This window comes from Prinia subflava, chromosome 7, assembly GCF_021018805.1.
Source record: "Prinia subflava isolate CZ2003 ecotype Zambia chromosome 7, Cam_Psub_1.2, whole genome shotgun sequence".
In the NCBI taxonomy this organism is placed as follows: domain Eukaryota; kingdom Metazoa; phylum Chordata; class Aves; order Passeriformes; family Cisticolidae; genus Prinia; species Prinia subflava.
Window position 1 is genome coordinate 7,510,464 of NC_086253.1, and position 135,207 is coordinate 7,645,670.

At 45.3% G+C, this 135,207-nt stretch overlaps 1 protein-coding gene across 6 annotated transcripts; it reads left to right on the forward strand.

Annotated features, from left to right (window-relative positions):
- The first annotated feature begins 60,828 nt into the window (after positions 1–60,828).
- On the forward strand, positions 60,829–116,844 carry FGFR3 (fibroblast growth factor receptor 3). Of its 6 annotated transcripts, none has more exons than XM_063401466.1 (18): positions 60,829–60,987; positions 61,203–61,434; positions 82,143–82,406; positions 86,754–86,807; positions 92,687–92,856; positions 98,077–98,200; positions 98,628–98,818; positions 102,006–102,156; positions 105,985–106,178; positions 107,038–107,183; positions 107,277–107,398; positions 108,595–108,705; positions 108,861–109,051; positions 109,723–109,845; positions 111,431–111,501; positions 112,931–113,068; positions 113,495–113,600; positions 113,682–116,844. In XM_063401466.1, the coding sequence occupies exons 2-18, from the start codon at positions 61,254–61,256 to the stop codon at positions 113,844–113,846; spliced, it is 2,502 nt and encodes an 833-aa protein (XP_063257536.1). In that variant the 5' UTR covers positions 60,829–60,987; positions 61,203–61,253; the 3' UTR covers positions 113,847–116,844. The 6 variants fall into 6 exon arrangements, with proteins under 6 accessions (XP_063257536.1, XP_063257537.1, XP_063257538.1 ...); XM_063401467.1 differs by having other exon boundaries at positions 105,985–106,172; positions 107,035–107,183; XM_063401468.1 differs by having other exon boundaries at positions 105,985–106,172.
- Positions 116,845–135,207: the final 18,363 nt, after the last annotated feature.

The window sequence follows — 135,207 nt, forward strand, 5'->3', positions numbered from 1 at the left end:
AGGGCTTGAGCACATCTCAGCCAGCTTCAGGTGTCTTAGGAAGCTGACCTGAGGAGACATCTCCAGAGGAAAGCTGAGATGTGATGATCATGACCCTGACAGTGCCACTCTTTCTCTGGAGGGAAAGCTGAGGTTCCCAGTGCCAAATGTCTTGAGTCAAGGGCAGTCAAGGCATCTCCATCATGAATTTGCTTACAACCACTCCCACCTGCAATCCACCTGCATGCCCTCTTCTGATCCTTATCTGGATTTAGTAGAACATCATGTCTAATCACACTCTAAGAGCAAGAATCTTTCAAAAGGTGACAGGACTTAGAAACACACAGTAAACCAATTACAGATTGCATTCGGATTTGGCTTTAAACTGCTCAACAAGTAACACCAGCTGAGGTTTGTCTTCACAGCCTTCTCGTGTCCTGAATTTCAACACATGCCAGGTCATGTCGTTCCCTTTGCACACTGCTAGGTGAAAGGAGAGCTGTCATGCTGTTCCCCATTAACACCACACTGTTGTGCTCCTCACACCCAGAGTTTCTCACAGAAACCCAGTTCCTTGCATGAGCTGTAGGTGGGTTTCTAAGACCTAAATTTCCCTGGAAGCCTTTTCTTTACTCATCAACAACATTTCCCACAGCCTATCTGTGACTCAGTCTCTGAAAAGACTTGACATGGATGTCACGTACCTCCACAGGCTTGCTCCTGCCCCGAATTTGATTCTGTTCATCTGCTGCAAATAACATCGTTTCACTTGTATGCATGGCTCTTCAGCCAAAGCCTTACTCTGAACTCTGTGTGCTGGTTCTGAAGAGCTTCCCACTCCATTTCAGCACAGTGATTTAAATGTCCTTTGTGGAAAATGCTGTTAAACCCATATGGACCAATTTTGCCATCACAGCGTTGTGCCAGTTATCCTACATGGAAATTCTGCCAGATCAGGAGAGCTGTGTTCTGCTGTCCCTCATCCTACAGCAACTGACAGCACTGCACAGTCCCATGGTTCATGTTAAATTTAATCTATGGCTGTTAAAATTATGGGTACAATCAAAAGACAGGAAGGAAAGAATGGAAAATCTTACTTCCACAGGGCTGTGGTCAACTGAGTGCTGAAACTGGCATAGCTGACATCAGAAAGAGCCAGAGTGAGGCAGCACAGAAGTAGGAATTAAGAAAAATGATGATCTATGAGGATAACCCAGGTCTGTTAAGTGTCCTGCAATCCAGGCTGGGAGGCAAAGTTTCTCACAGCCTTAGAAGGGCATCAGATGAGCAGCTTTGTTCTCCTAATGGAAATGATGTTATGGGCAGGGGCTGATCTCTGTGTCTGGCTTTGCCCCTTTTTGCAGCTAATGTGAGGCTTTTGGTAGATGAATGCATTTGGAGAAAGGACCCCTCTGGTTTCCAGGTGAGCTCTTGCAGTCCTTAACCCTGCTGGAAAAAGCAAAGCCCACAATGTGAAATGCTGTGAGACAAGAGCCAAGCAAAGCCACTTCTCACCCTGTGCACCCACACAGACCTGGGGGTGCTGTGTGCAGCTTTGTACCTGTACCCACCCCCAGGAGGTGCTTCCTCAGGGCTTTTCATGTTCTAGTGAAATGTCTGGGGAAATAGTGAGCGATTATTTCCTTCAATTGTTGCTGCCATCCTCCACCACCCTCAAAATTATTCATTCTAAAGGAAATTTCAAAAAGCTTTTGTTTGAAAATTCCCTCCCTCTAATTGAGGGCATTGTACAGAGATCAAAGCACTGTTTTCAGTGGGTCTTGGTAGGCAGGAGTTTTCTGAACAGACTCCAAGCTTTTGGTGTAGAATGGGTCAAAATGACCTTTGCATTTTGCCCCTCCCACATTCATAATTAGTGACTGTTAATTCACATTACCTAGCATGGCCTAGACTTTACCTCTAGGTCAATTATTCTTACAGCCTTGCTGTTTTCCACAGAGTGGAAGAATAAACAGTGCTCCTAAATCACACACATTTGAATCTTGGAGTGTGGATCTAGAAAGGAGAATATCCCACTCAAAGCCTTTTTTATGAATACATTTCACTTCTACCAGGTTTCCTATTACGGGACAAAAGTAGAAGGAAGAAGAGGAAATACTGAACCCACAGCAAACTCCTATTAAAGAGATCCAGATCCCACGTGTGGGTGAGTTTCCTAATCCAGGACTCTCACAGGTTGGCAAAGCAAATAATAACTCATTTTATAGCCCTAAACATGACAGAAATATTCATCACAATGAGGAACAGGGACTGTTAAAGACCTAAAGAAGAATAATAAACAAGCAAATTTTATACATCATCCCTGGGGAAAACCTCCTCCCACACACAAGTGTCAGATGCTAGTCTTGGCTTGACTAATGCTAAAGCACTAAAAAAGGGAAGGAGATGGGCACTTCAGCATGATTTCAAAGCTGCAGCTCATAGAAGGAGGCATTCATCACCTGCAGGAAGTCCTGCATTTAGAAGGGCCAATGGGTTATCAGAGGAAAGCAGTGGTGGAATGGCTCCAGAGAGAAATATTTAATGAAAAAAAACCAGAATAGAAGAGCAGAGAAAGATAATGTGAGGATTTACTCATAAACAGACTCATTTCACTGCTGCCAAATCAGCAATCTTACTAATGAGGGTTTAGGGAATCTCTTGCCAAAAAACTAATATTACAGTGTGTAAAAAAGCTCAGGTTTTCTAAATGCATGACTCTCCAGCCAAAACCAGCTGAATGCTTCCTCATTTAATACTCAGTAAAACGTTTTATTTAAATGTCTCATAATGCTTCCAGTGTTTCTAGAGTACTGAAATGCAATATGTATCATTCAAATCCTAAAATACCACCACTTTGCAGGTTTGTTCAAGCTACCAAATATATCATATTGTCCAATGCTGCTATATTTGGGACTATTTTGAGGAGACACATAAGTGCAAAACAGTATTCATCTTACAGTTTTTTCCCAGTCTCCGACAATTTTTTTTCCCTAATTTTCAAACCCTGCAACAATCCATCTGGAATTTTACATCCATGATCTTTTGGAATAAGGGGTTTTTCTTTCTGGAAAGTTTGAAGTAGAAGTGGACAAAGCTTCTTTGAGACCTGGAGGTTCAACAAATGAGGTGTTTTCATTCTTGGAATAGTTGCCCAGTTTGTGTTTATTTTGGCTCATCTGATTGTACATGGCTGGAGCTACAGACAACCAGGCAGGATCAATGCTTTCCACCAGCTTTTAGTTATGTTGTTTAGGGACAAGGACTGGAGACCTGGCCCAACAGATGGAATTTAAAGAATGGGCCAACACGCTTGAGTTTAAAGCTGAAAATCTTAACACAAAATATCATAGAGTCCAAGAGGCAACTAAAGCACTTTTGCCTGAATGAATGAAGCTCTTCATATAGAGTACTGTGGAGTGATTTGAGAAGGAGGAGCACTGTCAAATTCACATTAAATGCAACCTCTTTTTTCCAGTGGTTCCCTTAGCCCTTTCTCCATGGCAGAGATGTCTCCAGAGGCTGCAGGGGATGTCCTGCTGGGCTGCAGCTCGTCCCTTGGTGCCAATTCCCATTCCCAGCAGTGAAGTTAAAGTCCTGCCCCACTGCTGATCCTCAGCTACATCCACAAACCACCTTCCTTTTCCTGGGCTTTGTACCTAATTTCTTCATCTTGTGACTCACTGGGGTCAAATCACTTTGGATGTTTCCAGCAGCTGGAAGTCCATTTCCCTCCAACTACCCTTTCACTATTCCAACATTACATAGTTGCAAAGGTGTGACTAAGCTGGGGAAGTCCTTGAAGTATGAATTGCTGAATCTTGTTTACACTTAGCCTTTTCCTATACCCGTTCTTAGGCACCTGCTACTGGCCAAGGCTTAAAAATAGGATAGTGGGATACCAGAGTCTTTATAAAATCATTCCTATGCTCTTGATCTTCTATAATGCATTATTTCTGCTATTTTATAATAAAATTGTGAGTAATGAGGTTGTATTACTTTCAGGAAAAAGGATGTTTCTTCTTTTAGGTGAAGCACTGATCTGTGTGTGTTTATAAACTGTCCTTTCTGTCTCATTCACAAAGGAAGTGAATTTAGGACTGTCAACTCAACAAAAGGTGTGGCTGCAGCCATGGTGGCTCAATCCAGGCAGGACATTCACAGCAGCACTGGGAAATGGTGGTGCTGGATTTAGTGGCACTGTCAGTGAAGATCATGGTCCCACAAGAGTTGTCACCAAAGCTCCTGCTGTGAGGTCTTTGCTACTATTGCCATTTGCTCCAAACATTTACCCTCTGATTCCACATTCTGCTGGAAATTTAGGCCTGGTTTTAAATACTGCTGCCTTTCCAAGCATGACACCCAGTGTGAGCTCAAACCAAGGACATCCAAATGGCCAAAGCTGTTCTACACTTCTATACACTACCTGATTTCTATGCTGTAGCCTTAATTCAACCCACAGACATCAGAAAGACAAAAGCTCTGCTGAAACCACATGGCTTCACTTCCACAGCATTGCATCAGTCATTCCTGAATTTTGAAAAGTCCTACACCCTTTGCAATGGCAAGGTGTTTTGGAGGAGTCACAGAGGCTGCACCAACCCCTCACATTTCCTTGCCCCACTTTGCCATTACAGGACTAGACAAAAGTTTTTTGTGTCATTTCACCCAAAATATTAAAGGACAGCATGGAATGACACATGTCAAACACCACTCCAGCCAATAGATTACCAACTTTTAATCATATGAGACTTAATGATGGGAAAAGAAAACAAATATTTTGTGTTTTCTAATGATAAATATGCTTAAGAAGCTACAGTAATAATGTTTGTTTGATTTTGGCCAGTCTGCTTCAATAAATGTCATGTAAAATAACTCCTATAAAGAGTGCAGGATACTGAAGAGTTTGGAAATTGCCTAGGACAAATAATACAGAAAGCAGCATTCCCTCTAAATTAAAAGCCAAGCTGATAGAGGAGTACAAGAGGAATTTCCAAATGTGACAGTCAGCGATTACAAGCTTGCCTGTGTTCAGTTGTACACATATAATTGCCAGTGAAATAGGAAACTACTTGTGAGGAAAAAATCATTCCAGGTCCTGGATGGGAGGGCAGATGAGAGAGGAGCAGCAGCATCAAGGCTTGTGTCACTCGATCTGCAGCCTTCTAGGCAATGTCATTATTCTTTTCAAGTTACTGCAGAAGCTGCCTGGATAAAGAAGCTGTTTCTCTGCAGCACGAGGGTGCTCTGTCTCTGGAAAGTCTCAGTCACTTGGAAACAGAAGTGGCAAATGCTGGCAGTGTTAGATTAGTCATGTTTCCATCATCCAGGCTGAAAGTTGTTTTCTGCCTGCAATCTCTTCAACACAAATAGTTTGTTTTCGAAAAAAACATGTGAGTACACAAAGAAAACCATTGAACAGAATGGGAAGAAAACATGTTTGAAGTGATCATTTATTTGCGTGCTGTTGTAACTTCTGTATTTTCAGGGTTCACAGGTTGTCCACTTCATGTAAGAAAAATCATAGATAAACATTCTTTAAAAAATCCTGAGATTGTCTTAAAAATTGTGAGATGTTTGATACATGAGCACCAAACTTTTACTACTTTGAATTCTGAACATTAGAGTATCATGGCCAGTATTCTCAGCCTTTTCTTTGGAACTGCTGCTTATTTGTTTTGTTTTGGTTTTTTTTTAAAGGTGAATTCTTGTGTAGTCACCCATAGGAAAACAGTCATAAAAGGTTCAGAGGCTAGTGATTTTGGTTCAGTCAGATGCTTATCCAGATACATGCAGACAGAAATGTCATGGTCTTACTAGAGGTCTCACAATGTTCTGTGGTTTTGCTAAAGATCCATCAGCTGGGATAAAAAGATGAGTATGAAAATTCAGCTTTCAGTTAAAAAAGAAAGGTGCATCTAGGCTTTTACATTACAGAGAAATGTCCGTATGCGTGAGGTTGAGGCTCAGATGTTGATTCAGATCCTAAGGCATGATGTTTACAGTGAGATATCAATATTTTTGAGTGAGTTTCTCGGATCTAAAGGCTTGGCTCAGGGGCTAGGCCATGAGATTGGGATTTTAGTGGTACTCCAAAATGCTGAGCCCATCTGGGGAAAATCTGAAGTTAATCACACAGGGAGAACACTAATTGTACAAGTGCCTCTGTTATAGGTGCTGTTTATATACAGACCAGTCTGTACATGTTTTAAAACACCTGTATATTAACAGCAGCAAGTTCTGGGAGCATTGAGAATTCTCTAATGGTGTCATTCAATGATGGTCCCCAATGATGGTCATTGCAAACCTGGGATGCAGCAACTGCAATCAAGGAATGTACAGGCTGGATTCTTCTCAAACAACAGTGAAATGTGAATGATACAGCTGCCATGTAAACAGCAGCATGTTTTAAAATCACCTGTTACACCTCTGTGCCTGGCTGTTTAAAAGTTACTGTAGGAAACCCAGTTCTGGTGCATGAGACACGTGATTACACAATATTGGCAGGATGCAAAATGATACCAAGTGCTGTGGTTCAGGATATGCTTCCCTAGATCTGTGGGTGACCTGGGGACAGCCAGAGCAATGCCTTTCCTTGGCAGCTCTGCACTGAGGAAAAGGCACCACCTCACCCACAGACAAAAGCTGGAAAATTATGTCTTCTGTGGCAGTCAGAGAGAGAGATCCATCAGTCTGGATGCAGCATGTATGTCACAGAATCACAGAATGGTTTGTGTTGGAAGGGGCCTTACAGATCATCTCATTCCAATGCCCCTGCCATGGACACTTCCAGCAGAGCAGTTCACTCCAAGCCCCATCCAGCCTGGCCTTGAATACTGCCAGGGAAGGGGCACCCACAGCTTCTCTTGGCAACCTCTCCCAGAATCTCACTGCCCTCATAGCAAAGAATTTCATCCTAATATCTAATCTAAATCAAGCCTCTTTCCGATTAGAGCTGTTTTCCCTTGCAATGCAGGTATGCAGTCCACACCAAATAAAAGCCCAGAGTCAGGCTCCTGTTGCAGCAGATGCTGTTCCCTGAAGGCCGTGGGTCACAGTGGATGAGTCTGGCTGTGGAGGGTCAGACCTTTGCTCTGATCCTACCTCAGCCTGCAAGCACCTCAAGGAAGCCATCAGCTCAGGGGTGACTCAGGTGTCACACAGGTGAATGATGGGCAGCTCCTCCACGGGGCAGAGGATGAGGTCATGGCTCTCGACACAGCTACAAACACTTCTTCAGTGTCCATTCCAGCTGCAGAAGGCTTGGGTCTTGTCCTGAGTCTGAGCTGGTACACGAGCACGTTCCCCCAGGGGCTGCAGGGCCTCCCCAAACACAGGCTGGATCTTCCTGCAGGGCCAGCAGCCAGGCCAGCTCCTGCTGCTCAGCAGGAATGAGCACTACAGCCCTGGGATGCAGCAGCCTGAATCCATTTTCCCAGAGCTTGCTTCGGGGGATGTTTTTGTTTATCCAGCTCACCCATTTGCATTTGCTGCTTTGCGATTTCACCTCAGAAGTGCTTGCTAAGCAATTCTTCAAGAGCTGCAAGCGCTGGCAGGGTGCAGCCCTCCACCAGACACTGCAGGGACTCTTCTCCAGCTCCCTGGAATGAGTCACTTCAGCACTCTCTCCTCCCCTCTTCTCCTGCTCCCTGTGCACAGAGACATTTGTGAGACACAAAAGGATAACAGTTCTCCTATAAAATGCCAGGCTAGTGCTGACACTTCTTGCCACACAACTGACATGACTGAGTTTATAAAAATAAATCTCAACAATGAAGAGCTCAGGATATTGTTAAACTCGAAAAGTTCCATTTGCTCGGCTGGGGAGGTCTTCTGGAAATCACCATCCATGGGGATTTCACCCTGGTTTCCTTCTCTTGAGACAATCACTTTTATTATGATCAAAACATGCCTTCCAGAAAGGGGTTTGACTGAATGAAGAATTTGGAAATAGATTTGAAAATGTCTTGCTTCCCCTCCATATTTTGTGCTCAGGGTTAATCAGCCTTGCTGTTTTAATTGTTTTTCCATGCTTTATCTCCCCTGTGAATTTGACTGCCCTGAAATTCCAGGCTGAGCTTCTTCTTACTGGTTCTTGTTGTGTTGCTCTCCAGCTGAATTTGAAAAGCCCTTGTGGTGCTGGGTATCTCTGGAATGTACTTGGACACTCCATCAAGTCAGCTCCTCAATCTTCCTTTTATTGTCCCATTTATCTGGAGGACAGGAGGGAAATCAGGCACATGGGTGACAGCCCAAGGAAAATCATAGGTAGCTGTGTCTAGTTCTTCAGGGATTCCCTCACACCTCCCAAGCATCCACTCCTGGCTTTTTATATGCAATCCAGGAGAACCATTCTGCTGAGGGCTCCTTTCTTCACTGATTGCCTTGGGAACTCACCCCTGCCTCAGGAAAAATGTAGGAGATGATATGAGGAAATAAGGTGACATGATGGCACAGCCACGATGGGACTGAAGACCTTGAGCCCAGCCCACCAAAAAGGGCACTCTACCAGGAACACAGATTTCTTTGTTTTCATTACTTCATTCCCCTTTACCGCCTCCTTACAATATTCTTCCTTTGAATTGGCATTTTTGCCTCAAGCCCTGTTGTCAGCAGGTTCTGGTCCTTTCTCTCTGACTGCTGGACTCCAAATTCCTGGGAGAAGGATCAACATCTCCCTACACCTACAAGGCACCAGAGGCAAGGCTGTGTCTCCAGTGTGAAAGGTGCTACGTGGTGGTGCACACGAGCCTTGAGCCCCTCTCCAGTGCTCCGTGGAGAACCATTCTGCTGAGAGCTCTTCACAGGAGTCTGCTCCCTGACTTGTCCAGCAATTTTGTGTTGAAGGGCCCATGCCTCAGTTTTCCCAACCACTGAAAGCATTTCAGTGGGGTTATCAGTGCGATTATGAAGGAGCACACTCTCCTCATGGAGTGGGATCAGAGGTCTGGTGTAGAGGTGCTCTAAGTGGTGGTGCTCAGATATGAACTGATTGGTTCCTTAGATATTACAAGAAAAAGGACTGCCCTCACCAGGGTAAAAAAAAAAAAATAGCATTTTTAGCAGCAAATGCAGAGAGCTTTCATTTTGCAGTCTAGCAGCAACTGAATTTCACACCCTTTCTCTCTGAAATGGGCCTAGGATTTCTTCCCTTGGTTTTTCCTGCCTGAAAATCCAGGTTGGTTTGTTGAAATAAGAAGTAAACACAATGACTTTAATGGGATGAGCTTGCAGGGCTGTTGGCTGATTGAGGCCACCCAGCTAGAGTTCAGTGTGAGACAGTCTGCACCTTATAAGGCTAAGAGATGAAGGCATTTAAAACAAAAAAATAAAGGATCTGAACATGTTATTTAAATCATGATGAAGGCAATTTTTTTAAATTCTTCTTTTCCCCTTCTGGTTCATGACAAAACCTGATATATGCAAGTGAATATAATGTCTAACATTTGTTAAACCCAGACTGAAGGCCAGCCAGATAGCTCTGAAAACAAACTGTGAATATTTTAAATGGAGTGAGATATACATGACGGAGTAAATAAAGGGCACATACCACATAAGAAAAATTGGACAAAGTTCAAATGCTATTCATCTTGGAGAAAGGCTTTTGAGCAGAGCAGTGCAGCTTGGAAACACTTGCATTAGGGTCCATTACTGGGGTCTGGCTTTTGGGGGCAAGGGGAGTAAAATCATTAAAAAGAAACAGAAAAAAAAAATTGCCAGCCCAGGTATTGCACACTCTTAGGTAACTCTGAAGAGCTAGAAAAAGAGAATAGGGGTTGTATTAGGCAATAGATGGAAGTGGTCCAACATGTCAAGAGTTCAGTGCTACTTCTAGGACTTAAGTGCTAATAAAATAAGCTTCTAAACTGCTGAAGGCACATGTCCAGCACCAAATGCTTTCCAGTTCCTTAGCAGCTATTATTTTTTTCTGTCTGATATAACATTTTTAACTCTACTTCTCCAAGCCCAGAGATACTCCCAAATTTGGCTTGTTTTGTCTTTCTTTGGATGCTTTTTCAGTTGGCACCACTCTGGAAATTGAAACCCTTGAACTGAAATTCCTGCTATGCATAATGCCACTTTTCCAGTGTTTAAAAACTTGTCTCACTCTACTCGTGGATTTGGTGGGAATCCCAGCTATGAAAAAAGATGACGCACACAATACATACAAGAAAAAAAAAATTGGATACAATTTACCCATATATCAGTAGTTTTCTCTGTGCAAGCAATAAGTCCAACTTCATGCCTGGAGAGAAGTTGCTCAAAAGAAATAAAAAAGAAAGTATTTGAGAATATATATATATATATATTGGAATGTTAGGACTGGACTTTGGAGCTGACAAGTGGTAACTTGTGGTTAGTGGTACATGATAATAAATAAGTGGTAGCTCAACGTCCCAGTGACACCAATGGAAAATTTTAAGCTCCCAACAGAGTTGAAACAGATCTCAACAGAGTTGAAACAGGCTGCCTGGGGACGTTTGCAGGGCAGTTTATTCTGGTGGGAGTTGGAGACACACTTGTGATGCAGCAGGAGAGTTAACAAAACTGCCCCCATGCTCTCCATCCTGAGCCATCCTTGGGGAAGGGGAAGCCACCCTTCCCCAAAACCCGGTGCATCAGCCTTCCCCTCACCCAAAGCTGCTGGCTCCTGGCAGCCCAGCTCTGTTGGCTTTAACCACGTTGCCTAATTCCTGTTTTCACCCCGTGCTCCTGTGCCTGCTGCCCGTGAACTCTGCATTTCAGCAGCAGCGCGTGGAAGGAGCGGCTCGGCCGCGCTCTGTGCGTGAGCAGGGGACACTCCTCTGTCACCCCCACATTGGGCACCCCCAGCCTCTTTGGAGATCTCCACGGGACCTGCTGGCCAGGGTGGAAGGTGACAATATTTTTCCAAAGACTCCTCTCTCAATCAAATGACAGGGGTCTTTGTGCTACCTCATGGGAGTCCCTCTCACCCCGCACTGCCCCTGGAATTAAAAAGCGGGGAAGCACACTGTTTAAATATGCATATAAAGCTCTGCTGCACAATAGATTAACTGCTGTCAGCTTTCTATTTAGTGTGAGGGAAAAACAGTAGAGATTTTTAATTGATAATTCAGAAAGACACTCCATTGAATGGTGTTAATAATTACATCTGCCTATTCTGAGCTCTTCATCTACGCAGGGGTAATAGAGCCTTGTCCCTCAGGGACTGGAGCCCAGCTGAGAAGGCGGGACACCAAGCAAAGGAGTTGTAATTTGTATTTTGTCAACAAAAGCTGCTTAATCCTCCAGAAAGGCATCCTTCAGAGAGGCAAGCCTTTGTCCCAGGGTTTTCAGAGTGGAGGGGGAGGATGGGGAGGGAGGGAGAGAGGGAGAAAAGGGAATTACTGGCCACATGTAATTTATGGTTGAAAAGGTTCATTTATAGCTATCCCACTGTTGTATGCTTAGCCTGAGACCCTACTAGCTTCTCATTCTCTCATCAAGTTTGCCTTTTGTGGCTATACGAATGGTAATGATTTGAGGAGAGGCTGGTCATGGTTGTTAAGAGTCATCTAGCATGATCAGAACTGAAGTCTCAAATTGATATTCATGTCTAAATACATTTGGGCAGCATGAAATTTGGGGGTCCCTGCAATAACCATCTAGGAGCAGGCAGTCATGGTGCAGTGCTGTGCATATATGTATTTATTAGCCTCCTTTCTGTTAGATTTCTGAATTTCAGATGAGGCAAAGTGTTTTCAGCATCTGGTAGAAATTATTAACTGTATATGAGGAATAAATAGATAATAAAAAGATCAGAATTGGAGATGTAGCTCTGTAAGCTCTGGGGATCTGAACATACTATCTATTTTTGCCAAACAGAATAAAATACTATCTGTTTTAGTAGTGCATTTTGAGTACAGAGAAAATCCCTGACACATGAAGCAAGAAGTGCAGCAGCTGCTTGACATCTATGCCACACTAGGCTGGCATCCCATGGGAACAGACCCCAAGCAGCATCACCCTGTTCTCCCATCTGCCCTCCAGCCTGGACAGTCCGTGCAGGTGTCCAGTCCATGGGACAGAGCACTGAACACCTTCATGGCAGACATTTCAGCAGGCTGGCCTCAGGGACCAACGGGGCTGATGTGCTCAGCCTGAACCTTTGCAAGGTGGGATCCCCCACATGTGGAGTCAGGCTCATGCCCAGGACAGTGAGAATCCAGGAGTTGTAGTCTGAAATGTTCAAAATAGGCCACCAGTAAGTAAGTAATTACCAGGAGTAATCTGAAAAATACAAACAAACAAAAAAAAGCAAGCTGAAGTCAACAAAAGTTCTGTCATCCCCAGGCTCAAGTCCTTTGGCGTAGCACCACTTCAAAAAATATCTTTAGGTGTACTTTGGTATGTGTGGATCCTCATCTCTCCACCAATGGGTGTCTGGCCAGGCACCTTCTCTGCAATGGGCTCCTCCTGGCTTCAAGTCAGAGAAATGGCTGTGGGATAAAGGCTGAGAGAGGAAGAAGAAGGATCTTCCTCAGCACAGGACAAAAAAAAAGGTATTGGCAGCAAGGGGGGCCACATCAGCATGGGGCAGTTGCAGAGCACAGCCTGGCCAGCAAAGTGTTCACGCCCTGAGCTGAGGCTTAATGATTGTTCAGGCAACTCATTATTGGAAATGTAATGCCAAACTGCACATCTGAACACACCCAGATCTGAGGACATTTGAATTCCAAATCTGCACCTTGGTTTGCATTTTGTCATGGAGCCCTGGGTCTGTGACCAATCCAAAAGCCTCATTTCAATTTATATCAATTCACTCCATAAAAATTGGTTATTTGAAGCTGGGCCGGGTTATTTGAAGCTGGGCTGGCACAGGGATAGGCCATGCTCCAGAACTGGATCTGAGCTTGACACTTCTGATCCATCCTTTTGTATTTTCCTTCATTCCAGCTTCCTCCTTTATTCCTTCTTCTTCTCTCCCATCCTGCCCACTTTCTCTCTATCTTTTTAAGTGAAATTGCACACCCTGTCCCGTTTCTAGATGATGGCCTTGTAATAAAAAGTCTAATTTCAAGTTCAAGTGTACTTTGAGGATTTCCATTCTCTAAAAGAATTTCATTTTAAAGGATGGGCAGAAGCAGCAAGGGCATTTCTGGGACAGAAAGAAAAGGCATTTTACAAACCAGATCAATAAGTGTTCCTGCAGCAGACTAATCATTAATTTATTCATATGGCATGTTATCAGTGCATCCCTCCAACAGGAAACTCAGAAACCAGAAGTTATTCTCCTCTGTACAGTCCAGACCATGGATGATTTCTTCACTCAAAGGCATTTTTCAGGAGATCAATGGGACTAAGCAACTGTCACGCCACAATTGCTGCACAACCTTCAGTGAACTCCTCACCCTCAAAACCTCACTGAGGTTTTACCCAGCTTGCAGACCTATAACACCAGTGCTTCTTTACATCCTGACAGCTACCCAGTCTGCAAGCATGTTAGAGTACTCTCATCCCACTTTTTAGCAAAACAAGAGTTGAAGGCCATTGACACATTTCTATCTTCTGCCCAGCTTTCTCTCAAGTTTCACTGCTGATTTGATCTTCATGCATGCAAACAGGGACAAATAATAGTATGTACATATGGACAGAGCAAAAATGGTTCCTGGAGACAATCCACTGGCTGCAAATAGTACTGTAAAATCATTACCCAGGTAATGGATTTGTCCCTCCTGCGTTCCCCCTGCTAATACACGCAGTAAATGCCTCTGAGTAAATGTCTCTCAGCAAATGTCTCCTAGTGATGGGTTGTCATTTAGTTTTAATTGTGTTTTAACACAGCAGTTTCCTTGCCTGTGCCTCTCTAAACACCTTTGATCTTGCATTTGGACCATTAGGAACAGGTTATTACCTGGTTACTAATGCTGCCTCTGTGTAATTTCTCCGTGGCATTACCTGAGTTAACAACTGAGTCATAGGGAAAAGGGCTCCGTGCATGGTGGAACCAGGGCAGACACCTGGACTGCATTTGGGTGGCTCAAGTACGATGGCAGTGGCTTTTGGGACAGTGCTGGGTGCTGGCTCCTGGCACAGCATGGACTGTATTGATGTGTGCCTCTGTTGACACATTGCAGCCACAGGAGCAGGGGTTACTGGCCTATTTAGAAGTGTCACGCTTGCTTTACTTGCCTTTGGTAACTATTTGCATTCCTTCTCTTTGCCTTTATTATTACTGAAGGGGGGCCAGTGTGTTCTTAATTGCAAAAAAAGACTTGGACAGGTACCTGATAAACCAGAAAAACAGGATAGGAACAATGTCTTGAGGGAAACTTACTGTTCTTACAGAGTCAGTGACTCGGTAGAGGAGCTGCTGTGAGTGGAATCAAGATCTCCTCCCACTTGTTTCTCTCTGTATCCCCACATCTCCATGGAATACGAGAGGTTTTTCTGGTCTGTAAATAAGACCAGAACAGAAACTTTTTTTTGTCCTCTCATCATTCACAAGATGAACATTAGATCACTTAAAAACCCATTAACTAAAATCCTTTTGCTGAGGCAGGAACTGAATCAGCTTGACCAAAACACACTGCTCTGTGCCTGTGTTTGTGACAGGATGACTCCAAATAACACTCGAGGTTTACTCACAAAACAAAAACAGTGTGTTTCTGTTGAGCCAAAATCCATTTAAGGATTTCATATGCAGCAGACCAGCTTCAGCCAAGGAGACTGTGCCAGACTGCTGAATTCGCTCAAACTTTTCCGTTTGTCTGAATCAAAAGGACAAAAAAGGCACTTTCAGCAAGGGAATTAAATAGTTGCACTAATTTACCCCTTCCCTGTGTTCCTTGGGCAGTGTGTCAAAGGGAAGTCCTTGTCCATATTCTCAATGGGGAAGATGGAAGAAAGAGATAAATTAAGTTTATCTTTTCATAACTTACCAAATGCTATCAGCTCATTACTAGCAACTGAGGTGGTCTCTTTCCAGACTCACAAGATCTTCTCCTGTACAATTTTTCTAAGTTTTGCTATATTTTAGGGAAGAAAACTCATATCGTCATCAAGAAATGAGGTTTCAGGTTATTTAGCTATGCCAGTTCTATCTGCTTCCTATATAAACCAGAAAAAACCATTTCACTGCTACCACGCATTTCATTATCTGTTCTTATCTTGCTGGTTGAATTTTTCTCACTGTTTATTTCTATTCAATGAGAAATTATTTACCCCAGAAGCAATATTTTCCCAGCAAACTGCCAGCATTGTTACAATTTTCCATCTTTTTTTTTCCTTCCATCCCCACTTATTACACAGTATTTGCATTGACAGATGAAGGTGGGATAGCAGGGTTCTCCCAGGGCTCTGGATGCAGTCCTGGCTCTCAGGACATGTCAACCCTGCCAGAAACTGGCCAGGCACCATCCAAGCTCAGCCCAGCCCTTGCTCCCTCCATGGCTGCTGGAAGCCTTTTCCAGAGCAGCGTTGCTCAGGTGGCTGAAAAACATCTTCTGATTTCCTGGCTATGTTTATTAGTGACCACTTTATAGCCATTTGTTCTTGTGCCAACTCTGCCTTTTGTTTTAATAGCTCTTTTCCCTCCTCTGTATTTACATCCCTGCTGTATTTACAGACAGCAGTCATGTTCCCTTCATTTTGCTGGGCTTAACAAGCCAATCTCTTTTAGTTCTGTCTCATAAAACAGGCTTTCCAGGCCCTGATTTTCCCCCATCCTAGCTGCTTTTCTCTGCACCTATTCCTGTTTGAATTCATTTTTTGTGATAAAGTCAAACCAGTTTAAAATCATTGAAATATCCCACTGACTGAAGCACTGGATTTGATTATTTTTCCAGCCAGAAGCATTGTAATAAAGCTCAGTATTATTTTAGGAGGGCTATGAACAAAAGCTACGTATTTTCTTAGGCTCAGGTATTATCTAATTATTACTTGAGGACCACACTACTTAATAAAGCTGCTTTTCTGACTGCTCAAGAGGCACGTGGCTGTGATTGGCATGAAGCAGATGCTTCCTCTGCCTGTGACATCGCTCCATTCGGTGCTGGGAGAGAATCTATTTATTTAACTTCACCAGTTAACCTTTATTTTTCAACGTTTGCAATATCATCCATCAAATTGGGAAGATTGCTTTTCACAGGTGCAAATGAGTCATCACATGTTTGCCAGCTTGGAAAACATTTAGAAAATCAGGGGCTAGAACTTTAGGAAGAAACAAAAAAAAAAAAAGGAAAGATAAAAGAAACTTAAGAAACTACAGTCAGTCTCACGGCCCTTGCTGGGTTGTGCTGTCCTACAAGAAGCAGAGATGGGTTTTCTTCCATCTCGGGTTTTGTGCTGGTTTCTGAGATCCTTGTCAGCAAACATCAGTGGCTCTAAAGCTGAGCCCATCCCCTAATGAAACAGTTATCCCAGCCTTAAAGGCAGGATTAGCTACCCGAAGTGGAGCAGAGAGCCCCTCTGCACTTTTTAACACCTCATGAAGAGATCTGGCTGCCAACAAAAGGAAAATCCTAATGTGTAAAAAATGCATAATAATAAGGACTTTGGCTGAGTGGAATTCCATCACGGATCAGATGAAATTGCCTTGTGCAACTTGCTGAGGGCTCCATGCTATGCTAAATGACCTTTGTACCATGTAAAATGGGCACTGCAGCAGGATGCGGCCAGGACCAGGGGCTGGGCTGCTCTTTTATTTTCCCCCCCTATGGAGTTCAAGCTTGTCAAGAATACAACAAAAACGAGGGGGAGAAAGAGGGGGAAGAAACGTCCCATTGAATTTTTCATGAATGATTTTTGTCAGAGGAGAAGGAACATCTGTGTTTGTGAAGGGTCCGAGGAGGGGACACAGCAAAAGCAGGATGTGACCGTCTGGTCCTGGGTACCCATGGAAGTCTGCAATGCCCCATCCCAGTGGTAAAATCCAACCTGTGCTGAAATATTTTAAGACTACAGCTGAAAAGGACCCTGCCTTTGCCCTCAGTGTTGTCTGCCTTGTGAAGGAGCAGTGATTCCCAGAGGATTAGGGTCTGAGGTTCAGTGGGTCTGGATCCTCAACACCCTAAAAATCAAGCCCTTTATGCCTCAAAATGATGAAAAACCCATGACAGCCCCCTTAGTTCATGTGTCTGAGAAGGGCTGGTGGGTGGCCAGGCAGGTTCATGTCCCTCTCACATGGGACTGACCATCACCTGAGGACATCCATGGGTGCCCCCAGAACCCGTGAGCAGCTTTTCTTTCTTCTTTTTTTGCTGGGGTTTCCTCACCTCCCTCACAGACACCTGAGGCTGACAAGAGCTGGAAAAGCGAAGCAGGGAAGGACAGAGGGACTGATCCTCATGGAGGTGTTAAATACTGTCTTGGATCACCCATTCAGGGCTACATTTGGCACCATATTTGAGACCAGGAGTCAGCCTCTCTCAGACTGGCAGGAGCTGTGGGGCTCCTTCCTTATGTTTGGAGGGCTATGAGCTTTTCTCTAGAGTCAAGGGGAATTCTACTTCACAATTTCTCTCCTATGTTGTGATCAAAGATGCCTCTGAGGAATCCTCCACCAGCAGCACAGCTCTGAGTCTCCAAGTCTGCAGGTTATTACTGCAGGGCAATGTTTTTTATCCCATGCAGGTGGACATGTGGAATAGCTGTTCAGTGGTGACTTTGGGACTGGACATGTGTTGCAGAGTTGCCTGTCATAAAGAAAACCTGAGCTCAGCATCATCATGAACTGCTGTCAGTTCTGTTCACTCTGCTTAAGGACAGACTGACGTGCTGGGAGACCAAACACAATGCAAAATCTTACACCTGCCACTAGCATAGGATGTTCCCTTAATAAAATAAAAAATAAATTAATAGGGACCCCAAACTGATGAAAGGGATCCAAGGTATCTCAGCAACTGTGTTGTACATCTGCAGAAGCAGGACATGAGCCTCTGTGGTCATACACTCAGTGCCTTTGTATTTGATCTGGCAATGCATCAAGTGTCAAACTTCCCAAGAGCTCACAATTCAAACCATGGCTAGATTTCAAAACAAGTGCTGTTCACCAGAGCTCACCAGGTCAGCAGCCACCCTGAAAGTTTGCCCAGGAGGGTAAAGAAGGGTTCTGAAAGAAGCAAGCTGATTGCAGGTGCAGAGCACCCAAAAATCAGCCCTTGAGTTGTTGTCAAGACTTGCATTTCTGCTGTTACCTTCTGCTCCCAAATAATCCTGTGCTGCCCCACACGTTCACACCCACAGACCCTGAAGGGTGAACAAGCCTGAACAGGCAGAGATGAGTATCTGCTCCCTGGCTCTGGATACCTAAAGTGCTCCAGTCTCCTGAGGGCTATCCATGCTGCCTTGCAGCTCTTCAAGCAAAGATTCCCTGAGAAAAGACACAAAACTCACAGAGCACACAGTATTCCTGAAGACCAAAAGACACATGGAAAACACAGCCAGAGAGGAGGTGGAGTCCTGGGTTCTTCCTCTACCCATTCCAGTACCATTTTGCATGACACAGAACTGTTTATTCACTCTACCTCCAAATCTTTTTTCACCTATCTATGGAATTCATACCCACCTGCCAGGAATTTTTCATGAATTAATTTGGTCTGGGAATGTTGGAAGAGCTGTTACTGAAATACAAAGGGGATTTTTTTTTTAACATTACTCTTTTTATTAAATCTTGTCCCTCCCCCGACTATTCCCTCCACCCACTGCCCATGGCCAGAAGGTAAATCTGCATCTTCTGAGAGCATTACAGAGCAAGTGCTTCCACAAATCTCCCTAGAACTTTCCTCCACATGGGCTGGTATCATCAGTCACAGACCTGATCCATCTGGAGATAACAGGAGTAATTTATCTTTTGTGGCAGCTCATCTTCTTGCCCAGACATCCTCAGTGCTGAAGCAGGGTGGAATGTTTCCCTTGAAGGACAAGAAGGAGGAATTGCCCTTGATCCCTCTTTTTCTGGTGGTGGCAGCAGCGTTTGGCTCCGGTGATGTCCAATGCCCCTTCCCTGGCTGAGAAAGCCACAGAACAGACACAGGAAGCAAACCTGTTGTAATTCCAGCCTTTCCTCCCACTCTACCTCCCCTTGCAGGGGTTTTGGTCTTGCTGGATCTCTGGCCAGGGGCTCAGGGGGGTGGAGGTTCCCTCTGCCCCATCAGCGCTGCTCATGCTCCATGTGCAGCACCAGGGCAGCTGAGCAAGGTTCCTGCAGCCCCCAGCCATGGACACAGACCTCACCTCTGAGGAGAGATCATTCCCCAGGGAGTGTTTTTTGGTCAGCACCCTGCAACCACTGCACTGTGCCCCACAGCAGAGCTGGTAGTGCTCTGCCAGCCCCCACGACCCCCCAGCCATGGCACATTTACCCACACAGAGTGTGCTGAGCAAAGCTCCACGGTGCCTTCCCCCAGCTCCAACCAGTCCTCTCACAGCAACCTCTTTCTTCTTCAGTTCAAAGTGCTCTGGCACTTCATCTGGAAAATTCTTTAAATCTACATTACCTCTGCCTTATTTAATCTTTTCGGGAGCACTGACAACCAGTGCATGAAAAAAAGAGATTTTAAGCTGAAAAGAAAGCAGCCCCTGATCACTTCTTGGGGCTAAGTTACAAACTGAATTGGAGACTGGAAGGTGAAAAGAATATGTTACCTTTTAAGTGTCACGTTTTTCTCTGCAAAAATGCCTTTTAACTGAGCTGTTGCAGAAGGCATAGAAATAGCATCAAGCCATGGCCTTAGATCTTGCTCTGTGTTTTGGTCCTAAACAGGTGCCTTTGGTGTCTGGCTTTGTTTTTGCAGAAATGGGGGCCACCAGGCATTTATTTGGAATTTGGAAATCTCTCAGACTTGGGAAGATTTATGTCTCTGTGTTGAAGCACTGAGAGTTACCCCTGCTTACAACACTTTATACCACAAATCAGATCCCTCCTCAGCATCAGCAGCACACAGAGAGACCTGGACACAGCAAATACCAGAAAGAAAAGCAAAGAGGAAGCTGTAGGCAGCACCAGTGTAGCTGAACATCACAAATCCCTGTCTGTCACACCTGAAATCTGCAAACCACAATGCCACATGCAGCTTACCTGGGTTTCAGCTGAGGTGTTGCAGACAGTGTGTCTGAGGTGAAGGATGTGCAGCAACACACTCATTGTGCAAACATTCCCTCCCTGCTGCAGGACACAGGGCAGGCAGCACTTCCATGATCCTGGCTGAATCCCCAGCAGCAGGGCTATTTTAGGACACAGTCAGGTGAGGACACATCACCTCTCCAGGAGGCACAGCTGCCTCCAGCTAAACTGGTCAAGACACATCCAAGGTCACCACACCCCAAAGTGCCTTCCTGCATCAAAGCATCTGTTTACCTGGAGTGGAGAAAACATCAGCTAGCCCATGGCACATCCCAGCAGGGCTGTTCACACACCTCTCCTGGTGGATTTGCAGGTGCCCATGACAGAGAGGAGATGGGCAAGGTGCTGGGACAGGGCAGGGAGATGCACGGGTTCACTGCACAGGTCAGAAGCTGATGGAGGGAGAAGAAAGGCTGCAGGAGCACTCCAGGGCTGGTTTTCCCCTGTGTATCTCACAAATATCATAATCCTCAACATCTTTGCTGCAACTGCTTCTACACCAGGCTCACATCCTTGGGGTCCAGTCCCTCCTACCTGGTGGTTCCTCTTGGACCCCTTACACCAAACACCCCTGAATGTGTTTCTGACTTTAGCTCTGAAATATTTTGTGTCTGACCCCTTTTCCTTTTTGCCCCCCAGGACACTCACCTGAGCTGGGACCCATCAATTTTGATAGAACTTCAGCAGGAATTTTACCCAATTAAGAAGAAAGCCACAGTTTCCCTACTGATGAGATAACCTCTGCTGTTTGTGAGCTAACTGGCTGTAGGACATGAATTGGAGCAGTGTAACAAAATAAAACACTATTTGTACATCAGACAGGATGACAAATGTTGATTAAAATATCTCCTTTCATAATCAAATGGCAAATATAAAGACATATTTTCTTATCTCTTAAGGAGCTTTCCTAGCAGCCCAGGCCAGAAATGCTTTGATATTGTACAGTATCCAGTGCTGTGAGTGCTCTTTGCAGAAACAGGCAGGAGTCTTTGGGACTTTGGGAGTTGCAGATCTTGTCTCAGTCTTCTCCTCTGACAGTGACTTGATTTAGGACAGCTCAATTCAGTTGTTTATGCACAGGCACCCAGTGCCATTGGACACTGTCTTCAGGGTCCCTCTAGCCCCCAAATTACAAAAATTACCCCAGCCCTTCTGTCTGATGTGCTGGGCCCCTTCAGGTGTTTGACAAATTCCCAGTCTCTGTCCAAAGCAGCAGATAACCAGTCCAGGGTGGTCAGATTGAACTCTTAATCCTCTATGCATCAAGCTGCAGTTTGCAAAACCTGAAAAATCTTTTCCTCCTTGTTTTTTAAAACAACCTGGGAGATCTGGGAATGGGATCTCCAGCAAGGCCCTTTCTTAAGCAGGCACCATCATATCATTCTCTCATACATACCAAAGCAATCCAGAGGAGAGCTCTTTCCCAGAGCACTGATTAGAGGTTTATTGATCTCCCCTGGGATGCTGGAGAGCTCCCCATGTGTGTACCTCCCCTGCATGCTGTGAGACCACTGAGTATGAAAACAAAATGCAAACAATAAGGAGCAAATTGCTTTTTATTTATAAACAAAGCTGCAGGCATGCAGGGCAGAGGCAAAGGAAGACCTCCCTGTGAACATCAGGTAGAGCCTCAGCTCAGCAAGGCTTCTTCTACATTCAGCAGCTCCAGGGAAATCTCTGGCTGGTGGAAGGAAAGAGGGGGAAGCAGGGCTGTGTTTGCACCACAGTGCTGGGCCTTGCACCCTACCAGCTTGAGCATCACAAGTGGTGGATGCATGGGCAAAATCCTGGGAGCAAATCCTGCCTCTGGACAGATGCAGACAGCCTGGAGCTGGAAATGTGTGTCTGCTACCAAAGCTGCAGCTGCAGGCAGTGCCAGGAGGGAGGGCTGGCTCCAGCAGCTGCATCAAAGCAGCCCCAGGACAAGCTCCAGTGCAGACAGCTCTGACTCACGAGCTCTCCCAGATCTGTCCTGGAGCAGGAGGGAAGGGTGAGCCTGCACAACCCCACAGGGATGCTGTGTGTTCCCCCACAGCAGCAGCTGTGCAGGGATGTGAGCCAGGGGAAATGGAAATACTGCTCACTGCTTACCCTGCTTTCCACCCCATCTCTTGCACAGACAGGACTAACAGGAGAAGTCCTGCTTAATTCTTGACCTTCAGGCCAGGACACTGAAGGAGGTGCTGGCAGGCAGCAGACCAAGAGATGGATGACACAGAAAAAAGAGGCAAAGCAGGGAGCTGAACATGAATCCCTTGGGGCAATTCACCCACCTGGCAGGGTCTCCTCTCTGAGGGAAAGCACTCCAGTTAAACACCTATTTCTCCAACGTTTATGCACACCTGAGTTTGCCAAGGCCTCTCATCATTGCCAGGGCCTCCCTCTCCCAAAGCAGCCCAAATGTGCAATCCATAGCTGGAGCTGCCCGAGGGAGGACGGGTTGGCTCTGGTGCTGAGCAGACAGGTGAGTGCTGATGGTACCGCAGCTCCTCCAGGGGAACGATCACCTGATTTATCTCCAGCCAAATCCTCCCTGATGTAAATTGTAGAAGCTCACTTGGCAGGAAGCCCCATCCCCTTATATAAGCTGAAATATTGCCCTTTGAGATTTATCCATTACTGCCAGACTGCTGAGCCGTCTGTCTTCAGCAAGGGCCCCAGAAGAGGAGAGGGTGGTTGTGTTCATACTGGTTTTGTCTGTGCAAGGTAAATATTATTGCTCATTTTCCCCTGCAGCAGACAGCCCAATGTCACCTGGACAGAGATTCCTCCTCTCTGTTGTGCTGAGACACTGGCTTGAATAGTAGGGATTCAACTTGACCCTGTAAATATTTTTCACATTTAAATGCTTGATCTTGGGGGGGCAGAGAAGTCTCTTTTGGAGGTCTGAAATTTATACACAACCACAGAGAAAAATATTTCTGAAGAAAAATTCAAAGCAGCAAATCCCTGTTCATATGGGAATGTGTATTCAGTAAACTCTAATCCCATTCCCCTTCAGTCCTTCCCTGAGGTACAAAACCACACATGTACACCCACTTCAGGTCCCCAGCAGAGCCAAGCACACCCCTGGCCCCTGCCCTGCTCTCCCACACAATCAGCACCTCTCCAGTCATTTGTGCTCCAGTTTGCTGGAGGGATCCCCATCCCCACACTCCCACAGCAATTACACTGTGCTGTTGGACCAGTTGTGTTTGGAGAGCTACATGTTTAAACCCTCTGAGGGCTGGCAGGTCCAGGGAAGGACAGCAGTTCTTCTCTCTGCAAAATTCTGATAAGGCCAAGGGTCTGACTGACAGAGCTGGGGTCTGAGTTTTGAAGTGCTCATTACACAACTGCAGATTGCAGAGGAGAGCAAACCTGGTGCACAAAGTGTAAACCCAGAGATGGGGATGGGTAGCCTGGAATTACCTGCCTGAGACATGGCTTCCCTCATTTAATGTCACTTAAGATGCCACTTGAACTTAAAGCCACTTCTTTGCACTGAGTTTTAATAGGTGCCCTGTGGCTTTTATCATTCCTGAATCCCCTGTTGAGCACTGGCATGAGGGGAGCTGGTGCAGAGAGGTTTCTGGGCAGAGCTGGGTCAGGTCTTCCCAACCTGGTGACAATTCACAGCCCTGAGTAGGAGCATCCACTGGGATCTATTGTCCTGGAAAGGACACCTCTCCTCCCTCCATGTCCCAGTCTCACTCAGAGAGACATTTTCATCTTATCCTGCCCAACCTGCTACTTTGAGCTCATTCCTCTCTGCCATTCCCACAGCGCTGAGGCAAAGCACTGCTTCTCCAAGGGAAAACCAGCTTGGATGTGATTTTCCCTAGCTGCAAAGGCAGTAGGGAAGTGAATTGCTGCCTGTCCCTGCACAAATTGCTGTGCCCCTTCCTGGTGCATCCTCTATTTGACTCCTCTCATGACAGACCCCTTTGCCACCCAGCTGCTGCAGGGAAGAGCCTCATCTGAACCCCCAAAAAAGCAGAACTGGCATTTGAAGTGTGAGATTCTGGATTAGGTAAACCCCAATTTACAGTAAGACAGCTCCCCATCCCCTTCAGCGTGCTGTCATGTTTCTCAAGGCCTGGAGACCATTGTTAGAGAACAAAGCAGCATTTCTATAAAAGAGAAGAGCACAGTTAATAAGTTCACTAACTGAGAAAAACAGCCTTTTAATATCTCTCTTTGTGACTCATAGTGTGAGAGCCAGCTGTTACTACTGGAGAGAAATTCCTTGCTGATTAGTCTTTTAAAGGGCTTCCCAGATAATTAAATAATGATTTCTCTCCCCATTCATTCCAAGTGACAGGAGAGCCTGGCAAACCCACTAAGCATGGAAGGGCAGCATGTTTTCCCAAGCCTTATAGGAGCTTAGCTATTCTGCAGCTAATCCGGTGCTTAAAGCCATCGGCACAGAGGGACAGGCTGTCCCACCTTCCTGGTGCTCCAGGGCTGGCCTGGGACAGGCTGAAATCCTGAAAATAGGCTGCAGGCCAGGGCTGTGCTTTCAAATATGAAATCACAACAGGAAGGATGGTCTCACCTGGCACACAAATTAACTTTTCTTCGCCTCAGCTCCCTGAGAAATCAGCTTTGCCCAGAGTTCGCACAAGCTCAGAACTGGTGAAGGTGAATCGACCCCTCCCTGTCCTTCCTGGACTGTGCTCAGAGCCACCACTAGAGAGAATGAGTGACCAATACAGAGAAAAACCCCCAATTTGAGGTTTTTTCTGGGATAATCTGACCTTCAGCACATGCACTGAATTTCCAAGTCACAGCAAGAATCACAGTGATTTGCTCAGGCAGGAATTTCAACCATAAAATCGCGTGGCCTCCCTGGGTCTGATGGAGCTAGTCTGGATTTCCATCAAATCCTAAAAGGTGAAGGAGAAGCTGTGTGCTCTCCAAGTGAAATCAGGTATATCTCCAGGTGTAATCAGATATACCCAGTCAGTGCAGGATTGGGAAGCAGACATGTCTACACTTGAATAACTTCATTCTCACTTATTTTCATGTGTTTGGCTTTTAGAGAGGGTCCTTACTTCATACCTTTCTAAACCAGTGGGAAATTTCAGGATTCAATAACCTCTGGGAAAGGTTAAGGTCAAAAATTAGGGTCACCACCAACAGAAAAAAAGACTTAGCACTTATTTTACCAAAGAACAGGACTGGTTTGTAGCTTCAGTTGTGCTGAAACATTTTTTCCAGTGAGCAGATGCTTTTATTTAATTGAAAACCAATGAGAAATTCTGAGACAGAAAAACATTGACCAACCATATAAATATGTGAAAATGAGCTTATGAGTTTTGCCCATTCCTAATTGAGGATCTGTTCTTGTGGTTAATTGAGAATCTGTTTAGGGGCAAGACAGGGGTGGGATAGATAGAAGGGAGAAAATATTTAAGAAGCAAGTGTTCTATCAGTAACATACTGTAATGAGAATCTAGCAAAAAAATAATATTAATTTTATTTTTTTAACTAAGATCCATCTGGCCATCTTGGCAAGGAAAAAAATGCAGCATAAGCAACATAGATCTTTGAAGAAGTTGTTCCAACCTAAGTGCAACCCACAAGGGATGTTCAGGCATTTGGCAATGTTATGGATTCAGAATGTCCCCACAACATCAGTTGTTAACCATTGAATTGGGAGGTAAACTGAGGCAGAAAGTGGTCAGGTAATATTACTGTGTGACAAAACCCATCAGAGGATGAAGTGCTTCCTCCTCTCTTTGCTTCAACCCTCAAGGAAACATCACCCAACCACAATGAAACCCCAAGACAGAGTGAACTTTCTGATGCCAGGCAATTTTGGATGAACTGCTCCCCAGCTTGCAGCCATGAAGGCAAATGGGCACTGCAAACCTTTCCGTGGAAGCCTGGCTGGGGGAGGATTCTCCTATGGAAAACTTGCATTTAAATGGCATTGAGCACTTAGCCTGACAAAAGGCAGGAAACTCAAAGCAGAGGGTGACACTCTGTCTTTAACTTACATTTTTCTGCCTTTTATTCCTTTCTTCCCCGCAGTGCAAATCAAAGGACAGGGGGTCAAATTGAATCCCTCAGGAACTCCCTGGGTTCAGTGCTCTTCTACCAGAAATGTCTCTACCATCAAACTAAGCAACTTTTCCTGAGAATAGGAAACTTAGGCATGATTTTCTAATTCACAGAGCAGAAATCCTTCATAGCCACCCTTGCTCAAGGGGAGCCAGTGCTGCCAGCAGCCTGGGTCCCAATCCCCCCACCCTGGAGGAAAGGTGAGTGAGACAGAGGTGCTGGGAGACAGGAAGGAACGGGGATGCTTTGTAAACTGATAATGTTCCCTTTGATCTGAAAAGAGTGAAGGGAGGCAGAACCTTTTTTAGATAAGCCATGGAAAGAGAGCAGTCCAGAGCATGAGGGCTGAGCTTCAGCAAAGGCTGGAAGAAAGATGGACCTGTTGCTAAAAGATAAATGCTTCAAAACTCCAGAACTGAGCTTTCTGAGCAAGAGATATCCTCTTTACTATCATCATTTATTCAACAAATTATGGTTTTCACATCTGTTGAAACTATTAAAAAAGTTCTAATACCCTCAGCAAAACTAGCCTGAATCCAGGGAGTCCTAAGCACTGAAAATTCTAACTTATGGTCAAAATGCTGCCACTCCCAATTCCTTTTTATTAGCTGTGTCCTTAGGAAATAAAAAAAACTTTTAAAGCATTATTACATAATTTGCCACGTGAAACATCCCTGTTATTTTGTCTTGTTATTCCTGCTCCTCTGCAAAGGCAGCCACAGACCATCTTCCCTAATGGACCAGGAGGAAACCAAATCCTGCTGGTGGGTTTGTTGGACAGCAGAACCAGCAGTGGGTGCAATAACCAGCATCTGGGAATTAAGAATTAAGGCTGGCTCTCTGCTGTTTGCAGATGTCCCCATGCCCTTAGAGTCCTCTGTGCCCTTAGAGTCCTCTGGGGACAGATTTAAAATCAGGTTGAGTGAAGACATTGCTTTACTCCTAAAATGAGACAGCTGTTTTTTCCTCATGGCCTTAAACAGATGCAAGAGCCCCTTCTTCAGGGAGTTGTGCCAGGGCAGGTGTTGAGGTGTGGAAATGGAGCAACAGCAAAGGTCATAATCATGTCCAGGACCTCAGGGCCAAATCTGGGGACTTTACAGAGTCCTGAAGGAGTCCTGAAGGAGTAGAGGGGCTGGGATTGCAATGCCTCTTCATCCCCCACACTCATGAGGAAAACCTGAGGTATCCACCAACTGCCCCAGGCTGTGATCAGACAACATAACACATCAGAATGTGTTATGTTGGATAACACATCAGAAAACTCCTGCTGTGCTGTGAAATGTGCACTGTGGTGAAGTCTCCCCACTATGGCAGGCACATGGGACCCCACTGCTCCAAGCACTCGGTGCCATTGGGTGATGCAGCCTGGGCTCCCAGTTGTGCTGCTCCTGTGCTTTGAAAAGTGGATTTTTCCAGCAAAATCAGCTCACTGGAGAAGCATGGGTTTAGCAATAGCAGTTTTGCTGCCTTAAGTGCAACACAAAGGGATGGTGTAGCACAGCTTTCCCAGCACAGGCTGGCTCCAGCACTGAAAGAACCAAAGGGGTTTTCACACCAGCAGGATAGACCCCCAAAAGAACTTGCATTGCTTTTTTCAGGAGAGTCTCCAGGTGAATAATTATCCTAGGGTGAATCCTGGCCTTCCCAATCTCCACAGTCACTTTTGAACTGCACCAGAAGGGAGCTGTGGAGCCACAGTGAAGCTGTTCATGTTTTCAAGGGAGCTGCACTTCCAAATAACTCTCCTGTTTACCCACCAAACACAACCCTGGCATTGTGGCTGGCACTAGAGGACTGATTTTTAATGCCTTCCACTGCCTGTGGCAAGTCCCTGGCAATCTCAGCTGGTAACATGTTGATAAAGCAATGAAACCCTGGACGCAAGGAGCAGCATCCGTTTCAGCCTGGGGATCTGGGGTGGGTAGAGGTTCGATTTTGTCTCTTTTCAACTACTAGGAAAACATGATAATCAAATCTCTCTGCCACTCTTAATTAACAAGGGAAAAAAGCAAAGAATAATTAGCAGAGCAACTTTCCTTTAATATGAGACCACAGCCAGCCACCCCAGGCGATCGAAGCACATCGGATTGTGCAGGGGCATTCAAAGTCAGCTACAAAAGCAGAGGAACTCCCCTACATGCTAACGTTACTGCCCTCCTTATATTGCGCTATAAAACCGGGTTGTCAAAAAGGCTAGAGATTTTACACTTAGTGCCAGTGGTTTATAGTCATTAGACTAATTATGTTGGTGTTTTTACCACCTTTATTCTACTAATTGGTCTAAAAGCCAAACAGGGACATCATTACTTTACACAAACAAGCAATTATTGGGCCATAAACACACCCTGGTTTGTGTTCCCTGGGTGAGGAGGGAGCTCCTAATGCTCTCTCTGTGGTGTCTGCCACAATAACAGGCATTACTGATGCACTTGACTTTAGCTCTGCTTACAAAGAGGCCTCAAAGCTGCTGATACACAAGAGAAACGGGATATTTGTTACCTCCCTACAAGCAGATCAAGGAAAATGGCATCACTCCAGGTTCAGCCCATGCACTGCTCTTTGTCCCAGCACAGCTCGACTTCATTTTTGGTTGGGTTTTGTTGTGTATTTGCTGTTTTGGGAAGGGACAGCTCAGTGGATGCTGCAAGAATAATTTGTTTATGAGACACCCATGAGAAATGTATCTCCAAGAAATTTGGTCTCCTTGCAGGCTGCTGGGTGAAACATTAGCCTTGACATTCCAAGACTTGTCACTGCCTGGAGCTCTACAAAATACATCTGCTTTGCCCAAAAGGGCAGTGTCTTCCCAGGCTGCACTCCCTGGCAGTCCTTCACCATTTACTGTTCTCCCACTTTGGCTGTTTCACCAAAAGCTTCCAAAGAGCAGTGACTGCTCTCCATTCCTCCTTGCATTCCTGGGAAGGCCATATCTGCTGGCTACAGCAGGCTCTGTGCACCTCATGCATGTAAGCACAGACTGTGTTTGAAATTGCACTTATTGGAGAGCAAACATTTGCACGTGGTTAGAAGAGCTGGGTTATCCTGGTGTCACCTGGCAGCAGCACTGCCAGAGCTCAGAGACCTGGGCTCTTCATCACCCACAGCAAAGATTCCAATTCCATAATCCCTCACAGAAACCCTAACAACACCTACTTCCAGGGACTGTGTGTGCAAGGAGTGCTTCAGAAAGGTATGGGGAAAAAAAAAACAAAAGAGAAAAGCACCTTAGTATTATCACACTGGCAATATAAAAATGATCGAATATGAATAAAAATAGAAAACTCTATTTTACTACCATACAGATAGCTCCTCTTCCAATGAGATTATAAACTGAATTTATCTTTGAGTAGAAAAAATGTTGACCATTCACTGTCTTTAAGAAGCCATAGTGATTTTCTGTAAGCACTAGGATATCAGGAAAAGATTAGGGCATTTGGAAGAGGGAGGTTTATCTCAGGCAAAGCAGGGAATGACCTTGCACCTTCCAAAATTCCTTCCCCAGTGTCCCCTGGGTGTGATAGTCCTCAACACTGATTCAAATGTGTTTCAACGAATTGAAAGGCAGAGTTGTCATGAACCATTAAATAATACACGTGTTTCCTACAAGGGTGATCTCTTTTAAATGCTTTTCGAAACAGGCTGTGTGGTTAGTCTGAGTTCAGATGCTGGAAACCTCTGTTTCGCCTAAATAAAGTGCTCTAGACTGAGACCTTTTTAGGCTGCTGGAGGGCTTTGAAATCCTTGTGTCCTTACCGTGTCAGTGGGTTTTTAAGCCCTTCCCCTGAGGACTTCATCAAGTAGTCTCACTTCAAAACTGATGACACAAAATGCCCCATTAGAATTCAATTACATATGAAGAAAAAGTCAGATTCTCAGTGTTTCACAAAAGTTCACAAAAGCACGACTCTGGCTGCTGTATTTACTGAGCACGTCAGAATTTTGACTCAATAGTTTCTTAAACAAGCCAAGTTTTTGTTTTATTTTATGTTCCATAACTCCATTTAAATTGGGCTATAATGGTTAATTTTAAGCTCTCTCAAATGTTTCTAAGGGGCTTCTGTAATATCCAACAGTGCTGGCTCCTCTCCTTTGGAAATAAGAAACTGCAGCTTCAGTGAGAAACGCTATCTGAACAATGTCTTCTTTAAACAGCCCCCAGAAGCGCTGCATTTCCAACTCTAAGGGGAATTTGCATGTGTTTCAGCATCAAAGCTTGATGTGACCCTATCACCTAGGGACTGTCATGTTATCTAAGTGCCCGCATATCAGGAGCACGATAACATTGTGTGCTTCACAGCTGCTGCAGAAACGACATATTTTCTGAATTAACCTAGGCTCGGATTTATATAAACTATCGCTGATAACATCTGCCCAGGACTCTCCTTTGAAAATGAGCAGAGATCCTGCCCGGCCGAGCAGACAAAAAGCCAAACCAAAGCCGCTCTCCCTGGAAAAGCCACGCTTGGATTCGTGACGCTCACCCCAAGAAACGATGGAAAAAAAAGTGTTTAGCGGCGTAGGTAGAACAATGAAGATGTCAAGCGGCTTCTCGGGAGCGAGCCGCTGTGTCTTGTCATGCTTGGACATGAACGGGGAAAAAAATGTCTTTATTACCCGGCGCGGTAACCCCGCAGCGCGCCGCCCGCTTGATCCTATAACTTTCCCATTAGAAGAGGGCGCCCGCAATCCTAATGAGGCACAATAAGTAGATTACGGGAGTTCTTTTGTTTTGCTAAACAGGCGCTTTTTCTGGCGGGGGTCTCCCAAAGGTGTGCGGGGCCCCGGTGCGGGACGCTCCGGGCTCCGCCGCGATGGGGCTGGTCCGTGCCGAGGCTCTGCCCATTGTATCTGGGCTATAAAGCTGTCACAGAGCCCGATTGAATGTCCCCTCACTCCTACCCCGGCGCTTCCTCCCCTCTCAGCGGAGAGCTAAGCCCCGGGAATCTTTTGTTTTCATGAGAAACCACTGGCATCTCACATTTATAGGGACTTGAAAAGCTCTGCTATGAAAAATTGCTCTGTCTTAAAAATACAGGGGATTTTCTGGTTGTTGTTGGGTTTCTTTTAATTGCATGCTAACAAGCCAGTGAGTTCGTGCAGTCCTCTGAGAAGTTATTTTTACAGGGAGATCAGTGCTTGTTTAGGATGCAGAGGAGAGCACAGCTTTTCACCAGGCTGCAATCTTTCCACCTTGCATATTCATTCGATACTAGAGTAGGAGACTGCTCCAGGGGAAAAATAGCAGGGATGGATTCCTGTCTCTGTGAAGGGACTGGATCTGTTGGAAAGATAAGAGGCAATAACAAGTGGGCCCACTACCCCTGTAATGGGTTTCTTAGCTGTGTTTCTGTAACCATTGCCATGCTGGATGGATGTGGAAAAGATATTAGAAATGTGGAAAAGGTGATAGGAATGATCAAACCAGCCTGTAGGCTGAGGTGCGGTGTGTAAAATGGCATTCTCATTTTCTCTTGGTTTTAATTAGGCCACCCAACCTTAGAGAATTGAGGTTGAGGAGTTGCAGGTCACACGAGGACCCTGCAGCGAGGCTGCTGATCTGCAAGGAGAAAGAAAGACTGCACAGCCAAGCAGGAAGTTTCCTCACAGCCTGCTCAGATGTTGGTTGCTTGCCTGTCATCACTCTGGTTGAACTGGAGATATATGGAGAAGAGCCTCTCCTACTCTGCTTTGGTCTCTCCATGTCTGACAACAGACAGAGAAGTATAAATTTTGTGAAAACAAGTAAAAGTACCTGGGGTTTGAGATTGCTGGGAAGCTCTGTTTTGTGTTATAAAGTATTCTTGTTGCACCTTCAAGGGGGCCAAGTTCTCTGGTGTCCTGACCTACCTATCCACAGGGACAGGCTGTGCACATCTCTGCAAATCCTCATTTCACCAGCAAAGCACATGAGTGAACAAAGCCTGGACAAAGACCTCAAACTAGAAGCAAATGTTCATGCATTAAACTCTTCTGATGGATCTGGAAATATTTGCTGAGGCATTTCCCTGACAGTCCTTGGTCTGGAATTGTATCTTAATTTTTTCAGTGGATACTCCTGTGGAATTTCATTGACAATCTGATATTTGTAACCCTCCAGAACTATTGCAAGTGTTTCTACTGAACTGAGACTGCAAGAGGGAGAGGAGGCTATTCAATTTGTCACTGCAGGCTCCTTCTTGAGTGTGAATAATACTATTTTAATGCTGAAATTAACCCATCATGGATTGAGATCCCACTATGTGAGCCAATATACCAGGGCAGATAAATGTCAGTAAGCCTTTATTTTCTTTTTTTTTCTTTTTTTTTTCTTTTTTTCTTTTTTTTCTTTTTTTTTCTTTTTTCTTTTTTTTTTCTTTTCTTTCTTTTCTTTTCTTTTTTTTTCTTTTTTTTTCTTTTTCCCAGAAGAGCTCACCCAAGGCACCACCAGCCAAACATGAAGCCATGCAGCCAACTGTGCCACCCCCAAGAGTAGATATTTTTGTATCTCATAATCCAGGAAAGAAGACACAGTTAATCGGTCACATCACTCAGCACTTGAATCAGTTGCTGGGATCATCTCAGTCAGCTGAAATAAAGTACAGCATAAATGTGATGAAACTCTTTAAAGTTATACCAAAAATAACACAGGGAAGGATTTTGGATGTCAGATATTTCGAACTTCCTCCGCATTAGAAAAGCAAAACAAACCAACCAACCAAACCAACCCCAAAGCAATCCTTTCAAACCTTATCCAAGCAGCTGGTAATGTTTTTTACCAACATTTGAGATGTGTTACAGGTGTATTGTTGGGACCTAGCAGTCTTGGGTTGTACCCAGGCACAAACAATTATCTGAAGAAGTCCTCCTACAGGAATCTTATCCTAAGATTGTACCAGTGCATTTTGAAGGATTTTCCCAAATAATTTTTGCTTTGATCTCCCCTAATGCCCCATTGGTTTTACTTTTTTTCTTCCCCATCACTGTGTACTCCTTGCTCTGCACTGCCAAAGGGCTCTGGGCGCTGCCTCTTTCCAGAGCTTGGATGAGGATTCTTCTCACAGCCATGGCAAGGCCTCTGCATCCTTGAAAACACATTGCAGGGCATCACAGTGCACACTCTGCTGTATTTTTCAAACCACTCTTCATGGGATCCAAAAAAAGCCCAGCACACCCTGACTTCTGAGAAAACCAGGAGGACTGGTCTGCAATCCTGGGCTTTGGGATGGGTTGGAGTAGAGTGCCCAAAACCTCCAGCAATACCAAAGGCAGCTACAGAACCCCTCTAAGGTCTGCCCATCCTTCAGAACCCCCTCCTAAGAGCCCACCCTGGACCCCCAGGGGACAGCAACAGTTGGTGGGGAGCAGCTGGGGATGTTGCAGCACCAGAGTCTTCCAACAGGAAAAATGCAGCCTCGGGCTACCCAGTCCTGGATTTCTCCATGGAGCATCTAGGGATGTGCTGAGATAAAAGATACTGTTGAGGATAAATCTTGCTTTACAGCCACTTTTATTCTTGGCAATGGGTGGGCCACTGGAAGAGGGACTGTTAGAAAACAAATCTGAATCTGTATTGTTGGCCAAGGCAGAAAACAATTGTCCAAAATAAAGCATAAAACTTGTTAACAAGCAAAGCACGCTATTGGATTCAATGGCAACAGGAATAGGCAAAAAAATATGAAAACTTGCTCCAGGCACTCTGAATACAAGTCTTATGAATTAAACCTTTTCAAAAATGTTATTTTACTTCTCCCCCCGCCTCCCCCTCCCCCAGCCCCACTTCTTTTAAGGGCTTGGTTTTATTTTTACCCACAATCCTGGGGTTTTTTTCTTTTTCTGATATTTTCCTGTAAATAATAATTGGTTCTTTTGTGGCAGCATTTCCACATTGGCAGGGGTATGTAGGGCTTTCTTGGAGGTGGCAAGAAAAAAGGGAGTGATTTGTTTCAATGGGTTATTGTTGAGTGAATGCAAATATCTGCAGCCAGTGGAGCAAATAGGAGCAGGGGATTAGGTGCAGGAAGCTGGCTGAGTGGCATAGGCCATCTGTCCCGGGCCTGAGAAAAGAGGAATCTCTTTGCAGTGTATGTTAATTAGTTGGATGATTGGCTCAGCTGTCACCTTTGCAGAGTGAAAGCGCACGGGCACAATTAAATTCATGTCCATGTATGTTTATCAAAGCACATGTTTTTAGACAGCTTTGGTTTTTAGGTGTAATTTTGTCTTCTCAGGCACAGAGAGGATTCTTTGCTATTGTGCCCACAAATGGAGGGGACAAAAAAAGGACGAAAGAAAAAAGAAAGAAGAAAGAAAATACCTTAATTAAAACATGATCCGGATTGTTTGCTGAAGCGTTTCTGGCCGCAGTCTTTAATGCACTTGAAATTACCCATTTGCATCAATAGGCGTTAGCTGAGTTTATTTCCATTCAAATGTATTCCCTTGATGTTTCTACAGAAGGTGGTAGGTTTGGAAATACATGTATGGCAAGTTTGGGCTCCTACGGTGCCCCCATTCAAACACAATGTCAATATCCTACACTTAAAAGGGACCCGTTAGTTAAAGTAAAATGCTCCCTGGTTTGAGGTGGGTTTTGGTTTTGTTGTTATTACACTGACATCTCCAACGCAGCATCCCCAGTAACTTTCCTTGGGAAGAAATTGTCTGCTTGCAAGCCCCAGGGAGTTATTTCCCATGGTGTCATTTCAATTATTTTTGATTTATTTGTTTACTGTCTCCCAGCCCTTGTCAGTGCACAATGGGCCACGTCTCCCCCTCCACGGGCACACAGGGCCCTGCCTGCCTGCAGGGTTTCAAAGCACTGGAGGGCTGGAGGAGCTGTGGAACATCTGCCCAAGTGCCACTCGTGCACTTCAGGGACTGTGCAGGGAGGGCAGGCAAGGGGACAGGGCAGGGCATGAGCAAGGGATCCTCCCTGGCCAGGGGCACTGACACTGACCTTCACAGAGAGGCACAAAAAAGCTGTAGAGGCTCTTGATTCCAGGATGGAGGAGCAGTCACGGAGATGCTCTCCTGAGGCCTGCTTTGCAGCAGTGGAAGATTTTTTCCCCCACTGGTCTCAAAGGAGAAATCTGTCACTCATCCCACTTGGCTCAGGCAAGTCCTGGGAGAGAGGAGCAGCCTCAAAATGCTCCAGCCCAGTGCCATTAGACTGTTCACAGACCCAGCTCTCTGGAGAAAAACCCAACCCCTGTCCTTCCCATTCCCTGGCAGGGTCTGGCCATGGTTTCTCAGGCTACGAAACCAGGCAAGGGCCATTTCTTTATGCCCTAGGGAGATGCTGTGCCCCTTGTTTGCCTTTGTCTTCCTGCAGGGACTCCCCACAAGCCAACACTGGATTCACAAGGCAGGGAGGCAAAACAAATTGCCAAGAACTCCCTTTATTGCAAAACCCAAAAGAAAATGCATTCAGAGCTTCAATGGCCAGAAACAGAGGGGGAAATGTATATATGTAAAAATGGCAGCTCCTAGTTGTGAGCTGTGTAAGAGGAATACACATCTGTATGCCAAGGATTCTAAACATACTGTTTGGGAGTGAGGAGGGTATGAGGGTATCAGCATGGTGATCAGGCTGTTTCCCAGCTGATGGACCAGTTTACAACCCTGTATGTTTGAATGTCCACCTCTGCAGAGGTAAGACATCACCTGTGTGCATACAATTTGAGAAAACATCTAGCAAAATCCAGGAGAACATAAGTAATACCTTCTTTTTCTGTTAGGTAGTGCTCACACCCTTTACCTGCTGAGTGTTTCCTTCCTTCCTTCCTTCCTTCCTTCCTTCCTTCCTTCCTTCCTTCCTTCCTTCCTTCCTTCCTTCCTTCCTTCCTTCCTTCCTTCCTTCCTTCCTTCCTTCCTTCCTTCCTTCCTTCCTTCCTTCCTTCCTTCCTTCCTTCCTTCCTTCCTTCCTTCCTTCCTTCCTTCCTTCCTTCCTTCCTTCCTTCCTTCCTTCCTTCCTTCCTTCCTTCCTTCCTTCCTTCCTTCCTTCCTTCCTTCCTTCCTTCCTTCCTTCCTTCCTTCCTTCCTTCCTTCCTTCCTTCCTTCCTTCCTTCCTTCCTTCCTTCCTTCCTTCCTTCCTTCCTTCCTTCCTTCCTTCCTTCCTTCCTTCCTTCCTTCCTTCCTTCCTTCCTTCCTTCCTTCCTTCCTTCCTTTTTCCTCTTTTTTTTTGAAGCAATGCCACCACCATGGCCTTTAGTGGATGTCAGGCTGTTCTGGAAGATTGTTCAGCCCTTGGAGTGAATTGATCCCACAGCACATTTAAGCCACATTGTTTTGTGTCATTCATGGGTCCTGGCCAGCTCTGTTTCCTAATACCTTTTGCAGGCACCCCCTTACAGGTTGTGTGTAAATGTGTGTCTTATTCCTTTTTAAGACAAAGGACTATATCAGCTATATTTATAGAGGATCAGCAGATGGCCAGCAAGCTGAGAAAAAATTGTATTTGTCAGGCTTATAAATCTGAAAGGGGAGTTTCAGCAAAACCTCACAGCACTTGATGCAATTAATTTTTGGAATGGGATTTTGTCTCTGAAAAATTATCCCAGGCCTTCAGTGCATAGAGGCTGCAAGGAATAATGTGGGTGCCCTAACACAGCATCCAAGTGCTCCTTAGAGTCCCGAGGGAGGAACAGTGCTGCTGTACTGATGAAATAGAGGGAACAAAACCCGGGCTGCTCAAGTGCTGAGAATCCCACAGCAAAAAGGGGAACTGGATTTGGGTTCAGTGTGTGACAAGACACATGGGATGAGCACAGCCCTTCACATTCTCCAGGTGCTCGAGGTCCATCTGTGCCGACTCTAAGGTATTTCACTCACTGACTCTTCTGGACATTAGTGAACATCCCACACCTTTGCAGGGATTTTGGGGAAGCCTGGGAGGAGCTCCAACATGAGAACAAAGAGAAAAGCTGGAGAGGCTCAGGAGGCAGAGGCAATCTGTGTCTTCTTGTCCCTCAGCAAGGGAAAGGTAGAAGTCCTGCAGGAGTGAGCAGATGTGCTCCCAGCATGATCCCAGAAGTGGCACAACTAATGCAAGGTAAGTTAGCCCTTTCTTCTTTAACCACTTTGCTGAATGTGTCCAGAGAATCATGCCATGGCACTGCAGTGCTTCCTCTCACGTCCTAGTTAACCTATAACCAGTTTACTCCCTCTCACTGCTGGAGACACAGAGCCTTACTCAACTGGGCTTAAAAATGCGTGTAATGTATTTGTGAAAACTGCCAGAAGTCCTAATTGAGATGGTTAAAACTGTGCATTAAAATCACTGATCAGAGCAATCCCTGGGTGTTCCCCTCAGTAACACAGCAGGTGTGAAAACATAACTCATCCCCTCCACAGGAGGCTTTAGGATGCATTAGCTGAAATGCTCTTAAAATACACTTTTCCTCCTAATTAAAAGCAGCTTTCTGCATCATGTTACTTTGCAGTCACAGCTTTTAGAGGCAGAGGATTGCTTTATGGGGGGTTTTAACACAGAGCATGGGATGATGAGTCTGCCGGGCAGTCAGAGGCGTGGGAGCACTGCTGTGCCAGGAGTTGCTCTGAGCACCTGCTGGTCCTTCCTCACAACAGCTCCCTCTCCACTGAGGAGGAAGAGCATGTACAAAAATAAAAAGGAAAAAAAAAAAAAAAAAAGAAAGAAGAAATAAAAAAAAAAGGAAAAAAGCCAGTCCTCCAAGGCCATTACTCTTGATTACACTATTACTTGACTCAGGACTACCACAAAATTATCCTGATTTGCCATTCTCTTAAGCAGATGTTTAAGCCAGCACAAACTGAGTGCTAAATGGGTGTAAATCAATACCAACTCCTGTACAGAGACTTCTGGCATGTCAGAGATTTACGTTCCATTTCTGTAGCAGCAGAGGATATCACATACAACGGTGGAAAATCAGCTCCTCCCTCCCTAATTTTACCTGCAAGACTTCTAAGCGATGAGCAGTCCTCACTTAGACCATTCCCAGCAGCAAATCTCATACACACGCACAATTTCCCTCGGAAATCCTTCCTACTTCACTTTTTCAGTCTTTGGCCCTCAAAATTCCAACAGCAAGTGGTAGCTCAGCATCACTGAGGCTGTTCATCTGCAGCAGAGATTGGCAATGCTCCATGTTTCATTTAAGAGCTGTCTCAAAACAGCCAGAGTTTTCTTCTGAAAAAATAAATAAAGCTCTGAACCCCATCCCTTGGAGAAAAACCCTCCCCAAAACCCAGCAAGAATCAAAGCTGAAGTATCCAGGAAAGTTTATTCTTTAAAAAGGATAAGTGAAATTATTTTGGAAGACAACTGCCAGAGGTACTGTGAGAACACCGATATCCAAAGCTGTCATAATATTTGACCCTCAGAAAATGGGGCTGTCCATCCCTTGGGTAAACTGGGATAATATTAAACGGGGAGAGGCAGAGAAAACACTTGTTTTCTTTTGGTAGAGGGACGTAGAGCTGCAGCAGCGCTCCTCAGCCGAGCATGCAGGCAATGGGGAGATCAAAAGCTGAGCTCCACGTCAGGAGCTTTTCATCTGCAGCTCTGCCAGGGTTTAGAGATGAAAGTCCTGAAGTTTCACTGGGAGTGACGAAAAACATTCCTTAGGACCTTGCTTGAAAGTATGGCTGCCTGCAGAATGGATTTGTATTTAGGTTTTACACTGATTTCCCTTTTTCCTTCCTGATTCCTAGGGCTTAAATTATACATGTTGGGCCAGATGCAGAAGTGGAGGAACTTCGAGCAAAGGAGATGGAGGTGGGATGTAGGATCTGCTCCACTGACTGTGGGTTTCAATCCCAGCCCCTTCTAGCTGACGTGTGCATGGGGTGGTCTCATTTCCCCCAGAAAGAGGGTCTTGTCTTTAATCTTCTCCCTCCATTCCAGGTCTCCTGGCTGTCTCCAGGAAAGCAGACGGGGAAGGAGGCGACCAGACTGCGGCTGCCACGGGCAGCATGGGATATACAACTATTGAGTGAATTCTCGCAAATGATGGCTCTGTTCTCAGAAATCAGGATTACTCAGCATACGCTTCACAAACAGGAGGGGATAAATCTGTGGCATAATTTATTCACAATGAATAATTCAACCAGCAGAAGTGACTACTCCAAAGATCGGGTCAAAAGTTGAGTACTTGAATAAATGAATTGCCCTTTCACAAATATAAAAAGCAGAAATCTCAATATTTATCATTTTCAGACACACAAATATTCCAGAACAACATTTTCTAATGAAGTGGGGAGGGGTGTTAATAATAAATTCTATTGATAACAGGAGTTAGAAAAGCAAATAATAACTGACTGGAATATGTTTATATATGAAAAGTGACTTTTCAAACAAACTATCAACAGTGGGCTGCATTATAAGACTATTAGGAAATAGAAACTCTGCAAATAACTTGCCTACCCTGGCAACTGCTGAACCTACTGCCAGTAAATAAGCATTACCCTGGAGCATGAACCAAGCTGTCACAAGCTCAGAGACATATGGCAAAAAGCACAAGCAGAGGGACTTGAGATCCACAGCTGAGACCAGATGTGCAGCTGACCAAGGTGAAAAATGAGAACCATCAGAGTCCTCTCCCAGTGTCCCATCCCTAGAGGAGTCTCATCCCCTCCCTGGCTGGGTGTGAGATGGGTTTTGCAGTCACTGCTGCTCAAGGACTCTGTGTCCCCTGGGAAGTGTCCCTGCGTGGCAGGGCAGCCAGAGACAGCCCACCTTCCACCCAACAGCACGGCCAGCACAGCCCTTGCAGCATAACCAGCCACTCTGAGGCTGCTGCTGGTTGGAACAAACCATGAGAAGCGTTCAGTTTGTGCCTCATCTTTTGTCTTGCTGTGGTGAGATCTCTGTGGAGGCTCACTGTGCTTTCTTGGAAAGATGTTGTCCCCAGTTCCTCCAGAGCTGTGAGAGAGTCTGCCCTCATTGTCCCACCTGCTGTGCCTTTGGGTAAACCTGCCCTTTTCCAGTAATCACAGGGACAGATCAATCTAGAGATAGGAGTTGATATGAGATTATCAACTTTCACCTAAACTACTGCTGATCTTACTTGCTCATGGCTGGCCTAATCCATGGCAGGAATTCTTCAGCCCTGGGGTGTCCTTGGCCACCTTGCTGGCAGCAGTAACTGAACTTCAGCCAAATTAAGGGGAATTTGACTCTCTGGGCTGATGAAAATTAGGGTGTAAGTCCTGTTGGTTGGCTTACTCCAGTCTTGAGGCTATGCCTTGAGCTCACATTTGGAATCATCACAGCACCAGGTAGAGAATTAAACTGAATTTTTTCTCTTATTGTTCAAAGCTGTAGTGAGCAGAGACCAGTCTCTGGCACATGGGGAGTGGGAAAAATTACTTGAGATGTGAACAATCCCCCCCAAAATGGGGAGGAGGTTGGGGAGAGGTAGAGGCACAGCTAACAGGGATTGGAGCTGGGGCACTGCTTTCCTTCTGCAATGAAGGTGCAGACAAAAAGCATCCCAGATACTGCCTCCCCATGAGGTCCTTCGCCTGCCCCAAAGAGCAGACATCTCCAACTACCCCTGAAGACCAGCTTGGTGTTACTGAACTACAAAAAGCTGTGAAACACTGCCCAGATGGTTTGACAATGCAGCCAGGGTTTATGGCCTGGAGCAGGACAGAGAAGCAGCTCAGCTGGGACAGGAAGCCTGGGAGCAGGGCTGGTGTGCTGAGCTTCACTTTGCTCTGCCGTGAAGCCCTGCCTGCTGGGAAGAGCCATGGGCCACACAGCAACTTGGTGGCTAAAGCAGAACTCTCAACCACTTTGGGGTCCCCATCCTCTCACTGCAGCCAGAGCACAGCCTCTCATCCAACTGTAGACCCAAAAGACAAAAAAGGTACCTTAAATGTATTTTTTAAAATTTAATTTTATTTCTGGAGAAAAAAGGAAAAGGCCATTTTCTGTTTGGTTGCAAGAATAACAAACACACAAGAGCTGAGTCTTGATTTGTGTTTGCATTTCTACAGTTTCATCTCAACAAGGATTCTGGACCCAGGAGAGGCAAATAGTGCTCCTACCCTATAAAAGAGGTACAGGGGGCAAGAATGCAGGCCAGTAATTAAAAAAATGGTCTGGAGTCAGAAGGACTCTACTACGAGCAATTAAAAGGAAAATTAACCATAAGAAAAGTTTTCTTTCGGTTTTATAGCTAAACCCACAAATAGAAAAAATACTGTACTGCTGAACTCCAACAAACAAGCATGCCTGATTTTAATGAGCAAAATGAAGGGCTTGTTTTATGGGATATGTAATATAATAGTCCCGTGGTAAGGGAGCCTATTTCTCCACTACTCTGCACTGCATGCAGTTATTCCAAGTGCTGTGAAGTGGATGTAAAATGCTATCAAACCAAATGTCTTCCTTTGTCCTCCTTCAGTTCTCTCCTACACCCTCTGGATGCACCACTGTGCTGCCTGTAGATCAGCAGATTAAAGGGAAAGGACAAGTATTGTGGTTAGGAAAGGAGGGGAAGAGAAGGAGGCAGGCTCTGGACTCACCCCCTCGACACAAACTTCCTGTATGATCCTGGCTGAGTCTCCTAATTTGGGCAGAAGGTGTGATGGCAGAGCTCTGGCAGAGGTCCCAGTCACTGGTGAAGGTGGGATGCAGAGGACTGGCAGACAGTGAAGCACCAATGCCATGGCTGAGCCTGCATCTTCCCACCTGATGCTCCTTAAGTGCATCTGTGGAACTCTCCACTCTGGTCTCAGGGATGAAACACCATTCCTCACGTGACTACAGCCACCAAGACACTCCAATACCCCTACAATGGAGGTGCACCAGAGCTGGGAGATGAATTTTGCTGTTATTGTGGCAAAAACTGCTGTGGTCTATGAATATAGAGACAATAATCAAAACACTGGCAGCAGCAAGGTTGCAGTCCCAAAAATTCCCTGGGGGAGCTGCAGGCAGCTGGGCTCTCCCTCCATGGATGTCCATGTGTGTGAGGGGTACCATCACACACAACACAACCTCATCTCTTGCCACCACACCCCTCCTTGCATTCCCTGAGCTCTCTCACACGAGAGTTAAAAAACCCTAACTGTGCTTATACCCCCACCACTGCCACCATCCTTTGTCCCACAAACTAATCTGTATACTCGCCCAAACATTCTAAAATAAAAAAGGCAACTTGGTGTTTACAAATGCAAAAGGGTCTGCCAGGGTCTTAAGGGAAATAGTCTTAAGGCTATATAGCAAAAATTATTTCCAGTTGACTCCTTCCAGGCCATCAGTTTCAAAGAACCAGTTTGTTGGCTACTTTGTTGCTTTAGTCACCAAAAAAAAGCTTCTTTTTTTTTTTTTAATTATTCTCACTCTCATATTTCATGCCATTCTTCTTGTGGGCAAGAGCACAGCAGGGACAATACCAGCACAGAGAAGAGAGAAAGGTCTGAACAGCAGCTGGATACGAGTGAAAGCAGAACTCTTCAAAGCTGGCTTTTGTCTCTCGTAGCCCGTACGGTATGAGACAGTGATCTCACCCAGGGTCATGCCCCTGCTCCTTCTCTTCCTCCTGCCTCTTCTCCCTCAGTTTTGGGTGTTGCTGGTAGAGGCTGCCCTGTTTAGAGACAAAACACGCAGAGGTGGCTGTCTCAGGACACAACAGCACGTGGTGAAGCTCGCTGTGGAGCTCAGAGCAGCCCACACTGCACTTTCCAAGGTCATCACAGCCCAGGGACCTTCACCCAAAGATGGGTTTGGCTGCCCAGAGAGGCCAAGCAGGCAGGCTCAGCTCCAGGCAGACAGCACTGCAGCCATGAGGGCTGTGGAAATGGCTTAAACACAATGACCACAGGCAGTTTGGATGGCAACCTGCTCCAATGGAAGGTGGTAGGGGGTTGAAACAAGGTGATATTTAAGGCCCTTGCAACCATTCTATGATTCTGTGATTGAGGAGTTGCTGTTCCTCAGAAATTTCTCAGGGATACCAGCGATCTCTGGAGCAACCATTCTCACCAGCTGCCTCACCTCCACCCCTGAGGATTGCCTTACCTTGAGCTAGTAAGAAAGTCACCATCTCCACCAGGTCTGGACTGTTGAAGAGGGGGACAACGAGGCAACACTAATTTGGCACTCACATCCTCCAGAGTGAGAAAAAACCTCTCTGTGGTGGTGCAGCAGAGGTTTTAAAGGCAGAGCTATCTACTGTGCTTGTCCTGGACCAATGCAAAGTCTATTTCAGAGGTACTCAGCTGCTCTTCCTCCCCATCCATATGACTGCAGCATCCAGAGCTGATTCTCAGAGGTACTGCAGGGCATTTCATATTTGTTTTAATCTGGGTTGGGTTTTTCCTTTTCAGTAACAGCAAGTACACCAGAAATTAAAGATTTTGGAAGATTAATTTGCTTGCAAATTCAGGGTGATCTGGGCTAATAGTTTCACTCAGAGGGGGGAAATAAAAAAAAAGGAAACAAAGAGAATAGAGTCAGAGAAGAATTCTGAAAAAATTTCAAAACACATTGTTTCAAAATCTTCTAAACAAAATGGGTTGGGTTTTTTTCTGAAATACAAAAATGTTTCATTTCAACATTTTCCCATTCGGGTCTCAAAACAGCCTTTTTGTTCTACAAACTACTATAAATCAAAAGAAAAAGTTGAATGAAAAGGTTAATAAATGCAATAAAACATTCGGGGTTTGGACTGAAGAAAATGTTTGGTCTTGACCCTACAGGAATCTTCTTTTTTTTTTCCTCAGTTTGCCAAGAAAATGCAAATAATTTGTTTTGGTTTGACCTGAAGCAATTTATTTATCATTCCTGGAACATGAAACGCCATTGTTTACCTAGATCAACTCATCAGCTCCCTGGCACCCTTTTCTTGGGGGAATTAAGGAGATCAAGGGGATTAAGAGAGACCACATTGAGCTGCTGCCAGGAGCTGGGATGTGGGGTCTGGGATTTTGATTCCAGAAGGAATGCTGAGGTGCTGTAGTACCCCCAGTGCCCTCATGAGAAGAAGCAGATGTGGGGAGAGGTGAGATTTTTTTTATTAGACCAAAATAAAAGATTAATGAAAGATATCTACACTCACAAGATTTACCTTGCCTGGAAGATGAGGCACGGTCACAGCTCTGTCCCAAAGGACACCATAACATCCGGACTGAGTCGATTTTTAGGGGCTTTGCAAAGAAAATCAGGATGGACAGATTTCACAACTTGCCCTATGAGAAAAAAAGGCAGCAAATCCTCTCCTTATCCATACATTTGAGAGATGTCAGACAGACACGGGAAGGATGTGGAGGCTCCCAAAGCAGGGCTGGCCCCAGGCTGAGCTCCTCACTGGGCCATGCCAGGGGCTCCTGCATAACGTGTGATTGATTTTGGTTGCGTAATGCTGAGCTGTAAGACCTCATCAGCTGCTACTCATTACACAGGCACAGCCCTTCTTGAATAGAAACCATAGCAGAAAATAGATCTGGGGATGTAAAACCTGACATCTTGAATTCATAAACCGAGCGACAGCATTCTTGTTTAGAGTCTGAGGGTGGCCTGTTCTGAACTCGCTTTTTTTTTATTCCAGATGAGTCTAACCTCAGAGCCAGGATGACTCCAGCTTGTATCATTAGCCTAAGGCAAAGACAAGACCATGACTCAAGTCTCAGTGCTAGAGTCTCTACAAAGTGCTCAAGCAGGGGACACCGAGTCTGATCCTGCCATCTCAGCAGACTCCCAGACTCTCGACAATCTCCTCTGTCCCAGCAACAGCAGGGACAAGGGGTGCCACTCCAGGCTGCAGTCAGACTGTCTTCTCACACACGATATCCTAATCAGGGATGAGTCCCAGCCACCAGAAGGAGACAGAAAATACACCAAGAAATCACTCTCCTCCCTACCCCGCTACCAAATCAGTTTCATTTCCGAAAGCAGTGGCCCAGAGCTGTGTCGAAAAGAGGGACAAGATCAACTACTTTAATTAAGCAGTGGAGGGCCTAGGGGAAGGACTCACTGACCTCTCAAGGTCTTCTAAAATTCCACATGCTTGTTTCATTAAGACATGGGTCTGGGGAGATTGAGTCTTTATGCCAAACCTTCTGTATGAGCCCAGGGAGGACATCTAACCTCTTCTGCCTTTCCAAACCCATGAAAATATGTATCGACAGACCCACAGGGCTGACTTTGGCTGGAATAGAGTTAATCTTCAAAGAAGCTGGTATGGGGCTGTGTTTTGGATTTGTGCTGGAGAGAGTGCTGATAACCCAGGGGTGTTTTTGTTACTGCTGAGCAGGACTCACACACAGCCAAGGCCTTTTCTGCTCCTCACCCCACCCCAGCAGCGAGGAGGCTGGGGGTGCACAGGGACTTGGGAGGGGACACAGCTGGGGTAGCTGACCCCAAATGACCCAAGGATATTCCACACCATGGATGTGGCACCGTGCTCAGTGTGTAAAGCTGGGGGAGAAGGAGGAAGGGGGGTTGTTTGGGGTGTGCTGTTTGTCTTCCCAAGTCACCGTGATGGAGCCCGGCTGTCCTGAAGATGGCTGAACACCCGCCTGGGGAAGGGGTGAATTTATTCCTTGTTCTGCTTTGCTTGTGTGGGGCTTTTGTTTTATCCATTAAACTGGCTTTATCTCAACCCATGACTTTTCTCCCTTTTACTCTTCTGATTCTCTTTCCCATCCCACCGAGAGGTGAGTGAGGAGCTCTGTGGGGCTGAGTTGCTGGCTGGGGTTAAACCATGATATCCATTCATGTTAGTGAGATACTTTGATAGTGGTGCTGGAGACGTGAAGTACCCATCTGGCGGTATGGACATTTGCAAGAGTAACATGAGAAAGTATTAACTTGTCCCAAATACACCTTTTCACTGTCCCTAACCTGCCCGTATCCAAACTTCTTCAGTGCATCCACTAACAACAGTGAGGTCTTTTCCTGCAGCTCCTTTTGCTGCTCCTTGTGCCCTCCCCACACCATGGATCACCCTTTTGCAGATTCTTCTCGAGATGTCTGGCAGTGCAAGCCCCTTTCTCACCTGTGCAGTGTGAGGGAAGAAATCAAACACCACACCCTGTGCAGCAGCCTGGCTTAAGCATGCTGTCACCAGTCCTGTCTATTTATTCTTCGTCAGCCCTTTCTGCTTGCTCCATCTTTCCTCGCATATTTCAAATCTGTGTCTAATTCAAGTTTTATGTCCATTTATTTTCTTAATACTCTTATTCCCCTGAACCATGTTTTTGTGCTGGGTAGCCAGAGCTGCAAGCACAGTGCTGAAATAAGGCACTTATTGGCTGCAGCTCCAGGGATTTTAACCGGATATCTGCCTTTGTTTAAATTAAGTAAATCAGGATGTTTCCTAAACACCATAAGGACAGAAGTTTAGACTTCTACTGAATCAGCTTTTTGACTGAAAGCCAGCAATGCTTCAGTCAAGGGCATTCCCCAAAATAGTCCAAGGAGCCTGAAAATCCCCTTCCATCAGGTCCAAGGGGCTCTGGGACTCACTCTGTGGGGGACACCAGTCCCAATCCTTTGGAGGCGATGCCTTCTTCTGTAAAGTGCCCACCTGTAGTCACTCAAAACTGTGTGAGATACATCCCACTCTTCAAAGGCACTTTTGGATACAAGGCTGTAGTTTATATAATTTAGAGACACACTGACTCATGCTCCCCAATGAAACAAACCTGCAGCCAGTGATGGGATACAGCCTTAGACACTTCTACAGACAGCTTCAACAGAGCCATGGGCTGATACCTTCAGTTTTTATCAGGTGAGGAGTTTCCAAAGTGCTCAAAGGTGGACATTATGGTGAAATCAAAGTAAACCAGACATTTCAGCACTATTTCTTACACTGATTAACTTTCTGGAAGGCTAGAAGTTAAGTATACAATTTCCACAAGCAACAAATGGCAGATGGACATGCCTGCCAAGCAGATCCACAGCTTCTGATGACTGGAGAGTCCCAAAAGGCAAGTCTTTAAGGCATCTGTGCATCCTTAAATTTGCATTTTTATTTCCTTCTGAAGAACCAAACCATGGTGGCCCAGATGTAGCACAGAGGGATCCAAATGAACAGGAAAGTATCAGTGTACCCAAAGAAGATTGACTGCTGCAAATATTGACTGCTGGGTGAACAAGGAGGGTGTGTAATTCCTGTCAGAAATTGGTTCAATTATTGGAAATGCTGACGAAAGCAAAATGCACAATAAACTATGGTTGTTCCCAGCCAAAGGCTCAAACAGTTTTGCTGTCCTTCAGCCACAGGGCACCAACAAAACAACCCAGAAACTGCTGATGAAATTAATCATTAATTCTCTTAATTAAACAACTGAGAAAAAGCTTTGTAATCAAATATCTACCTTCCTTTTGTCAAGAACAGCTAACACTTTTGCAACACAGGGTTTGGAGAACAATCTCTCAAGGTCAATTTTAGATTGAACTGATTCCCATTTGAGGCTCTGAGGTGCTTGGCTGGGTTGTTTCCCTGTGAGCTCCTCCCATAAACCATTACTGAGGCTTTGCTCTTCCAGCCTCTTTCCCTAAAGTCAGCTGAACTATTTAAGGAAAGAGACACCCCTCTCTAGGAATGATGTTAATAAAATATGACCAGCAGTCCTGACAGCGGCATGTCTACAGAGGTCACTGGCTTTGAGGGACTTGTGAAATACGTTTTATTTGTCTCAGGTGATGCCATAGTGGTGATTCACCCTGTTTCTGTGTGCCAGCAAAATGAAGGAGCATCACTAATGTTTTCTATCAAGGTGCAGAGTGCATCATTAAGTGCCTTCACACAGGCAACTGACGTCACACAAAGGTTATTTTTCTTCACTTCTCCTCCTTGGCATTGCCCAGGACTTCATCGGGAGAAAAAGCACACGCAGATGCAACACAGGCCTCATGTGGCTCAGCAGCAGTGCCCTGCATCACTCAGATTTTACTAGCAGCAGAGTTTTTAGATGAGAGCTGTACTCACATATAAACAGAGCTCAAAATGTTGTCCAGATCAGCAAAAAAGGAAGTTAAATAATTAGCTATTTTAAAAAAGCAAACTTAATGAGAAGCCAGGTAATGCCTAACTCAATGTGATACTAGAAAGCAAAGGAATCTAAGTGAGGTAATTTACATATCTTGCCAGCAATGTGCAGCTCAGTAGGAATGTCTGGAAGGAAATCACATCCACAGTCAGCACAGCAGTGTTAACCAAGATTTGAGCCTCAAAAATCTACAGCTTAAATTGCCATCACTCAGGCTCCAGTTCATATGTTATTCCCATGTTAACAAATGGGTAGAAAACCAGAAAAAAATCTTCTGAAGGTCCAGAGAGCCAGCCAAAGGACTTTGGATGCAAACTCCTTGGGAAGAATGATATATCTGACTAAAGGAGTTTATTTCAGACAGTGCAGAAGTTGATCAAAGGCTCTGCTGTAGAAGAGATAACCTGTAGACATACCTTGAAGCCACTTAAAACATATAATTATCAGCAGTCTAAGCCAAAAGCATAGCAGAGTAACTACCCACACAGTTACCTCTTCTTTGGGTGGGTTTTGTCACTACTTTGAACCTGGCTGCTGCTAAAGTTGTGCAGTTTGGATTAATCTGCTCAATGCTTCAGCACAACAGTGACGGCAGAAAGGACTCTCAGAGTTCATCAGATCTGAGCATTACCCAGTAAGGGAGAGGCACACAGAAGATACATGCCAAAAAATGGAAGCAGAACATCTGCAGAGGTTGTCTTGCAGGCACCTGGAAGGAAACAGATGGGGATGGTGGCAACATGCTCCTCAGAGGAAGAGACACTCAAAGAGCAGCTCAAGACAGAGAGGGCTGACTAAGAAATTGTCTCAAGTACACAATGGTGAGAGAAGCACCCAAATTCAGTTTCTTCAGTCTTGTAAGTGCATAGCAGAAGCTGAAGACAAAAGGAAATAATTAATTTTAAAGCTTGTTTCCACTACTGCCCTTCAGTGCCCCCAGAGCTAAAACCAAGTTACTGAAGCACAGCTAGGTGAAGACAAACCAACCCAAACCCCAGTCTGCTTCCTGAAAATATCACTAGTAGCTTCTCATTTGCAACTAGTTTGAGTTTAAAACCTGCTGGACTCCCAAGGACATGTCTGCATGGACACAACCCAGCTGCTAGAGCCACCTGCCTGGTCCTGCTCACACAACCCTTGAGGTGGACCCAGCTGCCAGGCACAGAGCAAAGGTCCTCCCCAGCACCGCTCTGCAGGACGGCCCTTGAGCAAACGCTTTCAAGGGTAAATATCTCTTCTTTCACCTCTTTAATCTTATCAGTCTGCCTAAACCTGGTCTAACAGGCCATCCAAGGGACAGCGGGTGCCTCAGGGGTGGACATGCAAGCAGAGAGAGCCTGCCAAGTATGCAGATGGTTGTTATCTGCAGCAGCATTGCTGTGCAACAGGCTGAGCCGGGCTCCCCAGCCATCTCCCAGGAAGAGCAGAGCACGTCCTGCAGTGTTCCCATCCTTCAGCCCTCTGAATCCAGTCTCAGTAGAGGCTGCCTTTGATCAGATCATCCCCAAACCCTCCCCAGACTGAATTCCAGCGAGGGGATCCTCAGCTGTGGTAACTCAGCACCCTGGCTCCCCCAGGGTGGATGGAGGGATGGCGTAACTCCTGCCCTGAGGACTCATCCAGCCCTCTTTCATCCACATCGAGCATTAGTGATAAATGCAGCTGCTTTCAAACGCCTTTGTCTGCCTCTTGGAAGAATGCAGATTGTGAAATGGGAATTTGCAATGCTAACAAAATTCTGAGGAAGGGCCTCAGAGAAAAATAACTGCAAACAAACATAACCAAGCCCTCTCCTGTTTAGAAGATTCACAGCATCCCAAGAAGGTCAGAGCAGGGATCCAGAAAATGACTCCACTTCTTGAGGCAGATCTGTGGACAAAGGGCACCTGATACTGCAGAGAGAACTGCTGGCTGCTTTGCAAGAAGAATCACACACCCATGATGGAGTTGTGCACCATGAAAGTTTTGGCCTGTTTTCTCCTCACATTTGCATTTACACTGGACACAACCCTTGCATTTCTGCTAAACTCTGGCATTCCCTTGGCACTGCCAAGTGTAGCATTGCATTGATCAGTGGAAACAATCCCTGTGAAGAATATGCAAGCAGAGACCCTCACTCCACCCACCCACTCAGCTTCTCCTCATTTTCTTGCACCTTCTCTCATTTCTGAGAAACTCACCCTTTCTTCTGTCTGCAAAATCTTTCACCTTGAATTAAAAATAGAGTTGCTGTATGCAATTTCTAGATTCATTTGCATATGGAGAGGTGAGACATGAAAACTGACTTTGCACCAATTCTGGTCCCTGGAGTTCACCTTTTGCATTTTCTGCCCCAGTGAAAAGCCCTACTCAGAATTCTGAGGAAGAGGAGGGTTACCTTTCATTGCCTTTGCACAGGACTGCAGTCCTCAGGCCTTGCCTTTAATGTTTAATATCCTTGGGTAGTAAAATTACAATATTGACCACGGAGAGAAACACAGAAAAGAGCAAGTACCAAAGCAAGTACCAGCACGTGTTCCAGAGCAAAAGTAACACATTTGACTTGAGCAAGGCATGATCTCTCCTGTTGCTTCTGGATCTGCAGAGCTCAGCATGAATCCCCCACAGCTCTTTCCCCAGATCCTGTCTCAGAACAGTCCTCAAGTCACCCCAGAGCTCCTCACTGCCATGGGACAGGAATGCCCTCTAGTATTTTTTTCCCCACAGGTAACTTCTAACTTGAATTTGCCAGTGGTGACCCATAGTGTCAGAGCACAGCCAGGTCCCAAAACACAGAATCTTTGAAGAAATAAAGATTTGTCTGCAGGTATGAAAATGGCACAACAGTTTTATTCCCTTTCATGTCATTGCAAATGAGCCACATGAGCCACAGGTGTGGCTGAAGCATTTCAAATGAAGGCAGAGAAAAAGAATGAGTGGAACAGAATAAAAGAAGGCAGTATAAGGATAAGTGGTTATTGCATACAATAACCAAAGGAAAAATAACATTTTTCAGTCTTCCTCCCTCCAGTACTTTTGACAAGGAGGAAGCTAAAGTCCAAATGTTTCTCTCTCTTTTTTTTTTTTATTTTCCCAAACAAGCATCACAGTCTCTTGGCAAAATGAATTTCACCCTGAAAACTTTGCTGACACCACTTAAATTCAAAGATCTCTAGTTTTCCAGCATCATCCACTACAAAAAACCCCAAACACTTATGATGTTAGAAGTCCTGCAAGAGACCTTTTGATTTGGAGAATTTTCCTTGTTCACTCTCAGGCCTGAGCACATGGTTGGCATTTCAGCATCCTTGTCTAAAGGCTAAACACCCCCAGCTTCCTCAGCTGCTCCTCATAAAATTTGTGCTCCAGACCCTTCCCCAGCTCTGTTGCCCTTCTTTGGACACATTTAGCACCTCAATGTCCTTCTTGTGAGGGGCCCAGAACTGGACACAGCACTCCAGGTGTGGCCTCACCAGTGCCCAGCACAGGGGACAATCCCTGTCCTGCTCCTGCTGGCCACACTCTTGTTGATACAAGCCAGGATGTCACGGGCCTTCCTGGCCACCTGGGAATAAGCATCCTCAGGAGAAACACCTTTTCCCTAAGGTATATCCTGTGTTTCCACTTGCATGTAAGTTTTTCTTTGGCTTTCAGCTGGGAGGTTAATTCTGATAAGCCACAATACCTTGTTTTAAATTGTTTTTATTACCAGTCTGACACAAAACACTAATATTTATTTTTCAAATCATTCCATGAAATACCTTACTGATATGATTGAAATAGATATTAACTTAATGGATACTAACTTAATATTTGGTTTTCTCAGGACCAATATTCACCTGGTTTCTTAAATCTGTCCAAGCCTGCTTACAAAAGGAATATTTTTTAAAGCTGAAGGGAGGTAGAAGAAAATACAGTATATTTCACACATAGTAAGAGACCAAGAGAACTCAAAATCAGCATATGAGTCCATTTCCTGCCACCAAACTCCCGAATGCTCTTTTAATTTCTCTGAACACAATATTTCTCCTACAAAACAATCCATAACCAGCTGTTTATCAGACTTCAGACCTTCCAGTAATGCTTACAATTTCCTGAAAAGTCAACATTTATTTTTAAAGTGGCTGAGTCAGGCCTCAAGTAATTTATTGGCTGAAATAAAAACATGAAGTGAGGCATTTTGAAAGCTAATGTATAACTCTGGATGATATGCATAGTGCCATGATGTGTTTGAGATACCAGCAGTGATGACCATGATTGTAATCTTTTGTTGTGTTTATGTTTCATTACTGTGTTGTCACACACTCCCCCATAGTCGAAATCAGCGCTGTAATTTTGAATCACCTCACAGCATAATGAAATAAAAGCAGCATACTTCAGTCATCTAGCATGCCTCTCCATCAACCTTATCTTTCTTATCTTTAAGGAAAACTATAATTGGATAATCTTTACTTAATGTAAACTTCTAAAAGCTGGAAGCCATTTCAAGATTACACAGATTAACAGTGGCTACCTGTGAGAACATGCTTCAACATTTTGATGAATTCAGGGAGGATAAAATCAAGCATCTCCAGTATTTACAAAACTATTTTGGCAAAGAAGTGACTGAAAATTTTTCACACAGCCTTCAAGAAAAAATTATAACTTTACTCCAATGTCCTTGTCTTTCTTATTACCCCATGAGCCAGTCATATGGCTAGAAGCAAATAGTGGTTTTAATTTTCTTTGCAGACAGAGTTCTCTCTGGCTCCCGGGTTAACTTTAGCACTGTCAGCTGCAGAAAGGAATATATTTTCAAAGTTCAGATAATTTGATTTTGGTATCCTTTTTACATGTGCAGATATCCCTTGTTAAGAGCTGCACAGCTGTCTGCAGAGAAATCAGCCTGACAGTGATTATCCCCCTTCCACTCTGTAGTAAGATACAAACTATTACAAATATTTTTATATTTCTATGGTTTGAGGCATCAACAGCCACAGAGAAAATATGCCCTTTTAAACCAAGTTCCTACTTGTGTTCTCAATTGAAAGAGGAGCAAATATATTCCTGGCAATATACAACGCTTTTGTCTTACCACGGCAAATGATTAATACTATGTCTAAAATTTGGAGAAGGACACAAATTTTCTGTCACAATGAAATGGCTTGTATGAGCCAGAGTGGATACTGCAGCCCCCTCCTTGTTGTTTCTTCTAAAGTGCCCAGCTTTGTGCATTTTTCCTCACAGAAAACGAGGGTTTCTCTCCAGTGTTAGGCTACAGAGATTCCTAGGATCTGCACTGTTTGCTGCTGTCTCCCATGAGCCCATCATGAGCAATTAAAAAACAATTTCTGGGTAAAACTACATTAAACCTTTTGGTAATTATTGTTATTATACTGATTCATTTAAAGTCTATTCTCTCCTCATTGCAACAAGTTCAGAAACTGATGATTAAGAAGAGTAACTTGATTTTGCCCGTTAATAATAGCTCCCAGTTACAGCTGTTGGTACACTCGACATAGGGACATCAGTAAATAATTGAAAATATCTAAATAATATTTGCCTTCAGCCTTGGAGAAAATGTCTGTCCCACCTAAATAGAAAGCCCACAGACTGCAGACACTATAGAGACTGAAGCAGACAGTTCACATACATATATGGCAAAACCCATCCTATTTAGTTACAGAAGAATAAGTACATAGTAGTTTTCAATCAGTTTCACTGCAGTTTGTAGGTCTTTGGGGTTCACTGACTTCAGAATGGTCTACAAAACTTCACAATAAAAATAAGTATATTGTCAGTAGGCTTCAATTTAACTGTATGAAGGGCTGAAGCCCTGCTGGTAAAAAATGTGAATGTCTGCAAACGAAAGAGATTGAAAACCACTGACTGAAAACCACTGGCTACTCTGGCTGCTTGTTTTTTGTTGGTTTTTTTTTTTTTTTTTTTCTAAAGAAGACTGGAGTTAAGCTGTAAAAATGCTTTAAGAAGGATCTATTTACCTTTCCCTAGTACTGACAACACTTGAGTGGGGTTTGCAATGAAATCCTGATCTTTGGATTTAATGATGATGCACAAATGGGAAATGGTGCTGTATGAAATGAAGGTCATATATCCTGACCTCCAGCAAGGCTCTAGTTTGGAGAAGTGAAGCCTTAAAGGACCATGGGACTCCTGCCTTGGACCCCCTTGTGGTACTTCCAGCCAGTGTCTATAGAGTCAGTGGAGTCCTGTCTCTCTCTACACCACAGGGAAGGCTTCAGTCATCAGAAAGCAACACTGGAGGCTGATAAAAGGGGGGAAAAACCACTCTCCTACATCAGCTGAGCATCCCAGATCCCTCCACTATCAGCAGGGAGAGACAAGAAACATTGGAAGAAATGTAAGTTCAAAAAGTCAGGTTTTGGAGTCATGTTGTGGTCTTATCGACCACAGCTCAGATCCATCACATTCCTAATTCAGGTGTTTGCTAACTTCACTTGAAATCATGTGAGTTTTTCAGCCTGCATGGGCAACAAAGTGTTGCAGAGAGAGGAGATGCTCAGAGAGGGTGGGGAGTTTCTAAAGTCACACAGTTAATGGCAAATCTGGGGGTAAGCCTCGGGTCTTCTCCATAAATAAAAACCTTTGACCTGTCGGTGAATCTTTTACAAGGTGCTCAAGATCCTCGGTACCTGGCACCCAGGGTTTCCAAATGCTTATTAATGATTCATCTGATCCATTGACCTAAAGCAAAATTAGCTGTGAAAAGCATGGTAAATCCAAGCAGGCCTTGCAGACCTGGTACTCTTGTCCCCCAGCAATTTTCTGGTCACGTTTTAAATGAGTCAGGGCCTCCTTTCAGAACAGATAAAACCAGTGTGTTAAAAGTATATGCAAAATAATTGGGGCAAAGTGCAATAGAGGATGGAGCCATCCATTTTTTAATATAAAATGATAATAAGGAAGAGAATTTCTATCACAGGAAAAGTTCCGAGCATTGAGTTCACATCTCTTCTAAGAAGCCTACAGGATATTTGTCCAGTATAGGAATAAAGTGCTCTCATTTATTAAAAACATTAATTTCCCTATCTCCCCCAGTACCACTGTGACCACCACCTGCCCCTGCCCATGGCAGCATCCCAGCTGCTCTGAAAAAGCTATTTTGAACACTGCAAAATGCACTACAACTCAAGTAATCAATTCCCTCCCTAGGAAAGAGGCTGCTAGAGCATCGCAGTGTTCCTGGAATGTTTGGAAATACTTGTCAAAACACGACTCTGGTTTCATTGTTAGTTCTATTAACATTCAAACATTTCCCTTGTTGATTAAAGGCATTAGCTCCATGAAATGTCTTAAAGCCTTACCTGCCTCCTATCCAATTTCTTATGCAACTGCTGCTTTCCACACCACAAATGTTTTTCCCTTAATGGTGAATGAAATGATTTATGCCACAATTACTACAAGAGCCCTTTGAGGCTGACTGGGGCCAGCCCTCCCTGACCACAGGGTGCATTCCTCATCGTGCTTGATCTGGACATCCAGCACGCTGCATGAGGGGAATCATATCCCTGAAAAAGCACAAGATCCCTGCGGTAGTTATCACTTTATGGTGACGGAGTTGGACATGGTCCCACAAGCCAATGTGCAGACCAGGAGCTGATATTTGGGAAGGCATTTTGCCTTCCTGGGCTTTGGAATGACTGCGTGTACCACAGGCATAACAAAATTTAACTATCCCCTACAGGATTATCTCTGTTTGTAAAGACCCTCAATTGCTTTTCCTCTGCAGAGCTGCTGGACATGCACACAGAATCTGGAATACATATGTCTGCTACTTCTTTTTTTGAAGGCCAGTAAATCTGTAGAGTCACCCAATTCTGTAACACATCCTGTGTATTTAATGTGCTGGTACATGTCTGATCCACCCACCCTATCTCTGCAGCAGAACACACCCAGAGCAGAACTTACACCGTGCCCTTTGGAAAAATAAAACTACCATGGGGATTGCAAGAAGACAGCCATACAAATCATGCTACACGTGTGGCAGGGCTGGTGTCAGACACAGCACTGTGTCAGGACTGGCATGAGAGAGCATACAGTCTGTATTAAAGCAGAATTGAGCATGACTGTGTTGTGCCCTGTGTTGTCAAGCTTCCTCCCAAGTAAGTCAATCTTCCACTGCGAAAGAGCTTGCCTAAAAATCATAGAAATAATGACTAATATTGACCACAATTCTGCTGTCCCTAACAGATGGAAGACCTGAATTCGTATTTATTTTAGCATGTGACTGCCTGTTCTGAAGGTTCCCATGCCACTCACTACTCTTCCCTTTCCCTGCCTTGGAGTGGGACAGAACAAGGGAAAGAGAGAAAAGAGAGCTACCAGGCAATGCAGTGGGGCCAGGACCTGGGGAAGAGTCCAATGTGTGCGAGCTCTAAAAGGCTGCAGAAAAGGGAAGTTTCTGTAACCCCGGCTGTGGGTGAGCAGTCAGGGAGGGTGGGCAGCAGCAGGCAGCTGGTGCTCTTTGGTGGTCTCTGGCCACATCCAGGAGAGAGGACTTCAAGGGCAGCTGTTGGACTCCTAGAAGCTCATCTTGGCAGTGTGTATGACTTCTCCTTACAGGCAGCAGTCTGCACAGGCTATTAAGGGATTAAACAGGCTGTTCCTTTGTTTCAAATGCCCCTCAAAGTGAGATGGCCTGCTACACCCACAAGTGCAACCCTGCTGCACACACATTTGCCTGAAATATCCTACGTGCCCATGGCATGAAGAGATCTGGCAGGCAGCAGTGAGCTCTGTCTTGTCCCCTCCAGGCTCCAGGCAACACCCAGGTGCAGGTGGTCAGTGACACCTCTGAGAGCCACTTGTGACCCTGGTGGCAGTGCCCTGGCTGCACACACACAGCTGCTGTGCTGAGTCAGCATTATTTCAAGGTCTGATTTTAAATCCTTGCTTCTCACACCCTCCACAGGCTTGCTCCAGGGTTTTTTGGGGTTTTTTTGTGTATTTTGGGGTTTTTTTTTTCTCCCTGCTTTCTTCAATTGCCTGCTTTGCTTTCCAGGCTGACAAATTATTCTACCTCTGCCAGCACCCCTCCATAAGCAGCTCTTGCAGAAGAGATCCAGTGTGCCTCTCCAGTTCACTTGTTCCTTCTTATTTCACTTCAAGTAAAACAACTCAGTCCTTGCAGAGCCCTCTATTCCTTCCCTGCTCCATGCAGTTCAGTGGGAAACAAATCCACCAGGATAAGATTGTGCTGCAAACAGCTCACAGAGGGTGCAGGCACTGAAAGATCCTTCACAAGGTGCTTGACTGTTTGCAGTGTTTACCCTGACAATCATTTGGATCCTTAATCTTAGCAACAATGACTTTTGAGCTTGAAATTCAATAAACCAGCCTGGAGTTGCAGTTGTAAGGGCTGGCTAGCTAATAAAAAGCGGTTTAGCCATTCCAATGCACCTTATTGATATAAATGGGTAGTGACATGAGCTCTGGAAAATGTACCCTGGTGCTGGCATCCACTGATGCTATTTAACCCTTGAATGCTAAGGGTGAACAGCTTGGGCTTCTACTCATGCACATTGATACTGATCTCCAAACTGATATTTCAATTCAGTTTCATGTGAGCTGGTAGCATTTGGTTGGGCTGAAGGAACAGCCTGTTACAGCACTGTGAGGCCACAACACCCAGTCTGGCTCACAAGTCAGCTAACAGGACCCAGTTTTGATAAGAAATATTTGGCAATATTTATTGTGTGTACCTAACCTGATATGATTCAGCAGCTCACGTGGCCGAGTCTCTGATCAAACTTGCCAGCACATTAAAATTTGAATTACAGTTTCACCTACTTCATTGCTCTGCTCCAACTCAGTACTGACTCAGGAATTGCTTTCTGCTGGCTGAGGAAGCAGCTCCTGTGAGTATTGGATGTATGAGGACACCAGCCCCCAGTGTAATTTTTGCAAGATCCTTATTGAGCCCAGCACTGGTGCCTGAGCCTCCTGCCTGCCACGCCACGTCTGACAGCTCAGATGTGCAGGGAAGAGCTTTTCACAGCGCACGAGGGGGATTGCAGGGGAAGGGAAGTGATCACACACTTTCTGACAGCAGTGTCACCAAGGGTGACACTGGCATGAATAAAGCCCCTCTCCCTTCATGCCTCTCCAGAGCCCCAGTCCCAAGGGCTTTGGGACAAGCATCTGACAGCCTGTCCTGTCCCCATCTCCTGGACAGACGGGGAGGAGAGACTGCTTAAAGCATTCACACCTGGAGCCAATTTTGCTCCATTTTTTTTGACAGTAGGCTTCATTTACCTTAATTTGAGACAATCAACAAGTTGCACTTTTATAGAGATTAGCAGCCTCCCTCTAAGGTAGGGCTTTGGAGAGGCACAAAGGGAGGGAGGGGGTTTAGTCATGCAAATGCCCCTAGGGCCTGCAAGGCTCCCCAAAACCTGTCCCAGTGCAGCAGTCTCAGTGGCTGAGCCCCCAGTGGGGTCTGGGCAGATGGAGGTGTGTGACAGGGCAGGCTTGGAGCCACCCACTCAGAAAAGGGCAACCACTCACCATCCCCAAACTGCTGAAAGGGGGTTGATTTTCATCACAGACAGCTTTGGATATTAAGGGGATAAACAAATATAAAGTTCTGGGAAGGGAATTCTTATAAAAGGTAAAAGGAGAACAAACATGTTGGCAGAGAGAATATCCCTGCATGGAGGGAAGAAAAACTCTGGGGCTAATATATGGCTTATGGCAAAACAGTGCTGAAATAAATGCAACTGTGTTGTGCAGGCTTTACTAGCCCATGTACATGGATTTTTTTTTTTTTTTTAAGTAACAAAGTGGCTGAGACACAGTCCAGAGCTGCAGTTTTTGCTGCACAGCACTACATCCCGGGCTCTCTTACAGTGGCCACCACAGTGACAAAGCAGCATCAGAAAATCTGTACTTAATCGGGTCTGTGCTCCCCAACACCACATGAGGGTTCTGCATGGTTAATAAATGGGAAACCTAAAAATATCCCGCTCTAGGGAAAACTGCAAACCTTGAAGTCCTTTATACAGGACTATCTCAATACCCATTTGATTTCCTGTTGTAAAGGGCTTCCAAATGTTAGAAGTTCTTAGTTTTTTTCCAAATGAAAACCAGTTCAAAACCATTAAAGGGCTGAGCTAACTTGATCCACAGTGCAGACCTTTACATTTCCCAACAACCTTAAAATTCCCCGGGTTCAGATCTGCCGTTTCTATCCTGTTACTCCAGGAGCAGCATGAGAGGGTTTGCCCTCACCTGACAGAAAGGAACAATCACTGTGGCACTTTTAAAACTCAGAAACAGTGTGAAAAACCACACTGAATTCTCACAGACTTTTTTATTTTATCTGCAGACCTAGGAAATCTCCTGGTTCTCTTTTGCTGCTCTCCTCTTGGAAAATTGGGGTAGTAATAGTAACACTTCCTAGCAATAGGAACAACAATGCTACAACAATCTTACTCTGGTGGCTTTACTTGAGAGCAGAATTTGGCTTTGCTTTTGCAATTTTGTCTTCAAAATAATGACGCCAACAACTCCTTGTGAAGTGTTATAATTATGCTGCTGTTGTTTTAATTTTTGGTGATTTTCTGGCACCTCCAGCACAGCAGTTATGAGAGCAAACATCGTGCAGCTTGACACGCTGCCAAGCCTTCTCTGTGACGGTGAAATAAGCGCATTTTTATTTATATGTCTGCTTTTCCCTCCATTGTTTTCATTTGAAACCGATGGTGTCACTGGCGAGGGTCTCCGCTGACATGTAGGATTTCCTCGCGGTCTCAATGCCTCCCCACACAATGCCGCAGTATTGAGATGTCACAGTCTCTGTGCCTGATAAAGGTGTCAAGACAGATCCCGGTTGCAGCGACAACAGTGCGAGCTCCGAGCCCTCCGCGGCGGCCGGGAGCGATCCCCGCTGTTCGCCCTCGCTGCAAGCCAAACCTCCGCACTGCCCGGCTGTCCTCTCACCCACAAAACCTCGCCTGGACTCTTAGGTAGGTTGGGTTTTTTGGGCCCCTTCTGCAGAGCATTTTCAGCTCTGATAATATTTGCGTCTATTTTCAGCGAATGAGCCGCTGTGTCAAGTGGGATTAAAGCAGCGCTCTGACTTCTCGGTATGAGGCAGCTCAGCTCGCTGTCAGCAGCAACTGATGCCTGTCACCTCAGCAACCCGGCCGTGCCGGGGATCTTTGAGATGACCACAGTGCCCCAAACCACAACTGTGACAGTGACTAGAGCATTGTAATCGTAACTGTAAATGGGACTAGATCCATTCAGTCAGACTTTATTAAAACAGCCAGTTCAGCTGGCAGAGGAGAACACGCAGAGTGGAGTCTGTGATTATTCCCATCAATGCACCACCGTGAATATGGTGTGAGGGAGTGAAGTCAGGGCGCTCGAAGCGAGGGGCTTCACTTCGGGGTACAGAGTGGCAGCCGTGCGGGGGAAAGCGTGCACGGCGCATTTGCTGCTCAGGTCCCGGGCTGAGCCCAAGTGCTGCATGCACAGAGCTGTCCCCAGCCCACGGATCCCCCTTCCCGCCGCCTCTCCTGTTCCAGCGCCAGGAGAAGGGGACGCGCGGTGACCGCGGTGCCACTCAGGACCCACCACAGGAGCAGCGCGCCAACTTCAATCTCCCGTCTGTGGGAAGCGGGTGCCGCTCCCCCCGAGCGCTCGGCGGGCGCAGCCGGGCCCGGGCGCGGGGCGGGCGCGGCCCCCCGCGGCGGCGGCGGCGGCGGGGCGGGGCGGGGCGGGGCGGGCGGTCCGGCCCGGCGGGCGGGGACAGCGCGGCCGCCCCGCTCCGCGCCCGCTCCGCGCCGAGCAGACGCAGGAGCGCCGCGGCGGCGGGCGGGCGGTAGCGGCGGCTCCTGCGGACGCTCGCTCGCTCGCTGCCTCCCTCGATGCGCGGTGCGCGGCCGGCCGCGGGGCTAGCGCAGGTAGGCGCCCCGCCGCGGCTTCGCGCGGCTCTCGGCACTTTTTTTCCTGCTCCCACCACTTTTTTTTTTTTTTTTTTTTTTTTTTTTTTTTTTTTTTTTTTTTTTACGCCTTTTTGCTATTATTTTTTCTTGTTCCTCCTCCGTGTGGGCACCAGGGGCGGGGGGTCTCCTCGTTCTCCTCCCCGCGCTGAGCGCCTCTCTCCCTCTCCCGGCAGCGCGGCGGCGGAGCGGAGCGGTGAGCAGCGGCAGCATGAGGCGGCCGGGGGATGTCTGAGGCGGGCGGTGCGGCGGCGGCCGCGCTGCCCCGGCGCCGCTCCGGAGGCATGCGGGCAGCCTGGGGCTCCGTCTGGTGCCTGTGCCTGGCGGCGGCCGTCGGCGGGATGCCGGCGGCAAGGCGGCAAGGCGGCGGCAAGGCGGCGGCGGCGAGGAGCGGCGGGCAGCCGGCAGGTAAGGGCTGCGCGGCCGCGCACACACACGTGCTCTGCCGGCTTCGGCGCTACGAGTCCCTGTCCTGAACGAGCGGAGCGGGGCGGAGGGATGGAGGCGGCTGGGGAGCGCGAGTTACGAACGCGGGGCCGGGGCGGTTCCGCCTCGCCGCGGCTCTCAGAGGCGCCCGGGAGGGACTAAGTGCTTTTAAGAGGATCCCTGTCTGCCAGGAGCCCTCTGCCAGCAAGGCAGTGCCTGGGGCACCGCCGTGGGTAACAGCTGGGACGATGCTGGCGTGCGTGTGTCGCGGCGCATCTTCGGCACACGTCGGAAATGCTCTGACTGCGTGTGCTCGGGTGGGAAAAGTAAGGAGAGGTCATTTATATCTGCATCCTCGGAGCAAAAGTGGAGTTGCCACAACTCCGGGTAGGCACAAGCTGAGATGCAGCTGAATAAGCGGCTGTGCTGAGAAGGGAGCTGCGTTTGTGGGGACACGGTGACGATCTCCCCTGGAGTGGCAGCACTGCAGTTGCAAGTGAAAAGAAGTTAACACGTCGGACAAAAGCTGGGTTTTGCTTTTTTTTTTCCTTCTTCTTTCCAAGTAATATACGGCGGGTTTGAAACATCGTGTCTCTCTGATCCGCCTCAGCTGCTACCTGAGTCCCTGTTTATTTTTCAAAGCTCTTTAATGGAAAGGAGCCCCCTCGCAACCCCCCGTCCTCCGGTTTGCATGTACCCGGCAGAAAGTTTCCATTGTTCAGGAAAGGGTTTGAAGCCTGTTTGCCAAAAAAGTGACAGGGGAATAAATGGACTTCGTGGAGGCTGGGGGGTGGGGGACATTACTTTCATACCCCTTTTGGTTAAAGCTATAAATCACACCGGGGGTTGGGTTTGTTTTCAAGAAAGTCCTAATAAAACACCAGATTCTTAGTGTAACTCGTTTGGCTCATTTTTCACAGCCAAAAGAATTGATTTATGGGGCAACATCGCAGGGACTTGGTCAGAGCAGATGAGGTCGGTGTGCGGAAGGCAGCGGGCAGCCTGTGCTGGCCACGGGTGTGTGACAGAAGCGAAGTGTCCCCAGTTCTCGCTGGCGTTCCCTGAAGTGCACATTGGCGCTGTCACTCCAGGCACAGTCGGTCCCATGGGGGTGAGGAGCAACCTCTGTGGCTGCCTCAGTGGTCCCTGGGCTTCCACCCTCACCTTCAGCCCATAGCTGGGGTTGATGATGTGTTGAAGTGGTGCTAAACCCTTCCCGTGCTCTAAGATACTTCTGCAAGTTAAAGCTTCGGGACGCTGTTAGAAGTGTATTCGTAGCAAGTGGCATGGTCACACGGAGGGGAGCATCCCTCCGGTGGTGCCTGTGAAGTGAGTGATGGGTCGGGATTTCCAGGGGCTCCCTGGAAATTCTCTGGACAGGCTCTCTTACCTCTTGGTCCGCTTTCTCCAAAGCGAAGGTGGCTCTGTCAACTCCCGCTCTGCTCCCTGGAAGTGGGATTCCTCCCTGATCCGGGAGGGTTCCCGTCAACCCCAATGCCTAGCAGTGTCATCAGGAGTTGTCCCATCAGTGTGAGCTGGTAAAAGCTGTCCTGTGGATGGGGACTGTGAGAGAGGAGAGAGCTTTTCAGTGCCAGTGGCTATCCCACCATCTACCACGTGCGTGGGGAAGCCAGTGCTGCTTCCCCAGCTCTGCCCAAGCCAGCAGCTCTGCCTGTCCGAGCTGGGGGGGAAAAGGTTGTGCAAAAGAAACTGTAAAGAATATAAACCTTCAGAGCCAAGTAAAAACAGATTTTATTTTTTGAATTGAATGGTAAAAAGCAAATTCTTTCTCCTAGTCAAATGGGCCATGGGGTATTGGCTCATTACTGAGGGTTGTTGTTCGCTGGGCTTTGCATTTACAGTCTAAGGCCTTATTTTCCATAAAGGGGCTTGGAAGGATTTTTCCCCAGTGATCTAATTCTCCACACGGGGCTGTGAAGGCTATAACAGCTACTGCTTTGTGCCTATACTCAGCTACATAAAACACACATTGAAGGGAGGCATTCTCGAGGTATGTGTATGTTTGCTAATATGAATACTGGCTATTAGCGGAGGTGGAGGGGGTGCAGGTTTTAACATCTCCGCAGGGAGGTGTTCGGCTGTTGGCAGGAAGGAGGCAGATGGCGGGGCTGTTGCTGAATAGAAGCTAAACTAAAAACACCAGGGGCCTCATCTGGGCTGAGTTTCTCTTCTCTCCGTTCTCTGGGTTGCTGGAGGAAGAACAATGTCAAATTTCCCCCCTCCCTTTTTTTTTTTTATGAATGAAAGTAAGAGAGGCAAGGCAGGATTGAATGTGTATGTCATTCAGGGGCTATGACAGAGATGATTAGGGAGGTCAGTGAACTCCTTTGCAGTCTTGAGCATGCGGTCACTCTATTCAGCAGCCACAGAATAGACACCAATATAAAAAAGCCCGTCCAATTTGCATTAGTATTCAGATAAAGATATTACTTCGTACGATTTGTGAATGTCAAGTAATGCTGGCTGTTTCCTTAGGGAGCAGCCCAACTGAAACAGCAGCATTTAACTTTTAAGAAATTCTGATAACCATCCTGTCTTCTGTAGCTGGCTCGTGTGTGTGTCTGCACATGGTATATGTGAAAAAGGCAATTTCTTGTGTTGTACTAGTTAGCTGCTGAGGCTGTCTGAGGGCATTGAAAGAGTTGTATAGAGAGCTGCTAATGTTTGATCAGGTTTGTGCGGGAAGGGGAGGGGAGAGCTCTCCCAGTCTGTCAGAGCAAGAACCGAAGTTTCCTTGTGCAAGGAGTGGGATTGTCATCCAGAGTTAATACTACACAGGAAGGAGTTTTTTGCCAGCAGAACAGAACAAGGACCATTTGAGGATTTTGCTTAAGTTTATTGGGAGGGCATATACCAACTCCTGTGACTTTTTTTGTGTGGAAGGAAGCAGTGATGTGCCGGCTGCGGTGTTTTTCGTGCAGCTGATGGCAACTGGGCTCTTGTAGCCTTGCAGCATGAGCTCAGCCAGGGATCCAAGGTGTAGGGTACGCCGATCTGTGCCACTTTGCTTTGTGTATCTGAGCGTTTCAAAGTTCATCCTGAAATTACAGGGGTAGTGAAGCGAGTGCCAAATGGCACTGGCTGTTCCTGGAGCTCGCCTTGGGGTTTATGTGTTCAAACCCTCTGCAAAGAGTCTCTCAGATATTGATGGTGCTGCTTACTTTGTGCCTGCACCAGGAATGTTTTAGATTCAATGGGCAGCTGTGAGTTATAGTTTTGAGATTAAGAGTTGATCCATTTGTTCTCATGAACAGCAGCAGCTAAGGAGCTATAAGTCTTTAATATTGGACTAGCATATTTTACTATATGCCATAAAATAAGAGGACACAAGTAAATGTGATGGAACATCGCTTCTTTAAAAAAAACCTATTTCTTACGTAGCAAACAGTGAACTAGAAAGTCTGTTCCAGTGCAGAGATGGACTCAATGTATTCAACAGTAGCTGTATAACATGGTGTCTTCTACACATACTGACAAGGGTCACTCCAATTAAATCTGAGGATTTTTTTCTTTTAATTAAGACTTTATTAGCAACCGTTGAGTAGGAAATGTGATGAAAGATCTGCAATTTGTGTAGCAAAGGGTCGATCTGGTAATTAAATCATGCAATTAAAGTAAGCCACTCAGATGGACGTGTTAACTTTTATGACTCCCTCCAAAAAAAAATCCTCAGTGCTGTTTGGGAAGCTGAACCTGTCCTGAAGCCTGACTGAACATGGATGCCAAGGAACTCTTGATTATGGCATTCCCACTGTATCCAAACCATTTCCGTACAGTGGGACCCAGTCTGCTGATTGCACAAAGCTGAAATTTTTCATAAAGCTGGAGGAGGGTCCCCCCCTTCTATAAGGCTGATAAACAACATTTTTCATTTTAAAATATGGTCAATAACAGTGAATTTTGATATCCACCTAAATACTTAGAAAGCTGTCCTTTCTGAATACTTACTGTGTTCATCTGCCATTCATTTAAAGATCCTGTACATCTGCTATTCACTTGAGGATCCTAAAGGATAGGGAATCAGTCTGGTTTCTGAGCAATTAATAAAATTTCCAGTTTATAAAAGTGTTGGATCGAGGTGATTATGAAAGTGATCTCTCGTTGGCATGTAGAGCAATTGCTGCACCTTAATTTTAGCTAAGGTTAGGGCATGGCCTGCTGGTGGCTTTTGCAGGCTGGTCATTGAAGTGTGTAGGATTCAGTGCAGGAGCCTGAGCATGAGCCTTTAGGTTTCATGGAGAAGTGACTGTGTTGTCATCATGGTTTAGCTTTTGGCAATTTTTACTATATGTAAGGTACACCCATCAGGCTGATAACGAATTCAGATTTTTATAATGACAACAGAATCAAAATTCCCTCTCCAGTTTTTCCCAGCTCAACTAAACCTGATGCACAGATAAACAATGAATCTGGCTATTTTCCTTCTGTTTCCCTGTCTGAATAGATTTCTGTCTTGTCCTTCATGGGCTACGTGCTTGTAACTTTTCGTGTGTCCTGGGAGTTTGCCTGACTCTGCATACCTGTTTCTTCCTTTTTTTCTGACCCTTAAAAAACACTCCAACCTTGAAATTGCCTGCTGACTCCAAGCCATTTAATAGAGTGGTTTGATGTAGCTGGTTCAGTGTTTGCCTTTTCATCTCTTTTAATAGCAATTACTGATAAACTTGATTCTACATGTACCAAACTCTATGCCAGAGAGGATGGGGGCTGGTAAAAGTCTGCTTTACACTCAGGTGTTTTTTTCAGCAAATGGGACTCTGGTTCAGCACAGCCACTCATGGGATGTGGCAGCAGGCAGCCCAGACTGTAGGAGGAGTAAATCTGAAAGCACCTCTCTGCAAATGCTGTGCTAAAACCGTGTCTGAAGATGCATACAGAGCCAAGAGCACCTTAAAATACCTTGTTACACCCTGAGTTTTTTTCCTTGGCCTCCTACATAGCTTATCAGTTTAGCGGTCTCCCCTCTTTAGGCTGCTTATCTGGTGATCTAGTTAAAAAAATCACTTTTTCTCTGAGGTAAAGCTGACTCCCCCAGTGTCCCCTTTCTCATACGCTCAGAGCTCAGGTTTGCCAAGTACCATAGATGTGATTTAAAGCTCTGTATGTGTGAAGAAGGGCTTTTATTCCTGCTGTATTCCTGGTGTGCTTACCCCTAAACTATCTGCTCCTTGGCTTGAATGACCAGGAAGTTTCTGCAGTATCAAAAGCAAACAAGAACTGTGAGATATGGGCTGAGTAAAACCTTTAGTAAACTTAGTAGTTAAAATGTGAAAGGTAATCAGGTGTAAATCTGCCCTATTATTCTGATAGGCTGTCAGGGCTGTTGCTTTCAGGTGGATAGGAACTAGCCAGGAGGTAATTAAATTGATTTTAATTTTTTTTTTTGTGCAGTGACACTCAGGTTACCCAATGTAGCAAAGCTATTTTTGAAGAATAGCAGCACAGTCAAGCAAGAAAACATTTTTCCAGTACCTGCTTCAGTTTCAGATGTGTTCATCTAAAAAAAGGGGTGGTATTTATTGCAAAGGTGGAGGTAGGTCTGGTGTGCTGGCCTTGCTTTCCCAAATCCAGAGAGCAAGGCAAGATAACGAGTTGGTTAAATAAAAAGGTTATATTAAAACTTGGAAGTGTATCTCTTTATCACACAGCACTGTATGCAAAACAATTGCCGTGTGCTTACATGTTTAGTTAGCATCTGTGAGATTTTGGGGCTGTGCCATTTCTGCAGGTTGTGAGGGGTTAAAGTAATTAATAACTAGGGTGAGGAGGGTTCCAAGTTTTTGGGTGAGGACCCCAGGGTTGCTCTCTGGGGGCAGGCACTGCTCCACGTGCTGTGTGTGCTGAAATCCCAGCACTGCTGTTTGCACCACTGTGACCAGGGGTGTGCTCTGAACCACCTGCAAATGGCACATATGGCAGCATGTTGGTTTGGATTTTTTTCCCCTCATTTCCTTTCCACCCAAGGAGCCAAGCCATCAGTTAAGTTCCTTGAGTATGAGGCTTTTAGGGAAGGACAGTAACAGGCAATGATAGTGCACCATGGCATGCCTGAAACCTCCAGGGGTGGCTTCCCAACTGTTGCTTTTTCATAACTGATCAAAGTGTTTGTGAGTTTATCTTCATTTAAAACCTTTGCCCTGGAAAGTGAAGTGTTTTATAGCTGTGCCTTGATTTCACTGAGCTACCTTGTGCTGTTCACCAGGAATCTCGCTAAATTGTTTCAGCTGACTTAGATAAATCAGTAAAGTTCTGGAGACCGATTATAAGGATTGGACTAATGTTCAGAAGTAATGGATTTTTAGCATTTTGGAGTTGACCTGGCTCGAGTTGGGTATAGGGGAGACAGCAAAATAGCTGGGTATTGCTTAGAGACCTTACCTTGTGGTGGTGATGTGGTGCGTGGGTGAATTCTCACTGATGGATGCCAAGAGTGAGGAGTGATGTAAAGTAAAGGGCAGGAAGGGGAGGACTTCACTGTCAGAGAGCTCCAAGGAGGATGAGAGCATCTCTGATGCTACTCTCACAAGAGGCAGGCAGCACCTGGCTCTGTGAAAATGGGATGCAGGACCATGTCTCAGGAGCTGTCTGGTCCCCTGTGTTGCTGGTGGTGCCTCTGCAGGGGATTTACTGGGAGTATCATTGTGATGTGTGGCAGAGGAGGTGATGTGAAGCCCTGGAGGTGTTTCTGTTCCACAGGGCACCTCAGGGTAGCTGGCATCACCCTGAACTGACAGCTCATCCCCCCTTGCTCACTCCCCCTGCAGAAGGTAAAACACACATCTGTGAAGGCTTTTCTTTGGAGGAAAAAGGAGCTAAGGGAGAGGTCTCTGGATCCAAATGATGAGACCAGCCTTTCTCAACCTTCCACCTTCCCTGACAGAAAACTGAAAAGATCCCAAGAATTAGATTTTTAATTTTATTTTGATGCTTGACAGAGCTTGTAAAGATCCTTCGTAGAAGATCTGGCTCCCAGTTTGGGGCAGTCATTGATTTCTTTAAGGGTTTTGCCATTCTCTGCTTCTTGTAGTCCTGTAAAAATAATAACAAGGTCCTGATCTTGTGCCTATTGAATCCTAGGCTAAAAAAGCCCCCATTGATTTCCAAGAGAGCAGACTGAAGCCCTTCACAAGCCGTGGTGAGAGCAGCTATTTAGCATAAGCAGGGATTGTTTGGGAAGTTTTCTAATGACCCAAACATTTTAACAAGCAGAGGAAACTCTGGCGAGTAAAAGAGCTCCCAGTTTGGGGGTCAAGATCCCTGGAACTGGCTTTCAGTGACCTCCCATTCCCCTCTAACCAGCTGTAACACAGACCTTCACTTCCCATCTTGCTTTTTGTAACTCCAGCTCCGATGGGAGCCCGCGGCAGCATCACAGCCCAAACACAAGCACCAGAGGCAGTGGTGACAGCCACCACCCAGCTCCCTGTGCCTCTGTTGTCTCTGGAGCTGGGCTGCTGTGCTGGCCACTGTCCCCTCCTGCCCCATCCTCACTGCCATTTCATCAGTGTCACTGCCTTCAGCACCGTGAGCTGCAAGCAGCACAATGTGTTAATAATCCTCTGCGGGTGAGCCTGAGCCCTGGGACCCTGCTCCACACAGGAGCCCGTGGAGGAGCTTTCCTGGCATTTCCCGGGCAGACAGAGCCCAAGAAAAAGTTTTCCCATAGGATTGTTCTATTTTTTTTTTTTTTTTTTTAATAACCCCACTTTCATGTGTGAGACTCAGGAACAAGCAATTCCCTCCCAGTAACATACTTCAGCAGCTTGTGTGGAGACCGTAGAGCCTGATCCAACTGGTGATTTCATTTTTGTTTCAATGTTTTTTAACTTCTTTCTATAGATTCCCTCAGGAAAGCATTTTGTTTCTAGCCAGTAGCAGGGTCTGTGTAGGAAGAGCCAAGATGTGCCTTGGGAAATGTGGAGTATGACTGCTAAAAGTGAAGAGGAGAAACCAATTGCAGGGAGAAGGTTAAGGAGTTCTGAGTGTGCCCTGACAATTAGCATGTTCAAGAGAAGATAAATCCTCAATGAGCCTGTCTTTAATTAAAAGAATGATTGGAATTAGGCATAGTCCCATCTCTCCTGATCAGTATCATGAGTATCTGTACAAATAAAGCATTTCTGAGCGGGGAGAAAAACACCAGATTTTAATCTGCCTTTGGTAGCCGATATGTCTGCCTTTTGCAAGGGCATATTTCTCCCTGTCTTGGAGTACCCGGGCTTGTTGACAGTAAACAACTGTCACTTGGCAGTTTATGAAAGAAGAATGTTTAAGAAAACATGTCCAGTTTAAATAGTTATGCTAATGGGCTGGGGATTCATGCAGAAGTGAGGGGATCTGGTAAATGGAGGTACATAAATTAGCTGGTATTTAGAGCCATGGGATCATGGAATGGTTTGGGTTGGACGGCCTGAAATATCACCTTGTTCCAACCTTCAGTATTCACCATGTAAGAATAGAGGGAGAAAAATTAAAAATACTTTTCATTTTTACAGTCAGTGTGTTATGCATGAATTCACAGCTTTCTGTGAAAGCATAATTTTTTTTTCCAATGAGAATTCTGAAAGCCTCTTTCTTCCAGCATGTGGTGGGTTGGGCCCTGGGTGGGACGAGCTGCAGGCTGGGAAGGCAGTGCTCCCACTGAGTGTCCTGAATGCTGCTCCAAGCTCCACAGGCAGCATTTGGACCTGGCAGCTGCCCTGCCGTGTCCTCAGCCTTTTCTGAGCAGGAGTGATCGCAAGAGGAGGCTGCAAGAAAACTTTGCCTCCTGATTTGTGAATTGATTAATTACAGAAAGGAAGGAGTGGGGGGGAAAGTAAGAAACAGCAGATGGTGTCCTCTCTGCATCCCTGCCCAAAGTTGCTACAAATCCATCACCCACCTTCTTTCGAGTTAAACACTGGTGGATGTAGTGAGAGATGAGTGAGTGCAAAGCGTTTGTTCCAGCTCAGCCCAAAGTCATCAGTGTCAAAATATAATCAGTGGGGGCCTGGTGTCAGACACTTGAAATCTGTAATCAAGCATAAAAAACATTTTTCAGGCTTTCTAGGCTCCTGGTTCACCCAGCTGGAGAAGAAGGGTGTAAATGGTTAATGGGGGATTCTAGCATTAGCCTTGAGGATACTGGGTAAAACCACTCTCCCGCACTCAGCTGCCATCCTGGGATATGATATAAATACAGTAAATACCCTGGAGTTTAAATACAGAGTACTGTGTTGCAGTTACCCCAGGCTGAAAGAAAGTATTTCAGAGAGGGGTGTCTTGACAGCAAAACCTTCTATTGCCCTTGGTCCAGCTTGGGCAGAGAGCTGGAGGAGCAAATGAGAACCCCCAGAGTTTTGACAAAAGAGTCACACTCAATTTTCTTTTGCCCAGTGATTCAATTATTGCCATTATTTGAAGTAGGAGGCAAAGGAAACCCAAACATGAAGCCTCCTACTACAGAAATGCTTTGCTATCTGCCCAGTCAAAAAGGAAAATAACTCCTGAAAAGTGCTAAGAGTTGGGCTGGGGCTCCAGCCTGTGAATTATTTAGTGAAGGAATGAGATTTCTGCCTCATTTTTAAGTGCAGGCATGCTGGCATCTTGGATTTGAGGAGGTAGTGGGCTTCTGTGTTGTGAAAGTCTTCATGAAGGTGAGAGAAGCACAAAGGTGGCAGAGGGGACAGCAGGAGTTCTCCTTTGCTCAGTCCCCCTCAATGCAGGGACAAAAAGGGGCAGGTTTGTACCCACCACTGTGGTCTTGGTGGTGGGTCACTGCCTGGTCCTGGGTCTGGTGACCCCACGCAATGTAAATCTTTCCTGTAAGAAGTCATCTGCATGCTCTGAACAAGACAGTCTTGTGGGTGGAATGTGTTAGTTCTGGCAAAAAGAGGCCTGAAACCTCCTCAGGTGCTTTTAAAATACATGTAAATGTTTGAAGTAGAGGTTTTCTCCCTCTCTGTCCCCTCCTCCCAGTGCATAGCAAATGAAGCACAGATAAGAGGTGCGGTCTTTGCAGGAATAACTTAACCCAGTGCTTGAGCCCAGTTGTTTTGGGCATGAGAAGGAGCAGCTGGAGGGGTGACAGGATGTCTCAGGGCAGGCAGGAAGATGACCCTGGATTAGCCACCCACCCAGGAGTGCAGGGGGCAGAATGTTGTGTGCAGTTCTTGCTCCATTTATGGGTTATACATCACGGAGAGTTGTCCAACTTCATGAGCAGTGCAAGGTGGTGGTTCAGCCCACCCACGGGAGCATGGCAGGAGCTTAGCTTTGGTGCCTGACTTTCAGACAAATCCAGCCCCTTGGTGGCTGCTGGCCTCAGTTTTTATCATCTGTATCTTCCACCTGGCAGAGAGAAGTGGCTGTTTTCTTTTTCCCTTGGCTTGCCTGCCGCAGTGACCATCTCTGGCTTCACAACAGCATCCATCTAATTCTTAGAGGCTCATTTGCACAGAGAAGAATTTATAAGTGTTTCTGGTGAGGAAAAAGGCAAGGCAAGGCTGGGAAAATCAGAGTCAGAAAGATGGGCAATATATCCCAAAGTTCCTGTGGAAGGTCCCTGGTTCATGCAGGTAGGACCAGCCACATCCTCTTGCAGGAAGGTGGAAATAACCCTCTGCAGAGGGTCTGCATTTCCTTACAGCAGTGCTAAAATATCTTTGCATAGAAGTATCTACGCTGCTTCTGGAATTCCTGGATCCTAACATAGTGCAGGTTGTAGATGATTATTTAGGAGCACTAAAACTGCTTGAAGGCAGTGGGAACCGAGACACGCATGACTTCCTTGAACTCTCTCTTAATTTGTCAAGTGCAGTCCAAGCCCTGCTGTAACAGATAGGGTTACAGGAGACCATGAAAAGGTCCCTGCTGGTGAACCTGGTGCTGCTGCTGGCACTGATAAACCTCTGCATTCAGGTTGGATGCTAATTTCCAGGTTGTTTTCCAAGTCTGTTTCCTATAACCCTGTAGACTTAATACAAATAAAGAACTGACTAAGTTTCCTGTGAGAATCACGGAACAAACGCTGAGCGTGGGATTTGAATGCAGAAAGGTGAAAACACAAATGTATACAGAAACAGCAAGTCAAACAAGCTGAAAAAATATTGTAAGGTTGATTTAACAGAGCAGTGAACTCAAAGCTGTCTAATCCCTTTAGCAGCCTTCTTTAAAGAGGAGAAATTAAAGAATTTTTGACATTACTTTTCTTTACCATCTCTCACAACTCTTTCTAATAATGCTGAAGGACAAGGCTTGAGTTTAGCACAAGGACAAAGTGTTGCAGCTTTAGTTAGAGGTGTTTTCTAAATAACAAAACATTTGTCTTTCACGACATTGAAGTGGATCAGACTTCCTGAAAGGCGATTACTGTTAAATTTCTCCAACTGGGGTACCTGGCACCTAAATCTCGCTTGAGACTCTGAAATAACAAGCTTGGTTTTGAAAGATGCTGAGCTAGGTCAGGCTCTGCATTTAAATCGCTTAAGCACTCTTAAAATCTGGCTATTCATTTTGATGCATAGATATGGATTTCTGGGCTTAATCACCGACCTTTGCATTTCAAATGTTTGACCTTTGTTTTCTTTACAAAATGTGCAGACAGAGCAGGCTCCCAAATTATTATTATTTTTTCCCTTTTACACAGCTGAAAACAGCCAGCAGAAAAGACTTGAAGTTCTGCATTTTGTTACTGAGAAATAGGGATCTTTGGAGAATAGCAGTTTCTGTTACTCAAGGGAAACTTGCAATAAGGGGAATATTTTCTTATTTTCATTCATGTGAACATGATGCTTCATATATCTAAAATCCACAATCAGTTGGAAAAAAACCCACCCAAACTACCCTAAACCTTTGCCCTCTCTTAATCCCCGTACAAGAGGGTTTTTTTTTAAGAGGTGCTTCTCTCCCCCCTGAAATAAAGGCAATTGATAGGCTCATAAACAAATACCAAACATTAAGTCCTAATCTCCATATAGAGGAGCCTGACCCTTTTTATGGAGAGAGAGGGTAGAGGGAGGAAACGGGGCCAGGAGTTTCAGGTTTAATGCTTATTAAAGTTTTAGTGGGTGGGAAAATGCAATCAATAAATTTTGTTTAATGCCTCAAAACTGGTGTTAGTTTTCACTAGCTACACCGGAGAGTAGTTTTCATTTTGAAACTAGGACACTCGTAGTTGGAATGACAATTAATGTGGAGTGAATATGGTCCCAGTTGGAAGCCGATTTTTTGAATAGCATGAGAACTCCCCCCACCTCCCTGCCTTGGCTTCGAAGTGGGGTAGCTTCCGTTTTTAATTAGCAGACCCGGCAAAATTTAGCTCATTGTGTCTTTCTGATCCTTTGGCCCAGTGGATAGGTTGGATTTCTCCATCTTGCTGTCTTGAGGCTGTTCTTTTTTTTTTTTTTTTTTTCTTTTTTTTTTTTTTCTTTTTTTTCAGTTTTGGTTCGGGAAGGAAAGGGGGGCTTCAGGATACTTAGGATTAAAGTCATTGTTTGGGGGGATTTGCAGCCAGCTGCCTGCATTAAATGAAGATTAGAGGAGTGCACATTAAAAGTGCAAGGGAAATGCAGAGGACCTGGGATTTTGGAGCTGCATAGCTGTGAACCGAAGGGGAAAGGTTGGGGCTTTATGGCAAATTTTTTCTGATGCCATGTGATCTTAAAGCCCACTTCAGAAAGCATCACAAGTAGCTTCCAGGGCAAAACTGGCTTGGGAATTGGAAAGGGAACAGGAGCATTTGCATCCCTTAAAAAGTTCCTCTGAGGTAAACCTAAACTTTTGAGCCTGGGGAGCTTATGTATTTCTTTAAAATTCATCTGCAAGAGCACTTGAGAGGTAGTGGAATTTTTATAGAGCTGACCAAGTAGCTGAAAGCCCACCCTGGAGGTCAAAACTCCAGCAGTAATGAATTTTTTGAAGGATTTTTAGAAAGGAAATGAAGGTATAAAGAGAGAGTCCAGGAAAAAAAAAACCAAAACAAAACAAAAAAACAGAGGAAACATTCAGCAACATTATAACAAAGTTTAAAAATGTTTCCAGATACAGCTGCTCTCCTTTCCCTACGCTTTGTGGAGCAGTCCTTCGTGTAAGCTGTGTCCTTGTAGCGTACTCTGCCAAGATTTCTTTCACATCCCATTTCTTGGGATGTGTCACCTACAAAACCCCTCCAGGTAACCAAGTAGGAGGGATGCTGTGGTGCACTGATGCTGAAGAGCACAGGTTTGCTCAGGGCTCCACAGTTTAGCAGGACCAAGTTCTGCTCTGATAGAGATCTGGGGCAAGCCTTGCCCAATCCATTGGGATGCTGGCAAACCTCATTCTGTGCCTCAGTTTACATAGCTTTGAAAGGGCTTGTGGTAGCTGCTTGCTTGCTGCAACGATGAGGGTTTTTTTAGGCTTCCTCAGCCATGTAGAGCAGAAATGTAAAACATCAGCTGCTTTGTGGTGGGATCTGTCTGTCAGCATCAAGCTGGGATGCCCCTGCTGTGCTGAGCAAAAGCTGAGGCCGAGTTGGCCGCTGTTCCTCGGAGGCAGACACCAAAAGGACACAGCACAGTCTCTTGTGCTCACCCAGGACAGCCCATCAGTGAGAGTCCCATCACCCAGCCCTGAGCAGTGACCACGGTTGGCCTCGGTGGTCTGTGTGAGCTGTGGGCCAGGGTGTGCTCCTCCTGCCAGGCTGGCACTGGTGTCACCCCCACCCTGAGAATGGGCTGCTGGGCACCGGTACAGCTCATTGCTGCCCTCCCTGAGGAAGGACAGAGACTTTGGCACCAGGAGCCACCTGCGTGGGCATCCCTGAGCAGGAGCTAGGGGCTCCCATAGCCTGGGGACCTCAGCAGGCCCGTGCTGCCTCCATCCACTGCTCCCTGCCTTTGGGGACCATTGATGGAGACATTTCCTACCAGTTCTTTCATTTCTGTAAAAAGAGTTCAGTGCAGGACTCTGAGCTAACTAAATACATGTGGGTGGTGTTTGCTCCCCTGTTGTGAGTGGGGAACCAAGTGTTTGACTGCACAATCTGGCCAGATTTTAAGGAAAACTTCGCCTCGCTGCTTGTTCCTTTAAGCCAGCAATCCCCAGCTGAGGGCTGTCCTTGAGACCAGTTCTGGGCTCTCAGCAGCAACCAGAGCTCTGTGACTCTTGGAGGGGTTTACATTCCCAACTTTTTAGGTGTAGCCAGGACACCCCTCTGGTTTGTTCTCTGGTGGGGTTTTTTTGTCCTCCTCAGGACTTCCAAGTGTCAGAGGGAAATCCTCCTGGCCCAAGTGTTTTTGTAACTGTTTTAGCTTTGTTGCAATTTATTTCTTTAAACTCTCTGTGCCTGAATTGGGTGATCTAAGAAAACAGTCCATTAAAAGGAGGATACCGTAGAGTCCTGATGAATCCTGTTTTCTACTTGGCCGATGGAACAGAAAGCTAATTGCCAGTAGTAAATCCATTCAAAGGAGAGCTGGAGGGAGGGAGAAAAGCTAATATTCCTCCTTGAATGCCATTTAATCTCTGAAACCTTTCATGCAGATGTAAATTAGGATTTGCACAACAGAGTCAACAGTTGCTCTGTAGATAAGGCAGATTTGCAACATCTGCTTTTTCCATTTTGGAAGCTCTTCCAAAGTCGGGGATAGCCAAGCTAAACAGTAGAGATTTTTTTTTATTCCTTTCCATAATCTCTTGTTTATAAAGAAAGCTGCATATGACAGAACTAAACCTGGTTGTTGTTCTGCTAATTATCTGGGAAAAAGGTTTGCTTTTCTCCTAAAACAGATCTAAGAAAATCCCATGGGGTGGTAACACAGTGCAGTTACTTGTTCATGTCTTTGAAAGAAAACTCTGGTAACAATTGCATAGGCCACTGCAGTGCAAATACAGTATAAACAGTCTACTTTGCATTATTGTTATTATTATTATAATTTATTATTATTATTATTATTATTATTATTATTATTATTATTATTATTATTATTATTATTATTATTATTATTATTATTATTATTAAGGCTGTTTTAAGCTTTTCCAGGAGAACTGCATCCTCCCAAGCAAACACTTGCAATATAAGAAAGATAAAGTGGTACCTTTGAGTGATCTGGTCTAGGGGAAGGTGTCCTTGCCCATGGCAGGGGTGTTGGAATGAGATAATATTTAAGATCCCTTCCAATGCAAACCACTCTGTGATTCTGTGATTCTTTGAAATAATGGAGGCAAACCCTTTTCTGATATGATTATCTAAAGACATATTTTTGTATTACAGTTTAGACTTTTACAGATACAGACATTTTATTTTTGCAGCATTTTATTTCTGGGTGTGAGCCCCGCTGAGCAGGGGAGATAACCCAGCAAAACACCACTCTGGAGGTGATACTGCTTCAGCAAAGCATCCTGTGCTGCTGTGATTGTCAGAGCAAGCCCCTTCTTCCCAGGCTGGCTGCAGCCTGACACTGGGAACTGTGCTGCAAGAGGGGTCTTGACCTCAGAAGGGGAGAGGAGGTGGGGAAGAGAGAAAACAGAATGTTTTATATAATCCTTTTTCTTTTATAAATAAAATAGAATAGAAAATATATACACAAAATACTTTATATAACATGGTGCATGTATTTGATGTATTAGCTGTGCCTTGCTGGTGGAGGAGCATTTTGGGGTGACAGGGCCATAGCCAGGCAGGGATGTTCCACCTCTGGCACCATCGTGGCTGTGCAGAAAGGAGGGGAAGCTGTGCCCTGTATAAAGCACTGCCAAATATAAATATATATATATGTGTGTGTGTCTGTGTGTATATATATATAGGGGTATTTTTAATATGTGTGTGTATATATATATGGGTATTTTTATTTATATATAGGGGGTGTATATATATATGTGTGTGTTTTTAATATCTCTATATAGGGGTATTATATATATATATTTGTAATTTTTAAAATATATTTTATATATATATATATAAAATAAATAAATACCCCATCAGCTCTCTGCAGAGCAGTGAGGGTGTGCATGGACTGCACCTCTCCCTCGATCTTATCTGCCCTGAGAAGGCAGGTTCCTGGGGAAACAGGTTATCCCAGGATCTTATCATGCCCACCTCTCACAGGGGCTTGCAGTGCTGCAGGGCCCAGGGCTGGTTTGGAGGTTTTCAGTGTTCCCCTAGGGCCTGTCTGCCTCTCTGGGAGGAGACAGGGAATGGGGATGTGGGTTCTGTGCACCTCTGGGGAGGTGACACTGAGGCCACTTGTCACTTTTCCTGGCTACGTTTTAGATTTAGACAGGTCTTAAATGAATTTGGCAAGAAAAGTGTTTTATTTCTCTTCTGGGAAGTTTGCTCTTCCCAGTGCAGAACTCCCAAGGTGAGGTGAAAAAGTGACTCCATCTCAAGAACAGCCACACAGGTATTGTGAAAACACCTGAATATTATCCACTGGGTGGATAATACTCTGTTATTACATCCAGGTCAGACATTTATTTAGAATAAACCAGGGCTAAATGTACAGGACACAGTGCTGGTCTGAGTCTGGAGATACTGTACATGCTCTTTGCCACCGTAGCTGTGTTCATCCCCCTGATGCTGGAGGTTTTCATACAGCTCCAGCAATTATGCACCGGCTTACTGGCTGAGACTGTGATCCCCCCTGGGAATGGGATAACAAACTGCACAGGAGAAAGCTCTCTGTGATCCCATAATGTATCCTGTCACGGTGGATTTGGTGCAATAAAATACATAGAACAAGAAACAATTTCAAATTAACCTGAAGAGAGAAATGTGTGGAGCGCTGCTGTCTCTGTGCTTGTTAACATGCCAAATACAGCTTGTCCAGCTTGAAAAAGGAAAAACATGATCCACTTAGGGTTGAGCCTCAGTCCATTCCAGCACTGGGCTGTGAAGCAATTCTGGAAAGCCTCTTGGGCATTGCCAGGGTGCAGGGTGGGGTCAGGAATCTCTTGCTGGTGGTACTGAAAGTTGTGTGCCTCAGGTGCTCCGTGGGGGGGTCCCAGTGTAGTTTGAGTTTGTGTGGTGGATGTTCCCCTGCTGCAGGATGCCCACTGAAGGAAAAGGATGATGATGATGTACCCATCATCAGGTACTGCATGTACCCCACCAGAGCAGTTCCTCAGGAGGCTCAGGAACACTTTGATGTTTGAAAAAGTAGGGTTGTGAGAAGTTATTCCAGAGGAAAAATGAAAGGTGAAGAGAAAGAAATTTTCTGGAGCCAGAACCCAGCACCCTGTAAGGTGACATGGGACCTGGGGCTCCCTCACCTATCACTGTGAGCCTTTGCTGCCCAGGACCAGTCCCCAGCAGCATCTGGGAATAGTCCCTGACACCCAGGAGGGCATCAGGCAGGCTCTAGGTTGGCTTGGATTTTTGGGGGGACCATAAGCAGCCCAGAAATAGCCCACCACCCTCCATCTCCTTAGCAGCCCAGGGATAGCCTGCCACCCTCCACCTTTTCCTCATCCTTTCGTGCCTGAATAATAAATAACTTGAGAGCTGCATGTGTTAAAACCAAAATAAAACATTTCCAGGCTCAGCCAGGAACAAGTATTGATGTCTGAGAGGAGCAGACAGCTGATGGAAATACTGACACACTTAAGTACTTGGAGCTGTGAACCACACAGAAAGTGAATTATTGCTGGGATGAGCCAAGCAGCTACAGAGATGAAGTATCTTATCCTTATAAGTGAATACATACAAAAGCATTTCAGCGTTGCTGGGCCAACTGTTCCTCATTGTGGAAGGTGTTTCCAGCCAGTTGCTGCCTTTTTGCTCCTCTGAACAGCTTAAAAAATGGTCTCTTTGTCTGTAGTGTGTTTGCTAGGAGCAGTGATGATGCTGCAAGTATTGATCTCCATCAGATGAATCTCTTGGTGGGTCTCAAGTCCTTACTGCTTTGGCTAAACTAAAAATTCATTGAATTTTAGTCATATCTTGGGAGCCCACAACCCAGACTGGCTCTTTCTCTGGAAGAGCCCGTTAAAGCTCAAGTGTATTAATCTCTGCTCTGCTGGCAAATGTCAGATGGGCTCCTGTAACCCTCACAGGAGTTACCTCCCTGGTAGTTTATACCTGTGTGTCATGGTTTAACCCCATCTGGGAACTCAGCCCCACATTGCAGCTTGCTCACCCCATGTCAGAGGATGGAGGAGAGAATTGGAAGAGCAAAAGTCAAGAAAACTCATGGGTGGCAATAAGTAAGAGAAGCAAGGGCTGTACACAGAAGCAAAGCAGAACAAGGAATTAGTTCACCACTTCCCAGGTGTTCAGCCATCCCCAGGACAGCCAGGCTCCTTCATACAGTGGCTGAGAAAGACAAATGCCACCACTCCAAACAATCCTCCTCCTTCCCCAGTTTTATTGCTGAGCATGATATCTCATGGTCTGGAGTATCCCTTGGGTCAGCTGGGCTCAGCTCTCCTGGCTGTGTCCCCTCCCATTTTTTTATAGCTGGGGTGTTGCCCTCAGAGGGGGAAACTTCATTTCTCCTTCCTGTCTTGGTGTCTCTGGTTGAAAAGTTGTTGGAAACACCAGGCACTGCAGCTGGAAGGCAGGAAGGAGGTGGTGGACTCTGGCCACTCTGTGAGAGATGTGAGCTTTGGTTCCCTGCTTTGAACTCCTGCTGTTTTAAGCATGGAAATGAGACTGTCTCTGCTTTCAGATTTATCTTCGTACTTGAAAGCTATATAAGGAAGGCGAGTAAAAATTGGTTCTCCAAGGTCACGGTTGGCAAAGTGCTTAAAAGCATTTGAGTGCCCATTTAAATATTTTGTAGAGATCCCCAGTTTGGGTCCTGTTTATTTTTTAAGCTGTAAGTATATAAACAAAAGTTTGAAAAGCAGTTAACAGAAGTGAGATTAAGACCATTAGTAGCATTCTCCTTTTAACTCATTGCTACGTTTCATGACATTATTCCCAGTCAGTAGGAATAAAGTCACTAGAACCAAACTTTGCACCACAATGTCTGCTGGAAACCAGCTGGGGAGATTGAGGGTAGAGATGGCAAAATAGAGTTGTCAGAAACAAGAGATGCTGCTTCATTCCACAGAAGAAGCTTGAGACCCCAGTCCAGCTGCCGAGTCTGACTTTCCTCCTCATTCCAGCATTCCCTGTATACATTTTATGAAAATTCTTTGTTGCTTTGTCATTAACCCAGGTTCCTTATGGTTTTCAAAAAAGAGTTATTTCCTTTTAAAGGGCTAACCAGTACAGTTTGGCCTGTGCTTAGTCTGGGCTTGTTCCTGTTCAGTAGGTTATAATACAAAAGCCAAGATACACAAGTCTTGATCATTTGGCAAACAGCTTTGGTAGAACTGTGTTTTGTGTGGAGGGGTTGTACAGTTGTGTGGGGTTTGTTTTCCTGTAGATTAAATTAGCAAGAGGTTCCATCAGAGTTAAAGCAGTACTCAGTCTTGCAAGTGCAATATTGTCCACAGGGTTTAATAATTTGAAGCCAAGGTTTGTGAAAAAATCAGTGAAAAAATCCTCACAGTCTAGAAGAAGGAAGAAAAATCTTGAAAAGTTAAACCAGAATATTTCTTGACCATATTTCCCCCAGAGATACATCCCAGTTGGGAAGAGACTGTGGGTGAACACTCAAATGTAGCAATGGGTGCTGGTCTGACAGCAAGGAGACTGTGCATGGACCTCAGTCTTCTTTTTTGATTTACTAGAAGTATATGCTTTCAGGGAAAATTTTTATTAAAAGGGAAAAAAACCCAACACCCTAAAGCTTTGACTGCATGAACACCACAACATTCTGGCCAAACCATAAAATATTTGAGTTGGAATTGCTGCCATGGTATGAGGAAAGGTTCTCTGTAATCCCAATGAGTGTGGGCTTTGCCTCCTGCAAGAGAATACCTCCCAAGAAATACCACCTTTTCAGGCTCCCGGAATCCTTTCTTTCTACCCTCCAAGGCTATTGACTGCAGCCTTTTTATATTTTAAATCTTTACATTTATACAAGAATAAAAACATGCATGACAAGAAGAGAAAAACAATACATTTTTCTCTTGCAGCCTGCTCCAACTCTTTTACCTCAAGGCAAAAGAGCAGCCTGGAGCCAGTGCTACATCCCCAGGTATTTGGAGCTGCTGTGCTTGCAGTCATTTCACAGTGAAGTCATTATCTGTGAATATGTCTTTGGTTCTTCACTTTTGTTGCACACAGAATAACTTCAGCAGGAAGCTAGTGACAGCTTGATTTATTTTAGCTAGTCCAGCCTGCATCTTCTGTCCAGCCTTCCACCTGTTTTCTTCAGACAGTTGCCCTTGGGTCACTCAGAGTCACATAAGACATTTGGTTTATCTCCAGTTCTGCTCCTTGTATCCTGTCCTTGCTGGGTCTCGTTGGGTTTGTGGACAGACTGAGAGGAATAGACAAAAGGAGGTCCAGACTGAGCTGTGAACTTGCCAGAACACAGTCATTTCTGCAGCACTGGGTGCTGCAATGACCCTTCTGTGGTCTGTGCTGTTTGTGGTGATGCACCTGGTGGTGTGGACGTGTTTGGGTTGCTACAGGGTCAAAGCCATCCTTGTAGGTCTGCCAGAGACCTGACTGTCTTTGCACAGCTGTGACAGGCAAGGGGAAGATCTGGGCACATGGAAGCATCAGTAGAGCAAATAAAAGATATGTTTCTTTTTTCTTTCTGTCTCTGACACCTGCTCTTATTTATTCATCTCCATTTGTTTCTCCCTTGCAGAATACTTGAGGAGCGAGACCGCCTTTCTAGAAGAGTTGGTGTTTGGAAATGGAGATACCATTGAACTTTCCTGTAACACCCAAGGCTCTTCTGTGTCTGTTTTCTGGTTTAAAGATGGTATTGGAATTGCACCTACCAACAGAACTCATATTGGACAAAAACTGTTGAAGATAATCAATGTGTCATATGATGACTCGGGGCTGTACAGTTGCAAGCCAAGGCATTCCAACGAGGTCCTGGGAAACTTTACAGTCAGAGTTACAGGTATGTGCAGAAATACAGCTGTTACAGTGATTTTCTTTTTTTTTAAATTTTTGCCCTTTCACATGTTCAGCACAACTGCTGGTTTGTGGTATTTGTCTGTCCTTGGAAGGTCTGCACCTCCCTGGTAACTCCTGACAGTGATTAGATTGGCAAAACAAACCACTTGAAGAATGCTTGCGTGTCCCTACCAAATGTTGAAGCTTGATGTTAACACTGAGAGAGACTGAGAAAGGGTGCTAGTCAGATTAAACCTCAGATCCCCCTTAACACTCAAATAGATGCAATGCTACATGTGCCTTTGAAGTCTTTTGTGAGTGAGTGAACTGTGGCTCACAGGGGTTAAATGATGTTTTCCTTGTTATGTGACAAATCAGTGGCAAAATTACACGTAAAAGCTGGAAGTTCCTGAAGACTGTTTCTCTGTTGTGGCTGGTAAATCTCTGCCCTATATCACAGCTATCACAAGTTGCTAGCTTGTTTTAGAGGTAGCTTATCTGTAAACTGTGTATATCCAAAATATGTCCTTCGTTGAAGTTACTTACAGGGATTCATACGTTGCTAACAAGTGCTGTGTTAGCAAAAGCACATTCTGTCATTTGCTTGGCCATATTTTTTGTGATGAGGATGATAGAACAGAACAGCTACAAGCTGTCCAAGCCTGGATCACTAAACACAGAGTGCCAGAAAAATCTGTTGTTTCCAGATAGCTAACCACCAACACAAAGGTCATTTTCATGATTTCAAGCTGATGCATTGGTAGATGGTGGATACTCATCACTGGGAGCAGATAAAAAAACCTCCTGATCACAGGTTAAAAGGCTGAATTTTCAAGAGAATTAGCTCCTTGTGGATCTCAGGATTTGAAAACTTTCATTTGCCCTTGTACTGTTGGAGCTTTTTCAAGAATCTTTGAATAGCAGGTCCTTTCTCCAAAAGTTGAGTTGCCTCAAAAAGTAAGGGTCTCTGTCTGAAAACCAAACACAGAGATGTTTGTGATTGTGAATCACATCCACTCTATAAGGAGCTTTCTTTTGCAATAGGATTTTGTGTGAGAAAACCATCATGAGAATAAAAGCTTGTTTCACCAAGCCTTTAGCAACATCTGCTTTTTATTGAATGTTACTGGAGATTGCTGTGAATGCTTCAAGGTCATATCAATTAAATGGTTAAAGAAGTATTTGGCCCTTGAAAGGCTTTCTTTAACTAGGTACCATTATTGGAACTATCCAGTGAACTGCAGGTTGTTAGAAATGTTACTCTCTCTTTTTTCCTAAGTGACATGAAAATGCTTTTGAGTTCAAGGGGCAGCAGGCAGGCAGGAGAGGGCAGCTGGTTACATGCTCAAATGAAACAGCTGCCAGCCCCAAAAGTTTGTAAAGTGAGAAATTGTTTTTAATAGTGGAAGGACTGATAATCCTCTGCTTTTAAAAAGTTTAAGCCCCTGTATTTTTCCTCTTCACTAATAATAGCTAATAACAGCTTAAGAACTAGCGAGTAACCTGAACCTGCTTTCTGACAACATTATGAGTCTTTGATTCTATTAGCCCACTATCATTACCACCAAAGTGCTGTAATGTGGGAGCCTCCTTTTTAGCTGTCAGCAGCACTCGTTTAAAACTTTGAAGCCCTGTTTTATGTGGCAATAGTGGCACCTCTCATATACTCAGATATTTCTTCATGATTACTATTGATTGCTCAGTGTGGCACTGCAGAGATGAGATTGTGATCAGAGATCTGTGGTTTGTGTCCTCAATTCTTAAAGGTAATGCCAGCAATTAGCTCAGGTATCTGGTCAGGTGTTCATGTGGATATCTGATGTTTGGGGCTGGAGTTGTTCTCTGCATTAAACTTGTTTAAAGCTGTACTAACAAGCTGGAATTGCTCTGATCTGTATTCTTAAGTGAGCAAAACTGGGCTAGGTGTGTTTGGAATAGCTGATCCACAGGTGAGTTCCATTTTGAGAGGTGCTTCCAGGTCCTAGGGGCATATCAGGATTTTCCTGCACAGAGCCAGCAGATTGGAGTCTGCAACAAACTGTTCTGCAGTGACTCTGACTGTGCTTAGGGGGATGTTTGATGCTGGAAGCAGAGCAAGTAGATGCTGGAGCTGGCATTCAAGGGCTGAGAACCGGGCTGATTATTAGCAGGATTTGTTCTCTTTAAAATTCCTCCCTTGACAGACAAGGGCTTGAGTGTTTTGCTAGTTTACCAAAAGAAACATACTGTCCCCTTCCAACCTGAGCACTTGGAAAGGATCGTGCAGAGGCTGCATGCCCAAACTGATATCCAGCCCTGTTGGCAGAAGCTCCATTTCTGCAACCATTTCATGCACAGAACAGCCTTTGGATTTAGTGGCTGAGCAGCACCCCTGTGATGAGTGTGGACTGCAGCTGGTACCAGCAAACAGAGCTTTCAAAATACCCAAGACCAAGCATTACAAAACAGGTGACTGAACAAATCAAGTCCCTTTTCATTCATAATTTAAGCCCTTTTGAACAGTTCTTGCCAATACTCAACAACTTCTGCAAAGGATTACTATTTTAGTAAATGATAAACAAGTAGCTTATAATCTTTAGTCACTTTTTTGAAAAAGGTGATGTTTTAGTAACCTGAATAGGACAGCAGCTATCAATATGGGATATTTGGTCTTAAAGTCTAAGCTGCACTTCTCATCTTGAAAACCAGAAAAGTCAAAGACTTCTCTCAACCTTGTGGAAGTGTTTTTTAACTAGTTTAAAAATTGATCCGACTCCTCTGGTCATGATGGATTCCTTGGAAAGCAGAGGTAAACTATAACCATGTGTTAATATATGGGTAACCAAATGTGAGAGCAGAGCTGAGAAGGTGCTGATTTCTCCATCGATGCTGGTGGCGATTTGGCTCAGTTTCTGCCTTCGCCAGGACTTGAGTAAACCTGCTGGATCAGCCAAAGCACCTAAACATCCACTTCACTTGCAGCAAGCCCCATGGCATTTCCCTAGTTCTGCTGCCAGCAGGACCTCACTGTGGATTTGCAGTTAGATACATGCTTGAAGTCGTCCTTGAGGCTTTGCCAAGGAGAGGGTGCAAAGCACGATGAGCCCCTGCAGTCTAAGGCAGGGAGATGTTTCCTGTGTTGCTTCTGTGGATGGGGAAAATGCCTGGAAGGCCCTTCTTGCAGATTCTGCAGGGAAGAACTACTTGTTGTTACATTTCCTTCTTTATCCCTCCTTTTATCCCCTCCCCACCTGTTTCTTTTTCCATTATTACCTCCACTGTGCTGGTCAGAAAACAAAAGAAAACTCGAGTGCATCTTGCAATAAATGATGTTCTGCCTGGTTGGATCTAAAGCAGTGCTTTACATTTCTGACTACATGTTGAACACTCATAAAGTCTCCTGTTTTGTAGTGTTTAAGGCCAAATTCTTTTATCACTGTCTCAGAACACAAAGGCTGCTGGGTTGATAGCATTTTGCCTTTATTTAAAAGAAAAATTCCAGGAGATTATGTAATATCAGTGATGCAAAATCTTCCAGATGCTGAACTGTACTAAACTGAACTGTGTAAACTAAATCAAACACTAAGCTTCTATTTGATAATGGCATTTACATTTACAGTAGTCACTTGATGAGGGGAAGAGGGACTGAGCCTTCATTGTGGACAGCTTAGAGAAGGTGAAATGTTAGACCACATTGGAAGAAACAGTTCAGGATGTTTTGGAGAGATACAGATGGAAAATTCCCACCTGTTTACCTGTATTGAGTTACAGCCTTGAGGTGCCTCTGTGGGAGGAGTATAACTAAAGGGAACTGGTTCATGGAATAGCCATCAAAATGTTGATGGAGAGAGGTTTGATTGCAAGAAGTTCAAAAGTTTTGGTCTTGGTGTTTAAACAAGGAGTTAATAAAGGGAGAGGTGGCAGGGGGATATTGAGTTTAAAGAAAAATGCAGGGAAAGTGAATTAGAAATGCTGACCTGTACTTTTGAGACATGATGAAATAAAAAGTCTTCAGAGTGAATGCTAGAGGGAAGAAAAAAATAAGCAGTCAGAGAGCTTGTTCTGCAAAAAGAAATCTTCTGGTTTAGAGTTTCTTTTGCTTTTATGAGGAAGAGAGCATTTCACACAGGGAGAAGTGTTTGACATTGGAGGATGTTTTCAGAGTGCTGGCAAACTCTCAACACCTCTCTCCCAGCTGAGAAGGTGCCTGGCCCAGCAGCATCAGAGGGCTGGGCTGGTGGAGCTGCAGGGAAGGGAGAGCCACCCCTGGGTGTCCTCCTGGCCAGAGCACATGGCACCAACAGCCTCGTCCAGCACGGTGTCCCCACACACCATCCTCTTGCTGCTTCACTCCTTTCTTGTCTCTTTGCAGATTCCCCTTCGTCAGGTGATGATGAGGATGATGATGATGAGTCAGAAGATACAGGTAGGTTGTTTTTCTGGGGTGCAGAGGCCTTTCCTTTGAAGAAGCTGTGGCTCCCAAGCACTGTTGATGTAGTTGCAGAGCAGCTCTCTCTCTCTGTTGAAATCAGTGACCTTAGGATGGAACCATGATGAAATTTATCTGAAAATTTAGAAACAGCTGCCAGAGTAGTATTGCTGCTGTGGAATCCTACAGCAGCAGTACTGCATTTAGAAGACTTGATGCTGAGAATCTGAATAGATGAGTAGTTACAAATTCTTCTTGCATGTAAATCCAGACAAGCCCCCCACTTACTGTGTGTGTATATATATATTTGTTTTACTACACTGATGTTACACCAGTTTTATACCATTTCAAACCTTGACTGCTTTACTTTTAATTATTCTGATTCTGGTCCATACCAACATCTTGACAGGAGTCAGAGTACAAAACATAAACTAGCCAAGGGCCACGTCTATGGATGCCATAAGTGAGAGTAACCTCTTTGGCTTTACTGCCTTTTTCTTTCACTCCTGTGAGAAAGAGAGTCCCAGGACAGTGCTTGGTGCTTTCACAGTGAATCTCTGTCAATCCCAGTGCTGTTCTCTTTAAGTGCAATAGCATTAATCAGGATCATTACAGGCTTCAGAGGTGTTAGTGTTGTGTTTTGCTCTTCTTTTTATACTTCTGCAGAGTGAGCTGCCCACGTGTATGTGTTTTTAATAAATAAATGTCTTGCATTTGAACTCCCAATCGGCTGTACGTTGGCAGAAGTTCAACATGACTGGAAAATCTCTTCTGCTCATAACATTGGATATGCAGGACTCTCTCAATCAGTTCTGCCCCTGCAGTGAGTTAATACTGCTGTGTGTGCAGTGTGTGGACAGTGAGGGTGAGATACAGTGCCAGGAGACCCAGCAGCAGCAGTTAGTGATTTTCTGATAGCTTCTAATCAGTGCCCAAATCCTGCCAGGTAAACTTTGCAGAGGTGCTCAGGGCTCCTGGTGCCTGCTGAAGGAGGGTACAGACTTAGGGAAGGTCTGGTTTGGTCAGGAGGTTTTTTTCTGCTGCAGAGCAGCTTCTTATGAGCACAACTGATCATTCTGTACATTTTTATGTGGTTTATAGAGAACTCAATCTCTTAGCAACAGGTATCGCAAAACATCAGCTGGCTTATGGTACAGAAAAACATTTTTCTTCACTGAAAAGGAAAACACACGTTTCACCACATGTATTTATAGCCTGTTTTCTGGGTCTTCTTGACTTTGAAGCTGTCTCTGTTTTTAGACCTGAAGGTAAAGGCTGGCTTTGCTTAAAGGTCTTTTTATAAAAAGTTGGATTCTCATCTGCTTTAAAACTGGTTGATTAGCTTAATGTGTCAGTTTGGTGAAACCTCACAGCGTTTCGTGAGATGGGTTTACTTTTTGTTGTTTTCTTTGGTGTCAGATCCTCCACGTAACCCTCAGAGGTCTCCTGAGTCTGGGGAGCTGTGTTGTTAACCCTGGTACCACCACTGTCAGGACATTCCTCCAGGAGCAGGGGCTGAAGGACCATCCCAGACAGGCACACATGGTGTAGCCAGTGCCGTGTTCTGTGAACAGCCCAAAGACCCATGTCCTCTATCTCCTGTGGCAAAAATGTGCCCTGCTAATGGTGTGTCTGAGCCCCTGCTCAGGCAGCAGACACAGCTGTGGTCAGTAGTTAGAGGAGGAAAGGCCATAGATGCCTTCATGCAAAAGCAAAATACCACAGACTCACAGGATGGTTAGGGTTGGAAGGGACCTTAAAGGTATCTAGTCAGTAGAACTGGTAGTGCTTCATATTTAGGAGGAGGCAATCCATCCTGGACTGGCTCACTGAGTGTTGCCACACTGCATATCACTGAAGAAAATCCTTTTGTCCTGACCCCTCATGATGATAAGTTACTTTTCTGGCTTAATTGTGTTACTCAGCAGAGTTTCTCATCCTCATATGGTGGAGAGTTTGGAAAGCTGATTCCAATAGCATCATGAGTTTGCAGCCAATCTTGTTAATCTTAAGGGTTGTAAGTACCAAATTCCATGTGAAATGCCCTGCTCTGCTCACTCTCAGCTTCCTCTCTGAAGGGCAGTACAGACACAGGGCATCCCTTAGGGATGGGCAGCAGAAAAGAATTAAGGAGAACTTTCAGCAGCTTCAAATCAGCTCGTTTGTTGCATCCTTGTCACAAACCGTGATCCGCCTTTGCAGAAAGAGGCTTTCTAATACCTCTGTTCTCTACAGCTGTTTTTGCTGGCCCCGAAACAAAAACAAAACTCCCTTTTCACACACTGTGCTTCTGCCCCAGTGCTCCCTACCCCTCTTGTATCTGTTTGTTTGGAGCCCCCGCTGCGCAGCCCCAGCACCTTCAAAGAGCCCCCATAATCTCCAATTAAATCTGGCTCTGTCCTCGGAGGCGTCAGCTGGGGAAATTACACAATTAGGGTTGATTCTGTCTGCCACAGAATTTGGTGGCAGCTCCTAATTGCTAAATGAGCGCTTGGCTGTATTAATTATTCCAAGTATTGCTCTCAGTGTTTTTTTTTAATTGGTCATTCCAGTTGGATGGGTGGCCGGTGTCTTTGACGAACAAAATGGACCGTCAGGCTCAGTGTTTGATGATGGGAAAGGGCTGCTGATAATGTTTGCCAGTCCCCCCCCTTTTTTTTTTTTCACACCTGCACATGCAAAACCATTGCTGGTAATTAATTTAGAGAGAGCTGGTCTAGAAAATTTTCCTGTCTTTCATCCTTCCTCTTTTCCCGCTCCCAAAACTCTCTGGAGCTTTGCAAGCTCTGCTTGAAAAGAAGAGTTAGCAACATTTTCAGCCCCTTAAAAAGTGGTAATGAAAGGACTCAGAGCAGAGCTAAGCAAGAGCAGGGATGTTTTGTTCGCTGGTCCTGCAAGTGAGAACAAAGGCACTGTTTTCAATGTGTAGATGCTTTCTTCCAGTTCCAGTTTGACTTGAGAGCAATGCCCTGTTTGAGTCTTGGCACAATAATCCAGGGGTGCCCAGCCCTGGCAAGCCCTGAATCTCACAGAAGAGCACCCAAACGAGGGAAAGCACTCAGGGAAGAAGTTGTGTCTAATTGCAGGAGGCAGGAGCGAATCCTGCCTTTGCTCCATGTGGAGAATATCCTCAGCTGGAAACTTTCCTGGGCTCCCTCTTGCTCCTCTCTGATATCCTATAGCAAAATCCCCCTTGGCTTCATTGACAACATTTGCAGCCAGTGGATTGATGGATCTTCTGTGAGATTCAAACTCATCTTTTGGGTGAAAAAACATGTTAAAACATCACCCTACATCACCCTGCAGCACATGCAGTTGTTGTGTAAAAGGGAAGAGCCCCAAAAAGCAAAAGGAGGAACCTGGTCCTGACCATGTGATGTAATTACACTTCAGTGCCTAGATGATTGTCAATAACAGCATAAAATGGGATTTATTGTGGGCAGGTATGTTAATCAAACAACAAACAGCAGGTTATTTGGCTGCCCTCCTGGTGGTGGCAAAAGGGGACTTTTCTATCCATTCCTGGCCTTTGCCATACCTCTCTCCTGTAGCCCTGTTAACCTCTTGCAATGTCCCCAGAAAATCAGGGTGCATTGCCAAAAGGAAGCATTTGGCCAGGAAATGACCCAGGCTGCAGAAACCAGACATCTCCCAGCATGGTTTCTGGAGCCCTCTCCTCTCCAGCCTTCCCAACATCACCCAAGTGTCCTCTGCATTCACTCCCTGCTGCTGCCTGGAGATTTGCCCAGTCTTTGCTTGGTTTCTGCCCTTCCTTCATGCTATAACATCATCATCCTTTTACCATCAAGACCTTTTCTTCCTTTAACAGTTGCACCCACTCTTCTAATGTTTTTTGGAACATTCCCCATTTTTGTGCAGTTCTAGCATTTGGAATGGTAGGTGGCTGCATGACGTCCCATTTTAGCTCATTTTGTCATGTGGTATTTCAGGCCTCTTGGGTGTGTTTTCACAGCAGAGTTTGTAGCTGGGATTTTCCAGGGCCATGGGAACTGCGGGGATTCCTCCTTTTGCTGATGTTTGTGCCAGCCACACTCCTGCTGGATCCGGTGCCATCCTGGCAGGAAAAGGGCCTTAAGCAGTTTCATTATTTGAAAAATGAGGCGGGATGGGTGAGCACAGATCCCTCTGATAGGCATCACACTGTTGTGCAAGGCAGGCTGAGGGCAGGTGCAAACCCTCAGTGCTGGATTTCCCTCCCTGGGATGGCTGTGGCACCTATATCCAGCAATCCCACTGCAGAGGTGGGAAAGCAAATGGGACACGAGATGTGCCCAGTGGGGCTGTCTCTAGCACATTTAGGGGCATCCTGGATGGAGCTCCTGACATCCAGTTCCTCACAGACTTTGCAAGGAGGAGGAAACATGAGGAGAGTGTTGGCAGGTGCTAAAAACCAGTGGGTGCATAGGTTGCCTTGGCTGAGCTGATCTTTCCTGCAATATCCTTGGAGCTGGAATGCAGCAGGGAGCCTGCATGGGGCACACTGAGGACTTAGACCAAGGTGGGGTCAATCACAGACTTAGCTGGGATTGCAGTGGGATGGGTGTCATGCAGCCAAATGCATCAGGGCTAAGGAGTGCTGGAGAAAGGGAGCAGCTCCCATGCATCTCAAAGGGATGCAGCAAGAGGGGAAACTTTGTACACCCTTGTCAAGGGCAAGGGGATTACAGGGGCTTCAGAGTAGCACTGAGATGGGGCTGTGATGCTGGGTGGTGTTTCTGAGCATTGTCACCACTGCAGGAGAGGCCAGCAGCAAGGCTTTCCCAACAGCTTTGGTGGCCATCGTGTTCTCCAAGGCAGTTCTTGGAGGACCAGTGCCTTCAGTTTGTCTTGGCCAGAAGTGCACATACCTCTGCAACTGGTGCTCTGTGTCTGAGAGTTTTTCCTACCCAACTGGAGGAGATGCCATTTACACTCCTTGCCCTCCTTGTTATTTTGCAGCCCAGACCCTGCCTGCCCCCTCTCCCGTTTGCCCTTGGTGTGGAGCACAGATCTGGGGGGCTGGATGTGGCCCTGATGTGGCAGGGGAAACATGGCATATGCAGCTCTGCAGTGTTTCCTTAAGCAGAAATGAAAGCTTGGGAGGCTTTTTTTTAAAAAACTTTTTCTTTCTTCCCAGTATAATGAGTTTGCCGCTGCTGCTGCCTTAATTTGGAGTTAATATGTAATGTTTGTAACACAGCCAAGGAACTGTACTTGAGGCAGATTATAAAAAGTATCTCATGCTAACACTGGTGTTTTAAAATTTATCCCTGTTCAAAGGTAACATGAATCTTTAAAATTAAAATCACTCGTACTTAAAGAACATAAACATGATAAACCAGTTTGGCACTGGCGCGTTTTTTTCTTTCCTTCCCTTAAGGAGGCTACACTACATTTGTACTCACTGAGGAGGAACATTTTCCAGTGCACTCAGCTCATACTTTTTCTCTGCTCCCTTGCTGGCCCATCAACATTCTTTTACAGTTCTAACATCTTTCTGTTGTTTATGCTTCTTGCCTACTAATGTCCCAAAGGTACATCTGTGTCTTTTTACACGCCGAGGCCAGATTCTCATCCTGATCTGGGATAACTCCACTTGTTGATTTAAAAGCAGCCCCTTTAGATTTATACTGGCATTACCAAGACAAGAACCTGGTCATGAACCTTTCATCACAAACCTGAAATGCAAACACCCTCTCTATGTCTTCGAGAGTCATTTAGCTGGAAAACATTTCTGTGTCATTTATCTTAACTGCAGCAGGTAGCAATTTAACTGTCAATCTGCACATGCCAAAGACTCCTCAAGTGCATCTGCTCACCAGCTGATATCCTCTGTGGCAGGAAGGGCCTGTTCAGCTTGGTTTTTCCTTTCTCAGGTGTTCCCTTCTGGACCCGGCCAGATAAGATGGAGAAGAAGCTGCTGGCAGTTCCCGCCGCCAACACCGTTCGCTTCCGATGTCCGGCGGGGGGGAACCCAACTCCTTCCATCTACTGGCTGAAAAACGGCAAGGAGTTCAAAGGGGAGCACAGGATTGGGGGCATCAAGGTAAGGTCTTGGTTTGGATCTCAGTTTTTTATTATTTCTACCAACCAGAAGATGATAATGCACTGTGATTAAAACGGGTAGTTTTAAGAGCGCTGTCCTGACTGTGTAAAATGATGGTGGTTCTTGCACTCTTAGGAATTGCTTGGCACCCAAGTGTTAAAAAGGATTGCTGTCCTTTGAGATCAAAGGCTAATTCCCTCTGAGTTTGTCTATAGTGGTCATTCAGGGAGTAGGTAAAAATGGGGCTGGGTTTGTGGTTGCATTGTGGGATGAAAAAACAGGAGCAGAAACTTCTGTCCTAATTTCTGGAGATGAGCCCAGTCCATTGAGATGTGTTAGACCAAGCCATAGCTGCTCCCAGCTCTCAAAAAAACCCGTATTCAGTGTCCTTTGAAGGTATAGGAAAGACCTCACCAAAGAGCTGGATCATCATGCTGGTAGTCATTAACATTCTTGTGGTATAAATCACTGACCCTTGGTCAAGTGTTGGATTCCCTTGTAGCCAGAGTATCAGCATCTGCTCCTTGGCTGCTTTCTTCTCCCTGCTTCCTTTCTACCATGAGGTGTTCTGGAAAATGCTCTGGCTCATGTTTACAGATGGAGCTTAGGGACACAAAACTCCACTGCAGTCAAATTATTTAATTAGCCAGAAACCTCTGTGCTACTTTATATGATGAATTTTGGCAGGGTTTTAAAAGGAAAATCAGCTTTTCTAAGATTTTGCTGCTGTTGTTATTATTTTGTCCCCTTGAGGTCACAGTCAGACTCTTTTTTTCTGGTTTTATTTGGGGACAATAAAACTGCTGCAGCTGATTATAACAAAATCATCATAGCAGGAAGGACTCTTGAGCAGCAGCTTTTGCCTGCACTCTGCCAGCCCTGGCATATCCCTGGACTCTGCTGCTAGGGAGGGAAGGTGTCTTGTAGGAAGGCACCTTCATCAGTACTCAGAATAGCTGTGTGCTGATGCCTGCCACATCCGTAGTGTTTTGAAAGGGCACTGGGCATGCAAAGCATGCTGTGCTCCAGAAACCAGAGAAGGATTCAAAAAAAGTCCTCCCTCCCCACAGTTTTGGGCTGTTTCTTTCCTGTTAGCTCAGACCTGTTCCTGAAAGAGCCTTTTGTGATGGCTTCAGTGAAGCCTTGAAAGCTCCTTCCTCAGTCCTGTGCCTGCTCCAGCCTGGATGAGGCTGAGAACACGCACAGGTTTGGATCTTCTGAAAAGCCGTGGAGGGTAAAGAAGTGGAGAGGCAACTCCTGAGGGTAAACTGCTCTTCAGCAGATGACATTCACAAAGCACGAGCATCTTTTACTAATTGCAGGCTCTAAGGATCATCCTGAAGTGTTTTTCAGGCTTGCATGCACTATTCCAACAGCTTTTTACTAAACTGTGTCTCATCAGCTGCACTAAATTATGCCTGCAGAAAAAAAAAATCTAAAGCTGAAAGCAATTCCCCTAGCCACTTTCCAGTAGTTTTAATCTATCTTTGAGTTTAAATTGACACGTTTCATCCTCTGAAACGCAGTAGTGAGTCTTAGGCATCGCTGTGCTTTGTTTCTCTGGGGGCACCTTCCAGCAACAAGTCCATGCTTAAAAGAGCTATTGAAGGCAATGTCAGGACAATTACAGAAAGATTGGTTTAAGCTCTCTGTCTGTCTAGGTGTAGTTCTTTGTCCTGTTCTTGATATAAAGACATCTTTCTCTGTGATTTTCCTTCCTTTATTTGCTTGCTTTTGGTCATGAGCCACAGTTAGGCATAAGTGATCTAACGTAAATCTCATCCAATATAAATATACTGATAGATATCAACTGAGATTTGAACCAGAAAAGGAGATTGAAAACTTGCTTGGTATCTCATGTATTTAAGATTTAAATTCCCTGTTACAACTTAACTTCATAACAGGATTAGGCAGCTTGAAAAGAATGGGCAAGATCCAGATCTGGCAGAGTTTGGTTGGCTTGCTTCATCTCAAGATCTGGTCTTAACCCAGAAATCCTTGAGCTGGGAATGTTCTCATTTGTTTTCAGTGTGTGAAAGAATTTAAATGTTGATTTTGAGAAGGCTGTTGTCAGCAAATGAAAGCTGACCACTCTTCCACATCTGCCCCTTGCACTGTGGCATTTAGACCCATGTGACTTCCTGGTGTAAAGCCTGCAAGAGAGAAGGGTGAGTGTTGAAAACATGATGGGCAGGCTAACCTGGTTTTGTTACAGTTCATCCTTAACTGGTAAAGAAAAGAAATTCATATGACTTATCATATGAAATTTCCCAAAGAGCATTAATGGTTAAATCCGTGTTGGAATCTCTAATATCGTAAGCCTGTGTGTGTTAAATGACCTTAGAAGGGAAGATTGAGGGGGAGGGGAGATGGAGGATTATCCCTTCCCCAGACCATTGCACTGACTTGCATACCAGTCTGGCAAACACGAGGTTCCAAGTGTGTCTGCAAATGTTTGTTTCACAAGGAGCCAAGAGTGACAACACCAAATAAACCAGAGGGATTTCCAGTATCTCACCCGCTTGATTAATGCCTGCACTAAGTCACTTTGTGTTTCTAGTGTTTTATCAAGTGCAGTGACTATCCTAACATGAGAATTATGATCTCATGCCAAAGATTTTCAAAACTAAAAATGTCTTCCTAAGTTTCCAAACAAGTTCTGCCCCATGAGTCTGTGCCCCCAAGTTCATTATTCAAAGTTCCCATCACAAACCTGACAAAGAGGAGTTCTTTGGGAAGTGTCATAAAAGTGTCTTTGAAAGTGCATCCTTAGTAAAACACCTAATTTGGACCTGGTTTTAGAATATAGGGCAGACTAGGGAGTCATCCCTGTGTCTGGAGCCCCATTTCCTTGGAGTATCTCCTAGGGGTTCCAGATGCAAACATTTTGCAATGCTGAAAAGCAGATTTAAAGAAGCCTTTAGACACAACTACAGACAAGCCAGAATGGAAATGAGCCACTGAGCAGCCACAAATTTGCATTGAGACTTCCGTGACAGTCTGGTATGTTCAGCTGTGGGCTCGGGGTCCAGGCTCTCTGTTCTTGGAGCTTCTCTTACTCTGTAATTGCCACACAGTTACAGAGATGCAGCAAAGGGGGATGTTGCTTTACAAAAGGTGAGAAGTTGGCTCTGCTCCTCCATTTGTGGGTGGGCAGAGGTGCAGTCAGAGCTGACTACACATCTGCCACGGCTGAGATGTCTGTATGAAATGTTTGGTCACAGCCTCTTGTTACCAGCACTCTGAAATGAAAAGAAATGCCATATTCAGCGTTCTCTGAAAAATGGGGGGCTCAGCAGTGCTGTTTTCAGGGCTGCAGAGGTCTACAAATTGTTAAAATCACATTTGCTTGTTTATCTTGCAACTAAGCTGTCTAGTCCTATGGTTTTAAACCTGCTCTTTGCAAAGTTCTGGCTTTGATTGCAACTTGGCCCTTTTACGGAAAGCATGTGGATGCAATTTATGTGTAGCAAAAGAGGTTAAATGACTTCATATTTGAGTTCACCTGCTGCAGCAAGAAATCTCCAGGAGCAATTACACCCTTGTTTTTTCCATCAGCCCTTGACATTCTATAGTGCAGTGTTATTGTAAATCTCCTGCTTCTGTGTCCTTGGGGTCACCTTCAAAATGTTTAATAAAATTAAATGTTCTGCTTTGGGCAGCAGAAGGCATCAAATTAATATCCAGAGATTTGGAGAGCTTTCATATGCTATGCACCCTGCAGTCATCTTTGTTACTGTTGGTTGCTTTCTGTATTAATACAAGATTTGCTGTCCATAGCCATTATTTCCTTTATAATCATTAGAAACAAACGTTCTAGCTGAGATCACAGGGGAGCAGGTCAGGGTGGAGACACGGGTTGTGCTTTCCCTTCTGCTGCTGAACCACCATCAGTTCTGGACATGAGCCACGTCCAGAAAACCAACCAGTGTAAAACTCAGTGCTAAAATAGAAGGGCTGACCAAGCATGCTAGGGACAAGATTTGAGGCTGGACATGTTTGCTCCTGTTTTTTGGAGTAATTTAGGGGACTAACTCATTTGGAGAAATGGGTTTCTGTTTAAACAGGTGCCATCACCTGTTGCCTCCATAGCACATCCACTTTAAAAAATAGATCGGAATATTAAAAGATATAAAATACCTAAAATCTAGATCCTATGTGATGCCTACTGAAGTGGCTATACTAATGAAAGGTGCCACATTCAGCTGTCAGCTGGCGTTGTTATTATGATTATTATGGAAAGATACAGGAGTCCCCACTGAAATCTCATGTTACATTGTGTTGCATCATTTTTGCATTGGTCTTGATGCCTTTTCTCATTAAGACTTTAATGACCATGGTAAACAGGTCCTTGGGATGTTCAGGTTTCCTCTGGGGTCTGAGTGTGTGGAAGCTCAGTGGTTGTTCACTGGTTTGAAAGGTCTGGTGATGATGGTGCTTGCCTGTCAGAGTCTATAACATCCCTCTGGCCACCCTGGAGGGTTTGGAGACCAGACAGGGGGGTCTGGGATCTGTACAAGGGGGTCAGCCAGCCTCACACAGAGCCCAGGAGGACACTGCTTTTGATCCCTGGCCATTGGAGAGAATGCCCACATTGTATGAAGAATCACAAGCTGAGAAAATTCAAAATAAGTAGTATTTAGTTTATCATAGAATGTAAATGTAGAATCTAGGATTCTCAGTATATGGGGTTGAAGAGGCAAGATGGAGGAATTGGGGAGTGGCCCCTGTGCACCTTGTTCTTGCTCTCGTCCCCCATTTTCTGCTGAGTTGGATCTCAAGGACTGGTTTAGAGTAGAAATGACATGTTAGCATAGGTAGTAAGTATTGGTGTGATTCTGTAAATAAAAAGTACGTTTTGGATGGTGGTTGGATCAGGGGAATGGTACAAAAGGTCCAGGACCCTCTGACCCGCCCAGTCTGCTGCGTGTCCTGCTCTGCTGGGGATGCGTTGCAGAGCAGAGAAAGAACTGAGATAAGGTACCCTGCCAGGGAGGCCTGGCAGAGCTGAGAAAGAACTGAGATAATGAAGAATAAACAACCTTGGAAACATGCACTGGCGGACTCAGCTTGTTGTCTCGACCTCTGGTGTGAAACACTTAGGGCAAAGAGAAGACGAAAACCTTATTATCTTTGGGAACAGCAACCCAGAGGAGAATCTCAGGGAAAAGTTACCCTGAGACTTGCCCATGAGCTTGATGGTCTGATTCCTTCCTGCAGCTGCGCCACCAGCAGTGGAGCCTGGTGATGGAGAGCGTTGTGCCGTCGGACCGAGGGAATTACACCTGTGTGGTGGAGAACAAGTACGGCAACATCAGGCACACGTACCAGCTCGATGTGTTAGGTGAGATTCCCTGTTTGCCCTCAACAGCTCATCTGTGGCCATGTTGAATAGCTGCACGATGGGATATGGGAATCAGGAGCTTGGTTTCTTTCCCAAAGTGTTGGATTGTGTGTCCTCTAAAACCAACAACAAGCTGCTTTTTTGGCGAACGATTCAGGCTCACATCTGTGATCAGTAAATTGCTTAGTGGGTCTGCAGAGGGCCCAGTGAAGGAATGGCAAGGCTGAAATGCCTCCTCCCTTTCCAGGTGGTTCTTCCCTGTCTGGCTTGAGAAGCCCTGGGCAGAGCAGTGATCAGGACACCCATGGGGGATAAAGCTAGTTTTACCATCTCCCCTGAAAAGCCAGAAGATGCATGTTTCAGAGAATACTTGCTGGGGAAAAATAAGACAAGTAAATCAGGATTTCTCCTCTTTCCTACTTTTCAGAAAGGTCACCCCACCGACCAATCCTGCAAGCAGGACTCCCTGCCAACCAGACTGTGGTGGTAGGGAGCAATGTGGAGTTCCACTGCAAGGTCTACAGCGACGCCCAGCCTCACATCCAGTGGCTGAAACACGTGGAGGTCAATGGCAGCAAATACGGACCCGATGGGACCCCGTATGTCACAGTGCTGAAGGTTGGTGCACGTTCCTCCTTCTCACCCTCAGGGCAGTCCTGCTGTAAGCCTGCCCGCTGGAATACTCTGCTTTTTGGAGGGGATACAGCAAAAATGTCCTGAAATCGATATTCCAAACTCTTCTGTTTGCCAGAGATAACACTACTACTGTGGTGGCACAGATAAGCAGAGTCGTAAGAGCTGAGGCAGTTGTGAGAAATGCAGCATAATGAAAGAGCTGTCAGATTGCATTTGACCTAAAATTGTAAAAATACCCTTTTTTTTACAGCTTCAGTGGAGGTATTTTCAGGGTTTATTAAAACAAAAGTCTCCCAACTAAAACACATTCTTCCTTTTCCAAGTAAGCACATTGCAGTGTGCACATGCCAAATAATGCTGAACTACCAGCACCTGAGAGCCAGCATTATCTTGTTCCAGCCACTAAATTTGTAAAAATTATCAATCTTCAGAAAAGCCTTTTTTTTTTAATTGAGCAAAAACTACAGAGTCAGACTTTACTTTCCTAAAATGCTTTCTTAAAAGGCAACTTTCAAATTACAGCCATAAAAAAGCCAGAGGATTTGGTTTCCCTCAACCAATGTAAATATGAAAGTTGGGAATAGGGAGCGAGGAGCACATTTGACTTCTAAAATACTTTAAATAAAAAATAGTTAAAGGCATCATGTAGTGGTGTTTATTAAAATATATAGGGCCAAATGGAGTTTTTCTGGCTCTGCAGTTAGTGCTGAAAGCAGATTTTGTCTCTGCAGCTTCAAGCTGAGGCTGTCCTGTGCATGGACATTCCCTGTGCACATCCTGCTGCACACACCCTATTTCTCTTTGAGTGAAGTTTAAAAAAAAACACACACCACTTATCAAACAGCATCTACAAAACTGTAATGCAGCTAGATACATTATAATAAAAGCCAGAGACCCTGGAAATAATTACACAGATTGAAATAACAGATTGGTTGGAAGAAATGGTTGGAGACAGTTCTTCGGGACTGGCAACATGTGCTTCTCGCGAGTTTAGAAAACTTCTCATTCCTCACCACCTCTCCAAATGTGTTTGAATTATGCATATTTGAATTTCCCCCTGGTTTCACAGCCCAGCACCAAGCTCTGAATAGCTGGTTGTGTCACATGCCATCTCACAGAGTCCCCGAGCTCCGTGTGTGGTCCCCGTGGGATAAAGTGCTACCTTTGGAGGCCTGCAGGGCGGCTGCGAACAGCGCCTTGTGTCACAAGCACAAGCCCCCATTTTGCCGTGGCAAAGAACATATAAATAGTCCACATAAATAGTGTTTTAAAATTAAGCTGGAGCGGCACCGGGGTGGGTAGGTAATTAGAATTGCCAAATACCTTCTCTTCTGTGGACGGCAAAGGCTCCGCATTCCTCGAAGGGGAGCGCAGGCAGGCATTTGAAAGCACAAGTTTTGTTTGGTTTTATGGTTTTTTGCTGAATAGGACCAGCACACGTCTATTTACTACTTCTGGTTAATCAGGAATGCTTTGAATTGTATTAACGCCGGCATCAGCGCTGGGGCACGGAGCATTTCCATTTTGGGATGCATCTTTTGTGCACCAGTACTGGGCCTCCACAGAGCTGTGTCAGGCCCAGCTTTGCAGGGATTTTTTTTTCTTTTCCTTTTTAAATGTGGTGTGCTGGGTTTTTTACAAGTAAAGATCTGATAAAATGATCCTGCTGCTGTCTCAGGGCCGGTCCGTTGGCTTTATGGATCTGTTTCCCTCCTGCCATGCAGTGCTGCTGCCCTCCCCCGTGCTGTGCAGGGAGATAAGGCTTTTTTTATCAGCCTGCCCTTCCCTCCTGCTTTCAGGAGATTTTGTGGAGTGTAGGAGCTGCTCTGGAGCAGTTAAAGTCTGGGGAATATCCCAGTCTCCATTGCAGCAAGGGAGACAAAGTGGTGCCCAGCTTGTGAAATTCCGCCCCCCACATCTAAAGGAGGGCTGGGAGTCAAACCCCACCCAAGTCCAGATGGATAAGTTGAATGCTGCGCTTTCAAACCATTTTTTAAACAGCCTGACAAAACCAAGCCATCACCTGCATCAGTTCCTGAATGCCTGGGCTAATTTGTGATCAAAGAAAACCCCTTTTTCTTTGCAGAAGAGCACTAAATGCATTCCAGTTACAGAGAGGGGCTGGCAACACTGTGCCCAAGCTTTGTCAAAGGCTAAATTGTACATTCTGCACTGAAACATGCCCAGTTTAATTATAAACAAGGCAGCAACAGCAGGCAGGCACGTTTCCCCACTAGTCAGGGCAGACAGACTTGCACGTAAGCCTTAGAGATGAGCTCAGGTCAAATCTGGTGTTGTTTGTCATCAGACATGGACACTGGGGCTCCTCTCTGGTGCCTCCTCTTTCAGTTCCTAATAACCTATCAGAGCTGGCTGCCCTGATGGTTTTAATGAGCTGCAAGTCATATTGGCAAGGTCAGGCTTGGAAAGGGAAGGCATCAAGACTGGGCTTGAGAGTGTAAGACCAAAACAGAGAAGAGAGTTGCTTTATTTTCATTTCCAGAACTGAAGCTTCTTCTGAGGCCACTTAAAACAGTTATGTATTTTCAGCCAAAATAAAAACAACTGTTTAGTGTTTAGGGAAAAAGCTGATGTTCTGTTGTGGCAGCAGAGAAGAAGAGAAATAAACCCATTGCTTGAAAGTCTGAAGTTTGTTTGATTTATATACACCACTTTATTTAGTAAAGAAGAGGCTCCTATAAGCAGTGGAAAAAATTACAGCTAATTTCTGAAAGGCAAAGTCAGCAGCGAGTTTCAGACCGCCACTGCTTATATTTTGTTTCCAAATTCTATTTTGGAATCTGATAATTGAAACAGTATTTGCTGAGGCGGGTTGCAAACACAAATTTCTGCTTAAGCCTTTCTCTGGTGCTCCTGTCTGCGGAGTGATTAAGAAACCATAGGGCCTTCGACTGCTGTCAGATGGAGATGGGTCAAACTGGTCTGTTTTGAAAAAGAAATCGCGTGTGTGAAGGGAAGGGAGCTCACCTGCACGTGGTTTGGGGGCCAAAGGCAACTTCTCTTCACCACCCAGGTGCTGGGTTCGGTGTGTCACCACAGGGTGAGCTGGGGATGTCACCAGAGCCGTGCACAGTCAATCCTAGTGATGTAGGTGCCATGGAGCTATTGTTTGGTTTACTGAAGTTCAGGTTTCTGTCTATTCCTGCAGTCTTGGATCAGTAAAAACGCTGAAGCCGATGCTAACCTAAATCTGTTCAATGTGACAGAACAAGATGAAGGAGAATATCTGTGTAGAGCCAACAATTTCGTAGGCATAGCCGAAAAGCCATTTTGGCTCCACATTCGCAAACCAAAACCAGGTAAACCACAGACTCTGTCCCAAGGCCCTGGCAACTGCAAGAATGAGCTATAACATTTTTAAGAATCTAGTGATTAAAATTACTATTCATTTTGTATTATACCCTGTCAACTGACGCTGAATGGCTTTATCTTATTTTCTCGCTAATTTTTTTTAACAAGACTGTAATGCCTATACAGCAATTGCCATGGAAAAATTCCCACAATAAAATGACTGTCAAATTTTGCCATCAACTCTTCATACTTTTATTCCTTTCCTTTCCTTTCCTTACAATTGAGTGCTGATAACTGAATTGCATGTTAATGACCTGTGACATTCCAAGCTCTGGAAAACCGAACTGGTTTGAGTTTTTCACCTACAAAACTGAATTAATCAGTTCTGTCCTTTGGAGAAGTAATGGAGAAATAAATATCAACATTGGCTCATGCAAGCAAATGTTAACTAGAGAGGAGAGCCAGTCTCATGGGCTCTGGGGTTTGACTCCAGCCTTGAGGGTTTGACTGCTGTGTTATTTGGTGCCACTGCAGGAAAGTTCCTTACGGGCACCCTCTGGTTATCAGCCAGATTTCTACTGCATTGTCAAAGTCTGTGTAATCAATTTGTGGCTTTGAGATGCCCACTGAAGAAATTCTAAAAAATTCTAGAATTCTATACTTTTCAATGAACTCATGAACCATAATGTTTGTATATTCCTCTGATCAGCACTTGAATCTTTCCCCACTACATCTCCCCTCCTTCCCCTTTCTTTCTGTCTTTCCTCCTTTCCCATCTCTCTTTCTCCACCCCTGTACTCACCTCACTAACCCAAAGTCAGTCATATTGTGGGGGCAATTTTTCATTTGGATGCTTTTGCTTGCATGCTTCTTTAGTGGGACAGAGTAAGAACCTGGTGAAGGGAACTTTTTTTTTTTTTTTTGCTTTTGACTACAGGTTGCAGAGGGGAATGAATGAATAAATGTGGAAGATGGGCCATTGGAAAATAATAATAAAAAAAAAACCAACACCTTAATCTGCTTTTGAAATTTGCCTGTGGTGTCCTCACACTTGCTGGGAATGTGGCTTATTCTCTGTTTTCCCTCTTTCTATATGTGTGTGTTTTTTTTCCCCCTAGACGGCAGGTGTTAACACAACGGATAAGGAGCTAGAGATTCTGTACTTGCGAAATGTTACTTTTGAGGATGCTGGGGAGTATACTTGTCTCGCAGGGAATTCTATTGGGTTCTCACATCACTCTGCTTGGCTGACGGTGCTACCAGGTATTTCCTTCTGTGCTGGCCTCTCCTTCCCTCTCCAGGATGCCTCAATGTTTTGCTTTAGAAATGCCAAGTTCCCGGAGACCGCCCCTCGCTTGGAGCAGCAGTGTTTTCCAGGGGGGCCTCTTCTCTGGGATTTGCTGCAGACCCCTGTTGCATACTTGCAGCTGACTCTGTTTGCAGTGCATCTCAAAACTTAAATGATTGCAGTAATGATACAGTAAAATACGCAGAACTTTTTTTTTGTCTAATAATAGGGAGGTATTCACAGCCTCTTTGTTAGGACAGTTAAGTGCCAAAATAAGGAGCTTTGTCTTCTTACACTGACAGTGGGAGAAGAAAACCTCCCCATCAGATAGTTCAGGGCACCTAAATTGGACATGAACTGTGGATCATCTTATGAAGGATCCTTTCTGTCTGACCTCATATCTTAACCTAAAATTAGACGCACAAGTGTCTGGTGTGAGTACACCCTTCCCTGCCTGTAGCATTATTTCCACTTCACGGATGAGCAGGCCAAGATAGCGATCTCAAACAGAAGGTCAAGGAGAGTCATCTGCAGGCAGAGCACAGGAGTCCTGGCTCCCAGGGGCATTGCATGCTGCCTGCTCCAGCTGGGATCGATGAAAGCTGCAGTGGGCTTGAAACCCGAGGCCAGAGTGACCTCAATTTTGTGGTCCTTTCATGTGCAAAGCTCTTATTGACAATGAGCCAGCACAGAATGTGCATCAGAGAGATCTCTTCTGCAAAAGGGAGAATGAGGCTGCGCTGCCCCTTCACCTGCTGAATCTGCCTCTGGCTATAGGGCAGGCTTGGGCATGGTGCAGGGAAGTACCAGCAATATTCATATTGAATCTCATGAGCTGTGCCTTGCAGACAGTGCAGAAGCAAACCTCGAGTGTGTTCAAAACACCCTTACTGAAAAGGCACCCAGAATATTAAAGAGCCCGCTTTGATTCACACAGTCAGAGACCACATTTGGGTCCATCTCACAACACATCCATCCCAGGATGTGCTTAGGAATCGGAAACTTTGGCATTTCTAATCTTGACTTTCTCTGTGCGGGTGATTTGGGTGTAATCACTTCTACTGGGGCTTAAGAAGGTCTCCTCCATGCCCAGCCCTGCTGCCAGTGGGATCTGCTGATCTTTCCTGCTTATTTGCCAGCTCTGTAATAGTTGATCTGATCCTGTTTCTGTTCCTGACATCCACTGGATGAGAAAACATTTCCTTTGGTTAGAAGACTAACGTCTCTGTTACTTACAGAATGTCACAATATTGTTTCTTCCGACTCATACTCTGCTTTTACAGTTTATGAATTCACACCTCTTATTTAAGCAAAAAAAATAGCAGGAGAAACCCGACCAAAAAGCACAAAGTAGAACTTTATTTTGAAGTCAGACGCGGTGAAGGACAGCCGTCTGTGCAGCAGCAGGCCCCCACAGAGAGGGTGCAGCATACAGCCCATCTGGGGAACCCCAGCTTGTAATGCCCTGCCCATGCTGCAGGAGGAGAGACAGGGAGCAGAGGGCAAGGCAGTGTGAGCCCAGGCAGCAGAGCTGCAGCACTGACCACAGTGCCTGATCCCAGGAACCCTGGTACTCCTGTCTGGTGGGAGGAGATGGCCATTTGGCAGGGTCAGGCCCTTCACAGCTGGCACACAGGCTGGAGCAGCCCCCAGTGTCACTGACAGCCCTTTCTCCTGTCCTCCTGGGCACTGCCACCAAATACTTGAAACAGAGCCTGCTGCTGCCAGGGAAAGGCTCCTGCTGCTTGAAGTGTGTGCTCAGCAATGGACACGATCCATTACTGAGCTAACCACACCAGCATGACTTCATTATAAAGCTTCTCACTGCTGTCCCTCTGATGTCAGCACACCTCTGGGGGACAGAAAATCAGTCCCACCATGGCTCCTTCCTCTGGTGACATGCCTGTCCTGAAAGGAACAAGGGAGAAAACACAGCTGACCTTTGCTGGTCTCTAAGAAGCCTTGCAAGCAGGTAGCCACTGCTGATGGGCTCATCCCACCTCTCTGGGACAAACCTTCCAGCCTCTTCCCAGCAGAACTAAGTTTTTACTAAAAAATTAAGCAGATTTTCCTCAGAACTTCTTCCCTGTGTGATGCCTTACTGCTGGGTGCTGTTCAAGCCCCTTGGTCCCTCAGGGCAGGCACTGGTCTGGTGGAAATGTTTGCTGGAGAATCTGAATCAGCAAAGTGCAGCAAACCCCAGTCCTGCACATCCAAGGCATCCAGCCACGATGGAGAGCAAGATCTGGGTCAGAGGGACAGCACAGGTGTGTGAAGATGCTTTCAGCCTAGAGCAGTGGTTTTCAATCTGTGGGCTGGGGGCTCTTAAAAACACAAAGTAAAATCACCCCAAAAAGGGCAAACTGAACTAATGTTTTAGCTACAGCTGCAGGTGGAAAACCACTGGCCTGGGAGAGTCCCCTCACTGAAGTCACTGACATTGACGTAGCTGAACAAGTCCTGCCCAAATTCTCTGTGCTGTATATGTGTAGTTGTGTGTGGGCAGCTGTCCCCCCTGTCCTGACTGCCATCTCTTGTCACCCTGCAGCCGAGGAGCTCATGGAGATGGATGATTCGGGCTCAGTGTACACTGGCATTCTCAGTTATGGCACTGGCTTTTTCCTCCTTCTCCTGGTGCTGGTCTTGGTGGTTGTCTGGAGGATGAAAATGCCAAACAAAAAGGCCATGAACACCCCCACTGTTCAGAAAGTCTCCAAATTCCCACTGAAGAGACAGGTAACAGAAAGTAGATACAAGATTCCTATTCCCCACTATGGTATTCCCCCTTTTTTTTTTTCCTCCTCCTTCTCTTTGAAATTCTTTCTCTAGGTGAAAAGCTCCACCAGAAAAACATTGCCCAAGAGCGACATAATTTGGCTGCAGCCTAGAGGGGTAACCCCCTTTTATTTATTTCTATGCCAGTGGAGCTTTGGCTGAGGAGGCAGCTGACTCTGGCTCATGAGCAGCCCCCACTGCTGCTGGCCTTGCCCAAGAGGTTCTGGCAGTGCAGCTGTGAGTGCCACAGAAAGCACATCTGGCAGGGGAAGTCCAGTCCAGGCTCCCTGGAGGAGCAGGGATTTGGGGAGAAAGAGCCCAGGTTGTGCTCATTCCTGCTTTCACAGATGTCCCTGGTGAGCCCAAAGCTGTTCCGTGGTGGTGGCAGAAGGTCCTCTGTGCAGTTAGAGATGTTCTGCTGCATGAAATTGCAGAGGGGCAGGAGCAAAAGACACCATGTGAGACCCCACAGTGAAGGGTACAGATTTCAAGCTTTGGCTGCAAGCTCATGATGGGCATTGACAGTGCCAGGATGGGAGAAGTCACCTTATAGCCTGTATGGGCTGTGGAGATGGAAGAGAACAACTGAATGGATTACACCTCCTGATTCTGGGGGGCACTGGCTTACCTGTCCCTCCTTTCCACCTGCTAAACTACAAGTGCCTAAACGAGTGGATTTCTGCAAGGGTGGGGTCATTTCCCAGTTAGAAGTTCCCAGAAATCTGTCCATGGGCAAAGAGAGCTCAAACCTCCTCCGTGATCCCTCTGTGGGCACTGCCCTGGAGATACAGTTGGCAATAACACTTCATTTGCTCTACCCAAGCAGGTGTCGCTGGAGTCCAACTCTTCCATGAATTCCAACACGCCGCTGGTGCGGATCACGCGCCTCTCCTCCAGCGACGGGCCAATGCTGGCCAACGTGTCCGAGCTGGAGCTGCCTCCAGATCCCAAGTGGGAATTGACTCGTTCTCGGTCAGTCAGAGCCAGGGGTTGGGGTCTCTGTGCCTGCTGGGAGTGTCCCCCCACCAGGACCCCCTAACAGAACCTGTCTGTTCCTCCCTCCAGCCTGACCCTGGGGAAGCCGCTCGGCGAGGGGTGTTTTGGCCAAGTGGTGATGGCAGAAGCAATTGGGATTGATAAGGACAAGCCAAACAAGGCCATCACAGTTGCTGTCAAGATGTTAAAAGGTATGGGGGAGTCCACAGAGGACAGAACAGCATATTGTGCTGGGATTTCCTCTCTTTGCCTCTCTTTTAAGTCCTTTATACAAACTAGGTACAACAAAAGAAAGCAGGAACAGCCTCTCCTCCCTTTACCCACACAGCCTGGGGGTGAGGGCTGTCCTTGGAGAGCAGGCAAAAGTGCAAATCCCATCAGGAAGAGGGGCTGGGAATTAACTCAGTTCTTTGCCAAGGGGTAACAGCATCCCTGACAAGAAGGGGAACCCCCTTCACTTCTAGCAAGCCCCATGAATCAGCCCACTCCTTACTCCTCCCCTAACCAGCACTGCCTGTTCTACCAAAAACTTGTGCAGCAACCTCAATGGAGTTTGCAGAATTTCAGCTGACAAACTCCTTGAGGAACTTTTTCATTGAAGAAACTTGATCCCAGACAGAGCTTAAAGGGAGACCAGAAATGGAGGATTCAGTGGGCACCTCTAGATAAGTCTCCATCCCATCCTGGCCCCAGACACAGTAACCACAAACAGCTGAGGAATTCACCTGGAGCAAGCAGGGCAGTGAGCAGCCTGGGCTTGAGGTTATGTGGGGGATGTTCTAAAAAAATCTAATATTTCTTATCAGAAATGGGTTTGTTTAAGTTACATTTCCTGCAGTCCTTTCTGAAGCTGGTTTTGTAAATAGGAACATTTCCATCTTTCCAAACCAAAACATTCCTTTGAGGAGGTTTTCCCCAATTTTTTCTACTTTGTAGATAGGTTTTTCTATTTTTGAAGAGAAATTGCAACTTTTCATCCAAAAAACACATTCCCTCCCCAGCCCTGACTTTCTACCATCATTAACTCTTGGCCTCTAAAGATGAGGGACAGAAACTATCAGAAAAACGGGTACCAGGTACCAAAAAGTGAATTTTTATTCTTTAATACTTGTGAGGATGAAACAGAAGATGAAAAGCATTATTGATTTCCATATGAACATTTACCTCCACTTATTTATTCTTTTGTCTTTTTTTGTTGCCATGGTAGTAGGTTTTGTTTTTATTTCAATTCTTCTTCCCAAAGTAGAATAAAGCCAAATACAGCCATATTCTGGGTATTATTTCCCCATCAAAGCCCCACATGGCTGCACAGCAGTTGTAACTATACCCCTGAACACTTTATTTTCTTCCTGACATTTTTTATGCTTTCCTTCTCAACTTTCTCCAGATGATGCCACAGACAAAGACCTTTCTGACCTGGTCTCTGAGATGGAAATGATGAAAATGATTGGGAAGCACAAAAACATTATTAACCTGCTTGGTGCCTGCACACAGGACGGTACGTAGCAGAGCAGCCCGGTGCTGACAGGCTCGTGGGAGGCTCAGATCTGGCTGTCCCCTCTTTGTAGCTATCCCTGGCTGCCCAAAATGGCCCAGATGAGGTTTGGGTGTCAGCTCCTCCTCTGCTGGATGCTGATATGATCTTCCTTGCAGGACCGCTCTATGTGTTGGTGGAATACGCGTCCAAGGGGAACTTGCGGGAATACCTCAGGGCACGTCGCCCACCTGGCATGGACTATTCCTTTGACACCTGCAAGCTGCCCGAGGAGCAGCTGACCTTTAAGGACCTGGTTTCCTGCGCCTACCAGGTGGCACGGGGCATGGAGTACTTGGCATCTCAGAAAGTGAGTTGAGAAACCTCATTTGGTAGAGGCCTCGGTCACAGCCACGTGTTCAGAGGCAGGGAGCACTCTGTGTGTGGGACAACCCCAGGCAAAACATTGCAGCCTTCTCCCTTTAGAGGCCAGATTTTGCTGGATGAAGCATCTTGAAGTTTTAAAGCTGGAGGCTTCATCCATATGCAAAGTCCCCATATGCTGGCTGCATTCCTGGACCATGCAGCTGTACAGCTGTCACCTGCAGGACCATTAAGCACCCACAAAATTCCTATAAAAGCACAAGCAACCCAGACTATTCTGTAAACCTATATATTTGCAATACCTTAATTTGAAGATCTTTTTCCCCTCAAACATTATCCTGCACTCCTCTTCCTGGGGGAAGCAGCACAGAAAAGCAGCTGCACTCCCAGTGAGTGCCCATAGAGGAGGGGAATTGGCTTTTCTCACCTGTGCATTCCGTCTGGAGGGAAAAGGCACAATGAGGAGTTGCTCAGAGGTGTTTCCCACTGAGCAGGCACGGTGGGGTGGTGACACACAGAGCCAGGAGCTGAGCAGTGCCCACAGCTTTACGAGCCTGGGAGTCAATGAAACGGCAGCTCATAAACCACAGGGCGCTGTTGGTTCCAGGCGCGAGCGGCTAACGAGCCCTTATTTATTGGCTTGCTCACCTTTCACAGTGCATTCACCGAGACTTGGCAGCCAGGAACGTGTTAGTCACTGAAGATAATGTGATGAAAATCGCCGATTTTGGCCTCGCTAGAGACGTTCACAACATCGACTATTACAAGAAAACCACCAACGTAAGTGCAGAGCAGCCAGGCGCGCGCAGCTCTCCCTCTGGCAGGGAATGCGGTCGTGCCTGCAGCAAGTGGCTCTTGTCCCACATCTCCCTTTCCAGAGGGGCTTAGGAGGAGGAAATGTGACAGGGACTTCACCTGGTGAGGGGCTGTAGATTGGCTGGTCCCAGGAGTTGATCTGATTTTTTCCTGATAGATCCTGGTCCTGCTAGCAGCTGGTTGTGAGGCCTCAGCTCTGACCAGGATGCTTTAAACTAGGAGAAACTGAGGTTTCTCCCAAACAGAAATGCTGCCCTTTCCATTCTACTCCACTGCTGTTCATAAAGGTCCCAAGGAGCCAGCTTCTGTCTCACCAGAGCCCTTGACAGAGGACTGTCACTTCTTGTTTGCCTGGATCTACCTGTCTTTCATGCATTTCTCTGTTTTTTACATCTGAGCTCCTTGACTGCGCTGCCAAGAGTGAGATGGTCCCAGACAAGGGCTGAGGCCTGAAGTTGTTTATATTTTCTGTAGAGATGAATTTACAAATGAAGGGCTGAGAGAAGCCCTGGTGCCTTGGTTTGGAGCCTGCAGCAGATGTTGAGCCCTGAGGAAAAACCCTAGCTAGGACAGAGTGAGGAGATGGCAGTGGAGGATTGAGGGCAGTGCAGAACCTGCAGGTATTGGGATTGCAAGGGGTTTAAATGTCCAAGCAGTCCTTTGAAACCCACCGTGTCCATGGTGATCCACTACAGTGGCATATCAGAAATTTTCTTAATTAATGGGATTTCTTAATTATAAATAAGTAACAATTCTTAGGCATTTTAATCACAGATCAGATGGATTTTTCCCTGTTAGAACTGTGTGGGACAACTGAGAGCATAATCCCATTTGTACATCCTGCCTGTGTCCCATCTCTAGTTGTCTCCCTCAGTGAGACAGTTGGTGAGGACAAAGTTCCTCCCTATCTAAATTATGGCCCAAATACAAAACAGTACTTTCTGTCTCCCTCCAGGGGCCAAACAAAGCCCCAGAGAATTATGATTAATCTAGTCTTTCTCATCTTGTATTTCTCACGTGACAGTCTGTGTTTATGACCCTGATGTAAGATGGGATCAGACCTCCTCCTTTAGCCTCCAGCAAGATCGGGATTTGCTTCTTAGAGGACCTGACCCTTGCCTTCACTCTTTGGAAGTTTCCCTTCAAGTTGAGCCTAAACTGGGTTTGGACTTGGAGGCAACTCTACTTTCCAGACAAAGAGATGGAAAGTATTGTCCTGTGCTCTGCCACAGAGTTCACTGCATCTGTGAGCCTGGGATGCTGTTCCCATGCAAAGATTTAGATGCACTGATAGGTTAAACCTGCCTTGGCAGTGGAATACAGTCCTGTACAGAGAGCATTTACTGCAAGGATTGTCAGCGAAGATCCAGGGATCAAATGCTCTAATCTGTTTATATGTGGCCACTGCTGCTTTGCCCAGTGACCGGGAAGGCAGATGTGGTTGTTAATGAAAATGTTTCAAACTGGATTAGAAAAGAAGATTCAGATGGTGCCGTTGTGGCTGGGGGAATATGCTGATGGGATGTTCCCATTGTCTTCCTAATTACAGGGTCGGCTGCCTGTGAAATGGATGGCTCCAGAAGCCTTGTTTGACCGGGTCTATACTCACCAGAGCGATGTGTAAGCAAACCCACACTTTTTAAAAAAAATAACAATAGGACAGGGAAATCAACACCTATAGTATCTTACAGACAAAAGTACTGCTAAGCATGACCAGGGCTCGTTCCCTACTGGAGTGCCTGGGGATGCAAAAGTACAGGAATTGATTCCAAGCTGCATCTTCTTGCACGTGGTTTTATTTTGCTGTTATCTGGTTGCTTTCATCTGAGGATCTCTAGGGCGCTCTTGAAAAATTACTGGAAAGCAGGCAAGTATTTCTTGCCCACTTTATAGATGAGGTGATTCATCCAGCAGTTGAAAAATATTGTACTAAAAAATAACTCATAAAAAAAAATTACCTTTGGCGTCCTCCACGCTTTGCCCCAGACTGTTGCATTTCAGTCAAGGGTGTGGAATGAGCTTGAAATACTCTGTCTGCTGTTAGAATTGATCAAAGAATATTCAGCAAATACAGTCTCAGATTAATTTTGCCATTTCATTTATTTTCTTTTTTTTTTCTAATCATATCTCATCTGTTTTAGTGCCTCTGCATAGTTAGCAAACAGCAGAGCACTCCTTACATGTAAATCAGGAACACATCTGAATTTTCAAGGCTGAAGCACCTCCACATGTACACTAGCTTTTTATTGTAATATTTGATCAATAATGGCATTTTTATAGCCAGACTGCCTTCTCCCCTGAGCTCACTGCTTGCAATTGGACAAACAAATCTTTTCTATTTCTGTGTTTTTCAGATATTTTGGCTTTTATTAATCTTAAATCATAGTTTCCATGCTTAGGTAATGCTGCAGAGGGCATGACAGATAAATCAAAGCTAGAGAATGGGAGAATGAGTGTGCATGAAAGCGAAACAGAGACAGATAATCCCTGTTTTTAGAAAGAAAATGAAGAAGGCATAAGATATTTTTGAAAAAAAGGACTTTTAACCAGAGCACAGCTGCAGGACTGAAGTGTGTAACATTAGTGCTTTGCTGATTTTTGTTGGGGTATTTTTCTCCCAGCTTGGCCAGTGAAATGAGTGTTGTAACAAGCAAGTTTTGGTATCAGCTTGCACAATTAGTGGCCTGTGGTTCCAAGCCTGCAATTCAGTGAAGCCGTGCATGAATAATTTGATTTGTTCCATTCAGTGGAGCTGGTGGAAGACCTAACAAAGAGCTGGCGGTGATAGATGGGCTGTCACCTATCTGATTAAATGCTCATTTCAATTTCAGACTTGGTGCCTGGGATTTCTTTGCTATTGAGTTGGATCAGCAGAGATCTCCAAGTAACTAGTAAAAATGGCCTAGGCAATTAGTCATGCTATTGATGACTTTGTTAGCTATGCATGGCTGCACAGAAATAAAGCCAAGCAAGGGGGATGGGATATGGGGGGAGGGGGGCTTGGAAAAAAAACCTCATTGAATTTTAAAGATCTTTCTTTGGTTTCCAGCTGGTCTTTTGGAGTGCTACTGTGGGAGATCTTCACTTTGGGAGGGTCTCCCTACCCAGGAATTCCCGTGGAGGAGCTCTTCAAGCTCTTGAAGGAAGGCCATCGGATGGACAAGCCTGCAAACTGCACCCATGATTTGTGAGTGTGTGGTGGGGGCTGACCTTGCTGCACTCCCCGTTCCCTCCGAGGCCAAACCCATTCCTCTGGGCTCCAGGGTCTGGGCTCTTGGGACATCCCCACTGGGACAGCGTGGCCAGCTCTAGGTGGACTCTCTGAGCCCATGGCTGTGAGTGGTGCAGCACCTCCCCTCGCTGGTGGGTGGCACTTGGGGGTGTGGCTCTGGTGTGTCACCTTCAGGACAGGTCCTCCTCTGCCCCGAGGGCAGGGTCTTGCATCATTTGATCAGTAATGAGGACCATGGCTCCACAGAACCCTCCCCCTGCCCCCAGCCGGCCATGGCTGAAGTTGTGTTGGCCACGGCTGTTCCTTCAGGCAGTCTGGGGGTGGGTGGCAGGTGGGTGGGTGTCACTCGTCCTGACCACGCGTGGCTGTCCCCACGTGCAGGTACATGATCATGCGGGAGTGCTGGCATGCCGTCCCCTCGCAGCGACCCACCTTCAAGCAGCTGGTGGAAGACCTGGACAGGGTCCTCACCGTGACCTCCACCGATGTGAGTGTGGTGGGGCGGGTGTGGGAGGGGTCCCTTGGCCACTCTGGGGACACCCAGCTGATGGCTCTGTCCCCCTGGCAGGAGTACCTGGACCTCTCGGTGCCCTTCGAGCAGTACTCGCCGGCCGGCCAGGACACCCACAGCACCTGCTCCTCAGGGGACGACTCTGTCTTTGCACATGACCTGCTGCCCGATGAGCCCTGCCTGCCCAAGCACCCGCCCTGCAACGGCGTCATCCGGACGTGAGGACCCGCAGGGCACACGGACAGACGGACAGACGGACAGACAGGCGGGCAGCGTGCCCATGGAGGCGCGAGTGTGGGACGCCCAGCGTGAAACCGTAGTGAAGGATCTTCCAGTGGAACTGTGCGATGGTGCCTGGAGATTTGTGTTGTTGACAAGCTGTTCAGGGTAAAAAAAAAAAAAAAAAAAAAAACACAAAAAAATTAACTTTTTTTAAATAATTTTTTTTTAATTTTTTTTTTTCCCTATTGCTGTATGAAAAGTCAAGAAGCACTGTTTGGCCTGAAGGAACTAATCTCTTGCCAAGATGACCTGTCCTAGATGATCTTTTTGTTCGCCTGGTTGTTTTGTTTACTTTCCATTTTGTAGGGATTTTTCTGTACCACGCAGAATGTTGAACCTGGGGGGTGCTGACCCCCCAGCCTCCGCGCTTGCGTTCCGAGTGCCAGAGTAACCGTTCTGTGCCTGCAATACGAAGAAAAGAGAAAAAGAATTCTTCCCTTAAAAAAAAACAGGAAAAAAAAGAGAAACACGCGCAAAAAAAAAAAAGAAAAGGTGTAAAGAATGTGGAAATTCTTCGCTTATGCAATCTGTACATGAACCTTTTTGGTGGAGCTGAAAAGCCACGTTGCCTGCAGGGATTCATATATTTATAAAAATATCTATATTTTTGTCGTCGTCGTTTTTATAGCTTCATGATCGTGCTACCCAGCTACATAGAAGGAATCCTTTTTGGAAGAAGAGAAAACAAAGCTAAGTAAAATGCGAATTGTCATGGAGAAATGAAAGTAAAAAGAGTAAAAAAAAAAAGAGATGGTCAAGTCATCTGAAGTGTCAGCACCTTGGCCCTTGCACGGGGCTGGGAGCAATGGGTCCGTGCCAAGGCAGGAGCAAGCAGACCCCAGGGATGGGCAGAGACCTCGTGGGGTCCCTGGGGAGCCGAGCATCACCCACATGAGAGCAGAGGGTGCCCTGAAACCTGGCTCTTGGGTGCCCACACTGCAGCTCAAGTCACACCCTGACCTTAGAGAACAGCCAGTTGTGCAGGGAAAAGTAATAAATCTTATTTTGGGGGTTTGCCTGTTCTTGCTTGCCAAGGATGAGCGGGGGAGCAGCTCCTCCATCCACCCCTCATGCCAGAGGTTTGGCTCCATCCACGTGCAGTGACTTGGAGAAAGAAGTTACGGGTACCTGTAGGCAAGAGCCTTTAACTTATATCAAAAAGGTTTATTCCAGAGAATCTGTGTATATATCTATAAATATATCCTGTATATATATAAATAAATATATTAAAAGAAAAGAATGTATAATACTAATGCAACATAAAGCAGTACTGAGAGAGAGAGAGTCTCAAAATACGAGCATTGCGATCTAGGATATACTGATCTGGGCAAAGGAAAAGATGTTTTTGATTGTTTGTTTTATATCTTCACAGTTTTGTTTTAAAAATTGTACCTTAACATGTATATTTGTAAAGTTATTTATAGACATTAACATATCTGTTCATTGGTTTAAATAGCATAGCGTTACTGTAAACTTTAAATTTCACCAAACTTAAGGGTGTTTTTTTTAACTTATTAAAAATGGAGAAAAAATATATTAATCAAGTTTTTCCTTTGTGTTTATGGGAAATATTGAAAGAATGTATAGATGTACAGTCCTTTAACAAATTACATTTAATGTTATAAATATATATATGTATTCATTAAAAAAATATTAGTTTATCCTGGATTGCAGTGAGCAAAGGTAAGTTTATTTTTCAATACATCACCAGTGGTTAAAACCAAACAAATAGCAGCAGAAAGATGATTTTTACATATTTCAGAAAAACAGGGCCAAGAATTCTTCCATCAGTTTAACCACTGTGCATTAAGGGGGTGTGGGTGTTTATTTTTCTATTTTCAAATGAAGGTATTCTTTGTGGTCGATTTAATAACAAGTATGCAGCGAAGTGAAATGTTGACTTTGGATGGTGCAGGGAAGGTTTTTTTCTCTCCCCTTTGCCAGCACTGTTGTATTTTGGGCTTCAGAAATGCCATGTGAGCAAAATAGTGACACTGTTTGCAGGAGAGCTGCTACAGCTGCATATTTCTTTTGCAACTAACCCGTTGGGAAGTGCCAGTGATGCCTGATTTTTGGTGTCTAGAATGCTGTGCTATTTTGTTCCTCAATGCCAGATAGCTGTGTAAAAGCACAGGAGTGAATGAAAGAATGTTAGCATGGATCAAGCTGACCGTGGGGGAGGTTTGGGCTGAGGATTTTTTGTGGGTGGGTTGGTTTTTGTTTTTTTTTTGTCCAGAAGACTTCTTTATGTACTGCCAGAAAGAGGCAAAGCAAATTGCATCCTGAATTCTTTCTTTTCATTTTTCTCTGGTGCATATTGCATATCAATGTTGCAGAATAACAGGATGACAGCATCTCATTTAAAGATATTTTTTTCTTCTTAGAGCCACAGAATCCTTATCCTAAAATAAATAATTTATAGTTTGAGGTTACTTCAATGGAAGTTTGAGAAGGTAGATTTCTATAGATTTTTGTTTTGTTGGAATAAAAAAAAGAATTTTTGGTATTTTCTTACAAATGTCTGCTAATTGTGTACATTCCAAGTACTCGAAGCAAAGAGTTTTCCTGTACTGAAAAAAGAAAATGTACAAAACTGTGCATGGTTTTAAATGTTACTAGATATTATAAATATATATATAATTTATTGAGTTTTTACAAGATGTATCTGTTGTAGACTTGTTGACTTTAACATTTCTTATTCAATGCTTATATAGTTTTATAGCCTGGACTATTATCTTTAAAAGCTTAAAAAAATTTAAAAGTTCCAATTTTGTTACATTTTATACTGTTGATGTTACAATCCACAGGTTTGCATAGTGTGATTTTTGCAATGAGCAACTCTGTTCAGTTTATTTTAATACTGTACTTCTGTGCCTGACAGCTGCAGCTGTCGAAGGTGTGAGATGAACACTAAATAAAACTATTCTGCTTTTGTTAACATGGGAAACTTACTTTTACCAGAAAAAAAAAATAAACAAATTGATAAATTTTGAGGTTTATTCCCAGTTGTGAGGGTCCTTTGCAAAACCAAGTGTTTCAGGCACTGGGACCAGGAAAGTTTAATTTTTATAGTGCTGCTCTGTGAGTCCTGTCCGGTTCAGGTTTTGTATTCATAATAAATTTATAGCAATTTTGGTTGAAAAGACAGCATTCTATATTTGTTAGTGGGTATATTTATAGCCACACAAGCCATTCTGTGCACAGAGGTGCCAGCCCTGGCTTTGGCTTTGGGAGGGCTAAGCAAGGGAACTCAGTAAAACCTGGTTTTGCTGGTAGCAGATGATGCAAGGGATGTTGCAGCTTAGGAAATTTCAGGCCAATCCTACCAGCACTTTCATTTAACTCTAATTCCTGCAAGTGATCCTGGTGAACTGCATCCCAGACACCTGGATCTTGGCATGAAAGTTTGCCTACCTATGTACAGCCTGTCTACAGTAGCAAACTGTGTTTGAAGTAGCTGGGCATGGAATGGCATGCATCCAAGGAGGTTATATCTGTGGCACTGGGACTGGCACCAGCACTGTTCTACCCTAGATTTAAAAAAAAAATGTAAAACTCACGGGGTTTGGGTAATTTTCTTGCCGTTGTAAGAAAAGATGTTATTTTTCTAGCACCACTGTGTTGTGAGAGGAGTCTTGCTCCCTGAAATGAGTTGCTTCCGTGCTTTGAGGACACACTTTGGTGGGCAGCTTTGAGCCCTGCCCCAGCAGGAGCAGTGTGGTCCAGGGGACAAGCCCTGGCTGCGGGCAGAGCATGACTAAATGGCATTTTCTGGCTCATGAGGAGCTTCACAGGGCAGGGGGTGAGGATGTTGTGCTCCATCTGCCACCACCAGGACTGGAAAAGCAGGAGAGGGCCGGATCCTTCTGCAGGGAGCTGTGGTGGATAGCACACCTGTGCTTGAAAGCTTTCCCAATAAAAGTCTGCTGGGCAAACAGCAAAGAAGTCAAAGTGACAAAGAGGAAAGTCTGTCCTGGTGCAGTGGCTGACCTGCACATGGAGCTGGCTTGGTGTTTGCTTTCCCTCTTGGGTTTCATGATGTCATTCTTCCTCTGCTGGCCTTCACCCGCAGCCGTGTTTGCTTGTGGCCTAGGGAGGAGAGGGTGATATTTTACTTTAACTGCACTACAATGCAGCCAGTTCTAAGCCCAGGATGAATATTTGGCTGCAGCATGTGATGTGCATTGAGCAGTGCACAAAACAACCTCAAGGAAAATTTGTGAATTTCTTTGGTTGGGCTGTGTGACTGAGTGAACATCCCACTGCAGCTCCTCTCCCCTTCAGTGGCTGCAGCCTTCCACCCAAAACCCAAAATGCTCTTTACACATGAAAGAGTTATTTTTCAAAGCAAAACAGACATCTTCTTTCCTCTGTGGGTGACTACACAAATAGAGCCTCTCGCTGGCCGCCGTGACCTGTTTCATAGCAACATTTAAATAAATTCCTAAAATTGTGATTTATTTCCATTGGTCATGGCTCCATGGTGAGACAGGGAGGATTTGGCAAAAGGAAGAAAAGTCTGAAGCCCTGCAAGTGTCAGTAGGAGAAGACAGCTAGAACCATAACAGAAAAGTTTCCTGGTGGTTGGTGCCATTTCAAACTCTCAAAGGAGTTTCTGTTTCCTGCTGGTGACTCTTCTGAGCAAGTTCATCCCTCCCAGGGGCTATATAACCTCCAGAATATGGAGACATGTGTTGTGCTGATATGGAAAAGGAGAATAAAGGGTGAATGATGGCTCTGCTCAACACAGCAGAGCTACTGACAACAGGAGGGCACCAGGGAACAGCTGGAGGAGATGCCAGGAGCTGAGGAGCTTTCATGGGCTTTGTGGCCCAGGACCATGGGCTCACCAGAGACAGGGAAAGGATTTGTCACTCTTGTTTATAACCTCTCTTTCCCTCACTTCCTCAGGCATGTTAGCTTTCATTTAGTTTCTCTGTTTCATAACCATCATGTTGTTTTTCACAAACAGCATCTCAGGTGTCGGTAACATGTCGAGCTGAAAAAGTGTTGTGCCCTGCCCCAACAAGATTATTATCTAAAACCAAGAGAGAAATCATTGTTGTAGTGTGCAGTGTTGCAATCAGAGCCTCAGAATGTGGGGACATTTCTGCCCACACACACTCCTGGGTGACCACTTCTGATGGTGCCCATTGAAGACCAGCCCTGTCCCAGACCTTTTTGTTTTCTTTCTTGGGTGGTGGTGGTGTCCAGCAGGAGCAGGGGATGGGAAAGCATGCAAGCAGAAGAGAGAGATCTCACCAAATGTGAAAGTGGCATTGGCACAGGAATGATTTTTCTAAAGGACAAATTCTGCATCACACTCACCATCCACGATTCCTCCAGGTTTCTCACCAGAGCAGGAAAAACTGGCATTTCCATCAGGGAGGAAGGGCCCCAGCTGGGAGAAGAGAGGAGAAATAAGGGACCAAGCCAGGTGCATCTTCCAACCCAGTGCTACATTCATGTAGGCATTGGGCAGAAAAATTTAAAAAGTAAAAGCAAGAGGAGACCATCAGGTACCTGCCCACCTCCAGGACACGGGGGTGCACTCCCTACACATCTGGCCAGAAAATCAGGCAGCACAAACTGATACTGGGCAGAACAAGATGGATAATCAGCACATGTCCTCTCCAGTGATAACACACCCTGCCTAGCCCTTGTTGCTGGCATTTAGCTAAATACCATGCACACTCACCCCTGGGGCTGCCTGGCTGCCCTCTGCGTGCTCACTGAGGTGGGGAGGGAGGTGTTAGCACTGCCTTACATGCCAGGTAGGCACTGGGGCTGGCTTCAGCCAACCCTGAGCCAAAGGCAACTGGATGTTGGTATAATGACAGACTTACAGATGTTACAGACTGTATTAAAGAGCAGGTTACAAACAGGAGGGGTGAAACTTTTGACTCACACCAGCAAAACCTCTTAATGGAAGAGGAGCAGAACCTGAAGAATGGACAGCAGAAAATCAAGGCTGAGAAAAACAATATAAAACATAGTACATCCCCTGAGGGCTCTGCCAGACTGGTAGAACTGGGGGGAAAACCCAAATGAATTCTTACAAGTTCTCAGTGAAGCTGCCTCAAGGAGCTATATGCTTTGGAGGATAACTTAGTGCTCACAGCCTGCACAGACACAGCACAGAGCTCCTTGAAGAAATGCTGTCATGCACTCCTGACATGTTCCTGCACAGCCAAAACATCAGCCTGGGCAGCCAGGATCCAGCCAGCAGTTTGCAAGGTCCGTGTAACTTTCCCAGGAGTCAGCATGTTACTCCCTGTGGTGGCTCAGATCCTGCCAAAACCGTCGAAACCCAACACAAGAGAAATCATTCCTTGTCTTTCCTGGGTAGCACAGTTATCCATTCCCCCAACAGAGAAAATAACTTAGTCAAGAAATTAGTCTTTCTGCTGACCTTCCATCAGACTTGTCTAGTCTGCTCAGCAAGGCAGAAAACACGTTTATTGTTTTTTCACTTTCACACCAGTAATACAGAGGAAGCAGAAAAAGCCAATTTTCTCCCAAACAACAAATGAGCTTGACTTTGCAGAAGTTTTCAAGCAGACCCTGCTGTTAAATCTGCTTTAGTAGTGCTGACAGGTCATCTCTTCATATTGCAGGAGACAGAGATTTGTTTTCATCCTCCTGTGCCTCGCAGCAACGTTTGTCTGTCCCACATCCATGTCTGTCCCACAGGCAGTGCCAGGCCCAGAGGTGATGGTGCCTGAGGCCATTCTGGCAGACCAAACTAAAAGAGCATTCACAGATGCTCACTGCACATCACAGGGTTCCAGAACCACCACCTTCCTGTCCTAGAGTGACAAACACACGTCTCCCACACGGGAAGAACCTGTGCTTAAGTGCTGACATTACATGGATGATGCCCACCATATTTCCATTCATGGGTTTCATTCATGCCTTCGTGCACCTCCATGAGGGCTGAGCAGTGGGACAGGGTCAGCTCCTGAATGTGTCTGATTGACTCAGTCTGGCCAGTGGCTCCAGAGGACTCCAGTGCCAGTCCTAGGGTTTTTCCTAATATTATCTTCTAGGGATGTCCTCCCCCATTTGATGGCAGTTTCTTGCCTTAGCAGCAGTCTGCCTCCACCACACCCCTCCTGGGCCAACCAAGGGAATCCCAGCAGGGATAACTGCAGGACCATGGACCTTGAACCCTCAGGCAGTGCTGAGCATGTCAGCACAAAGGCACTGAGATGTTCAGCTGGAAAACGCAAGATGGGAACCAAAGGAGAACAGAGATGGGCACAGAGATGGCAAAAGCCAAGTCATCTTCATAAAAGGAGGGAAAGTTCCAAGCTGTCAGATGCTTTTCTAAGAAAGATGCAATACCTTTCCAGTTATTTATGAATTCACGCACTAGGAATGTGCTGCTCAGAAAGGGTCACTCATTTACAGCCTGCATGTGAGAATTTCAAAGTTGTTGCAGTCTGAAATTCACCTCACCTCACCTTATTGTACATGTAATGCAAATATCTGGTGATATTCTTCCTTGGACAGAAACCATGCAGTCAACTCTAACCTACACAAGAGATGCAGGAGGCAAATTTTAGGCCTTTTTGATCTGGCACTGTAAAATGCTTTTGTGGAAATGCTCTCGTCAGCATATACATTCCTATGGAATTCTTCTGTTGGAGGTTTATGGTCTACACATGCAGAGCCTCTGCAAGTACCTCCCCAAGGCATTTATGGTCAAACTCTGGGAGAACACCTGGACTGTCTCGATGAGACTGTGCAGTGTCTCCCTCTTCAAAAATGCCATTCCACTCAGAACAATTGTTATTGCCTCAGTCTAGGGTGTATAAACATCCAAATAATAAAAATAAAAATCAGTTACCAAAAAGCCCTTCACAAACTACCCAAGGAAATATTCATACAACAAAACCACATGAAAATTAGGTAATGCTTTGGCAGGTTTTATCATCTTTCAAAGAGCTCAAGAGAGAGGAGAGGATGTACAATATGATGACCTCTGATGAAAAATAAAGCAACCACCAAGTCTGAAACCACCATATCTGGCTCCTGGATAGCAAAATGACTATTAGATTAAAAAAAAAAAAAAAAAAAAAAAAAAAAAAAAAAAAAAAAAAAAGGTGACAGAGAAAAGGCAGATAAATGCAACAAACCTTGTGATGCTGAACCAACACTGAGATCCAGACTGGGCTGCTGGCTCCAGGCTGCAAGGGAGGAAGGCAAAGGAGTTCCTATCTCTCCTTGTACAGGCTGAGCAAAGAGGTTTATGATGTATAAGTGAAGTTGGACTTCCTGCAGCCTAAAAATAACAGAAAATTGGTGTTTCTGCTCACATCAATGTCTGTGCAGAGGCCAGAAGGAGCTCTGCCAGGTGGGCATCACTCCCCTTCTCTCTGCAGGTGTTTTTTTCCCAGTATTAACAAATACGTGGTAATTAATATCTGATACCTATATGCTTGCTAGGTGCAATGTCAGCCTAGGAACAGTTCTGTTGTTATGTAAAAACTCTGGGAAAATTGATGCATTTAGTATTGCTTATCAGTTTTATTGATGTTTACCACCAAGACTAATTCTGCCTGAAGCTGGAGAAAGTCTCAGATGGGCTGAAACATTCTGGATGCACTTCCTTCCACATCCACCTCTTCCCCCTAATTGTTAATTACTTGTGATGAGATTTTTCATCAAAAGGGTCTCAGAGCATAGGAGATACATGCACACTCTAATTTTATCCCAAATTATTATTTGTTTGTGATGATCACTTGTTTTTCTCTTTAAAAAAAATAAACAGGAGTTCAGACACCTGAGCCAGTGAGAGCCTTTAGATACCAAGTTCACTTCATGCAAAACTCCACTATCAGTTTTCACTCTTTGAGAATGATTTTAACGACATTTTCAGGAACTGAGTTTGCAGAAGCAAGACTGTTACTGGATATTCAGAAAACAGAAAGGTAAATGCTTTATTCATTTCAACATTACAGAGTGCTGTTGGCATGACTTTTCCAAGTCTTGTACTCAAAAGTAGAATTTAAGAAATTTTTACAAGGTAGAGAAAGGGCAAGAAATTACTGGCAAAGGGGGTTGCTCTGAGGTTACGGAATCCAAAATAATTTTGGTTGGCTGATCAACAGCTAGTTAATTTTTCTGAATGCATCACAATCCTCACATTGGGGACACAAACTCATATTTGCCTTGCCCAGTCTCATGGATTTTATGAACAGAGAAGAATGTACGAACTGTATGAGCCCAAGGAGAGTGGGCAGCTCTCCAAAAGGGAGACACATCCCCATTATTACAGTCAGCCTGAAGGAACCCTGTAAAATACCATCATTTCAGGTGTTAGGCAAAATTTCCAGCAAAGCCAGTAGAGGTTTGTTTGTGTGGGAGGGACTGGAGAGGCAAAGCCTCTGTGCGTGTGTGAGCACGTAGAACAGGGCAGAAAAACAGTTGTTTATGCAACATTAAAGTTGAGAAATGAAGCAGTCAAGCAATGCAGCGTTAGGGGTGAATGCTCAGGTGCAATGTTGCCTCCTGGTCACTAAGTGTTGGTCATCACAGAGTCACTGAGGATGGAAAAGAGCTTTAAGGTCATTGGGAGCACCAGCTAGCCCAGTGTCACTGTGCCCACCACTAGACCACGTTCCCAAGTGCCTTTTAAACACCTCCAGGGAGGTTTTGCTCCTCACTGTGACTCCATGCAATAACCAAGACCTGTGAAATATCCTAGAGCTGGAGTTGTTCAGTGACAAGCCAGCCTCTGATTATTCTGCAAAGGGAAAAAAAAAAGGCAATATTTGAACTTGAGACCTCATTCCTCACTCAGGAATTGGCTGTTTTGTGGTTCTGATCTGGGATGCTCCTCACAACGGACTCATATCAAGGCAACAGCCCCTTTCTAAAAGCACCACCTGAAATTGTTCCTGCAGTTACTCCCTTGCAAAGTCCACATCATCCCTCAGGATTCAGCTACAGAAGACAGACAGGGCAAGCACAGTCCTCCCATGGCTTATAAAACAGCTTTCTTATCCCCCTGAGAAATGAGAATCTGTGGCTACAAAAGGGACAAGCTTCCACATCTCTTTGCCCTTCAAAGTTTCCATCTTATTTTGCACAGAATTCCAAATTATCAAATCTAATTCTGATCTGATCTGTGTTTATTTTTCTTTCCTCAGTATCTGAGTGATATGTTTGGCTCAGAAAATGGATTTAACTATCATTTCAAGCAACTGCTAATTACAGCGACTGAAACCTGACACTTAATTCCAGCCTCAAAGGTGTGAATGGTTCACATTAAATATCAGATGAGGTGCAACATCTCAATTTAGTCCAGCTAAACATTTGCCAGATTTCTGTGCAGAATGCACGCATGAGCAAGATACAAAGAAGACAGAGGAAATCAGATATCACCAAGCTCTCAGTAACACTCCAGGAGCAGAGCTCACACCGTTCATCTTAGGTACCTTGAAGTTCAGGCACCAATGCTGCAGATTTTGGGTGGGACGTCTAATGTGCAGAGAGTGGGAATTTCAGCAGATAATAAATTATTATCAGTGAATCAGAGAAACATTTAGGTTAATTGTTAAGCTATTTTCACATTTTACAGGTGCAGAAAAAGAAAGACTTCAGCAAATTTAATAGAGTATTTAGTAGGGCAATGCAAGCTCGAGGAACGGAGTGAGTTGGTGACACATCTCCCTGGAACACAGATGTGGCAGGGTTCAGTGACAAGGGGGGCACTGGAGGGGCTTTTCCTTTCTCTGGGTAATCCTTTAGGATGGTGCCAAAGATGTCAAACTTGAAAGATGAGTTTCTACAGCTAATTATCATAGTTTACAGACACTGAAGCTAAGGCACATATTTTCAGAAGGGCTGAGAGATTCAATATGTTGCAAATTAAAGCAATAGCCTTGTTAACTATCTGATCACATTGTCGCTGTACCCCTAGGAACTGGGGCACAGGAACCACACTAGCATGGAGTGGAGGATTATATTTTGGGCTTCTCGACCTTGCTTGGGTGAGGTGAAAGAGACATTTCATCATTTTTGACCACTCACTTTCAGAAATAAAACAATTACAAGCCAAAAAAAAAAGGTATTTTACTATTTCCAAATAATGTGGATTTAGATGGCCCATCTTCAAATGCTCAAGTCTGAAACTCCTTACAGGCATTCTTCTGCCTGACATTAAACCTCACGTTAGTTAATTTGCTTCAGAAAGCCAAACACTGTCAATTGAGGGTGGCTGTGAGCCCGACACAGATTATCCCAGTAATCCCACATCCAACCATCCCAATAATCTCCCTCAGCAGGAAACGCCCAGACTCAGCATTTCAAGGGTTCAGTCACATCCCAGCAGTCATTTTTCCTGCAGCTCTGCTGCATTTGTGGCTCTTACACTGGAGCACATCTAACACATCCAGCTGCCCTGGAGCCAGGGCTTTACCTCTGCTCATTCACCATGAAACCCTGTTGTTCTGTGGGAACATCTGCTCGTTTGTGCTCCACCCAAACACCCCACACATTCTTCAGAAATTTTTCTTTCCACAAGTCTGGTTGCTTTTTGCCAGCAGCAATGTACACGCTCGACATGCTAAGAGAAAATATTTAACAGGAGGGAAAACACGTTCCACAGAAATTATTCTCACTGCAGGATGAAGAGGAGCAAGCTAACACTGTTGTACTTTGGGAAATAGTTTGCAAAAAGAAAGGAGCTTAACTCAGTCAGTTAAGGTGAAATATCTGCCATTCCCTCTCCATAATATGCTTCAAAGAGCATTTATTGCAGTTAACCCAGGTCAGCACTGGACTGGGTGACCCTGTGGATGTAGAGCACCCTGGAAATCGTATTTCCCTGTGTGAATCCATGCCCAGGGAGAGCCCAGGGGATGGATTTCTAGCTGGGTTTCCACCTTGGCTTTTGTGAAATGGGACGTGTGGCCAACTAGGACAGCTCTCCCTAACTCCTGGCGCTGGTCCATCCCTGACACCAGACTGAATTTCCATAGATGAGGAGTCCTGCTTCAAAGGGCATGGCAGAAGACACTGCTGTGTCAGAAAAATACAGGTTTCTAGCAATTTTCTATACTAATAGACCCACACATTCACAATTCCATCCCAAAGAAGCAGGGCTTTTAATTCTGATTAATTTTCAGTCTAAGTCAGCAGTTAGACACCTTTAAAAAAAAAATTAATTGTTTAATTTGGAGAGTACTTTCCAAGAGATGTTGACAGCTTTTCTTCACAGCACCTAAACACCATGTAGTGTCACAATCCCAGTACCTAAAGCTTCAAAGAAAGGAAGCAAAGATGACAGATACCAACCCTACTCTTCACTCTCATTTAAGAGAATGTAAAAATATTATTAAGACAATCTTCAGACATGAAAATATCTGTAAGTTTTGCAAAACTAGATAATGGCTCACTTCTGAATGCACTTCTCCCTCTTTTCTTCTCTCTGATAATGATGTTGCTTTAATTAGAATAGTTTTTTAGATTTGTGGTGGTGACTGGCCACTAAAACCTCTCTAAGAGGTGCTATTTCAGTCACTTCTGTGCTTCACACTTAATCTTCAGCCATATGAAAGCGAGTAATACTTTAATACTCTGTCGTTTTTTGCTTAAACTTCTCTTAAATGACCTGTGCTCTTGCATAGGAACAGGCTGCCCAGTGAAATGGTGCAGACACTATTCCTGGAGGAATTTAAATACTTTAAGGTATGTAAAAGATGTGCAGATGTGGCCCTTAGGGACATGATTTAGTGGTGGCCTAGGCAGGGCTGCGTTAATGGTTGGACTTGATGACCTTTTCAACCTAAATGATTCTGTGATTTGATGGTTGCTCTTCAGAGCTTCATTTTGATATTGGAAATTCTGTGTGTCCTTCTCATAGGGCTGCAAACTACAGTCTCTGAGCAGACATGGGCAAAAAAGGCCTTCCTGGGCTTCTTGGTTTTAATCTCACTATTTTATTTAAGCACTATTTTGGCACATGGCACCCAACCCCGACCTCTAAGTGGCTGCTGTGGCACAGGCTGAGATCAAAACTCAGGCTGTGGACAGCACCAAAGAAAGGAAATGAACACAAGCTCTCCAAGAATCAGCTCTGACCTCCACACCCCTCCACTTAAATCTCTATAAACCATTTTACTTAGTCATTTGCAGAATTACTCACTTGGCCCAAGAGTTAAGCTGAAGGGGTAATTTCTTGAGACACCTTCACCTGGTAAATCAAGAGTTGCTTCTGGTGGGGTGCTCAGTGTCAGGGAGGTTTGGTGGACAGAGTTTCTGTGATACTCAAACTGCAGCCACGTGCTTCTTCCCTTCCCTCCTGCAGTAAATCCAGCTTGATTTAATCTCTCATAATTGTGCAGTGTATTTTTATTTAAATTTGCCTCCAGTCTCCTACCAATTAGTGCATCCAGGCATAACTGAGGTACCTCAGATCTTGCTGGACTGCCTCACTCACAGTTTCATCATCTTCAGCTCCTAAAATGCTCCAGGTCAGTGCCTGAAGCTGAGTGAATGAATGTGTTCCTCCCTCAGATTCCATGAAAAGTCCTTTGTGATCACAGGGACTGCCCTGGAAGAGCTCCATGTGCAGGGCAGCCCTGCAATCCCCTCAGAGCCACGCGTCTTGTCAGCCACACCTCTGACTCTCAGAAGGGGCTCCTGCAGGAAGGGATGTGCTGACTTTGGCTTGCAGGAGAAAGTTAAGAGCGAACAACTGTTACTGAGTTGTTTGAATCCAGTTCAAGTTCCATCTCTGTCATGCCTGATAAAATTCTTCATATCTCTGTAAGATTAAATGGGCAGTTACATGTGAATCTCTCTGGCCTCAATAGTACCAGTGTGGTAACCACAGAATCACAGAATCTTTGGGTTGGAAGAGATCTTAAAAATCATCTAGTTCCAAACACCTCTGCCATGGCCAGGGATGTCACTCAGAGATGGGGTTGCCCACAGCCCCATCCAACCTGACCGTGAACACTTCCAGGGATGGGGCAGCCACAACTTCTCCATCCTGGGGAATGCTAATGTGTCAGTCATGAACTGGGTTGACCAAGTGATAGTTATATTCCAGATAAAGTAGTGGTCTTGTGCATGTCTTAACCTCAGAGTCTGGTGAAACAATTTTCAAAATCCACTTTCCTGGCTAAGATAGAGGATCTACTAAGTTCCTTAGATGTGTATGCATTGCACAGGGTCAGGCCAGCAAAAACCAGGAATGAAAGAGCAACAGCACATTCTCAGCTCCATACTTTGTGCCTACAGTTACTTTCACCATCTTCCTAATGCTTGTATCCCACCTGCCCTTATACTGGAAAAGAAATTGAGGGAGCAGTAAGTTTTTCTCCAGGTTCCCCTCACCTTTCTCACCAACAGTGCTGTTGAGGCAAATGGGCCAATGCTCTCCTCTCTAACAAACATCTCTGTAAAAGCAGCTGGTAGTTACAACCACAATGAGCACAGACACCAGCTAGAGATGAAAGATTTACGTACTCTTTAACTTGTCTGGAACTACAGATTATGTCTATGGTGGAAAAGTTCTTCTTGGAAAAAGTTCATCTTAGCAAATACATTCATTAGCATGATTAGATTAACACCACCACAATATTCAATTTTACTTTGCCTTTGGCAGCAACAAGGACAGCTGGGCAAAGCAGTGTTTAACATGGTGCTGGCAAAGGCATGTCAGATAATATCCTTTCCAACACAAGACAGCCTCCCACAGCAGACAAGCCATAGCAAAGGAACCAGTTTTGGTGGCCAGTGAGTAAATGAAAATCTTTCTTCATATAGGTTATAAGTGTGTGGGCTGGATCAACACCTACCTCTCACAACAGGGGCAGTTCCATACAATGGCACCAGCATCAGCAGGAGTTCTGCACAGTCTCAGGAAAATTCCACAGAACTGGCATTCCTGGGAGCTACAGACTGTCTTGGGAATTTCTGGAGGCTGTTTCCCAGCTAAATTAGCAATGCACACTCCCTGCAAAGGGCTTATTGAAACAGAACAGGCTGTGCCTGTACCACAGCCATGCTCATAGGCACCAATCTCCTTCCTGTGCACTTCCCCAGACGTGGGGGCAACTGTGTGCACCCCAGTCCCCACCAAACTGCTTTCCCAAAGCTGATGCTGTAAAGGCTTCAGCTGCAAATGCTGTCTCATGTTACTCACTTGAAAAGCACACCCTCTCCTGTGGTTACAGGCACTCTCCCTGTGCAAGCAGGTGATAGATGAGGTGCAAATGATGCAGTTGAGTGTGCCACACACTCAGGAATAGCTGCTTGGTCAGAAGGGGCTAACAAACCTTGCTGTTCCTCAAGCTGCTCCTTATTCCCTACACACACCCACTGAAAAGCACCTGTTAGGTCTAAATTACACACACCCACTCTGTAACCTATCTGGGAGATGTAAAAGCTACAGGAGTGCTTTATTGCAGCAAAGAAATTATTCTTCACCCACCACTGGAGTCAGCAGAGGTCAGTCAGCACAGAACCAACCTGTGAGCATCAAATCCATTTGGGCATCACTTGATGAGCTACAGACTATGGCAGGGCCAACTCAGTCAATACACAGGCCACTATCAAAGGTCTCTGAAGGTTCCTGTCATCACCTGAACTCCACCTGCATAACTTCACCTGTCACACCTCAGGTTAAAGGCACTACTGGCTCTTTACCCATCTGTAATCCAGTCCACGTGCTGGCAGAGGGAGTTGTCCTGCACTGACTCTGCCCCACCAGAGGATCCTCCAGCCCATGGAAGCTCTTTCCCTTAGCAGCTTAGCCAGTTTTTCTGGTTTGCTTTGCACTGACACAGTGGCATGGAGCAGCTGGTGTGACTCCTCTGGCTGACTGACTCTTATTCAGCTGCCTAGGAAAACTCTACAGTGGAGGTCAAAAGATCAGATCCAGAAAGATTTGCTCTGGATTGAGAAAAGCCAGAGAGGTGGTGTTGCAAAGTACTTGGGCCAACAGCCTGAAAAGTCCATGTGGCAGAAGTTACCTTTTCCTCACAGTCAGAAGAAATTTCCCAGCAGCATTTCAACTTTTGCTTTATCTGCTAGCCCAGGTGCTTTCATGGATCCCCCAAGCAGAAGATCTGTGCACTGCAAAGATATGCCTGGATCAGTGCTTTCCCTTAGTTTCAAAGGTGGTAATTGAAACACAGCAACATTTATTAAAGGACCAAAGACTCTAAAAGGGCCTGCAGCAGAGTGGAGATGGCAGCTCAGCTGAGCAGGGGCCCCCACCTGAAATCCATTTGTCCTCCACAGCTGAGTGCCTGAGCACACTCCCTAAACACCTACACACATCATTCAGTCTGTGGACCTAAAAAAGAAATAGTTGTCTCCACTCTTTCTGCTTGTAAACATAAGCAAACCCTGCATTCCTTGTTATTAAAAGATAGAAGCTGGTGAGTTACTGCATGGATACAGCCCCTGCAGGCAATCTTCTCCCTTTGCTAGGATTAGCTATTTTTTACATCTGCAAATCTTTTCCCCCCGACAGGTATCAAATGTTACCAGGAGGTCTTCAGAGCTCTCAAGAGAACAGAGTTCCCAGCCTGCAATGCCAGAAGACAAAGCCAATTTAACTGATGGTCTTTGAAATCCTGGGCCTTCACAAAACCCCTTATCCCATCTCCCACCTCCTAGCCACACACAGACTGTTTCATGATCCTAGTCAATGCACTTGACCAGAAGAAGACTAACCTGCCTCTCCAAGAGCCTGCTGGGGTAGCAGTGAACAGCTCAGAGAGAGGGCTGGCAAGCCCAGAGCTCAGGAAGGGCCAGGAGACCACAGAGCCTGGGGCAGAGGTGGAAGGAAGGAGAAGGGTAAGCTGGGGATTTGTCCTAAATGAGCTCTTGGATTGTCCTTGGATGGGCTCCTGGGTTCTCCTGTGAGGGGATCTGGGGCTGTGCAGGGAGAGGCTCTCCTCTCCCTTCAGCTTTCTCCATACACATGGATAGGCCAGGTTTACCAGCCTGTGCCACTACTGCCATGCCAGGGACAGGGATTTTCCCTCTCTAGCTGGGAACAGAATGGGAGGCAAGAAGCCACATGCTTCAGGAGGAGCTGGCAGCCTGAATCTGATACGTAAAGCATCCCCAAGAGACATCAGAAAGTGTCCCCCAGCATCAGAACCAGCACTCCCATAAAAAGCCTTTCCAATCCTGGGTTTCAGAACAATTTCTATCTGCATTGCAATGAATTTGCCACTGGCAGGGGTTGAAATCCAGGAGTTAATGTAGTGCAGGTTTATGGTGAAGGAACACTTCTGGAGCCATAATTCACGTTAATTGACAGGACCTGTCTACAGGGCTATGAAATATGCACGTCATAGCTGCAAAACAGGAATCCCTGTGAGAATCAGAAAACAAACAGTGCCTTTTGCTTCCAAGCATCATGACTGCTGCTCTTTCTCACATCAAATAAAAACTTGTAGTTACATCCAGATCTGAAATGGCATGTGAATAGTCAAAGATGGAATTGCAACAAACCAGCTGAGCACAGGAACCACGAGAGGAATGTACGTGAGGAGCAGCAGACCATCCCCATCCATGCCTCATTTTGATCCTGAAACACACAGAACAACCAGCAAGCTCAAGGCAATGAAAATCATCAGGCAATTATCATTTGTGTCACCCATTTTCATCACTTCATTTTAAAACAAGGGCCTGTGGGGGCAAACTGGCTTAGCTCCATTGATGTGAGCACAGTCATGCCCCTAAGATTAATCTGTTTGAAAAATGCATCTGTTCTGCGAATAGATCTGCTTTTAATGGCTAAAGTGGAGTTACAGACATACATAAATATTTAGGAGAAGAAGTTTTGTTTCTTAATGGGGGAATTAGTGAGTGGATGCACCCAAGGATCTTTACTGGGATTGCAGAGCCATGGATAAATTGGTTAGAGACAGAACTTTGTGATGCGAGATTTCAAATGTTGTGTACAGAGGACTTCAAGGCAACAAGGGAAACACTCTGAAAACCTTCAGTTTCTCAAAATGTGTCACCACATCAAAGCACAGCCATCCTGTGAAGACATTTGGGTTTGACAATGCATTTGGGGGAGATTTTCTGGAAGCTGGAGGAATCTATATCTTAGAGGAATTTAATGGTATGGTGTAGATTTCTTTCGATGAACTTCTTGATCCAAACCCAGTAATGCTTAAAATTCCATTTTAGGACACCACTCTAAAACACTTCTATCCTGCTTCTATGCAAAATGAAAACTATCTTTGAAGCTATGAATGCTGAAACAAACAGAGTTATCTGCTTACATCAGTAGCTGCAGGGGACAATGTTAGAAAACCAATGAACCCAGCCAAACCTGTCAATTCTCACTGCAGTTGTAATTAGAGAGGATTCTTTCCCTCATTCCTTTCCCTCGTAATACTATTGAACACTAATATCTTCAAGGCAGTATATTGGGAAGCAAAGTCTTCTTTCTAGCTTATACATAGTGAATGTTATTTATTCCCCCACCGAACACATGGATACAAAGCATAGCCTTAAGGAAGGAAAGTTCACCAGGTTTCTTGTCTTTTGGCAGTGATAAGTGACAACAAACCCCACCCGGCCCCACCACCCATCTATCCATCACCTTCCCTGAGAGCTGTGACACCCCCATTCCTGGAAGTGTTCAGGGTCAGATTGGATGGGGCTCTGAGCAGCCTGGCCTGGTGAAAGTGTCCCTGCCCAATGCAGGTGGGTTAGAACAAGACAAGCTTTAAGGTCCCTTCCAACCCAAGCCATTCCAAAATTCTATGGCTCTATGACTTCCCATTGTCTGTGTTCCCCTCCCAGCACAGGCTCCCATCTTCAGCAGAGCTCCCTGCAAACAAGGTGCTGTGGAGCTCCAGGCTGGCAAAGCAAGTCCTGGGAAGATGTGGGTTGGGACACGGCATGGATGGGGGCAAGGTAAGAGAGAGTTGTTAAATCTGAGACACTGCACAAGGTTCTACCAGATTTTTTCCCTGAAATAAATTTTGACATAGCCCTGCCTGAATTTTTGGACACAGGATTATATGTTACATTCCTTATGCATCCTGAGGAGCAATGAAAGGCCTTGTTATTCATTTCCTAAACTAATAGTAGGACTCTGCCAATCTCCTCCACTTTGGGCTGTTCCTTGTTCCCAGGAAAGGACCTGCTACATAAAACATGATCTCCTGAGGGCTGAGGTACTCTCAGTGAGCTCACTTCTGGGGGATTCAGCCCAGACAGGACATCATTACTGAGCCTTAACTCATCCCTTTTGTTAGCAGAGCTGTTGGGCTGGTTGGCTCCTGTGTGAGTGGTGAAGAAAACAGAGACCTGTGATTCCTTACCCAAAAGGCCTGAAACTCCTGAGCTCAGCCCTGCAGTCATCACCCCCACAGGTCTTCCTTTACACAAGCAGTTCTACTTGTGGATGAGGTTGGAGGATTTTTGGGATGAGACTTCAGGTAATCCTGACCTGACCTGACTCACAAAGCAGGAGGAAGGAGTTCAACCCAGTTGGCTTGGGAGGCAGTGCACCTTGCCAGAGATACCTGATGCCAGTTTCTTTGAAAATAAAGAAATAATCATCTTTCTGATTAAGTTTAGATACTCTTAGATGGGCAAGGAGAAATGAGTCAAAGCTGAAGACACCATCTGAAAGGAGTAGAAGAGGAAGAGACAAATTGTTTTCATTTGGAAGCTCAGCTGAAAGGGGTCTAAAATTGCAGGAGGTCGGCATTTGCAGCTAACAGCCTTGCTTGTGCAGCTTTCATCTCCCACCCCAGCCCAGATGCTAAGTGAAAGCAAACAGGGCTTTCCACTCTTTTTGAACCTGATCCTGCACTATTCAAATCAGCCAGGCTTTGTTGTGATCCTCATTCCCAGGTGGGGAGGGAACACAGCCCACAGCGAGCTGCCTAGTCTGATGGCAGCAAAAAGAGCATTTCTGAAATGTGTCAGCTAAAATATTTGAACAAGCAGGTTTTCAAATCCCAGTGTGGACAGAAGGAGCTGCCTTTTAGCAGGTGTTAGCAGGAAAAGATAAGGCTGCTTAGTTGAAAATATGTCATCTTTCATTTGGAAATGTGTCAGTACAAGTGTGTTAGCACCTTTGTGCCAAGTCTGGACAAGCCCTGGAGGAGGAGAGTGGCTGAACTCACAAGGAGAGGGAGGTGGAACATCTCTAGAGGCAGCTGAGTGCTGCACTTCTTTGGGTAAGAGAGAGAAAACAGCTATCCTCTAACGGGAGCATTTTTAAAACCAAGGGATTTAGGAGTTCAGAACTGCCAACATTTGTACACCTTCCCCAAGCAAAGTCTGAGGATCCTGTTTGGGGCAGGCCACCTGGAGATCTTTCTGCATTAGGTTTCCTGAGGATGATGCTCCTGTGGGTCCCACTGGGTTCTGCAGCATCAGAACCACTAAAGGACCCAGACCCAGAGACAGAGGAAAGGGGTCAGCCCCCAAGAGCTCAAATTGGTTTCTTCCAGAATCCTGCTGCTATAGCTCCTTTGGCATCCAAGCTGGCATTTTGGATCCTGCACAATCACAGCAAAAGCCAGCCCAGGCATCTTCACATCCCCCATCAATATCCATAGCACTACTTCAAGCACAGGGATAGCTTGGCTGGATTTTCTCTGTGCATAGCCCCACTCACTTGGAATCTACCCAAACAGCTGCTGATACAACCCCAAAGAGACACAATAAAAGAGCAGGGGAAATGTACAAATTCTACTTAACACAGAACAAGGGATCAGTTAATCTCATCCCTGAGGAACTCAATTATATTTACTTTCATGACAATGTTCCAGGAAAACAGCTCTTCTACCTTGGACCCCACACTCCCTCTGTGCAGACTTGCCCAAATACCCAAGCCAGCTCTCAACCTGCTGCTTGCAACCATATTTTGTATATTTTGAGCTATGTCTCTCTTTGGCACAAAAGGTTGGTTATAAACCCAAGGCACAGAGACATCTAACAGCAGCAAAGACAATGTGAGTTGAGATGCTCTGATTTCTGTTCTGTTTCCCATGGTTCCACTCACACCACAATGAATCCAGTGCAACACATCAAGCAGGGGATTATTAAACACATTCCTGAAGCCTGAATGGAGTTACAAGCAATAAATGGCTAAAGTCTATGCTCCAGTATCCAGGACAGATTTTTAGAGCTTTATCCCAACCCACAGACACAGAAAGAAATATTTAAATATTTCACTCAAATGCAGAGTGAGCAGAACTACGAGAATGTTAGTCCTGATGGTCTTCTGATTATTAGCACAGCACTAATCACTGTCATGGCAGCTTTCAGTTCATCTTGTCCCTCC

Coding starts and splice junctions, on each gene's coding strand:
- FGFR3 (XM_063401466.1), top strand. CDS start 61,254: ATGTCTGAGGCGGGCGGTGCGGCGGCGGCCGCGCTGCCCCGGCGCCGC. Junction 107,399..108,594: donor TGCTGTCAAGATGTTAAAAG/GTATGGGGGAGT, acceptor AACTTTCTCCAG/ATGATGCCACAGACAAAGAC. Junction 113,601..113,681: donor TCACCGTGACCTCCACCGAT/GTGAGTGTGGTG, acceptor TCCCCCTGGCAG/GAGTACCTGGACCTCTCGGT.